Genomic DNA, 138,833 nt, shown 5'->3' on the forward strand with positions numbered 1-138,833 from the left:
TAAATAAACAAAAAAAAAATATTTGTATTGAGATTGGACCTTACACCTTGAGTAATCTTATTAAGTCATTCCACCCTCTTACGATGCCTATTTGCATATTTTATCATTTTTCGTTTACTGTAAAAGGTTATGTGCAACAGTTTTGAAATCTTAGAGGGTATATGTATAATTTTTAAAATTTCAAGAAATATATATGAAAATACGATAAACATTATATATAGAGTACGTGTTAAGTATAAACTCCAATTTCTCATCCTAACTGGACAGTACACGGAGGGTACGAATCCCTAATCCTACTTGGAGAGACACGAATACCTAATCCTACTTGGAAACCGAAATATATCTATATATATTGATGATGGTGAAGCTAGCAATAGCATAGGTATCCCCCAGTTCAATAGATGATGAAGAGAATATCAAAGCAAAACGACAAATACAAAAGTTGTTGTTGGCGGACACTACCTGATGAGGTGATGGAGATGATTTTAAAGCGACTGAATTTAAGTGATCGAATACGATCAAGCATCGTCTGCAAGTCTTGGATGTCAATTGCTATGAGAGAAGACAATCGCGCCCCTTCACGAATGCCCTGGTTAGTGCTCCCACAAGCCTCAAACAGCGGCAACTACTTGAGCGTCTCAAGTATTTCCGAGGGCAAAGTTGTCAATTTGAAGCTGCCGAAGCCGGTTCATGCAGACTGGTGTATTGGGTCGTCTAAAGGTTGGTTGATTATGGAAAACAAAGGACAAATTACACAATCTGAAATATTTCTTGTAAACCCGATTTCAGGAGCCCAACACAAACTTCCACCCTTGACAACAATTCCATCTTTGCTTAATATATATGCAGACCAAGGATATTTGATTCAAGCAATTGAATTGTCCAGTCCAAATATCTCAGAGTGTTTGGTAGCAGCACTTTTTTATCGTAGTAAGGAATTGGGTTTGTGCAGACCGGGAGGTAAAAGCTGGACTGTCTTCCAAATATCGGATTTTATTGATCAAAACGTGATTGCCCAAAAATTACTGTTTTCTTCCTCTGGCATGCTGTTGGCATTGGTTGATCATGGTGATCACACTAAGAATGGCATTGTTGCAGCTCCTCACACCTTAAACTTTGGAGATGACGATGATCATGATTGTGCAGTGGAATTGAGGTTTGTTTATGACATTATTGAAGAAGAGGAAGCACAATTCAAACATTATGATGGCTATTTTATCTCTCAGAGAGGGGATTATCGGTCATATCTGTTAGAATCAATTACAACGTCCAACAATGAATTCTTGTTGGTCCATCAAATATATGATATTTTCGTAATTGACCATGATGATTCACACGAGAGTACTGAATTTGAGTTTTGGAGGACAAGTGGTTTTGTGGTTTACAAGATTGACCCCAAGAATGGTAATTTTATCAAGGTACAAAGTTTGGGGAACCAAATATTATTTTTGTCAGACGATGGTTCTTCCTTTTCCTTTTTGGCAAATGATTTGGAAGGGTTAGACTTGGAGGGGAATTGCATTTATTTTGCAACGACAGGATTCAAATTAAATTCTCCTTATCTTATGGACGTACGAAACATATCTCGTGAAATTGGGGTCTTCCACTTAAATGATGAAAAGATTAAACGGATTTTTCCGAGTATTGAGTATGACGGGGCATCACAGCGTGGATTGAGTTGGTTACTTTGGGTACTTAACTTACTTGGGTATGATGGCAAATCACCAGAACGTGGACTGAGATGGTTGCTTAACTTACTTGGATATGATGGCCCTTCACCACTGACACGACTGTGTTGGTTACTTAACTTACTTCACCCATCATTACAGAATAGTCTGAATAGGTTACTTAACTTATTTGAGAATGTTGGCGCTTCACCACAGCGTGTGTTGAGTTGGTTTAGTCCATATGTATGATACAGAGAATATGAATGACTATTAATTATTTAAGAAATTTTGTGTTTTTTTTTGCCTCTTCACACGTATGGACTCATTAAAATTGAAGAATTGACTTCGAATTCCTATTTTGAAGAGCATATTAATTTGCAGAGACTATTGGAGATGATTTATCCAATGTGGTACAACTAATTGAACAGTCAAAGATATTTGCTGAGTCGGTTGAAGATGAGCATACACCAATAGCATTACCAAATGCACAAAATTCAATATTGAATACTGAGATATATTAATATTGGGTTGCATTGTAACTTGTAGTATAATATCAACACACCAAGAAATAAATAAAAGTATGAAATTTTAAAATTAGTACCTAAATTGAAATGTAGTATCTAAAGTGAATTGACATAAACGTTTTGGTAGTTAAAATGAAAAAACATTATAATTTGATACCTAAAATCAACGGAACTTAAAATATTATGTATTCTGCTAGGAGGCAAGACTCTATGCATTCAAGAGTACTAATGCCATCCTAGTTTCACTCACAAGATTGCATTAACGTGAAATATAATGGCAATTAAAACTAGAAAAACAACCAACTAGGCTAACTAGCTAGGCTCTTAATTTCCCCCAAAAGGTGCCCATGCAAGATCTTCGTTCAATGAACGAAGCCAAAAGACAATCGCTGGAGCATCTGACTCTATTTATAACGGAAGTAAAACCAGCCCCAAGACATAATTGTAACCCGCTAATAAGGTTTTTTTATATTTTATATACCTGAACTTTGCAACAATTTGTAATTTATTACCTAAAAAAAAATTGTAACAATGTACCACTTGAATTATTATTTTTTTTTTTGCAATGTACCACTTGAGCATGTTTCCGTCTAAACGTTTGTTAAAAAAAGTCGCGTGTCATGCACGTGCCCCCCTTTACAAGGGTTGAATTTGTCATTTTATGCCGACTTTTTTATACTTTATTCACTTGAAGTTTGCACCCGCTTATGACAATATACCACCTGAATTAATTTTGTTTCGCAATATACCACTGAGCCTATTTCCGTCGAAACATCCGTTAAAAGAAGTCACGTGTCGTGAAAGTGCCCCCTTTACATGGGTTGAATTCGTCATTTTATGCCCAATGCACCAGTTTTGGCGCCTACCCCTCTCCAATGCACTCTGAACTAGTTTTGGCGCCCACTCCTCCCCAATGCACCAGATTTAACTAAGAAGTCCCATATGAGGGTGATTATGTACATGCCAAAACTGGTGCATTGGGCCTAAAATGACGAATTCACATTGACGGCGCAGATCGATGGAGCCTACTGGCCTCTCTCCCTCTCTCTCTCTCTCTCTCTCTCTCTCTCTCTCTCTCTCTCTAGAACATCTATAAAAGCCTCCAGTTGTAGGCAGCTCCTTCCTCAACCTGTGTTTTTTTTAACATCAAACACCATGTGCAGGATCTGATTATGCGTCCAATTAGTAGGAAGATATGGTACGTTCTTGCCCATCTCGTTGGATACTAGTACTTGTGATTAATTAGCAGTTATGTATATATGGTTTTAGTACATGTTACGTATTGCTAAATGCTAATGTTGGTCACATTGTCTCCCAAAGTACAGGTATTTTGGCTATGGATGCAATATCAAAAGCTTGGAATGGGAGGTTTTGGGAAATTACCAGGGTAAAATGAATTTCTTTTAGCCATTGAATGTTTCTAACTTGAAGGTTGACCTTAAGACATATCCTATACCCCAATTAAATTTCTCTTTGGCAAAGATTCCAAGGCTAAACTTGGTTTGGCCTCATTCATATATATCCGCATAGCTTTCAAGCATAACTAAAAATCCTGGGGGCCAACTTAAATGAGCGATTCCCAATATAGCTGAAATCCTGAGCAGCATATGCCAAGTTGCAAGAGCATTCCCAAATGCAAAACATTCATCATAGGTTTCATAATAACTTGAAATATAACAGAAATACGCAAACAAATAAATAAAAAGGAGGAAATCCCATTCAACTGATTTTTTATTCTCATGAGAAGTTTAACGAAACAAGGGGTTCAACCCTGACAATTCAGCTTCAAATGCCATTGCCATTTAATTATATTAAGTAGCTGATCATATGGCTTCCCCCAACTAGTTTGGTAAATATCAGACTATTAATGTTGGAAAACCAATATATATATATCCCTGAAGCTTCGTTAGCTGAGGTAATATTCATATAAGTGCCCGGAGCTCTGCAGTATTCAGGGGAAATTTTCGGTGCTGGGACAATATGGAAGGGGTTCTAACTGCTTGATTTCTTGATGCCAAGTCATCATAACTGGATCCGGCGTTTATCTTGGCAGCATTCCATATTGTTTGCAAGATTTGTAGGCAGTCTCCATGACTAACAACTAAGATCGTGCACCTGCAGATTGAATAAATATAACAGACAAAAATACACTTCTATAAGGCAAGCATGAAAATCTATGGCTTGATTTATTACAATGGCGGGTAAAAGAGAAAGGTATTGGTGCAGCTGGATATGCATTGTTGTATTGTCCAGCTGACAAAACAAGACACGGAGGTGGTCAAGCTTCTTAATGGTACAAATGGAATTAATCAATTAAGAATCACAATCTCTTAAGCACCGAATGGATGCTTCTTTGGAAACTATTTGGGAAAAGGCTTTTCAGGATCACATCCACAACTTCATGTAATTTATTACATGATTTTTCTGTAATGCCAATGTGTGTGACATGCAATGTAAAACATTATGAATTGATTAAACTAAGGTGGGTTTTCCAATCGGCTATGAGTGAAAGTGCTCAATCTCATTACATAAGGTGCATGTAGAGTTAATATAGATGTTGGTGGATTGCAAACATAACTAGAATGTAGGAACACAAACACCTATATGTGAAGTTACCCTTGAAATTGCGACTCCATGGTTGCCATAGCTTCTGCAAGTCTGCACGCAACATCATCGACACTTTCTCCTCCTTCTGGACTCATGAATGGATCTTTCTCATCAAGAGCCCATATCTCCTCATACTATCGGTAAAGGGAAAAGAGAAGTTAGCTCCAGTTTATAAATCCAACAACACAGACAAGCCCTTCATCTGCCACTTTAATTAGAGGAAACACTACACCAATAACCATTACTTACTTTTTCATGTGACTTAAGCTCAAAAGAAGGACCAAAGTAGCGTTCGCGAAGACTTTCCATCACCTGTCCAGAAAAATCTACTTCATTATCAGAGCATGAAGGGGGAAAAGATCAATGGTTTGACAGATAAATTAGCATTGAACCCTGGAGTGTAATTAAATTCATTATACAGTCACCCACGCTTATGTCAAGCTGAAATTAACTAAGCTAGGATCATTTTTGGTGGTCTTTGGGCCATAAATCTAACTTCAACAAAAAAAAAAAAAAAAAATCTTTATAGGGATGGACCATCTTACCTTACATTGAGCACCCTCAAATGGAATATTCAAGACTGAAGCAACAATTTCAGCAGTGCGAGTTGTTCTCGAAAATGGAGAGTAGCAAATGCGAACATTCTCAATTGGTATGTTGTTTTCTTCAAGTGCCTGCACATGCAACACAGTTATTTACTAAACTTACTGATCAAATGTTGAAACTCAGTATGTGAACAAAATGCTCAACTTAAACAACAACCACTATCACCATTATGAATCCATGAATGACACTACCTATTGGAACTAGTCAAAACCCATTTCTTCATCTTCCAGCCTACCAATTCTCAAACACACATCATATTTCCCAATTTTAAGTTAGTAATAATGGTCAGCTTGCACAATCATCTTGTACCCATTTGACAGTAACAAGGAACAAACACCCGGCTCTATATCAAAGAGTAAAATATGAAATATGCCTCAAAAACAAAAACAACAAAGTTGAACAATGTAAGCGTAAATTACCAACACATACACACAAGTACCTTTTGGAACAATTCTCCAGCCAACTGTGCCTGGTTCACACCTTCTGGCGCCAATTCATATTCTGGGCGCGTACCATTTTCCTGTCAGGATATCAGCCATGGGTCAAATGCAAAATAGTCACAAAAAAAAAAGGGGCCAAACAACAAATTAAGAAAAAATGAAAAACGAACCATGGAGGAAACAATGACGCCCGTCTCATTTGGAATGCTCTTGCCGTGCCTCAATATCCAGTATCTGTTTCTCAGAAACGACGTCGTCTCCGCCATGTTTTAGACTCGAAAGTCGAAACCCACCACACCTCTTTCTTCTTCTCCTCTTCACTGTCTACGTGTTGGTAAAGGGTAACTTTAGTCGTCGCTTTATAGCTCCTTGCGTATGGCTCGGAGATTCCATTTGTCGACCAATAAAAAAATTACGGCTTTATTTTGTATGTCGTGGCCAAATGCTATCGGTCAACCAATACAGTTACATCTTTCATTTGAGAGCTGCTATTTGCACACTTTTTTTTTTTTTTTTTGCACACCTCCAATCACTTAGTAAATTTACCCTAAAACTCCAATCTAAAAAGACACTAAAGGACAACTCATTTCACAATCATTTCTATTTTCTTTTCTGTTTTCCTCCATCTCCAATTTTCTCTCCGGCCTGGTACATTACCAACTCCAATTTTTTCTCTGGCGACGATAACCCCAGCCCTCCCATCCCAGCTGCGTGCCCAGCCTAGCCCAGCCCCACGCTAACCCTCCCAGCCCAGCCCTGCCTCGCGCCCAACCTAACCCCGCGCCGACCCTCCCAGCCCAGCCACGTGCCCAACTTCTCCTCCATCTTCGGCTTCTCTCTCATTTCTCTAGCTTTTCTCTCCAGCAATAACCCCGACCCTTCCAGCCCAGCCCAGCCCAGCCCAGCCAAGTGTCGACCCTCCCCTTCTCTCTCCAGTGCCGAACGACCTATGACAAGGACTGTGGCGGCATCGGCGTTGTGGTTGGGTGTTGGTGCTCGTTTGCGTTTGTGGCTGGTCTTGGCGGGGTGGCTGGGTTGATAAGCTAGAGAGAGAAAGGGAGGGAGGAGAGAGAAGGAAAGAAAGAGATGTGGTGGTGGTGCTGCGTGCGGTGGTGCAGGGTGGCTGGGGTGGGAGGTGGGGTCAGGGGTGGGGTGTGTTTGCTGGGATGTTGGGTGGGGTGTGTAGAGTTTGATGGATTGGGGGAAGGGGTGTGCGCAATGAGAAATTTGGTGAAATGATTAATTTTGAATATTTTGATAATGAGAGGAGTGTGTTAAAGAGAAATTTCAAATTTTAAAAGAGTGAAAGAGGTGTGTAGAAAAAAAGGGTGCAAAAAGAAAAAAAAAAGTGTGCAAATAGCAGCACTCTTTCATTTTCGTTAATTTTCTTCGACCTACTTTCTAGTCAATAGTACCCTCAAGCTTAAGAAGAGTCGTTTTATAAAATTTCCCAATTAATTGGACCAATTTTATATAAAAAGAGTCATTCAATAAAATTTTCAATATTTTATCACAGATTCTTGCACAATAATGTCTTCAAAAGGTAGGTATTTGGCAACCTATTAGATACGCGCGTTTTTGTTACCCATCCTTATATATAATTTTTCGTAATTGGGTGAACCGTGAACTAGGATTTTTTATTATTATGTAAATTCGACAGCTCAACTAGTTTTAGCCCACTCCACCATTTGTTGTCCATTCCAAGGATCCAACACATTCACTCAAGTGAATTTAATGTCCCATTTACCTTAAGACCTTGCTTAGTCTTGTCCAGTCCCGTTCTTCAAATGAGGCCTTAATCCTTTTAGTAAAGCCTCAACTCTCAACCCTCCACCTCCATTCTCAATTAGGCCCAATATTCGAACCCGGCCTAATTTTTTGGGCTGGCTTCATCACTGGGTGTAGCCCATCTCAATTCACTTCCTAGTATTTCTCTGGAGAATGTCAAACATGTACTCATATTGCTCATCAATAGGCTAAATGTGTGATGGCAAGAAAGCAATACTGATGAAAATTGTCCATGTTATTCCTATCAAAAACTTGTCCATACTATCAATACAGTTTTTTTTTTTTTTTTTTAATTATGATTCACCAATACCTACCTTAATTTAGGGGGGCTTCCTCCGACTGATAATGTTCGAAAACCAATTTATATAAGAATTAATTACTCTAGGGTACATGACAAGTATTTTATTTAACCTCTACTATACCTATTGTTCAAATTTAACAATAAGGTCACATTTGTAAGTTATGAAATTAAAAAAATATGTTTTTTTTTTCTCTTTCTCTCTCTCTCTCGCGATCCACACTGCTCCACAACGAAGCTTCTTGCTCCGGCTTTCTCCCAACAAATGGCGACCACCGGTGTGCTCCCTACACCGGCGCCAACTCAACCCACCCTCCCCGCTACCGGCTGGCCACCACTTGCAGCAAATCGATGCGAGAAAGGGGAGTAATGTCGCCGGCTCTCTCTCTCTCTCTCTCTTTCTTTCTTTCTTTCTTTCTTTCTCTCTCTCTCTCTCTCTCTGTGCTTGATCGAAGCCTGCTCGAAGCCTTCTAATGGATCTGCTCCGACCTTGATCGAAGCCTTCTAGATCTGCTTTGACCACTTGTGGTACGTATACTTCTACTTTGATTTTTTATCAGTAGAAGGTTCTTGATTCTGAAACTGCAATTTCTGGAACATTGGAAGTAAACTGAAACTGCAGTTTATTGGAGTTGTAGTTACTAACTGCAGTTTCTGAAACTGCAAATGAACTGAAACTGCAGTTTATTTGAGTTGCAATTGCAGTTTCAGAAACTGCAAATGAACTGAAACTGCAGTTTATTTGAGTTGTAAGCTTGCAGTTGTAGTGTAAGTGAAACTGCAGTTTCTGAAACTGCAGTTTATTTGAGTTGCAACTGCAGTTTCAGAAACTGCAAATGAACTGAAACTGCAGTTTATTTGAGTTGTAAGCTTGCAGTTGTAGTGTAAGTGAAACTGCAGTTTCTGAAACTGCAAAGTAAACTGAAACTGCAGTTTTTTTGGAGTTGCAGGCTTGCAATTTCAGAACGATGTTTGTGAGTGAAGATGAACAATTGTCGATTTGGTAAAGTTGAAGAAAGAGATCGATTTGGCAAAAAAAAGAAGAAGATCAGTTTTGGGCTGTTTGTGTAGCTGGTTTGGTTGTTATGCGTTTCTTTTGGAAGGTGTCCGCATGTTATATTTGGGGGGCTGGTATATAGTGTCCGCAAGTTAATAAAAATAGATTGAGTGGTTTTGGTTAATATTTTGCTTTGTTAGTACCTTATAATTAATGGACTCTTTATATAATCCTGGCGCTTTGTTAGCTGAGGTAATATTTCATGCAAGTGCCCGGAGCTCTGCAGTATGTAGCGAATATTTCCGGTACTGTGACAAGATGGAAGGGGTTCTAACAGCTTCAATTCTTGATGCCAAGTCCACATAACTGGATCCTGCATGCATCTTCGCTGCGTTCACTACTGTTTGCAAGATTTGTAGGGGATCACCATGACTAATAACTAAGATTGTGCACCTGCAGGTTGAACATATATAACAGACAAACACACACTTAAATAATACAGTGGCAGTTAAACACAGGAAGGTAATGGCGCAGCTGGATATGCATTGCTGTTTTATCAATCTGATAAAACCAGACATTGAGGTGGTCAAGCATCTTAATGGTACAGGAAATGGTATTAATCTATCAAGAATTACAAACTAAATGAGAAATTAAAGTTTTAAATTCAATCTCTTAAGCACTAAATGTATGTTTCTATGAAAATAATCTGGAAACAAAAACATTTCAGGATTACATCCACAACTTTATTTACTTTATTTCATGTCTCTGCAATACAATGTATCACATGCAATGTAGAACATGATGACTTGATTCAACTAAGGTGAGTTTTCCAACCGTCTATGAGTGAAAGTACCCAATTTCATTACATAAGATGCTTGTAGAGTTAATATAGATGTTGGTGTATTGCAAATTTGCAAACATGACCACACACACACACACACACACACACACACATATATATATATATAAAGTTACCCTTGAAATTGTGCCTCCATAGTTGTCATAGCTTCTGCAAGTCTACACGCAACATCATCGACACTTTCTCCTCCTTCTGGCCTCAAGAATGGATCTTTCTCATCAAGAGCCCATATCCACTACCGGTAAAGGGAAAAGAAAATCAAGATAGCCTCAATAAAAGTGGATTGATAACAAGTTAACTCCACTTTATAAATCAGACAATACAGACAAGCCCTTCATCTGCCACTTTAATCAGTGGAAAAACTACACCAGTAGTTGTTACTTACTTTATCAGGTGACAGAAACTCATACAAAGGACCAAAGAAGCGTTCGCGAAGATTTTCCATCACCTGTCCAGAAAAATCTACTTCATAATTAGTGCAAGAAGGGGGAAAATCAATGGTTTGACAGCTAAATTAGCATTGAGCCCTGGAGTGTAATTAAATTCATTATAGTCACTCAGGCGTACATTAAGCAGCAATTAACTAAGCTAGCATCATTTTTGGTGGTCTTTCTGGACCATAAATCTAACTTCAACCAAAAAAAAAAAATGATGAAATCTTTATGGGGCTGGACCATCTTACCTTGCATTGAGCACCCTGAAGTTGAATGTTCAACACTGATGCAACAAGTTCAGCAGTCTGAGTTGTTCTCGAAAATGGAGAGTAGCAAATGCGAACATTTTCAAGTGGTATGTTATTTTCCTCAAGTACCTGCACATGCGCACAGTTGTTTACTAAACTTACTGATCAAATGTTTAAACTCAGGAATCAGTATGTGCACATAATTCTTAGCTTAGATAACAACCAATATCAGCATTATGAATCCTGGTAGGCACTCAGCCACTCACAACCTATTAGAACTAGTCAAAAGCCATTCTTCATCTTCATTGACATATGCCCATTTTTGGTTAAACCCCTTCTAGTTTTTGCCAACCAACTCCTCTTCCAGCCTACCAATTTTCAAACACTACTTACATTTCTAATTGGTATTGGTATCCTTTGTTATTACATCTTGTTCATAGTAGTGGTCAGTTGGTACAATGATTTAAAACCATAAAAGATTTCAGAAGATATCAGATGATTATAAATGGTCCAACAAAGTTGTACACATTATGAGAAAGTAACAAGGAACAACACCCAGGTCTACATCAAAGAGTGAAATGTGACATAATGCATTAAAAAAACAAAACACCACAAAACTGAATAATGAAATCTTCAAACACAAAGAACCTTTTGGAACAACTGTCCAGCCAAATGTGCCTCATTTACACCTTCTGGCGCCAATTGGTATTCTGTGCGCGTACCATTTTCCTGTCAGGGTGTTAGCAAATAGCAATGGGTCAAAAACATAATAGTCAAAAGCTAATGGGCCAAACGACAAATCAAGGAAAAATGAAAAGTAACCATGGAGGAAACAATGAGGCCTCTCTCATTTGGAATGCTCTTGCCGTGCCTAAGTATCCAGTATCTGTTCCTCAGAAACGACGCCGTCCCCGCCATGTCGAAACATACCACACCTCTTCCTTTGGTGGCTTTAACACGCTCTTCGCGTATGGCTCAGAGATCCCATTGGTTAGACTGAGTGGTCAACCAATAAAATAAGAGGGCTGCTATTTACACACCCTTTTCTTCTCTTTGCACACCCTCTCTTAAAAAAAAAAAAAAAAAAATTCAAGGGAAGAGACCATTTGGCCCTCCCCTCACCCACACACCCCATCCATTTTTCTTTTTGCACACCCTTCCTAAACAGAAAAAAAAACACACACACACACCCAAAAATCACACACTCCATCCCCATCTCCCCCCCTCTACACACCCCCTCACCCACACACCCCATCCCCACCTCTCCTCTCTCCGGCACACACCCCACCCCCGTCGACCACCCCAGCCCCGGCCCGCCCCACTCTCTCTCCTTCCCTCTTACCCCGCCGACCACCGCACCCCCATCCCCTCATCTTTCACTCTCCCCGAAACCCAACCCCAGCCCCGGCCCGCTCCACTCTCTCTCTTTCCCTCTCCCTCCTCCGGCCACCACCAGTCACCCCACCGGTCGGAAAACACTCCCCAGATGTCGGCCATCACTCCCCAGAACACCCTTTACCGGCCAGCCACCCACACCCACACCCACAAAAAAATTGCAGCGGGTTCGGCGGACCAGTGCCGAACCCGGTGGTTTCGTTCGGTAGGTACCCACCGAACAATCCTATTCTATTCGGCGGGTACCTGTCGAACGAAACCATCGGGTTCGGCACTGGTCCGCCGAACCCGCTGCAATTTTTTTTTTTTTTAATTTTTGGCTGTCTGCTTGGGCGGTGGTGCTGTCTGCTTGGGGCAGTGGTGCATGCAGGGAGGAGGGGGAGGAGGGATTGGGAGGTGGCAAGAGGGAAGGGGATGCGGTGGTCGGCGGGGTAAGAGGGAAGGAAAGAGAGTGGGTGGTGCATGCGGGGAGGAGGGGGAGGTGGCAAGAGGGAAGGGGGTGCGGTGGTCGGCGGGGTAAGAGGGGAGAGAGAGTGGGGCGGGCCGAATAGAAAGGGTGGGGGGTGGGCTTCGAGGTGGGGTGTGTGCCGGAGAGATGGGGATGGATGAGGTGTGTACCGGGGGGGGGGGGGGGAGATGGGGATGAGGTGTGTACGGGGTGGGAGATAGGGATGGGGTGTGTGGATGAGGGGAGGGCCAAATGGTCTTTTCCCTTGAGTTTTTTTTTTTTTTTTTTTTTTTTTTTTTTAAGAAATGGTGTTCAAAGAGAAGAAAAGGGTGTGCAAATAGCAGCCCTCTAAAATAATTACAAATTTATATTTTATATGTCGTGGCGGAATTATATTGGTCCAACAGATACTTGGTAAGGAACCTGCCGCAGAGGAACCCATTCTCTTTCTACATCCATCCCGGTGCTTATTGCTTAACCCTCTCATTCTCAAAGTTGCAGAGCTCTTTGGAAAACATAAAACTCCAAGTGAACCAAAATTGCTAGTGAGTCTGTGAGTCTGTGATACGCGGAAGGACATTGATTTCACGGCCATGGCTCTCAATCTGCGGCAAAGGCAAACAGGTAATTGCTCTCTTGCCCATTTAGTTGCTTTAGATCTCTGCTCTAACGGAAGTACAATGAAAATAGTGGAATTAATCGAAAACCCATTTAGCTAATAGAGAAAACCAGATGAGTTTATAGTGGAATTAAAATTCGAGTTGGCAAAATGTGTTTACTTTGTTGTGGAATTTGTTCATGAATTTGATCTGTAATTTTAGTTTGAGAACTGTGATTCTGTGCTTTAAAAGAGGAACTGAAATGACATTAAATGCCATTTTGAACTATAAATCGAAAACCCATTTGATTCCTCTGATTGGGTGTGTATGAATTCGCTTAATTTTCTGAATTCCGTGTTAGATATTGAATTTGATCTGTAATTTTTGGATTCAGAATGTATTACCCGTATGTTGAATCTGAACCAACCCGTTAATGCAACGGGTATGGCCAACGAAGAGGTCTATAAGATCTTGATCTATGATAAGTTTTGCCAAAACATCCTCTCCCCACTGATCCATGTCAAGGACCTTCGCAAGCACGGTGTGACCCTTTACTTCCTCATCGACAAGGATCGCAAACCCGTTCATGATGTGCCTGCCGTGTATTTTGTGCAACCCAACCCTTCCAACATTCAGAGGATCATTGCTGACACCTCCAGCTCACTCTATGATAGCTTCCATCTCAATTTCTCGTCCTTGATTCCCCGTCCACTTCTTGAGGATCTGGCATCTGGGACTTTGAATTCAGATTCGATTCATCGGATTTCAAAGGTGCACGATCAGTATTTGGAGTTTGTAACACTGGAAGATAATTTGTTTTCATTGGCACAGAAATCCAGTTATGTTCAGTTAAATGATCCCTCAGCAGGGGACCGTGAAATTGAGGAGATTATTGACAAGATAGTTAGCGGGTTGTTCTGTGTTTTGGCTACCCTTGCTGTTGTGCCAATTATCAGGTGCCCACGTGGTGGACCAGCTGAGATGGTAGCATCAGCATTGGATCAGAGACTGCGTGATCACTTGTTGTCAAAGAATAATTTGTTTACAGAAGGTGGGAATTTTGTGAGCTCTTTCCAGCGCCCCATACTGTGTCTATTTGATCGTAATTTTGAGTTATCTGTGGGCATACAGCATGATTTTAGGTACCGACCGTTGGTGCATGATATTCTTGGGTTAAAGCTAAATAGGTTGAGTGTGCAAGGCGAAAAAGGTGGGATGAAGTCATATGAGTTGGATAGCTCAGACCCATTTTGGGTAGCAAATGGATCTTTAGAATTTCCTGAAGTAGCAGTGGAGATTGAGACCCAATTGAATAAGTATAAGAAGGATGTTGATGAGGTCAATAGAAGGACTGGTGGGAGTGATGGAGCTGAGTTTGATGGGACAGACGTGATTGGGAACACAAAACATTTGATGAGTGCAGTGAACTCACTACCAGAGTTAACTGCTCGGAAACAGGTGATCGATAAGCACACCAACATTGCAACTGTGTTGTTGGGTGAGATCAAAGAGAGGCTGCTCGATTCTTTTGCCAAAAAGGAGTATGACATGATGGTTAGAGGGGGCCTTGATCGAAGTGAACTTTTGAGTGTACTTAGAGGGAAAGGAAGTAAGACGGATAAGCTGCGGTTTGCTATCATGTATCTTATTTCTTCAGAAAGCATTAATCAGGCAGAAGTTGAATCAGTGGAAGCAGCCCTCAGGGAGTCTGAGGTTGATACCAGTGCTTTTCAGTATGTCAAGAAGATCAAGTCGCTGAATGTCTCATTAGCATCAGCAAATTCTGCTAGCAGAAGCAACATAGTTGATTGGGCAGAGAAACTCTACGGACAGTCAATTAGTGCTGTGACAGCAGGTGTGAAAAATCTGTTATCTAGTGATAGGCAACTAGCATTGACAAGGACAGTGGAAGCCTTGATGGAGGGAAAGCCGAATCCAGAAATTGATTCTTACCTTGTGTTTGATCCTCGTGCACCAAAGTCTAGCTCAGGAATGAGTAGCAACCATTTAAAAGGACCTTTTAAAGAAGCTATTGTCTTCATGGTTGGTGGTGGTAATTATGTGGAGTATGGGAGCCTGCAAGAGCTTGCACAGCGGACACATCCTGTTAAGCATGTTATTTATGGAACAACAGAAATACTCACAGGAGAGGAGTTTGTGGAGCAGCTTGCACTATTGGGTCAGAAAATGGGATTGGGAGGTGCTCCTGCTGCTGCTTCAACTCATTGATACATGTATCCTGCAATTTAGTGGTTTACACATGAAGGGGGGTAATATGGAGAAGTTAAGAAAGCCTTGCGGATGAATCTGTATAAATTTGTTGCATGTTTTCAGAAACTGATGCAGGAACTGGTATGCTTTGTGGTCTGTGGCGAAGACATGGTGAGGGCAATGGGGTCTACCGACCCCTATACCTTTTTTTATTGATATATTTTTTTTTTTCTTGGGCGTGTATTGATAATGAAGTTGATAAATATAGTACAAATTGGCTATATTTGTTTTTAATCGTTGCTCATTCTGATTTTTCATAGCTTAACCCTTTTCATATTGGCAATGATCTCTTTATTCATTTAAGAAATGTATATGGATTTCTGAGAGTGACATTTATTTCATTTCGACTTGAAATACCTAAATAATTCCAACGAGGCTCAAACGAGTTAGGGCAATTGATCGAGTTAGGCCAAAGAGGTCATTTGGCCTCGATCACCTTTTTCTACTTATTTTTAGGCATATAATAGGTTTTAATATTATATGATGCCCTTATAAAAGTTGTTAGTTTTTTGACAATCTAAAATATCATGTGTTTAATAAACTATTAAAAAGCATAATTTAATAGTAAAAACAATAAATTATTTCAAAACAAAATACTTGTTGCTTATATCAACAAGTGACTTAAAGTGAGGTGAATACTAAACTGCGCCTAAATGTAAATACAGTTAGGGCCATTCATGTGTAGGCTTGTTTTCTTTTCAGGCTTAGGCCCGCCACTATTATACACAAAAGAAAATGAGGAGAATTATATTCGTATACTTAAGTTCACTAAATTCTGCAATATTTATTTTTTAGAGTAAAATATAATAATGGTCCTCCAACTTTCACACCCATATCACTTTGGTCTACTTTGTTAAAATAGACAAAAAAATACGGGAGTGGACCAAAGTGATAGATATGGGTGTGAAAGTTGGAGGACTATAACAATTAATATACAAGTTGAAAGAACAAAGTGATATACAAGATAAAGTTTGGATGACCATTATTGTATTTTGCTCTTATTTTTCAACACTTTAAAAATGTGATCATCGATAACTTTTATATTATATGTTGGTCATTATAAAATATAAACTTACTTTTTAACTTATGATAACTAAATATAAATTTGTTTCTAAATAAACATAAAACTACCGATGCAATGACTTTAAAAAACAGTATCAATATGAAATGATTCATTGTTTAAATATATATTTAAGATATTTGAGAAAAGTAACCAACCAGGCAACCAACAATAGTATGTTTACTCTGATTTATTAGTTGTGGCAATTAACAGCACCCGTCCATCCAGTCTGTCGAGATATATAAATTAGAATATTAGGTATCATTATTGCAAACAAGTCCTTTAAATTCCCTAATTTTCCAATTCTCTCCCTAATCTATCCGCCGCGGGGCGCTGACCGCTCAAGTCAAAGCTCCACGCTTCCATGTGAACTGAACGCCTTCCCAACTCTTCCGAATCTCCACCTCTCTCGGAAAACCAAAAACCCTAACCTCACCCCCCCAGTGAACCCCCAACCTCCATACACCGATGGCTCGTCGGACCCTCCCCATCCTAAAACAGCTCGCCCACCGTCCCGGACCCGCTTCTTTTTACCCCAAACCCGACCCGAACACCCGATCCGTGACCTACATGCCGCGACCCGGCGACGGAACTCCCCGCGTCATCACTCTAATCCCCGGCGACGGCATCGGGCCGCTGGTGACGAACGCCGTGGAGCAGGTGATGGAGGCGATGCACGCGCCGGTGTACTTCGAGCGGTACGACATTCACGGCGACATGAAGCGGGTCCCGACGGAGGTGCTGGAGTCGATCCGGAAGAACAAGGTGTGCTTGAAGGGCGGGTTGAAGACTCCGGTCGGCGGCGGTGTGAGCTCGCTCAACGTGCAGCTGAGGAAGGAGCTCGATTTGTACGCGTCGCTCGTCAATTGCTTCAATCTCCCGGGGCTTCCCACCCGCCACGAGAACGTGGACATTGTCGTGATCAGGGAGAACACCGAGGGCGAGTACGCCGGGCTCGAGCATGAGGTCGTTCCCGGCGTCGTCGAGAGCCTCAAGGTATAATCAATCAGTCAATCAGTCAATCAATCAATCAAAGAATCGAACTCTCTTCAATTTTGTTTTTTGTGGCTTGTCATGTGTTTGATTAAAGTTCCGAATGGATTTTTAGTGTTTGTGTGTGGTTTCTGATTGAGTGGTGTTGCTAGGTGATAACAAAGTTCTGCTCAGAGCGTATAGCAAAGTATGCTTTTGAGTATGCCTACCTGAACAACAGAAAGAAAGTGACTGCAGTGCACAAAGCCAACATTATGAAGCTTGCAGATGGGTTGTTCTTAGAATCGTGCCGCGAGGTTGCTACCAAGTATCCCAGTATTAAGTACAATGAGATCATCGTAGACAACTGCTGCATGCAACTTGTTTCAAAGCCTGAGCAATTTGACGTTATGGTATGTGACTTCAGTTCAAAACTACCCACTTAGTGCTATTCTAGTTTACTCTGATTTATTAGTTGTGCATAGGCCTAATGATTAAGTGTGCAGCCTTGGATAATTTTGGATAACTTTCTTTTTATTTTACTCTTTGAATAAGTTTGGATAATTTCCTTTTTTTTTATACTTGGTCTGACGTGTGTTTAGGAGTTAGTTAAGCAGATGCGTGTGCCTAGTGAGTTGGGGTTTGTTTAGCAACAAACTCTGTCCTTTCTCTTGTTTTTAAGAGCTTGCTGTGAATCAGAAGAAGTCAGTGGAAAATCAATTAAAAATAGACTTACAGTCTAATGGAGGTGGCAACCCTTGATTTCATCTAGTTATGACCTGCCTTTTTTGTCTACGAATTCCTGCACAATACTTGGTTCACATGAGCTTGACTGCCTGACTGTATCGATTTTTGATAAATTCACAGCTAATGGTGTAATAATGAATGGCTTTTTGTCTTTGAATAATAACAAACTCTTTGGTTGTTGAAATGATGCTGATGCAAAAAGTTTGGGAGCTTTGGTATGAGATGTACCTGTGATTTAAATTGTGGAAACTATTTCTAATATTGCCGAGGGAATATACTTTCTTAGATCTTGTAATATTCTTCGAATTTTATTTGACCCATAAATCATGATACAAAAGGCTGGATATAGGATTTTGAAATGCATTTAGGTTATTGCAACATCTCAGCTTTGGCTGTTGTGAATCTTGCATGGGTTTACATGCCAACTGATGTGACAAAATTTAGGCTTTCTATATCATTATTAGTATTGGTTTGAAAACATTCTGTATTTTGCACCTGTCAAGCATTACTGATGCCTAACAAACCAAGAATTGCCAGCACTGGCCTACACTTTAGGCTTTGGAGTTTGTAGGTGTTTTTCTGTTGCGATGACCCGTGAAAACTTAGAGAGTAATTAGAGAAGAGTTGGAGAGTTTAAAGCATTGAGTGAGCTTTTACAGTATGCTGTATATGTGGAGTTGTTGCGGTAGGGGTAGAAGTAAACATAGAACGTAATGCTCAATTTAAGTCTGGGCAAAAGAAGAACAATCTGGTTGAATACTCTGGACAAGTTCTTTTAACCAAGCTTAAATACTCCAAAAGTCTGTTCTGCTACCTTGTTTTCTAATATGCGATTTCAGGGTTCTGTTTTGTTTCAACTAGTATCAAAATTTTGTGCGTCTTGCTTTTGTCATGGGTTACAGATCGTAAACTCAATTTCATTCATGATGGAGGTATTTAGTTATTATTTGTTTGTTTAGATTTTTTTTTTTCTTTTTGGGAAAGGGGGGGGGGGGGGGGGGGGGAGAATGTTGTTGGGGGCCACACTCTTTGTGGAGTTGTTGGCATGCTCAATAATTAGCTAAACTTGTATACCCAAAAGACCTCTGTGTGTTGTACAGCTAAAATACAGAATCTATCTATTGAAATACATATATATACCTTTACTATTTTGTGAATTGAACAGTTGGTTAAACTTGCCACTGTTTTTTCCATCCCATTGACATAGAGGTTGCTTCATGTCTTGCAGGTCACTCCTAATCTTTATGGCAATCTAGTGGCAAATACGGCAGCTGGTATTGCTGGAGGCACTGGTGTCATGCCAGGAGGTACAAATCATTATAAATAAATTCTAATTTTATGAAAATATTTTGCAATTCCTTTCAAGTTATACAACTTTTGTTTTATTGTAAGTTTACTCTTGATTTATGATGGTAATATATTTGGAAGTTGTGTTTTGGTCACTACCATCATAATATATGTTTTGTGTCTCTCCATAGCAAGAATGATCCAGACATGTAGGAAAGATCAATTACTTCAGTGATGATAATCTATTTCGTTCTTGTAATTAAGTTTTTGTTGACTACAGGAAATGTGGGTGCTGATCATGCTGTTTTTGAGCAAGGCGCTTCCGCAGGAAATGTGGGAAACGAAAAGTTATGGGAACAGAAGACGGCCAATCCAGTGGCTTTGCTCCTGTCATCAGCCATGATGTTGAGGCATCTCCAGTTTCCTTCATTTGCTGACCGACTTGAAACAGCCGTGAAACGAGTGATCTCAGAAGGCAAGTACCGGACAAAAGATCTCGGTGGAGTCAGCACTACCCAAGAGGTTGTTGATGCTGTTATTTCTAATTTGGACTGATTTCTGGGAACATGTCCATTGTGTTTTTATGTTGACTGTACTTCATGCTATTGATTACGCAGCCTTCTCACATGGTTTCATTTGTAATGGTTTCTTCTACATCATTGGTAGGTTATCCTACATCTGTCAAAATGCAATATTATTATTTTTTTCTTTCCCTTTTGCCGGGAATAATCCAGATTGATCCTAATAGTCATGCAGTAATAAAGGTTCTGTAAGAGTCCCACTGTTAAAATTTTTCGATTTGATGAAACCCTCGTGTTGCTTTTACTTCCCACAAGACAAATGTAGCTCATAATTTGTCTGCCTTTTATGATGTGTAGTTTGTAATTTTCCTTGAGCAATACAAGAAAAAACACATTTGTAAACTTAACCTAACACTATGTTTCGTTTGCAATGCTGGACTGAACTAGATTATTATTTCGGATTGAATTGAATTATTACTAGTATTATTCCATGTTTGATGCAACATGGGATTGCGTTTTGTAGCCATCAATAAACGTTATTTATTGTAAGTTTTGCAACCAAAAGAAAATTCAAAATTGGTATTTATCTATTACCTTAGATTAATATTTTTTATTCACTTGATTAAATTTTAGATTTAACATCTAATTATATCAATAATCGTGCTCAATTTCAAATTTTATAAAAAAATCATAACTTAAGATTTTGTTGGAGTATTTCTGGTGAATGTTTAATTTTTGAAATCGTAGAAGGCCTGAGGGTTGAACACTGTATCAATTAGTAGATGTCTGGATGCACACGATTGGAACCCAGAAGTGGGTAACAGATTTATCTCTTTTAGGCACTTTCCAGCCACTGGAAACGTCTTTCTTTCCTGTAGTTGCTTTCACCCAAAATTAGAAGTTTGACATTAAATTATAGAATTTTGAAAGATTGTCCCCTACTAAACCTCACCTAGTTTGAGTGAAGGTTTGCTAAAATTTGGTGTCAACATTTCAACACATGCGTAGGGTGGAGGACCAAGAGTGGTCTAAAACATTCAAGGAATTCTTATATTATAATTTTTAGGTCAAATAAAACATACCTACTGCAAGGAACAAAATACTTGTACACATCTTGACCAGAAAAAAGAGACATACATGAATCCTTGATGTGAGCTCTGAGGCCACCATTGGCCCACTTGTGACAGATTTTTCTTTTGTACTGAATCCTTGAATAGTTGATAACTTGATATGCAATGACATACAAACTAATCTCAATGTACACAAAAAAGTGAACTCGTCAAGATGTGGATGATAAAAAAGTGTTTATCCTTCACAGTAATGATACTTTTGGAAGTGGAACCGCCATATATGACTTACAGCTAGCTAAGTATGTCTTCTCAAGAAACTTTATTAAAAGTCAAAGACTGACAAAAAGGTGGCTTTCTCTGTTATGCCTGGTTTTCCCATCTGATTATGATTTCCTTTTTAATATTGTTTTAATAGAAAGATAACAATACGTTTGTGTGGTGAATTGGTGATCATGTAACTGGTTTGTAATTGTTTTCATCCCATATTTTGTCCTATTAAATTATAACAGATGGCTGAGGCAATAATAGTCGACATGCAGTTGGCTTATTCAAAAGGTCATAACTTGTTTGTCATAATATCACCCCACAGGCCACAATCTTGCTTATTTAGAGGATGTCATCCACACCCCATTGTCTTATATGTCATGCAATTGTTTTGGAGAGGAATAAATAGAAGAGAACTCCACCAACAAGCTGGTTTAATTACCACTACTTCTCTGATCTGAAATTTTTTTACATACTGCACATACACAAAGAGAAGTAGTCACAAATGTGGACTGGGGTTGGATTGAGTTTAGTAGCTCTGCTAGTCATATATGTTACTCACTGGATTATCAAATGGAGGAATCCAAAATGCAATGGGGTTCTCCCTCCAGGTTCCATGGGCTTGCCTTTCATTGGGGAGACCCTCAGTTTGATCATTCCTAGCTACTCCCTAGATCTTCATCCTTTCATTAAGAAGAGACTTCAAAGGTAAATATGCCTACTCTATTAGCAACATGTTGCTCTGTTTCATACTATATATAATTACAGTTTTATTTTCTTTTTTCATTAAGCTATTTATTTTGTTTGCTTATATGTCATTTTATTCAGAAAAAAAGAAAAAGAAAACCAGTAACAGAAATTTTAGATTTGGGAAAGCTAGCTAGTTGTGTTTTTGTCTCTTCTTTTCAATGTAATAATTCTTCTGAAATCCTAAAATGTTCCTTTCATGGTTTCATTTAATCCATCATAACTCTGTTGGTAAAGACACAAAAGATTATGATCACAGCAAAGTCTAGTTTCTCATTTTCAAGTTGCCTACCTAGTTTGATGGAGATGTTCTTTTCTTTCCTTTTCAGATATGGGACCATATTTCGGACTAGTTTGGCGGGTAGACCAATTGTAATATCAGCTGATCCTGAATTCAATAACTACTTATTTCAGCAAGAAGGAAAACTAGTTGAATTATGGTACTTGGACACATTTTCCAAGATCTTTTCTCAGGAAGGTGATTCTAAGACGAATGCTGTTGGTATTGTTCACAAGTACGTAAGGAGCATTGTCTTGAATCACTTTGGTTCTGAGAGGCTTAAGGAAAAGCTGCTAGTTGAAATGGAAGAATTTGTCAACAAAACTCTATGTGCATGGTCAAGTCAGGCATCAGTTGAAGTGAAACATGCTGGATCAGTTGTAAATTTCAAGCCCACTTCATCAATTCTTTATAACTTGTGATCTACTGTTGTTCTTGTTATAATTAACATAGCTTTTCTCGCCATTGCAGATGGTTTTAAATTATAGTGCAAAGAAGATGATAAGTTATGATGCTGAAAAATCATCTGATAACCTGAGTGAGAAATATACCAAATTCATAGACGGTCTTATGTCCTTCCCCTTGAATATCCCTGGTACTGCATACCATAATTGTTTAAAGGTAATATTCAAAATGATTTATTAAAACATACACAATATGCTGTAACAAAAAAAAATATGCACAATATGTTTCATTCAATTGAGAGATATCACGGAACTTTGAACTTTTGGTATTCATTCAGGAACAAAAGAAGGTATCAACCATGTTGAGGGATATGCTAAAGGAGAGACGCAATTCACCCGAGACACACCGAGGAGATTTCCTTGACCAAATCAGCACTGACATGGATAAAGAGAAGTTCTTGTCGGAGGATTTTGTTGTCCAGTTTGTATTTGGGACCTTATTTGCTACCTTTGAGTCTATTTCAGCAGTAATGGCTTTAGCTTTCAGTTTACTGGCAGAGCATCCTGCAGTTGTACAAGAGCTGACTGTATGTAGATGAAGTTTGTGCATCAAATTAATGCTTATAACTCCTGTATTTAAGACACTAATGATCAAATCATACTTTATCGTTAGGCTGAGCATGAGGCGATTCTCCGAAACAGAGAAAATCCAAATTCCTCACTCACATGGGACGAATATAAATCGATGACTTTCACTCTTCAAGTTAGTTCTACAATCTCAACACATTCCTTCTACCTTGCTCAATAGTATTGCAAAAGTCTTATAAGTTGCTGGTCCTTGGAAAACATAGGTTATCAATGAAACTCTTAGGCTGGGAAATGTTGCACCTGGCTTATTACGTAAAGCTTTGAAAGATATCCCAGTAAAGGGTAAGTCCTTCATTACAAATAGTTTAGGCCCTTTGTTTTTAAATAAAAAATATCTTCACTAAACTATGTAAGTAAATGCTGTGCAGGATTTACAATACCAGCAGGTTGGACGATTATGGTTGTCACCTCCGCACTTCAATTAAATCCCAACACATTCAAGGATCCCATCGAGTTCAATCCATGGCGTTGGAAGGTGCGTGTGTGCGTAGCATTGATCACCAATCAAAAAACTCTGGAAGCTAATTTTATTTTATATTATATTAATTTGATGATAATTAGGACCTTGACTCACATACTATATCCAAGAACTTCATGCCCTTTGGTGGAGGAATGAGACAATGTGGAGGGGCAGAGTATAGTAGAGTGTTCTTGGCCACCTTTCTCCATGTCCTGGTCACCAAATATAGGTACATTTCTCCTCTTATTTTATCTAATTTTTCTCAAGAAAATTTGCACATCTGTGTGTCTACACCAAGGTTTTTGACAGAGGTTAATCATCTTTTGAGTTTTTTTTGTACATAGGTGGACAACAATCAAAGGGGCACGCATTGCTCGAAATCCTATTTTAGGATTTGGGGATGGCATTCACATTAAGTTCGAGGAGAAGAAAAACTGAGATTATTATTTGGTTTTTCTAGGTAAAGTGATCGAACACTTGTTAGATTGGATGTACCAATAATAAAAAACCTAAACGCACACTGCCAAGTTGGAAATTGAAGCCAAAAAATATTCTAAAATGTTTTATTTGGAAAATTAATGTTTGATTCTCTCTTTCTGGGGATGTACTTGAATGTTCAATGTTACATGTTCAAGTTAAATATGGTTGTTGAGCTAGAATGCAAGTATTTCATATATTTCAATGCGACTCTTTCAATGTTTTTCTGATTTCAAGGTTTTAGTACTGTATCAATTAGTGGGTGAATATATGCTACTGGAACCATTAAGTGGGTTGCTAATTTGATCTCTTTAGGCACTTTCCAGCCACTGGAAATATCTGGAAATATCTCTCTCCCATTGTTGCTGTCACTTGAAATTAAAAGTTGACCTTTCAATTAAGAATTTTGAAAGATTGTCACCCACCAAACATCATGCAGTTTGAGTACAAAATGCTTTTATGTTTGGATATCAACATATGCGTATGGTGGACGACCAAGAATAGTATCAAATATTCAAGTAATTATTTTATTCTGATTTTTGGGTCAAACAATGTCTACCTACTGCTAAAAGCTACTATATGGCACCCAATCCCATCATGACCTGAACAAGAGACATACATGAACATAGAATTAATGTCACATGTGTTTTAATCCCTTACATTTTGTTTTGAACTTCTTAAGTAAGTAACCAACCCTTACTTTTACTCTGAATTGGTGAATAGTAAAAATCAAAACCCATTAGTAGCAGGATATTGAAGTGAGCTGTGAGGTCAGAGTAAAACTTTCATGTCTGTCTGTCATTCTTATCATGTTGCTAGGTTTAGATAACAAATTAACGATATTTTGTTTGATAATCGTGTAGCTTTTTTAAATTGTTCATCCCAGATTCTTTCCTATTTGTTTATAATAGATGGCTGATGCAGTAACTTTCTGTCCACACGCATTTTGTTTACTCAAAGGATCGATCGTGCCTTGTTTCTCATAGTACGTATATTGCCAACAGTCTGCTTATTTAGAGGATCTCACACCTCATTTCTCTGGTCATATATTACATGGTATTTGTCCAATTCTTTTTGAGTGATATAAATAGAAGGGAAGTCCACCAATAAGCTGGTTTATCACTCTTTCTCTAATCTGAAAACATACACAAAGAGAAGTAGTCACAAGTGTGGACTGTGGTTGGATTGAGCTTAGTAGCTCTGCTAGTCATATATGTTGATCATTTCTAGCTACTCCCTACATCTTCATCCTTTCATTAAGAGGAGACTTCAAGTATGAGGATCTACGTCCCTTGGTTTTTAAATTATTTCGATGCATATAGTATGAGGATTTGTTCTGATGTAGTTTGGGTTGTGTTTTGGACTGTCTAACCCGTCAATTAACAAAAATATTATGAAAATACTAAAAAAAACTGTCAAAGAAACTATTTTACAAAACTGCTGATGTGATTAATGAGATGGCATATTTTTTTTGTTTTTTTGTTAAATACAAAAATGGTCCACGAACTTTACAATAATTCTCAATTTGGTCTACTAATTATAAAAATTGTCAATTTGGTCCACAAATTTTTCAAGTAGTACAAACGTTAACTTCCATCGAAAAAGTTAATGGAACTGGTCATATGCACAACATGTGACCACATTTTTAAGGGCATTTTAGTAAGTTCATTACGTACATTTTCTTGTGACAAGTGTCGTTAATTTTTGGATGGAAGTTAATGTTTGTACTGCTTTTGTACAACTTAAAAAATTCGTGGATCAAATTGACACTTTTTATAGTTAGTGAATCAAATTGAGAATCAGTGTAAAGTTCATGGACTATTTTTGTATTTAATCTTTTTTGTTTGGTCAAAGAAACAACTGATTCATCAAGAAGCCCACATGAGCATAACATTACATAGAGGAAACTAGGAAAGCCCAAAAGGCACAACCCAACAACTAACATAACAAACACAAAGCAGAAAAAAGAACAAAAAGAAAAAGGATCAAAACACACAGACCACAAGAACACAAGCAATAACTCTAGTCAAACCAAAACCCAGACATAGTACCAAGATCCACCAACAAAGCATAGCCCTGAGCAAAAAACATAAGCAATCTTCATCAGTAGAGCATAACAATCCCTGCAATACCCACAACCACCAAAGAGAACCAGGAAAACCAAAGTCCAAAAAAACCAAACTGAAGAAAATGGTGGTGTTTCCACCAGCTCATAATCCAATTGGGGAGAGAAAAATTGCTTTAAAGTGATAGTTACGGATGCTACAGCAGATCGCCAACTCAAAGAGAGGAAAACACAAATGAATCCAACAAGGGTTTGAGATTTGGGTGGGTTTTGAGAAGGGGGCAAATTGGAGAACAAAAAGGGAGAAGAGTAAGAACTAAGAGAGGATGTAATACCTCTAGATCTGAGCATAAAGCTCCAAACAAAACCTGCTAGGTCTCAAACCTCCCATGTTTGTCATGAGATGACATATTAAGTAGGGGTGGGCGCGGTGCGGTTCGGTCCCATTTTCCCCCGGAACCGGGCGCCACGTCGGACATTCATACGCGGTGCGGTTCGGTGCTTAAAACCGTGAAGGGAGTAAAAAAACCAAACCAAACCAGACCATTCAATGTGCGGTGCGGTTCTCCACTGCGGTTCTGATCTTTTTATTACATTTACATATGTTTTAAATTTTTTAATGTTTTATAATTTATATAAAACATATGTTTTGGGGTTTTGCCTTTTTATTACATTTACATATATTTTAAGGTTTTATAATTTATATAAACCATATGTTTTGGGGTTTGAGCAATTAGGTTGGTTTAGGGTTTAGGGATTGGTTGGGCAAACTAGTTTATGTAACTAGACTATATAGAGTATATAGAATATATAGAATATATAAAATTTTAAACCTTAGGGTTTAGGGTTTAGGGTTTAGAGAATGAGAGATGAGTTGCAACCAAACCCTATGCCATAAGTTTTAAATCCTTATACCATAAACTCTAATATCCTATAGGACCTATACTATATCCTAAACCTTATACCATAAATTTTAAATCCTATACCTTATATGGCATATACCCTATACCCTTATATAGTATATAACTATATATTATACCCTAGAACTATAAACAATTAAAAAATTTAGTATATAGAGTATAAACTATAAATAATATACTAATTTTTTTTATATAGAATATAAAGAATATACTAATTTTATTATATAGGATAATGGGTATAACTAAAATTATATACTAAAACATTATTAATTTATTATTATATTATATATCTAGAAAATAGGTCATAGGGTTATATAAAATATATTTTAGGGTCTAAACCCTAAAATATAGCTAGATTAATATTAATTTTAATATTTTATTAGGGTTTAGGGTTTAGGGTCTAAAGTGTATAAAAATGTGTACAAAAAGTATATAAAAAGTATATAAAAATAGTATAAATATGTATAAAAAATATATAAAATGGTATATATATATGTATAAAAATATAAAAATATATTTTTTTTTCAATTATGCGGTGTGGTTCGGTGCGGTGCGGTGCGGTTAAATGAGGTGTGGAACCGAAACCGGAACCGGAGAGAACCGGTACGGTTCGGTTTTTTTGGCGGTGTTGACTTTTTTTAGTCAATGCGGTTTTTTATTGTTTTTTGGCAGTGTGGTTCGGCCGATTTTGGCAGTGCACGGTTAAAATGCCCACCCCTAATATTAAGTGTAGAGCAAATTATATTTTAATACCTCAATTTTACATGTTTCAAGTTAGTATCTCAACTTTGAAAATTTGCAAAAAAGTATCTCAACTTTTATTTTGTGTCAAAAACATACCTCTGTTACGTTTTCTGTCAGTGAAAACGTTATCTGCTGATGTGACATGAATATTTTCGTCTTTTCACCGCATGTAAAAAAAATTAATATCTTTTAAAACCTTTGAATAAAAAAAAAAAAAGCTTCTTCCTCCCTTCCATCCCCCACCCAAGCACCCCCACACAAAACCACCATCTTCTTCATTGCCGACGGGAGAGAAATGTGGATTTTTGGAGAGGGAGGGAGGAGAGGCAGAGAGAAAGAGAGGAAAGAGAAAGGGGTGGGTCGGGCATGGGTGAGGGGGAGGGGGTTGGGGGAGAGGGGGCGCCGGGTGGGCGGGTGCGGAAGAAGAACCATATGTTTTTTTTTTATTCAAAGTTTTTAAAAATATATTGGCAAAAAAAAAAAAAGTTTTAAAAAATATGAATTTTTTTTGTGGTGAAAAGACGAAAATACGCATAACACGTCAGCAGATAACGTTTTTACTAACAGAAAACTTAACGAAGATATGTTTTTGACACAAAATGAAAGTTGGGGTACTTTTTTTATAAGTTTTTAAAGTTGAGGTACTAACTTGAAACAACATGTAAAGTTGATGTACTAAATTGTAATTTACTCTTTAAGTGTATCAAGAGTATGTGACTGTGGCACTAAATTTTTGAACTGTGCATGTCTTTTGGGTAATGTTATTTGGACTATCTTAATTGATTACCTTGTAGATCATTCTTTTCAATAGAGGTGAGAGACTAGGGACGGAGAGCCATGTTAAGGCCTGAAGTGGCCATGGCCTCCCAGTGCCATGCAACTTCTTTGAATTCTAAGAAATAGATGTAGTAGTTCAAATTTTTATTTCATATTAGTTTTGACTGATGGAATATTGTGAATTTTGTCTAGCTGAACAATCAACATACAGTTTTTTTATAACACAATCACAGATTATTGCCCAAAGTCAGCGAGAATGATGTAACTTCTTTTAACTTTTCATTTCATATTTTTTCTATTTTTAATTCTACATTTAATTATTGCCCAAAGTCAGCGAGAATGATGAATATTATACATTTAATTCTTGTTTTGGTCTGAAATATTATAAATATTGTCTAGTAACTTATTCAACATGCAGTTTATTTTTTATTTTATAAAGGGATCATGGGTTTTCCCAGTCTCTGCTTGTTTAGAGGATCTCATTACTTGTTTCTCATAACATATTGCCCACATGCAGTCGATCAGCAACAATCATGCAACTTCTTTTAACTTTTCTTTTAACTTTTCCTTTCATATTTTTTCTATTTTTTAGAAGCTGCGTGCTCACACTACTACAAAATAGCAATCAGACGACGGATTTTAACCGTTGTGTGAGTTTCTAATTTACCGTCGTCTAATCGACCGATGTCTATTCATACCTCAATAGACAACGGATAAAAACCGTTGTCCTGGTACACCTACACAACGGTTATAGATGTACCACCGTTGTATATACAACCTTTAAAATCAATGATTTGGAGGATACTGTTGTTGAGTACCAATTTAAACATCGGTTTATAGTTAAGAACAGATGTGTAGAGATATGTTAAACAACGGTTACGTTAAGTAAAGAATTGGTTTTACAACTATTTTAGGTAGAAACACGAGGTGAAATAGTCATTAAAACAACGGTGTATTGTTAAAATCCGTTGTGTAATCTATTGGAAAATAGGTGTATTGCCATGTCTATAGGTTTTTCAAATTACGGTGTTTATATGAAACCGTTGTATTAATGCATTAAGAAAATTGAATATTAACCATATAACCGTTGTATATACTTATTTGGTACATCGATTTTGGGTTAGAAACTATTGTATGAAGGCACTTAGCACAATGGCTTTTTGAGATTTGTGTGGTATGCTTAAGAATTAGACAATGGTTTATGATATTGAACCATTGTAAGTCAAGGGCACAGACCATGCTTTTGATCGAAAAACTGTTGTATAATGTGCCTGTTTACATCTGTTTTTAGAAACTCCCAATTGTCTTTGACTACAATGCAATTATGAACAAACAATGCACAATCTGATTGATGAGATAGGTTGTTTTGGTACAACCATTAATTGTTCCAAATTAATTCCCTTCATAATTAACATTCCTAATAAATTATACATTTACAAAATACCAATTCACAATAATAAAGGATTGAAATTTCTAAAGTACCAAATAATATAAGATATTTGAAGGTAGTAACTGTATATATGTACCTTGCTCCCTTAACCCAATTTCATTCACAAAACCAGCCATATATGCCATAAACAAAAACCCTCCATATATACCTTTCCAAAAAACTAGGCATCAATCTAATTAATCAACCTAATTGCTGCTATATATATATATCAAAATACTATCCAGCAGCTAGCCTATCAATCATCCCAAGCTAATCTAGCAAAGTAATCAATATATCATATATACCCCAAGCTAGTCTAGCTAAACATATGGCCTACGTCAAAAATGTGTCATGCAAAAATCCAACCAGAAATGTCTACATATGGCCCACGAAGTTTGCCCATTCAGCCCGGACTTCATCGATATTTTCTTGGGTATAAGTGTTGTCCTGCCTTCGTTCCCACTGAAACAAGGCAAAGATGGAGTACTAATTAAAAATAAAATTCAACCAAAAATGTAAACAGTCCAGCAGAAAGAAAAAAATAAAGAACATGCACGCCCCTAAGTAGGTGTATTGAAAAACATAGGCATGCAAGAGAAGAATATGCCCCTGTCAGGTTTCAACATCCAGTAGCAAGCATATATATATATATATATATAGTTAGCATCCACAAGATAAAATAGGGGCCTATATCCAGAATCAAGCTCTAGTATATTAACACAAGTGATCATCAAACAGGGGCCAATATAACATGTCCACTTTCACAATTTTGAAAGAATCCACCAAGTATTCCCAATCTGCACCCAAAACAGACTCCCCCAACTAATTTGTTTTATTTTATTCCTTTACTACATTTCCAAGCTTTCAGCCACAAAACAAATTAAAGCATTATAAATTGCAACAATATATTAACTTCTTTCTCGAGATTCGAATACCCATTTATAAATGCCCAGCAAGGTCTAAACAATTTATAAGTCATTTTGACATGATATTATATAGCTTCTAAGAGTACCAAGGGTTCAAAATGTCCAAGTAAAAGACAATTATCATATCACTGCTCATACCAAAAACATGACCAACATAATGTCAGGTTGGCTGACTAATTCATACCTTATTCACAAAAGCTAAGCCCTCATCTTCAATTATTTCCTTCATAAAACGCATAACAAAATAACCACACTCCTTGTCACTTGGTTGTTGAGGAATGCCCTAAATACAAATAAACATTAAGTAAAATGAGCACATATACAGTTCATTTAGCAATCTGTTATTTGATGTTTAAGGGCAAAGTCACAGGGAATATAAGGGCAAGTGAAAAATATAGTCACAGGGAATATAAGGGCAAGTGAAAAACATAGGCATGCAAGAGAGGAATATTGCTGTCAGGTTTCAGATTATCAGGGCAAACTTAGAAATTACATTAAAAATGCATCCGATGTCAGATTAAGATGATTTCGGTCTTGAAATAACCATTAGGGTGTCTAGTTTATGTTCACCAAAATTCAGATCAAAATACCTCACCAAACAGTACAGTTTTCAAAACTAGTGCAATGGGGTCAGAGACCACCAAAACCAAGTGAAATGAGATTTTTGTATGAAAACTCAGAACCTTAGACTCTCTTGCCAATACCAAACATGCAAACATACTCAAATGCATCATCAAAGGGGTTTTACAGGTTTCACAACTCAACTTAGGTTCCCTTACCACAGGGTGTAGCTCGATTTTCACAACTCAAATCTAGGGGTAGATAATTATTAAAAAGACATAGTGCTATTTGCTAGGCATAGGCATGCATGAGGAATATTGCTGCTAGGTTTCAGACTTTCAGGGCAAACTTAGAAATTACACCAAAAATGCATTCAATGTCGGATTAAGGTGATTTTGATCTTAAAATAACCATTAGGGTGTCTAGTTTCTGCTCACCAAAAGTTAGATCAAAATACATCACCAAACAGTACAGTTTTCAAAAATAGTGCAATGGAGTCAGAGAACTACTAGTTAGAAACTTGAAATGCTTTAAACAATATATTGGAAATCATTAATGTATGCATACTCATAAACATTATCTGGATTTAAGAAAAAGCATGACCATCGTAATGAAAAAGCATCACGATGAAATCACTTAATAGAAACTGTAAAATTGAAGTAAAAGAAGAAATTGAATCTCGTGAATTAAAAAAAAAAAAAAAGAATAAAAACAGTATATGAAGCAATATGGTTCCTTTACCTTCTTTACAATCTTGTTCACACTTTCTTTTTGCTTGATTCCCACTACAATGGCCAATAAGTTTGTTGATGACTTTGAGTTCTAAACAAAAGGAGTGCAGACTGCAAAGTATCCATCAACATTCAAATCAAATAGCCAGTGAGCAGTAAAAAATTGCATTACTTACAACCCTATTCAGTGCATATCCACTGTAAATGCAGCTAAATGAGATTAAATTAAACCCAAGTATCAAATTCTCAGGCACCCTAAAAAGTTATATTATCACTACAATCAACATATAAATATTGGCTCACCTTTTTATGGGCCCCATAATTGTTGCATTACCAAGTCAGAGGTCTTGGAAACAATACCTTTAGGCAGACCCTTAATTCCATCAGGCCTGCATTGATTCTGAACGTGCATGTATGACAGCATTAATCACAAATTCACAAGTACAAATATCAGCCATTATATGCAATGAAATCATAGGGAGCCTACTGCCTACCTCTTTATAATTTGTGACAACAAATTGGCTGCCAATGAAGAAATTAAGCTACAGAAAGCAGAGCCATAGAAGCAAGCAAACTACAACGAATGAACCTCCTTCTTTTAGGGTACTTATGAGAAATCCAAGAGCAAAGAAGAAAACATATATATGAACCAAATAAAATTAAAGGGTATGTATGTATATATCATTCTCTGTTATGAAATTGGAGGTAGAAAGCCACAGAAACCCAAATGCAAAACCAAATTGTGGTAGATGATGAATTCAAAGAACATATAAATATCTCATAAAAGAAAGAGGGGACTTACAGAAGTGGAGGCCTTCATCATCGACAATAAAACTAGCTAGCTCCTTGGTATCAACAAATTGAGAACAATCCTCAAGATATCATAAAATGCAATAAAATTTCTGCATGCAAATTTGTCACTGATCTTACAAATAATAGGTAGTGAGGATGGGTACCTGAGTATAATAGGAAGTGAGGCAAACGCCAACATTAGGATGGTAACTAGGGGCACACCCTCCATTGCTCTACTCAAAGTTTAAGAAAACCTTTCTCCTTCAAGATCAGTAAATGTGATTCTATTAGAAAATCAAAACCCAAAGAGCAACAACAGTAGCTAACCCCAGCCATTTAAGCAAAGAAAACTCCATTAACAGCCAAAGAGAAAGAAGCACTTGTAGTGCTTGACTTATGCACAACTTTACTTGTAACTACAATACTCCAATAGGTGGTAACTACAATACTCCACTTTAGCACTCAATGCATTGCAGACAAGTATAAGTACAAGCGACAAATTAACAATATTACTACCAAAGTCTAGCTAGCTTCACTAGAAATTACATTACATGACTAATAATTGATTAATTAATTACAAAATTAAATTGAGTAGCTGTTTGTTGTGTTGTCCAATGATTTACCATTGAATTCACTATCATGTTTAGCCGATTGTTCCTACTCCTTCCACCCACGAATCTGCAAAAACAATTATATATAATATATATAGAGGGCTGCTATTTGCACACCCTTTTTTTTCTTTTTGCACACCCTTTTTCTCTTTTTTTCTCCTACACACCCCACACACTTACTTCAAATTCAAAATCTCTCAACACACACCCAACCCATTACTAAAATACCCTCATTTCATTACACACCCTTCTTTCTTTTCCTCTATTTTTTCTCACGTTCACACCCCCCTCCCCCTGTTTTTTTTTTTTTCTTCTTCTTCTCCAGCCAGCCAGCCAGCCCCTCCACCCAACCAGCCAGCCAGCCCCTCCACCCAACCCACCAAGCCCCTCAACCCCCTCACCCGACCCACCCCTCCCTCCCTCCCCCTCCGGCCTCCCCCCTCCACCCAACCCACCTAGCCCCTCAGCCCCTGCACCGACCCCCCCCCCCGCAGCACCACCTCCTCTCTCTCTTCCCCAGCCCACCCCAACCCAGCCCCGACCACCCCTCACAGCCCACCCCAGCCCCGACCCACCCACTCAGCCCCTCACCGGACCACCTCATTCCCTCCCGCACCCCAGCCCTGTAGCAGCAGCACCTCCTCTCTCTCTCTCCTCCCGCGCGCAGCTGCGCATCCGTTCGACACTGGCCCGCCGAAAATGTCACACTCGTTCGGCAGGCATCCGCCGAACGATGTGAGTGTTGTTCGGTAGGTACCCACCGAACATCAAGGACCCGTTCGGCAAGTGCCCGCCGAACCAGCTACTCGGAGAGAGAGAGAGAGAGAGAGAGAGAGAGAGAGAGAGAGAAGGGCACGCCGGTGGTTGGAAGCCGCTGCGCGCGGTGGCTGGAGGGCTGGGGTGGTCGGGGCTGGGTTGGGGTGAGAAGGGGCGGGGCTGGGGTGGTCGGGCCTGGGTTGGGGTGGGCTGGGGCGGGGCTGGGGTGGTCGGCAGAGATGGTAGAGAGAGGGAGAATGGTGGTGGGCGTGGCTGTGCAAGCTTGAGAAAGATGGAGGGGTGTGTACGGGGGGGGGGGATGGGAATGGGGTGTGTGGGTGTGTGGGTGAGGGGAGGGTTAAAGTGGTATTTTTCTTGAGGCTTTTTTTTTTTTTTTTCAAAAGGGGTGTGCAAAAAGAAAAAAGAGGGTGTGCAAATAGCAGCCCTCTATATATATATTAAGGGTAGAAAATGAATATTAAGTCATATATATATTATATAGCATATATGCATCACCTCCATATCTGGAATCAATTTCAAAGACATATTTTGAGAACTTAGAAGAAAATATAGATAGATAGATAGATAAAATTACCCAAATATATACTACAAACTGATGTAAGGTGAGGGTGACCCACCTTCAATCTTCCAAGTGTCATGGTTATGGCACCGTATATAACGTGAAATACTGCAAAGAAGAATATGAAGATGTGCAGTTGATGTAATGCATTTGTAGATGTAAGCGGCACTTGTCCCTGTATGTATCAAAATACATCCATCCATCATATTTCGATTAGACAAAATGTACCTCTTCAGAATTTATGGAGAAAAAAAAAAGTAGATATTGAACACAAAAAAAAAATACAAGAAAAATAAAGCAAATGGCAATCTACCTTATAAGTAATAAGTAACTCAAGTTGAATTCAAATTGTAAAGTAAGCAATCGTACTAGCTCAGAATTCAGAATGTGGGTCAAGGAAAATTGAACTGCCAACTGACCTAAATAAGCCGAGATAAAAATTGGGTTTGTATAGTGAAGGAGAGTGTATGGGTTCATGGGTAATGGGTGTCACTAGATCGAAATCATCCAACGTGGTTTGTGAGCCAACTGGATGACAAGCACACATAGATGGTTGGTTCATAGACCTATTCATAAATCAACCATAAACAACCAAAGAAATGTCGAAATATCAGCAAGATCCAAGACTAAATTAGCTAAAACAAGAAAATCAAAGAACCCACAGAACTTACCCAAAATGATGTGCTACAAGATCGATCTTACGTGATGAGTGAGTGGAGTACGCAGTTGAGGAAGATGGCAAGAGAGAAGCTCATGGGACTGTGAAATCACAGCTAGGGCTTTGAGAAGGGGAGGAGATACACCTCAGAGGAAAGAAATGGAGAGACTGAGAACGAGAGACAGACCCATATAGAGGGCTAAGATCGAGAGATGGTGATGCCGTTGATGCGCAATGAAGACGGAGACGATCGAGGGACTGTGCGCTATGAGGATGGTGAAGATCGAGAAGTCAGAGGGATGAATGTCTGAAGGGGTGAAGTCGATCAGTGTGTCTGAAAGGGGTGTAGGGATGAGTGTGTCTGAAGGGCTTTGACCTTGTCTTCGATTAATGTTTCATTAATTAATTAGCGCGCCTCCGCTTTTTGCCGAATACAAAGACCCGCAAATTCTTTATTTTTGTGTAATTTTTTCAACACAACGGTTTTATCTAAAACTATTGTGTTTAATAATTTAAGAAAGACTCCAGAACTAAATAGTATTGGATATGATACATTTATATCACGGTTTCTTATAAATTGTTGTATGATAAATTAAGATAACGGGCAAAATAAAAACCGTTGTCTATTTATATAATTGTAGTAGTGTCATGAAATATTATAAATTTAAATCTTGTTTTGGTCTGAAATATTATAAATTTTGTCTAGTAGATTATTCAACATGCAGTTTATTTTTAAGACAAAAAAGTCTCTGCTTGTTTATTAATGGATCTCATTACTTGTTTCTCATAATATATTGCCCACCATATTTTTTATTCTATTTTTTATGGTTGATTGTTCAACATGCAGTAATTTTTTTTTTTTTTTTATAAAGAGATTAGCCAGGCCTTGTTTCTCACAAATTATTGCCCCCAGTCTGCTTGTTTAGAGGATCTCAAGTGATTGTTCAACAAGGTTACCACCCTTTCTCTGGTCTGAAACAATTTTGCATACTGCAAATATACCAAGAGAAGCAGTCACAAATGTGGAGTGTTGTTGGGTTGAGTTTAGTAGCTTTGCTAGTCATATATGTTACTCACTGGATTATCAAATGGAGGAATCCAAAATGCAATGGGGTTCTCCCTCCAGGTTCCATGGGCTTGCCTCTCATTGGAGAGACCCTCGGTTTGATCATTCCCAGCTACTCCCTAGATCTTCACCCTTTCATTAAGAAGAGAATTCAAAGGTAAATATATATATATATATATATATGTCTACTAAATTAACTACATACATGATGCTCAATTTCACCATAGTTCTAGTTTCATTTTCCTTTTCTTTCAATCCCTTCCAGATATGGCCCCATATTTCGGAGCAGTGTGGCGGGTAGACCAGTTGTAATCTCAGTCGATCCTGAATTCAATAGTTACCTATTTCAGCAAGAAGGGAGAGCGGTTGAAATATGGTACTTGGACACATTTTCCAAGGTCTTGGGGCAACATGGTGAGTCTCGGGTAAATGAAGCAGGTGTGGTTCACAAGTACATAAGGACCCTTTTCTTGAAACACTTTGGTGCAGAGAGCCTTAAGGAAAAGTTACTCCCTCAAATAGAAGAAATGGTTAACAAAACTCTATGTTCCTGGTCAAATCAGGCATCTATTGAAGTGAAACAAGCTGCCTCAGATGTAAATTTCAACCCCACTTAGTGCCTATGTTTTACTGCTGTTGTTGTCATAACTATATAACATATCTTTTCTCTCCATTACAGATGATTTTGAATTTTAGTGCAAAGCATATGATCGGTTATGATGCCGAAAAATCATCTGATAACCTGTGCGAGAAATTTGCTAAGCTCATGAAAGGTTTTCTGTCCTTTCCCTTGAATGTCCCCGGCACAGCATGCCATAATTCTTTAAAGGTGGTATTCAAAACGATTTATTAAGACGTGTAGAATTTGTTTCATTCAATTGATATACAGAAAATTTAAAGTTTTGGTATTGATTCAGAGCCATAAGAAGGTAATGACCATGTTGACGAATATGCTAAAGGAGAGACGCATTTCACCAGAGACAGTACACGGAGGAGATTTACTTGATGATGTCATCATTGACATGGAAAAAGAGAAGTTCTTGACGGAAGATTTTGTACCCCAGCTGTTATTTGGATTCTTAGTGGGTTCCTTTGAGGCTGTTTCATCAGTATTGCAATTATTTTTCTGCTTACTGGCAGATCATCCTTCAGTTTTACAAGAGTTGACTGTAAGTATACTAAGGTTGAGCATCAATTTAGTGTTAATAGCTCCTCTGTTTAGGACACTAATGATCAATTAATTTACTCTTATCACCAGGCTGAGCATGAGGCAATTCTCAAAAACAGAGAAAATCCAAATTCCTCACTCACATGGGACGAATACAAGTCGATGACTTTTACTCTTCAGGTTAGTTCCACATATATAGCATACAAACTCAACCACATGTTCCTTCTACCTTGCACAATAGTATGGTAAAAGTCTTGTAACTTTCTGGTCTTTGGAAAACATATATAGGTCATCAATGAAACTCTTAGGCTGGGAATTGGCCCACCTGGCTTATTACGTAAAGCTTTGAAAGATATCCCAGTAAATGGTAAGTCCTTCATTTCAAATAGCTTAAGCCCTTTGTTTCTCACTGAAAAAAGTTTTTCACTAATATGTGTAAGTAAATGCTCTGCAGGATTTACAATCCCAGCAGGTTGGGCGATTATGGTTGTCACCTCTGCACTTCAGTTAAATCCCAACACATTCAAGGATCCCCTCGAGTTCAATCCATGGCGTTGGAAGGTGAGTACTGTGTGTGAAACTGAGGAGGAAGGGGGATGAGTATCATTGCCATTTTTCCAAATAGTTTCAACTTTTAGTAGCAAAGCAATAAATCAAGATCACCAAACTCTTTGGAAGCTAATATTATATATATATATTTGATGGAAATTAGGACCTTGATTCACGTGTCATATCCAAGAACTTCATGGCTTTTGGTGGAGGAACAAGACAATGTGCAGGGGCAGAATATGGTAGAGTGTTTTTGGCCACCTTTTTCCATGTCTTGGTCACCAAATATAGGTACATATTTCCCCTCTTGTTTTATCTCTCATTTTCTCAAGAGAAGCTATAGCTCTACTGTGTCTGTACCAATGTTCTTGACAGAGAGCTAAATCATCTTTTGAATTTCTGTTGTCCATAGGTGTACAGTGATCAAAAGGGGGCGCCTTGTTCGAAATCCCATGTTAGGATTTGGGGATGGCATTCACATTAAGCTCGAGGAGAAGAAAAACTGAGATTTTCTTTTCATTTTTTTTTATGGAAAGTGATCAAACACTCGTCTAGATGTACTTAGAATAATAAACCGAACGTAACATGTATCTGGCTGGAAAAAGGAAAAGCTGAAGCATATATATATATATATATATATATATATATGTATGTCCCAGAACTTTGAATAATTAAGTCTTGCAACATTCAACTTGAATTATTCCTTTGTCAACAAGTTCTCTCAAGAAGTGATATCGAATATGATTCACCCTCTATATTTCTCCTCTTATTTTATCTAATTTTCTCAAGAAAAGTTGCACATCTGTGTGTCTACACCAAGGTTTTTGACAGAGGTTAATCATCTTTTGAGTTTTTGTTCTACATAGGTGGACAACAATCGAAGGGGCACGCATTGCTCGAAATCCTATTTTAGGATTTGGGGAAGAAAAACTGAGATTTTCTTTAGTCTATGGAAACTGTAAAGTGATTGAACACTTGTTAGATAAAATGTATCAATAATAAAAACCTAAACTTATAGCTGGCCTAAAAAATTAAAAATAGGAAAAGTGGAGGCATATACTAGCAGAGTAGAAGTTCATGAACGATATTGCACACTTCCAGGTTGCAAATTGAAGTGAAAAACTATTCTAGAATGTTTTATTGAGAGAATCAAACCTAAACTATTCTAGAACTTCTACTCTGCTAGTATGTGCCTCAACTTTTCCTATTCTAGAATGTTCCATCAAACTAGGTAGGCAACATCTCCATCAAACTGCTAAAAGAGAGACGCAATTCAACCGAGACACACCCAGGAGATTTGCTTGATCAAATCAGCACTGACATGGATAAAGAGAAGTTCTTGTCAGAGGATTTTGTTGTCCAGTTTGTATTTGGGGCCTTATTTGCTACCTTTGAGTCTGTTTCAGTAGTACTGGCATTAGCATTCAGTTTATTGGCAGACCATCCTGCAGTTTTGCAAGAGTTGACTGTAAGTAGACTAAGGAGGGTGTATTCAATTAGGATTTTAAATGACTTTGGTGGAATTAAAAAGTTTGGTAGTATTCAATCAAAACTTTTAAAGAGTTTATAAAAGTCTGGTGGTATTCAATCAATATTTTTAAAAAGTCTATGGTATTCAATTAAAACTTTTAAAGAGTCTATAAAAGTGACATAGTATTCAAAAAGTCATTTACTTTATTAAATGATAGACTTTAAAAGACTTTTATGGACTTTGTAGTGTAAGTTATGTTATATCAAAGTTAATAATTTTCCAGCGTTCCCCCTGCAGATTTTAAAGGATTTCAAATATTAAAAAGCTATTAAAAAAGTGGTATTTATTTATTTTTTAAAGAGTAGTGATGCTAAACCCCCTAATCTTATCTTTTCACTCACCTCTTAATTTATTTTTTTTCTAATTACTATATCATCTTATATTAATTTTCTGTTTCTCTTATATTTAATTGACTCATCATCCTGGGTTGGAACCAACAGCGTTGCCACAATGCAATGTAACAGCAAGATATTCAAACCAACCACTTCACAGTCTTTAAGTACTCAACAAAATCACAAAATTATATATTTATAATTTGAGAAATAATGTTACCACCACATCATATAATGTTCTCAACCTATCAATTCAATTAGACAAATTCTAACAACTTGTTAAAACACAATATTTGACAGTCTAACAACATAAACACATAAAATTCAGAACACTTATAATAAATTATGGAACAAAATAATTTTGGTCCCTACAATTCTAGCCCCAACTTTTTATATTGTTTGCAATATTATGACAATTTATAACACATGCATCTCGGTCTTGAAGCTCATCCTCATTCCACTCACTCATAGAGGACAAAAAAATAAAAAACATATTGGAGAAATATTAAAATAAATAATAAAAAATTATATCAAAGTTATTAGAAGTCTATAAAAATCCTTCAAAATCTATGAGAAAAGTCAGGAAAACTCTAAATAGAATTCTGTCAAAGTCTATGTGGAGTTTATGAAAGTCATTAAAAATCCATCAACTCTACCAAAGTCAATGACTTTTAAAAACTCTACAAAAGTCCATTAAAATCTTAATTGAATACACCCCCTAAGTTTGAGCATCAATTTATTTGGTGTTCATAACTCCTCTATTTAAGACACTAATGATCAATTATATTTTATAATCAGGCTGAGCACGAGGCAATTCTCAAAAACAGAGAAAATCCAAATTCCTCACTCACATGGGATGAATATAAATCAATGACTTTTACTCTTCAGGTTAGTTTTACAATGTCAACATGTTCCTTCTACCTTGCTCAATCATATCGCAAAAGTCTTAGATCTTTCTGGTCTTTTCAAAACATTGGTTATCAATGAAACTTTTAGGCTGGGAAATGTTGCACCTGGCCTATTACGTAAAGCTTTGAAGGATAACCCAGTAAAGGGTAAGTCCTTAATTACAAATAGCTCAGGCCTTTTGTTTCTGACTGAAAATAGTTCTTCACTAAAATGTATAAGTACATGCTTTGCAGGATTTACAATTCCAGCAGGTTGGACGATTATGGTTGTCACCTCTTCACTTCAGTTAAGTCCCAACACATTCAAGAATCCCATCGAGTTCAATCCATGGCGGTTGGAAGGTGCGTTTGTGTGGGGAGGAAGAAGGGGGGGGTTGAGTATCACCATTTCCATTTTTCCAATTAAATTCAATTTTTAGTAACATTAATCACAATCACAAAACTCTGGCAGCTAATTTTATATAGATTTGATGGAAATTAGGACCTTGACTCACATTCAATATCAAAGAACTTTATGCCTTTTGGTGAAGGAATGAGACAATGTGCAGGGGCAGAGTATAGTAGAGTGTTCTTGGCCACCTTTCTCCATGTCTTGGTCACCAAATATAGGTACCTTTTCCCTCTTATTTGATATCATTTTCTCAAGAGAAGTTACCATCTCCTATGTGTCTGCAGTAGGGTTTTACAGAGCTTAATCATCTTTTGGATCTCTGTTCATAGGTGGACAATAATCAAACGGGCACGCATTGCTCGAAATCCTATTTTAGGATTTGTGGATGGCATTCACATTAAGTTCGAGGAGAAGAAAAACTGAGATTATTATTCTTTTGTTCCATGTAAAGTGATCAAACACTTGTTGTATGTATAATCACTTATATCTGGCCAAAATAAAAAGGAATAGCTGAGACAAGGACTAGCAGAGTAGCAATTCGTGTACAATATTGCACACTGCCAAGTTGGACATTGAAGAGGAAAGTATTCTAAAATGTTTTATTTGGAAACCCTAATGTTTGATTCTCTCAATCTGGGGCATTTTGATTTTGAATGTTCCAAGTTAAATATGGTTATTGAGCTAGAATGCAACTATTTCATACATTTCATTTCAAAATCCATAGTTCAAATTTTGCATATTAGCATACATTGCATATCTTTCATCTTTGTCACGTTCTATTGATTTGTTAGGTTCAAGTAGATTAATCACAGTCAACCTGCATTTGGTATATAGGAATTTTGAATCATCTGGAACATCCAAAATCACATCCACATCTGAGTAGTGCTTGTTCAACTCAGAGACGTAAAATCCCCATCTGAGTGTTCCACATACAAGATCCACATTATCCATTCTGCCAATTGAAGAATGTCCCAGACCCAAGAGTGTGTGTGTGTGTAAAGCAGGTTCTGCAGGAGATGACATTTGAGAGAGAGAGAGAGAGAGAGAGAGAGAGAGAGAGAGAGAGAGAGAGAGAGAGAGAGTCCTTTACCATTGTTGGGTTGCACAAGCACTTGAGTCGTTTACTATTCTAGCATTAAACTCCTGTACGTCTCTACCATTGCATTTTGGGAAGAGAGATAGTCGCTCCATTAATTAGTGTCAGTACCCAAGACACTCTTTGATTCTCTAAATAAAAATTTATAACAATGTCAAGTGTCAGTCACTCTATTTATAAGTGTCACAAAAATTTTGTACCCTGTTTTAGACTTTAGATCTAAGAATCTAACTACTTATAAGGGTTTTAAATAAAAATTAAGATGACTATCATACCTGGCCTAATAAATCATGTGGCAATGACATGGAAAAAGAGAATAAAAATTAACTTGAGTTCAAATATTTTCAGAAAGTGAGAAAGAAAGAAAGAAAAAAGCTTCGGCTTCCTCTCCTTTCTTTTTTTCTTTGAAGCTTGTTTTTATTCTCATGTTATTGCCACATCATTAATAGTGTAGTGACCACCATCTTAACTTTTATTTAAAACCATTAGATGAAGTTAAATCTAAGGGCTAAAAAAGGTGTAAAATAATTTGTAACTATGTCCTAGGATCCTAACCGTTATATAAGCTTATTTGACATATACATTGTGGGGTTGGTAAAACAGAGACCACTAACAAGCTGGAGATTGCGAAAAAGTAGTCTAAAATGTTAATGTTTGATTCTCTCAATCTGGGGCATATGGATTTTGAATGTTCAATGTAACATGTTCAAGTTAGGACGTTGTGATAAAAGCACATCACATGCAAATTTAGATGACTTTTTACTATATATTGAGTCTTGATAGTTTTATGACTCTTTGCATGTTTCTAAGTGGTGGGTATCTTTTTCTTAATTTTTAAATTTTGTTTGGCTTTTTTTTATTATAAGTAATCCCTCAATTTTGATCAAAATATCAATTTAGTTTTTAAAGTGCATTTTCACTCAATGTGGTTCTTCATATTTATCACCGGTCCACCGCACATCAATGTTGTCATTTCATTCAATTCCATTTCAATTGTCGTAAAAAATAGTCACGTCTGTTGTACGAAATATTTTTTTAGGGATTAAAATGTCTTAACACACTCAAAGAGGGTGTGTTAAGACTCAGGTTGGAGATTTTTTTTTTCCTTATATTTTTTAATTATTTTATTTTTAATCATTTTAGTTTTTTTTTTTTAAGAGTAAAGTTGGATTGTAAGGTCTTTTTGGGTTATTATGGGACGTGTATGTGAAGACCATTTTGCCCCACATAAAAGGGTCACGTGCACTGCACATAACAATTTTTTACGAAAATTCGGACAGACTACAACGGAAGGACAATATTGATGTGTTGTAGTAAAGATGAAGGACCACATTGAGTAAAAATGCACTTTAAGAACAAAATTGATATTTGAGTAAAAATTGAGAAATCATTTATAATAAAAAGCTATTTTGTTTTAATAGTTTCATACCATATCCTTATTTATTATAATATATCTTTATTTATTATGCTGTTTTTATGTGATGCTTTGTTGAATAAAAAGTATTTTAATGAATTCCAAATTTGGTAAAGTTTGTACCACCAAAAGGTTGGCTTCTAACCTTATAACAGTATATATACATGATTCGGTGGATAAAATTGGTAAATAAAGTTGGTGAGTAACAATTTTGATCAGAAACGTGTAAATCAAAATATCTTGTCGGAACATTAAATATTAGCAGTGTATTTTTTTGGAATTTGTGAGTTACAAGTTACAACCATCAACTGTGTTTGATGCCTCGGAAACTGAGAGGATCCGGAAAATGTGCATTAATAATACATTGTCGATTACAATACGGAAGTGAAAGCATTATATACAGAACTCCATAGAATTCAAATCACAGAAAGAGTGGTGATGGCAAAAAACAGAAGTTAGATCAGAATGGAGAAGCTAGTGGCCATTATAGGAGCTGGGATCAGTGGCCTCCTGGCCTGCAAGTACACCCTTTCAAAGGGCTTTCGAACCATTGTGTTCGAATCCTCCAGCTGCATCGGAGGAGTGTGGACCAAAACTGTTGAGACTACAAAGCTCCAAACTCCCAAACCAGCTTACCAATTCTCAGATTTCCCATGGCCATCTTCAGTGGCAGAGGACTTTCCCAACCAGCATCAAGTTTTGGACTACATCCAATCATATGCTCACCATTTTGACTTGCTCAAGCACATCAAATTCAACACCAAAGTGTGTGGGATAGAGTATGAAGGACCCTCTGAGGATGAGATGCAATCTTGGAGTCTTTGGGGTGGGACTGGAGAGCCCTTCAGCTCCAAAGGGAAATGGAAAGTTATGGTACAAGAGAAGCATAGCCTTTCAACTGAGGTATACATATACATACATATATATACTTACCTTACATGTTTTTGTATGATTTCGAGTTTAATTATATGTTATGTTATCACACTGTTAATATTTATGTCGTACTGATCGGGGTATGAACAAGCAGGTTTACCTGGTGGACTTCGTGGTCCTCTGCATCGGACGATTTAGTGATGTTCCAAACGTTCCTGAATTCCCTCCAAACAAGGGGCCAGAAGCATTCCATGGCAAGGTCATACACTCGATGGATTATGCTGCTATGGATTATGAAAGCGCCCGCGAATTCGTGAAGGGAAAGCAAGTAACAGTTGTTGGGTTTCAGAAATCTGCATTGGACATTGCAATGGAGTGTTCAAATGCAAATGGTAATTAATCAATTTATCAGTGAGTCAATGTTAGCACTTGTGCTAGTGAGAATTAATTTGAATGTCAAATGTGCCCAACAACTACCACAGAAACAATAATTTGAATGTCACATTAATTTGCAGGTTTGGAACATCCATGCAGAGTGTTGTACAAGACAGAACACTGGAATGTTCCTGACTACTTTCCATGGGGTGTGCCTCTGGTATACTTATACCTCAATCGCTTCTCAGAGCTTTTGGTTCATAAGCCTGGTGAAGGCATCTTACTCAGTCTTCTGGCAACAATTCTTTCACCTGTGGTAACCCCACTGGCTTATAGTTATAGCTCTTATTCTTCTTTCAGGCTTTCAGCCTCAGAGGTTTTGGTTCATAATCCTTGTTAATTAATTTGTGATTATTGGACAGAGATGGGCATTTTCAAAGTTTGTGGAAAGCTATATAAATAAGAAGCTTGGGTTATCAAAGTATGGGATGGTGCCTAAGCATAGTTTCCTTCAAGAAATCAGTTCTTGTCTGATCTCAACAGTGCCTGAAAAGTTCTATGACCGAGTCCAAGACGGCAGCATCATACTAAAAAAATCTCCCACCAGCTTCAGCTTTTGCCAAGAAGGCATTTTGGTTGAAGGGGACAACTCCCCTCTGAAGACTGATATGGTCATATTGGCTACTGGATATAGGGGTGATCAAAAGCTCAAAAACATCTTTGTGTCTCCCACATTTCAAGACTACATAGCAGGTTCAGCTACCACAGCATTACCCCTCTACAGGTTAGCTCCTTTCGCAGATAATGTACGGTTATATAGAAAAATGTTCTCTTACCAAGCAGTCTAAGTCGATTTAGAGCATTGATTAGGTGAGTTCATATCCAAGATACTTGATAAGAGAAGACTACCACCTTATTATACAACTCTATGTATAATTTGATTTTGCTAGGTAGTTTATGACTAAAGCCTTCAAAATAATGTGGTAGCTCAATATGCTTTTATTTGAATCAGGGAATGCATTCATGGACGAATTCCACAACTAGCTGTAATTGGATTCTCCGAGAGTGTTTCATGTAAACTATATATATATAAAGACATCCAGTTATATACTTGAGACATACATGTATAAGAACACATAAAATCATTACTACCTGCAAGTCCAAACTTACCATTAGATGAGGAAGACATGGTGGAATCAACAAGCTAGCCTTCTGCTCTCTCTACAACTTGAAGCAATTGATTCTATGGGGCTCAATATTCTGCAGTGTGTATGAGAGCAGGGACTAGCTCTATTTATAGAGGTTGTCTCGGCAAGTCCTTCCCATAGTAGACTTTGTGCCGAGATACAATCCTGCTCCTCTAAGGTTAAGAGTCCTAGTTCATATCTAGGTGAAGTCCTAAAACTTCTATAAGTCCCTCATCCCTTAAAACTTATTAACATAGCTGTTATATGGGGTGAATCCGGATAGACCATGGAGAGCTCAATTCCTTTGTTCTTAGACATGATGAGTTGTTTTGTTTCCTAAGTAAATTAGGATTGTCCATAAATAATTCTTACATTCTCCCACTTGGACAATACTAGTTTACTCAACAAGAACATCATAATTTGAACAAAAGATCCTTAGTGATCACGTGAGCTGCACTAAGCCAAAACTTACTTCAAGACTTGGTCAGTTTTTGACCATCAACCTAGAACTACAGAAAAACATATGCTTAACCAAGCATAAGCACTCTGCAATTACTAAGGCTGAAATCAAAACTACATAAGTCACCACAAAGATATGATATAATATCTTAAAAGCATTGAACATTGATTATAAAATCTAAAACCAAAAGTCAAATGCATAGTCCTCTTGAAGTTTTTCGGAAAAAAAAAAAACTTACTGATGCTTCAGAAATGAAGCTCTTTCACAAGATCAGTTATGTGTTTCTTTAAGCATTGTCAAAAGAAAACTAATGACAGAGCTTAGACTTGATGAGTATGAATGGTTTGCTGCAATGATGTTCTGAATGAAAATGATTATCCAAAAACTTATATTAAAAAAAACGAAATCAATTCTGGAAACAAAATGGAAAAACAAGTTCATACAAAATTCGAAAGAAAACCAAAAACAGATATAAACTACTCCCACTGAACTTCAGAATCTAAATTCTCAAGCACTCCCATTTTTGGAACATGATCTAAGAAAGCTTTTACTGGCAATGCCTTTGTGAAAGGGTCTGCCAGCTGAGCTTTAGTGGGAATATGTAACACTTGTAATTCTTCATTTCGAACTCTTTCTCTCACCATCAGATACTTTGGTTCTATATGTCTGGAACTTGATGACCTCTTATTATTCTTAGCAAAAAACACAGCAGCACTATTGTCACAAAACAATTTTAAAGGCCTAGAAATTGAATCCACAATCCCAATTTCCTTGATGAAATTTTTAAGCCAAAGTGCCTGTACAGCAGTTTCATGTAGAGCCACAAACTCTGCCTGCATTGTGGAAGTTGTTGTCAGGGTCTGCTTAGTGCTCTTCCAAGATATGGCTCCCCCAGCCATCATGAAAATATAACCTGTAGTGGATTTGTAGTCATCACTGTCACCAGCAAAATCTGAGTCTCCATACCCTATCAACTCAAGTTTTTCACTTCTCCTGTAAACCAGCATATAATTCTTAGTCCTCTGCAGGTATCTCAACACCTTTTTCCCTGCAACCCAATGTTGAAGACCTGGATTGAGCTGAAACCTACTGAGCATAGAAACTGAATGTGCAAGATCGGGTCTGGTGCATACTTGTGCATACATGAGACTGCCAACAAGTGAGGCATAAGGTTTAGTCTCCATTGCAGCCTTCTCAATATGATTTTTAGGACACTGACCTTTATGTAGTTTGTCTCCCTTACTCATTGGAGCCTCCCCTGGTGCACAATTCAGCATTTCAAACCTTTTTAGAACCCTATTAATGTAATTTTTCTGTGAGAGTCCTAAGAGGCCATGCTTCCTATCTCTGCAAATTTCAATTCCCAAAACAAAAGAGGCTTCTCCTAAATCTTTCATATCGAAACTGTTTGAAAGAAAAACTTTTGTTTCATTTAACAAATTTAAATCACTACTGGCCAACAGTATGTCATCTACATAAAGTACCAGAAAAATGTACTTGCTCCTACTCACCTTAAAATAGATACATTCATCTAAAGGATTTTCTATAAAACCATTTGAAACTACAACTGAGTCAAACTTGAGGTACCATTGCCTTGAAGCTTGCTTTAAGCCATAGATTGACTTTTTAAGCTTACAAACCATGTGCTCAGTACCTTGCTCAATATAGCCCTCTGGTTGTACCATATAGATCTCTTCCCCTAAATCTCCATTCAAGAATGCTGTCTTAACATCCATTTGATGTAACTCCAAATTAAAATGTGCAACTAGGCTCATGATAACTCGAAAAGCATCCTTGGTGGAGACAGGTGAAAATGTGTCTGTGTAATCTATCCCTTCTTTTTGAGTAAAGCCCTTGGCCACTAATCTGGCTTTATATCTTTCTATTTGGCCATCAGATCCTCTCTTTGTTTTGAAAACCCATTTGCAGCCTATAGGTTTGCTATTTCCAGGTGGTTCAACTAAGTCCCAAACCCCATTATTAGACATAGACTCCAATTCTGATTCCATAGCTTTTCTCCAATTCTCGGCTTGGTCACTGTTGATGGCTTCTTTGAAATTCAATGGATCACATTCCTCCCCAAGGTCTGTTTCTTGTAGATAAACCATGTAATCTTCTGAAGTTGCCGATCTTCTTTCCCTTTGTGACTGCCTTCTAGGTGCTTCTTCTACTTGTTGCTCTACTGGTTGCTCTAAGGGTTGGTGATCTTCCATCTCTGTTGTTACCTGGTTCTGCTCATCTAAAACAGTGTTCCTAAGATTAAAATCAAGGATTGTTCGTTCTAGAAAGCTTGTGGAAGTGTCAGGTTGTTCTTTTAATTCAAGTTCATTCGAAAACTGATTTTGGTCAGAACTAACATCTTCTATGAATCTTGCCTTGTTTGTCTCTACAATTCTAGTATGATTCTTAGGACAATAGAATTTGTAACCTTTAGATTTTTCCGGATAGCCAATAAAATAAGCACTTACTGTTTTGGCATCTAATTTCTTTTCTTAAGGATTATAAAGTCTAGCTTCAGCCCTACACCCCCATATATGGAAATGAAATAAGCTTGGCTTTCTTTTTGTCCATAGTTCAAAAGGTGTTTTCTGAACTGATTTGCTTGGAACCCTATTAGAAATGTAGTTTGCTGTTTTCAAGGCTTCTCCCCACAAGAAATTTGGCAAGTCAGTGGCACACATCATACTTCTCACCATGTTTAGAAGGGTTCGATTCCTTCTTTCAGCAACTCCATTTTGTTCTGGAGTTCCTGGTGTAGTGTACTGGGCTTGTATGCCTTGTTCTTGTAGGTAAAGAGCAAAAGGTCCTTTATTTTGCCCTGATTCATTATACCTACCGTAGTACTCTCCTCCCCTATCAGATCTCACAACTTTAATTGATTTATCCAGCTGTTTTTCCACTTCAGTTTTAAATATCTTAAAAACTTCTAAGGCTTTTGATTTTTCTGAGATAAGGTATATGTAACAGTATCTAGAAAAATCATCTATGAAAGTTATGAAGTACTGATTTCCACATATTGTTTTGGTTGGAAAGGGACCACAAATGTCTGTGTGTATAATTTCTAAGAGTTGTAGGCTTCGGTTTGAGTTCTTCTTCCTAGAGTTGGTCATTTTGCCTTTTATGCACTCTATACAGATATCGAAATCTGCATAATTCAATTCTGGAAGCATATTTTCTTTTTCTAATTGTTGCATCCTTTCTTTGGAGATATGTCCTAGTCGTTTGTGCCATAGGAAAGATGAACTTTCCTTAGATCTAGGTCTCTTAATCCCAACTGTATTTTCAATTAGATAAGTTTCATTAGGCAATTCATACATTAGTTTCCAATATCCATCAATCATTAAGGCTTTACCAACAGGAACTGAATTTAAATAAAAATGAAAGCCATCTTTATTTATATTAAAAGTAAAACCAGAAACAATAAGTTTGGAAATCGAAACTAAGTTCCTTCTCATAGAAGGAATGACAAAAACATTGTCCAACTCTAATATATAACCTGACTCTAGCCTAAACTTAAAAACTCCTATGGCCTTCACAGCTACTTTTACTCCATTGCCAGCATAAACTCTTGCCTCCTCCTCACTTGGTGTCCTTTTTCTTTCCAAGCCCTGCATAGTATTAGAAATATGTATGGGTGAGCCTGTGTCTATCCACCAAGTGTTCGAAGGAATGGTAACTAAATTGCTATCACTACAATGGAAAATATGTTTCTTACCCTTTTTGGCTAGCCAACCCTTATAGTTAGAACAGTTCCTTTTCATATGACCTTCTTTCTTGCAGAAAAAACACTTGAAAGGTGTTGTTTGAACTGGCCCTAAGTTGTGAGAGCTGCTAGGTGAGTTATTGGCTTTGGTAGGTTGAGGTTTGTTCTTGGGAATCTGATTGTCCTTAAAAGCCTTGTTCTTGCCTTTCTTGAACTGGTCTTTGATAACTAAGTTAACAACCACCTCTCCATTCTCCCTTCTGATCCTTTCTTCTTCTTGGACACAAATGGAGATGAGCTCATTCAAACTCCATTTGTCTTTCTGAGTGTTATAAGTAGTCCTCAGTTGTCCATACTGATTTGGCAGTGAGTTCAATGCCATATGAACCAGAAAGGGATCAGAAATTGCAATTTCCAGGACTTTGAGCTTAGAGGCAATGTCTATAAGCTTCATAATGTGCTCACGCACACTCCCCTGTCCATCATATTTAGTAGATGTTAAAGCAGTCATCAAATTCCCAGTTTCTGCTTTTTCAGATTCCTTAAATTTTTCACCCACAGCTTTTAGGAAATCCTTGGCATTTTCACAAGTATCTATCCCTCCTCTAACAGTATCAGTCATGGCTTTTCTCATAATGAGTAGAGCCATTCTATTAGATTTTTCCCACTTCTCCATCTTTACTTTCTCTTCAGCTGTACTCTCGGGAGTGATTGGCTTGGGCTTATCCTCTCTCAAAGCTAGATCATACTCAGATAACCCTAGGTAAATCTCTATGTCTTGTTTCCATTTCTTAAAGTTGGAACCAGTGAGGGTTTCTATCTGAGCAAAATTGGAATTAACTGGAAAACATGCAAAAACAAGTGTCTAAGAAACTGATATTGCAGAAAATATTCATACTTACATAAAAGAAAAACAACATACTGTTTATGCAATATCAAGCAACACTTTTGAGCAAGATAACTTGATATGTCCTTTATTCATTCCTTATCATATTACCAGATTACAAGAAAAAACAATTTCTAAGTAGTTCCTACACCTTTGGGCAAGAAAGCAACTACTTAAGAGTATCTTCATGTTTTAACCAATCTGTAACATGCTAGTATCAATCCTGAAAGAATAGATCCTTTGGGAAATAAATTCTGTAATTAATTTGATACTACAAGCTTGATCATGTAAACCGTAATCCCTAGAAACTTTTAATCAAGTCATATTACTTTGGTAATATTATTTAACATTGGTTTCTGGATTAAGATCAAAGAAAACCTTAAGCAATTGTTCTGGTATGTAAAACATAATATGGCAGCGGATTATAACCATTAATACTTGATTGCTTTAGCATGTTTATATAAATAGATATGCCAACACACATAAGCAGCTAAAATCCCAGAATCGTGAAATACAACATCATACATGACATCGGCATATAGTCATAGCAGCATATATGTATATCTCAAACATCCTCAATGGTGGGGCAGCATGCTTAAACTGAAAAATAAACCTATGTGCATCCCCACGTATGCTCTAAGAAGAGAAAAGAAAACGAAAACTTACCTGGTGCAGAGAGCTCCTGCAGCACCAGTTAACCAAAAATATTTACAGAACCAAAATCGAACCCAAATTGCAATGATATACAAATTGATCGAATATCAAAGAGATAGAGAATAATAATCGATTTCTATAAATTATTGCAGTGAAAATCCTAGCAACCTAACAATCCAATTTTGTTTTCCCCTAATCTTTCTTTTCTCTGATGTATCAAACAAAAAACGTGTCTTTTGTTTTTGAGACTCCTTAAGTTGGGCTTTACTTTATGGGTCATAAAAATTGGGCCTTCTCATAGAACTTAAAAACCTGGTACATTAGATGGGAAAACAGATACAAAATTTTTCATGCTTTTGTTTCTTGTTAAGCAAAAACATCAACTAGAAAAATCGTTCTTTTGATTCTTAAACATGTATGTGATGCTCTGATACCAAATGTAAACTATATATATATAAAGACATCCAGTTATATACTTGAGACATACATGTATAAGAACACATAAAATCATTACTACCTGCAAGTCCAAACTTACCATTAGATGAGGAAGACATGGTGGAATCAACAAGCTAGCCTTCTGCTCTCTCTACAACTTGAAGCAATTGATTCTATGGGGCTCAATATTCTGCAGTGTGTATGAGAGCAGGGACTAGCTCTATTTATAGAGGTTGTCTCGGCAAGTCCTTCCCATAGTAGACTTTGTGCCGAGATACAATCCTGCTCCTCTAAGGTTAAGAGTCCTAGTTCATATCTAGGTGAAGTCCTAAAACTTCTATAAGTCCCTCATCCCTTAAAACTTATTAACATAGCTGTTATATGGGGTGAATCCGGATAGACCATGGAGAGCTCAATTCCTTTGTTCTTAGACATGATGAGTTGTTTTGTTTCCTAAGTAAATTAGGATTGTCCATAAATAATTCTTACATTTCAAACTTGTACACCTCCGAGATGAGGAGCATATGGCTGGCAGAGCTTCTCGATGGCACATTTAAGCTACCAAGCATAAAAGAGATGGAGAAAGATGTAAGAAAATGGGACGAATACGCAAAGCGATACTCCGGAAAATACTACCGGAGATCGTGCATCGGTGCCCTTCATGTATGGTACAATGACCAGTTGTGCAAGGACATGGGATGGAACCCCAAGAGAAAGAAGGGACTCCTTGCTGAATTATTTGAGCCATATGGCCCCATGGATTATGCTTCCTCATAAATTGGACAATAATAACATAATAAATTGTTATATGTGATCGTTACATGCAAAATTTCCTCACTTTTTCAAGTTTTTCCCTTGTATTTATTGTTCAAGCATTGAATAATAAAGATGTGCCACATTATTATTTAATTTATTTTGTTCTCTTAAGAGTGAGCCTCTGCCCATTCCATTAAAAAATTCTACCCTACAGACATAACATAATTCGATTGGGGAGAGAAAAATTGCTTTAAAGTGATAGTTATGGATGTTATAGCAGATCGCAACCCCAAAGAGAGGAAAACACAAATGAATCCAACAAAGGTTTGAGATTTTGGTGGGTTTTGAGAAGGGGGCAAATTGGAGAACAAAAAAGGAGAAGAGTAAGAACTAAGAGAGGATATAATACCTCTAGATCTGAGCAAAGCTCCAAACAAAACTTGCTAGGTCTCAAACCTCCCATGTTTGTCATGAGATGACATATTAAGTGTAGAGCAAATTATATTTTAGTACCTCAATTTTATATGTTATTTCAAGTTAGTATCCCAACTTTGGAAACTTGCAAAAAAACACCTCAATTTTCATTTTGTATCAAAAACATATCTCCGTTACGTTTTATGTCAGTGAAAATGTTATCTGCTGACATGACATGAGTATTTTCGTCTTTTCACCATATGTAAAAAAAAATAATATTTTTTAAAATCTTTGAATAAAAAATAAAAAGCTTCTTCCTCCCTTCCATCCCTCACCCAAGTAGCCCCACACAAATCCACCATCTTCTTCATCACCGGCGGGAGAGAAATGTGGAGTTTTGGAGAGGGAGGGAGGAGAGGCAGAGAGAAAGAGACCTCACATAACAAGCTTCAACTCTCAACCAACTGAGCTGACTAGTTTATTTGTCAAGTTTGTGAATCATAACATATTTAATAGCTCTTTCGTTTGTTTACTTCAATAAATTATTAATATGCTTATTAAGTTATTATATAATACTATTATGTTAGTAATAGTGTAATACCATAAATAATAAACTTTTAGAATTATATACAACATTACAACTATAATAAAACATAAATGTACATATGTTTTATTATATATTTTATTACATATTTTTATAAACAAACGATGCAATTGTGTTGTCAACGATCCGAACCGTTCAAATTTTAGTTCCTCACTCAAAGATAATTCGTACAAAAAATTAGTTCAATCGGAGATGTAAAAGTGACATAATAGTGGTTGAATTAATGAACGATCGTGGTTTTTCTAATGATGATCGAATGAGTAGATGAATTTCGATTTAGCCGATTTTTTGTACGGATGATCTTTGACTATAAACATAGAAAATGAACGGGTTAGATTGTTGAAATCACATTGTGGTTTTCATAATTATGAAAACAACAAGGTTTCAACGGGAAAGTTATTAGAATTATACTCTTCAAGTGTATTTATATGTAGAAGCTCACATATCGATCGTGTTTTCAACGATCCGAACCGTTTAAGTTTTAGTTTCTCACTCAAAGAGAATTTTTGCAAAAAATTAGCTTAATCGGAGATGTAAAAGTGACGTAACGGGTGGTCAAATTAATGAACGATTGTGGTTTTTCTAATGATAATCGAATGGGTAGATGAATTCCGATTTAGCTGATTTTTTGTAAGGATGATTTTTGACTATGAAAATAGAAAATAAACGATTCAGATCGTTGAATTAATGAATTGACGATCGTGGTTTAATAACTTTAATTATAATTGTATTATAAAAGTTGTATATAAAACATATACATTTATGTTTTATTATAGTTGTAATGTTGTATATAATTTTAAAAGTTTATTACTTTATTATTTATGGTATTACATAGTTTACACTATTACTATTTACTAACATTATAGTATTATATAATAACTTAATAAGCATATTAATAATTTATTAGAGTAAACAAACGAAAAACCTATTAAATATGTTATGATTCCCAAATTGGGCTTTGGGTCGGGCTTTGGGCGGGCCTAAACGGGCCAGGCTTCGGGCAGCCCATGGGCTTCAAGGGGATGGCCCAAGCCCAACCCAAGAGACTTTCGGGCCGGCCCAAATTTCGGGCCAAATCGGGCTTCGAGCCTAATGGGCCAGGTGGGCTTCGGGCCTTGGGCATTTTGGTGAGGCCTAGAGATAAGGGTGGGTCAGACATGGATGAGGGGGAGAGGGGGCATCGGGTGGGCGGGTGGTGCTGGGTGGGGAAGAAGAACCATATATTTTTTTTATTCAAAGTTTTTAAAAATATATTGGCAAAAAACTTTTTTTTTTTAAATATGAATTTTTTTTACATGCGGTGAAAAGACAAAAATATCTATGACACTTCAATAGATAACATTTTTACTAACATAAAACTTAACAAAGGTATGTTTTTGACACAATGAAAATTGAGGTACCAACTTGAAACAACATGTAAAGTTAAGGTACTAAATTGTAATTTGCCTTTAAGTATATCAAGAATATGTGATTGTGGCACTAAATTTTTGAACGGTGCATGTTCTTTGAGTAATACTATTTGGACTATCTTAATTGATCACCTTGTAGATCATTCTTTCCAATAGAGGTGAGAGACTAGGGACGGAGAGCCATGTTAAGGCCTGAAGTGGCCATGGCCCCCCAGTGCCATGCAACTTCTTTGAATTCTAAGAAATAGATGTAGTAGTTCAAATTTTTATTTCATATTAGTTTTGACTGATGGAATATTATGAATTTTGTCTAGTTGAACAATCAACTTACAATTTTTTTTATAAAAGAATCATGGCGGGCCTTGTTTCTCACAAATTATTGCCCGAAGTCAGCGAGAATGATGTAACTTCTTTTAGCTTTTCATTTCATATTTTTTCTATTTTTAATTCTACATTTAATTATTGCCCAAACTCAGCGAGAATGATGAATATTATACATTTAATTCTTGTTTTGGTCTGAAATATTATAAATATTGTCTAGTAGATTATTCAACATGCAGTTTATTTTTTATTTTATAGAGGGATCATGGGTTTTCCCAATCTCTGCTTGTTTAGAGGATCTCATTACTTGTTTCTCATAATATATTGCCCACCATATTTTTTATTCTATTTTTTATGGTTGATTGTTCAACATGCAGCATCTTTTTTTGTTATAAAGGGATTATGGCAGGCCTTGTTTCTCACAAATTATTGCCCCCATGCAGTCTGCTTGTTTAGAGGATCTCAAGTGATTGTTCAACAAGGTTACCACCCTTTCTCTGGTCTGAAACAATTTTACATACTACAAATACACCAAGAGAAGTAGTCACAAATGTGGAGTGTTGTTGGGTTGAGTTTAGTAGCTTTGCTAGTCATATATGTTACCCATCATGACCTGAACAAGAGACATGCAATTTTACATATATGACCAACAAGAGACATATATGAACATAGAATTAATATCGCATGTGTTTAATCCCTTACATTTTGTTTTGAACTTCTTGAGTGAGTAACCAACCGACTTTTATTCTGAATTGGTGATTAGTAGAATTCAAAACCCATTAATAGTAGGATATTGAAGTGAGCTGTGAAGCCACAGTAAAACTTTCATGTAACGGGTATTATGTCTGTCACTCTTATATATCTTGTGCTAGGTTATGTGATGAGAAAGATAGACACATTGGATGTATTGTGATGGGGAACTTCTTTCCTATTTGTTTATAACAAATGGTTGATGCATTAATAACTTTCTGTCCACATGCATTTTGCTTACTCAAAGGACGAGCCTTGTTTCTCAAAGTATATTGCCAACAGTGTGCTTATTTAGTGGATCTCATGCCTCATTTCTCACAACCCATTATATTGTATTATTATTCCTCTTTCCATAGTCTCTGGTCATATATTACATGGTGTACGTTTGTCCAATTCTTTTGCATATATGGTTTATCACTCCTCTGATCTGAAAAATTTTTACATACTGCACATACACAAAGAGAAGTAGTCACAAATGTGGACTGGGGTTGGATTGAGTTTAGTAGCTTTGCTAGTCATATATGTTACTCACTGGATTATCAAATGGAGGAATCCAAAATGCAATGGGGTTCTCCCTCCAGGTTCCATGGGCTTGCCTTTCATTGGGGAGACCCTCAGTTTGATCATTCCCAGCTACTCCCTAGATCTTCATCCTTTCATTAAGAAGAGACTTCAAAGGTAAATATGCCTACTCAGTTAAAAACATGTTGCTCTGTTTCATACTATATATAATTACAGTTTTATTTTCTTTTTTCATTAAGCTATTTATTTTGTTTGCTTATAGGTCATTTTATTCAGAAAAAAAAAAAAAAAAAACCAGTAACAGAAATTTTAGATTTGGGAAAGCTAGTTAGTTGTGTTTTTGTCTCTTCTTTTCAATGTAATAATTCTTCTGAAATCCTAAAATGTTCCTTTCAGGGTTTCATTTAATCCATCATAACTCAGTTGGTAAAGACACAAAAGATTATGATAACAGAAAAATCTAGTTTCTCATTTTCAAGTTGCCTACCTAGTTTGATGGAGATGTTCTTTTCATTCCTTTTCAGATATGGGCCCATATTTCGGACTAGTTTGGCGGTAGACCAATTGTAATATCAGCTGATCCTGAATTCAATAACTACTTATTTCAGCAAGAAGGAAAACTAGTTGAATTATGGTACTTGGACACATTTTCCAAGATCTTTTCTCAGGAAGGTGATTCTAAGACGAATGCTGCTGGTATTGTTCACAAGTACTTAAGGAGCATTACCTTGAATCACTTTGGTTCTGAGAGGCTTAAGGAAAAGCTGCTAGTTGAAATGGAAGAATTTGTCAACAAAACTCTATGTGCATGGTCAAGTCAGGCATCAGTTGAAGTGAAACATGCTGGATCAGTTGTAAATTTCAAGCCCACTTCATCAATTCTTTATAACTTGTGATCTACTGTTTTTCTTGTTATAATTAACATAGCTTTTCTCGCCATTGCAGATGGTTTTAAATTATAGTGCAAAGAAGATGATAAGTTATGATGCTGAAAAATCATCTGATAACCTGAGTGAGAAATATACTAAATTCTTAGACGGTCTTATGTCCTTCCCCTTGAATATCCCTGGTACTGCATACCATAATTGTTTAAAGGTAATATTCAAAATGATTTATTAAAACATACACAATATCCTGTAACAAAAAAAAAATGCACAATATGTTTCATTCAATTGAGAGATATCACGGAACTTTGAACTTTTGGTATGCATTCAGGAACAAAAGAAGGTATCAACCATGTTGAGGGATATGCTAAAGGAGAGACGCAATTCACCCGAGACACACCGAGGAGATTTGCTTGATCAAATCAGCACTGACATGGATAAAGAGAAGTTCTTGTCGGAGGATTTTGTTGTCCAGTTGGTATTTGGGGCCTTATTTGCTACCTTTGAGTCTATTTCAGCAGTAATGGCTTTAGCTTTCAGTTTACTGGCAGAGCATCCTGCAGTTGTACAAGAGCTCACTGTATGTAGATGAAGTTTGTGCATCAAATTAATGCTTATAACTCCTGTATTTAAGACACTAATGATCAAATCATACTTTATCGTTAGGCTGAGCATGAGGCGATTCTCCGAAACAGAAAAAATCCAAATTCCTCACTCACATGGGACGAATATAAATCGATGACTTTCACTCTTCAAGTTAGTTCTACAATCTCAACACATTCCTTCTACCTTGCTCAATAGTATTGCAAAAGTCTTATAAGTTGCTGGTCCTTGGAAAACATAGGTTATCAATGAAACTCTTAGGCTGGGAAATGTTGCACCTGGCTTATTACGTAAAGCTTTGAAAGATATCCCAGTAAAGGGTAAGTCCTTCATTACAAATAGTTTAGGCCCTTTGTTTCTAAATAAAAAATATCTTCACTAAACTATGTAACTAAATGCTTTGCAGGATTTACAATACCAGCAGGTTGGACGATTATGGTTGTCACCTCCGCACTTCAATTAAGTCCCAACACATTCAAGGATCCCATCGAGTTCAATCCATGGCGTTGGAAGGTGCGTGTGTGGGTAGCATTGATCACCAATCAAAAACTCTGGAAGCTAATTTTATTTTATTATATTAATTTGATGATAATTAGGACCTTGACTCACATGCTATATCCAAGAACTTCATGCCCTTTGGTGGAGGAATGAGACAATGTGCAGGGGCAGAGTATAGTAAAGTGTTCTTGGCCACCTTTCTCCATGTCTTGGTCACCAAATATAGGTACATTTCTTCTCTATTCTTAAATTTCTTATCTCATTTTTCTCAAGAGAAGTTAGACATCTGTGTGTCAACACCAAGGTTTTTTACAGAGGTTAATCATCTTTTGAGTTTTTGTTGTACATAGGTGGACAACAATCAAAGTGGCACGCATTGCTCGAAATCCTATTTTAGGATTTGGGGATGGCATTCACATTAAGTTCGAGGAGAAGAAAAACTGAGATTATTATTTGTTTTTTCTATGTAAAGTGATCGAACACTTGTTAGATTAGATGTACCAATAATAAAAAACCTAAACGCACACTGCCAAGTTGGAAATTGAAGCGAAAAAATAATCTAAAATGTTTTATTTGGAAAATTAATGTTTGATTCTCTCTTTCTGGGGATGTACTTGAATGTTCAATGTTACATGCTCAAGTTAAATATGGTTGTTGAGCTAGAATGCAAGTATTTCATATATTTCAATGGGACTCTTTCAATGTTTTTCTGATTTCAAGGTTTTAGTACTGTATCAATTAGTGGGTGAATATATGCTACTGGAACCATTAAGTGGGTTGCTAATTTGATCTCTTTAGGCACTTTCCAGCCACTGGAAATATCTGGAAATATCTCTCTCCCATTGTTGCTGTCACTTGAAATTAAAAGTTGACCTTTCAATTAAGAATTTTGAAAGATTGTCACACCAAACATCATGCAGTTTGAGTACAAAATGCTTTTATGTTTGGATATCAACATATGCGTATGGTGGAGGACCAAGAATAGTATCAAATATTCAAGTAATTATTTTATTCTGATTTTTGGGTCAAACAATGTCTACCTACTGCTAAAAGCTACTAATGGCACCCAATCCCATCATGACCTGAACAAGAGACATACATGAACATAGAATTAATGTCACATGTGTTTTAATCCCTTACATTTTGTTTTGAACTTCTTAAGTAAGTAACCAACCCTTACTTTTACTCTGACTTGGTGAATAGTAAAAATCAAAATCCATTAGTAGCAGGATATTGAAGTGAGCTGTGAGGTCAGAGTAAAACTTTCATGTCTGTCTCACTGTCTGTCATTCTTATCATGTTGCTAGGTTTAGATAACAAATTAACGATATTTTGTGTGATAATCGTGTAGCTTTTTTAAATTGTTCATCCCAGATTCTTTCCTATTTGTTTATAATAGATGGCTGATGCAGTAACTTTCTGTCCACACGCATTTTGTTTACTCAAAGGATCGATCGTGCCTTGTTTCTCATAGTACGTATATTGCCAACAGTCTGCTTATTTAGAGGATCTCACACCTCATTTCTCTGGTCATATATTACATGGTATTTGTCCAATTCTTTTTGAGTGATATAAATAGAAGGGAAGTCCACCAATAAGCTGGTTTATCACTCTTTCTCTAATCTGAAAACATACACAAAGAGAAGTACGTAGTCACTAGTGTGGACTGTGGTTGGATTGAGCTTAGTAGCTCTGCTAGTCATATATGTTGATCATTTCTAGCTACTCCCTACATCTTCATCCTTTCATTAAGAGGAGACTTCAAGTATGAGGATCTACGTCCCTTGGTTTTTAAATTATTTCGATGCATATAGTATGAGGATTTGTTCTGATGTAGTTTGGGTTGTGTTTTGGACTGTCTAACCCGTCAATTAACAAAAATATTATGAAAATACTAAAAAAAACTGTCAAAGAAACTATTTTACAAAACTGCTGATGTGATTAATGAGATGGCATATTTTTTTTGTTTTTTTGTTAAATACAAAAATGGTCCACGAACTTTACAATAATTCTCAATTTGGTCTACTAATTATAAAAATTGTCAATTTGGTCCACAAATTTTTCAAGTTGTACCAAAGTAGTACAAACGTTAACTTCCATCGAAAAAATTAATGGAACTGGTCATATGCACAACATGTGACCACATTTTTAAGGGCATTTTAGTAAGTTCATTACGTACATTTTCTTGTGACAAGTGTCGTTAATTTTTGGATGGAAGTTAATGTTTGTACTGCTTTTGTACAACTTAAAAAATTCGTGGATCAAATTGACACTTTTTATAGTTAGTGAGATTTTCTTATAGTTAGTGAGAAGAAAAACTGAGATTTTCTTTTCATTTTTTTTTATGGAAAGTGATCAAACACTCGTCTAGATGTACTAAGAATAATAAACCGAACGTAACATGTATCTGGCTGGAAAAAGGAAAAGCTGAAGCATATATATATATATATATATATATATATATGTCCCAGAACTTTGAATAATTAAGTCTTGCAACATTCAACTTGAATTATTCCTTTGTCAACAAGTTCTCTCAAGAAGTGATATCGAATATGATTCACCCTCTATATTTCTCCTCTTATTTTATCTATTTTTTTTCAAGAAAAGTTGCACATCTGTATGTCTACACCAAGGTTTTTGACAGAGGTTAATCATCTTTTGAGTTTTTGTTGTACATAGGTGGACAACGATCAAAGGGGCACGCATTGCTCGAAATCCTATTTTAGGATTTGGGGAAGAAAAACTGAGGGTCTGTTTGGTATTCTATTCAAAAATTATTTTTTGTTTTTAAAAAAAATAATAATAAGTTTTAGTAAAAAAAACGTGTTTGGTAGACCATTTTTAAAAACAGTTTTTAGAAAAAAAATTCAAAAACATGCTTTTTTTAAAAATGATAAAACATCGTTTTTTTTTTTTTTTACACTTCCTTTTTTCTTAGATGTCATCATTTTTTAAATTTAAAAATTGTTTTCAAATTTCATACCAAACACGTTTTCAAATTTTAAAAATTGATTTTGAAAACTCACATTTTAAAAAAAAAAATCTTAATTTTTGAAAAAAAAAAATTTGAGTTTGATACCAAACGAGCCCTGAGATTTTCTTTAGTCTATGTAAACTGTAAAGTGATTGAACACTTGTTAGATAAAATGTATCAATTATAAAAAACCTAAACGTATAGCTGGCCTTAAAAATCAAAAATAGGAAAAGTTGAGGCATATACTAGCAGAGTAGAAGTTCATGAACAATATTGCACACTTCCAGGTTGGAAATTGAAGTGAAAAACTATTCTAGAATGTTTTATTGAGAGAATGAAACCTAAACTATTCTAGAACTTCTACTCTGCTAGTATATGCCTCAACTTTTCCTATTCTAGAATGTTCCATCAAACTAGGTAGGCAACATCTCCATCAAACTGCTAAAAGAGAGACGCAATTCACCCGAGACACACCAAGGAGATTTGCTTGATCAAATCAGCACTGACATGGATAAAGAGAAGTTCTTGTCAGAGGATTTTGTTGTCCAGTTTGTATTTGGGGCCTTGTTTGCTACCTTTGAGTCTGTTTCAGTAGTACTGGCATTAGCATTCAGTTTATTGGCAGATCATCCTGCAGTTTTGCAAGAGTTGACTGTAAGTAGACTAAGTTTGAGCATCAATTTAGACTATTTGGTGTTCATAACTCCTCTATTTAAGACACTAATGATCAATTATATTTTATAATCAGGCTGAGCATGAGGCAATTCTCAAAAACAGAGAAAATCCAAATTCCTCACTCACATGGGATGAATATAAATCAATGACTTTTACTCTTCAGGTTAAATTTACAATGTCAACATGTTCCTTCTACCTTGCTCAATCGTATCACAAAGTCTTATATCTTTCTGGTCTTTTCAAAACATTGGTTATCAATGAAACTTTTAGGCTGGGAAATGTTGCACCTGGCCTATTACGTAAAGCTTTGAAGGATAACCCAGTAAAGGGTAAGTCCTTAATTACAAATAGCTCAGGCCTTTTGTTTCTGACTGAAAATAGTTCTTCACTAAAATGTATAAGTACATGCTTTGCAGGATTTACAATTCCAGCAGGTTGGACGATTATGGTTGTCACCTCTTCACTTCAGTTAAGTCCTAACACATTCAAGAATCCCATTGAGTTCAATCCATGGTGTTGGAATAATTAAGTTTAGCATTAATGTCTTAATGTCTTAAGCTATTTATGGTTCTCTGTTACCTGTCTTGGGTTAATTAGCCGTTTATGTTAATTGCCTTGGGCATATCAGGAGGCCTCATTAGTAATTGTTGTTGGCCTTTATGTCTGGTAGTTAGCTGGTGTACGTTCTCTATATGTACTTGTGAAGTTCAGTCCTCTGGATATAATGAATAGTTAATCTTTCTATTCCAGTTTATTATCTCTTTTGTTTCTATAGTGTTGGAAGGTGCGTTTGTGTGGGGAGGAAGAGGGGGGGCGGTTGAGTATCACCATTTCCATTTTTCCAATTAAATTCAATTTTTATTAACATTAATCACAATCACAAAACTCTGGCAGTGTTGTAAATATATTGTTTTATGTGGCTATCCCTGTAATTAGTTGTAGGGGCATACTAGTAAATATACAAAACCTAGTAAACCCTACTTCTATATAAGGATATTTATAACATGAATAAGATAGACTGATGATATTCTCTCTGCCTCCTCTCTTCCACAAACCCTAGATTTTCACATACTTTTACAACACGTTATCAGCACGAAAAGCTCTTTGGATTGTGGATCGCCAAACAAAAGAGGATCATCATTCAATCCGTTCTTCAATCAATCAAGCACGAGAAGCTCTTTGGTTTGTGGATTGTGGATCGATAAACGAAAGAGAATCATCCTTCAATTTGTTCTTCAATCAAGTAGGTTTTATAAAACAATTTTATGTTTATGTTTTAAAACCTTTGATTGATTGAAAAATCCTCCATGAAGCATGAACCCTAAATTTATGAGATTGATTTATTTGGGTTTATATATTTTTATACATGCTTCCTTGAATTGAATGATTAAAAAGAGGAAGAGTTTTTGGGTGATCGAAAAACCACCCCGAGCAGCAGCCCCGCTGCCTTGCGCTGCCAGCAGCAGTCACGCATCGCTGCCTGCAGCAGCAACCCCCCTCGCGCGCCTCGCCCCGCTGCAGCCTTGCACCTCGCAGCCCCCACACCCACGCGCACTGCCTGCAGCAGCCCCTCTCTGCCAGCAGCAGCGCCTCGCTGCCATGCTGCCTGCAGCAGCCCTCGCGCAGCCTTGCTGCCTCGCTGCCAGCAGCTCCTCCTCGCGCAACACCTTGCTGCCAGCGCCTCCCAGCAGCAGCAGCAGCCCCGCTGCCTTGCGCGCTGCCAGCGCCTTGCAGCAGCCTCTCGCTGCACCCTGCCAGCAGCAGGGCAAGCTTCGCTGCCCACCAGGCCAGCAGCCCCTCGCGCGCGTAGCACACCACCTCGCATGCTGCCAGCAGCCAGCCAGCAGCCAGCAGCCTCGCAGCAGCCCAGCAGGTCCAGCTTTGCTGCAGCCCAGCAACGCAGCGCACAAGGCCCAATTGGCCAGCAGCCCAGCAGGCCCGCCACGGTGGGAGCCCAGTAGGCCCGCCACGCAGGCAGCCCAGCAGGCCCACCATGCCGCTGCCACGTCAGCTGCCACATGGACGCCACGCAGGCAGCCACCAAACTGCCACGTCAGCTCCACGCATGCGCCACCAAGCTGCCACGTCAGCGCCACGCATGTGCCACTCTCACGCTGACACATGGCAAGCCTCCTGAAACTTTGTAAAAAGGAGATGTTAATTCTTGTCATGCCTGGGGTTTGAACCCAGGACCTCTTGGGTACCAAGAGTGCACCTTAACCACTGTGCTACTGATGGTTTATTGTTAGTATACAAACCATTTAATATATATACTCTAAATGTCAGAAACTTTTATTCAAATAATTTTGTGATATTTTTCTGTTCTACTTGGGTATATGAATATTTTACTTGCTTAAATTTTTGCACTAGAGTATATGTGTAGAAATTGCAGGTAATTAATGAACCAGTAGTTCATACATAAATATTGAACCTGTAGCTTCAATAATGCCATATAAGGAACCTGAAGTTTCCTTTATAAAATTCACCATACATGATAAAACCAGTAGATTTTACATGTCTATACCATGTTATAGAACTTGAAGTTCTTATTTGTTGCTTATGGATGTTATTGCCCAAAGCATTAATTATGGTTATTTGTTCCTTTCAACCAAAGAATGTCAAATCTCAATAAGCTTGATTTTGTGGTTTTGGAAGTTTCCGGAAGAAACTATCTAAAGTGGACTCAATATGTTAAGCTTCATTTGACTGCCAAGAAGATGAGGTCGACAATTAATGCTGACAATGTTGTCGCAGAGTCCCTTAAGGAAAGTGCCATGATCTTCATTAGGAAACATATGAAGGAAGCACTCCAAGTTGAGTACCTCGCTGAAGAGGATCCACGAGCTCTTTGGGTTGCTCTGGAAGAGCGGTTTGACCATCAGAAGACCATTTTCTTGCCTGAAGCAAGATATGATTGGCAGAACATCCGTTTCCAGGATTTCAAATCCGTGAATGAGTATAATTCGGAGATCTGCCGGATCCGGTCACTCCCTAAATTTTGTGGGAAGAAGCTCACTGAAGCTGACCTATTGGAGAAGACTTTCTCCACCTTCCCTACCTCCTGTTTGGTCCTGCAGTAACAATACAGGGAGATGAATTTTACTAAGTTCTCGGCATTGATCACTATTTTATTGTTCGCTGAAAAGAACAACAACTTATTAATGAGAAATGATCAAGCCCGACCTGTCGGTACTAAAGCAGCACCATTGCCTGAAGCAAACGCTGTTGCTTATCGCGATTCAAACCGCGAAAGAGGATACCGAGGTCATGGAAAGGGCACAAAGTCTGACCGCCCGAGATATGGAAGGAAAGGTTTTCAGAGGAATGATCTGTATGACCGAGGCCAACGTGGCCATGGCCCACGTGGTAGGAACCACGGTCCCTCGGCCCCAAGAACTCGAAATGAGAGGAACACTGGTCCGGCCCGTCGCCACCAGAATCAGAATCAGAATGATCTCTATTACCAATGTGGAGGAACTGATCACTGGTCCCGCACCTGCCGTGCATCAGCGCAAGCTGTAAATGAGTATCACGCCAATCGCGGAACTCGAGAAACCAACCTCATTGAGGGATCATTTCCTATGGATACCACCATAGAGGTCACTGATTTCCAGGCTGAATCTGGACACTTCGAGGATTAGAAACTCAATGACATGGATATGATCGGCGCTTGTGTCGTATTTATTTTCTGAATAATGTTTTTCTTATTCGGATTATTTTGGTGATTTATGATTTGGATTATTTGTTTTGAAAATTTGGTTATGCTCGAATATTATTTAATTCAATCAAGTTATTTTCATACATGTGATCTATTGAATTAAATTTATGAATAAGCATGTTTAGTGGGGAAGTTTGTTGTCTGGCAGACAGTGCTACTACGCACACCATACTTCAAGATCGGAAGTATTTTTCAAACTTATTGCTTACTCATACCTCTGTGACAACCATATCAGACTAATCCAACCTGATAGAGGGCCATGGCAAAGCCCATTTTTATGTTGTCCAATGGTACTGAATTACCATTAATGAGGCCTTATATTCTCCAAGTTCCAGAAGAACGTTGTTGAGTTATAAGGATATTCGAGCCAACGGTTATCACGTTGAAACCACTGAGGAAAATGGAGTGGAATATCTTTGCATAACCTCCAATTTGTATGGCCAGAAGCGTACATTGGAGAAATCGAAATGTCTCTCGAGCGGTCTTACATAACCACCATTTGATCGATTGAGGCCAATCACATAGTTAACCAGAAGTTAACCAATTCGAGCAGTTTCTTTCTATGGCATGACTGGTTGGGATACCCAGGTCAAAGTATGATGCGCCGTATCCTCAATTCATCACACGGGCATCCCCTTACTAATAAGGATCTTGTGTTTAGTGACACACTATACCAAACTTGCTCGCTCAGAAAGTTGAATACTAGACCATCATATGCAAAGACTAGTAAAGACTTCATCCTTTTCTTGCAAAGGATACAAGGGAATATTTGTGGACTTATCCAACCACCATGCGGACCATTTAAATATTTTATGGTTTTGGTTGATGCATCGACAAAGTGATCACATGTTACACTATTGTCCACAAGACACGCTATTTTTGCTAAACTTCTCGCCCAGAAGGCTCACCACACGGATTATCCTATAAAGTCCATAAGATTTGATAATGCCGGAGAGTTTACATCGAAAACTTTCGATGATTATTGCATGCCCCTTGGGATTAATGTTGAACATCGAGTTCCCCATGTTCACACCCAGAATGGTCTCGCAGAAGCGTTCATTAAAAGATTACAAATGATCGCACGAACCTTGGTAATGCGCACCAAGCTTCCAATTTCTGCGTGGGGCTATGCAATCTTGCATGCAGCCATATTGGTCCGGTTGAGGTCCACTGCTACCCAACCTTACTCCGCGTTACAGCTGGTGACTGGGTACGAACCTGACGTTTCGTACTTACGCGTATTTGGGTATGCAGTTTACGTGCCAGTTGCGCCGCTACAACGTACCAAAATGGGTCATCAACGAACGATGGGCATATATGTCGATTATGAATCCCCATCCACTATACGCTTTTTAGAGCCCTTGACAGGCGATCTCTTTACCGCTAGATTTGCGGATTGTCACTTTGATGAGACAGTCTTCCCGCCGTTAGGGGGAGATAAGAACGTCACCGTTCCTGAAGAACGACGTGAATTGACGTGGAATGTCCCCACTATGTCTCATCTCGATCCTCGAACCGCACAATGTGATAGTGAAGTGCGGAGAATTCTAGATCTACAGAGTATAACTCATAATATGCCAGACGCATTCTCTGATCTAGCTAAAGTGACGAGATCACATATACCTGCTGCAAACGTGCCTGCAAGGATATCCGTCCCTGAAGAACGTGTCGTCCCAGGAGGACGTGTCGTTCCAGATGGACGAGGTACAACAATAGTGGCTAACCAGTCATATGTCCCTGCCCAGAAGTGAGGTTGACCACTAGGTTCGATGGACTCTTATCCCCGGAAGAGGATACATTTGGCACAAATGAGTCCCCTTGACATCGCGATCTCAATTGATCCATCTCACGAAATAGTTCCGGATTATGGGTCCGTCCCAGAAGAGACGGCGTTGGGGGACGCTCCAACGTTAGAACCCACTCCCGAGAACATAGAGATCTCTATAAATTATGCATGCTTAAGTGAGCTCTGGAATCGAAACGAGATTATCATCGATGATATATTTGTATTCGCGGTAGCTACCGAAATCATAACTAGCGATGACATCGAACCTCGCTCCGTTGATGAATCTCAACGTCGAGACGACTGACCAAAATGGAAAGAAGCAATCCAGGTCGAATTAGATTCCTTGACAAAGAGAAAGGTGTTTGGGCCTGTCGTTCCTACACCTTCCCCATGTTAAACCTGTAGAATTTAAATGGGTATTTGTAAGGAAGCGTAATGAGAAAAACGAGATTGTAAGATACAAGGCTCGTCTAGTGGCGCAAGGATTTTCTCAATGCCCTGGGATTGATTACGAGGAAACGTATTCTCCCGTAATGGACGTGATAACGTTCCGCTACCTTATCAGTTTGGTAGTTTCCGAAAAACTGAGTATGCAGCTTATGGATGTGGTCACTGCTTATCTCTATGGGGATCTTGATACAGAGATATATATGAAAGTTCCCGAAGGACTTAAGATACCCGATGCAAATAGTTCCAGACCACGGAACACGCTCTCCATTCGTTTGAGGCGTTCACTATATGGATTGAAACAATCCGGACGGATGTGGTATAACCGTCTAAGTGAGTATTTGATCGGGATGGGATATGTGAATAATGATCTATGCCCTTGCGTGTTTATTAAGAAAACAAGTTCTGGTTTTGCTATTGTAGCTGTTTATGTCGATGACATGAATCTAATTGGTACTCCTGAAGAGATCAAGGAAACTGCTAAACACCTGAAGTTGGAATTCGAGATGAAAGATCTTGGGAGAACGAATTTCTGTCTCGGCCTGGAGCTCGAGCACCGTGCAGATGGAATTCTAGTCCATCAATCGAATTACATCCAGAAGATGTTAAGGCGCTTTAATGAGGATAAAGCGAAGCCTTCTAGCACACCCATGATCGTCCGTAGTCTAGATCCTAAGAAGGATCCGTTTCGTCCCGCAGACGATAACGAAGAGATATTGGCACCAGAAGTCCCATATCTAAGTGCAATAGGCGCATTATTGTACTTGTCTCAATGTACTAGACCGGACATCTCATTCACTGTGAACTTGTTAGCTAGATATAGCTCTGCGCCAACACGCCGCCACTGGAATGGCATAAAAGACTTTTTCCGCTACCTTAAGGGTACGACGGATATGGGCTTATTCTATCCCTAGCTACGCATCAAGGAATGGATCGAACCCCCTCGATCCTCGGAATGATGCCCGCCTTTTTGGATATGCTGACGCAGGGTATCTATCAGACCCGCATAAGGTGCTTTCTCAAACTGGTTATGTCTTTACCATTGAGAATACAACAATATCTTGGAGGTCTACGAAACAGACCTTTGTTGCTACCTCTTCGAATCATGCTGAGATTCTAGCCCTTCACGAAGCAGTTCGTGAATGTATATGGCTAAGAGCAGTTTCCAAGCATGTTCGAACTACGTGTGGGCTGAATTCCACCACTGATGAACCAACGATTATCTATGAGGATAATGCCGCTTGCATCGAGCAGATGAAGACGGGTTTCATCAAAGGAGACAACACCAAGCATATTGCACCGAAGTTCTTCTTCAATCAACAGCAACAAGAGCATCAGATGATTGAAGTCAAGCAGATCCGATCTCAAGACAACCATGCAGACCTCTTTACCAAGTCCCTACCAAAGTCCACGTTCTTGATGCATGTTCGAGATATTGGTTTGCGTAGATTGGCTGATTTACCTAGTATGTAATCTTCAGGGGGAGTCGACATCAGGGGGAGTATCCCGAAGCATACTCACTTGACCATCGTGTACTCTTTTGTCCTTCGTCCAGGGTTATTTTGTCCCACTGGGTTTTGTTACCTGGCAAGGTTTTAATGAGGCACATCTTGGCATGGTCACCCTACTCATACTACATCCTGAAGATGTGTTGATCTGATATATATGCATTTGCTCATCTTTTCCCTTCGACCACGGGTTTTTCCCATTGGGTTTACCGGGCAAGGTTTTGGTGTAGCAACTCTAATGCACCCCGCTCCCATAGACATACTATTTGCCTATGATCCAGAAGATATGACTTCACCTACTTTCGAGGTTCTGATGCGACTACTCCACACTCACGCGCGTTGCACTCTTTTTCCTTCGACCAAGGTTGTTTTTGTTCCCACAGGGTTTTTATTACTTGGCAAGGTTTTAACGAGGCAACTTAGAAGCGCATAGCAGAGACAACACTAATGACATGGAATATCCAAGGGGGAGTGTTGTAAATATATTGTTTTATGTGGCTATCCCTGTAATTAGTTGTAGGGGCATACTAGTAAATATACAAAACCTAGTAAACCCTACTTCTATATAAGGATATTTATAACATGAATAAGATAGACTGATGATATTCTCTCTGCCTCCTCTCTTCCACAAACCCTAGATTTTCACATACTTTTACAACAGGCAGCTAATTTTATATATATTTGATGAAAATTAGGACCTTGACTCACATTCAATATCAAAGAACTTTATGCCTTTTGGTGGAGGAATGAGACAATGTGCAGGGGCAGAGTATAGTAAAGTGTTCTTGGCCACCTTTCTCCATGTCTTGGTCACCAAATATAGGTACCTTTTCCCTCTTATTTGATATCATTTTCTCAAGAGAAGTTACCAACTTCTATGTGTCTGCAGTAGGGTTTTACAGAGCTTAATCATCTTTTGGATCTCTGTTCATAGGTGGACAATAATCCAACGGGCACGCATTGCTCGAAATCCTATTTTAGGATTTGGGGATGGCATTCACATTAAGTTTGAGGAGAAGAAAAACTGAGATTATTATTCTTTTGTTCCATGTAAAGTGATCAAACACTTGTTGTATGTATAATCACCTTAAGCACAATCATGTTATTAACAACCCAAACATATATCTGGCCAAAAGAAAAAGGAAAAGCTGAGACAAGGACTAGCAGAGTAGCAGTTCATGTACAATATTGCACACTGCCAATTTGGACATTGAAGAGGAAAGTATTCTAAATGTTTTATTTGGAAACCCTAATGTTTGATTCTATCAATCTGGGGCATTTTGATTTTGAATGTTCAAGTTAAATATGGTTATTGAGCTAGAATGCAACTATTTCATACATTTCATTTCAAAATCCATAGTTCAAATTTTGCATATATAGCATACATTGCATATCTTTCATCTTTGTCATATCAAAGAGAGAACTCTAAAAGAAGGCTAATGCCTCCCATAACCAAGCTCACTGTCCATACCTGTCACATCCAAGCCTTCTGCCTCCTTCTCCAACTCTCTTTTTGATGCCTCAAGATCTTCCTCTACTACCCTAACCATTCCCCTTAGACTCTTCATTTCGCTCTCCAAAGCCTTCACATCTGCTCTCAATTCTTTCACTCTCCCTGCCCTTTCAACCAACTGCTTCATATTCAAAGCAGATTGAACATGTGGTTCCAGCCAAACCAAGTCAAACTTGAAGGACTCACGCTCCTCCCATAAAAGTTGAAGGCGTTCACAAGCATCCTCGGTCATATCCTTGACTTTTGTCGTCTTCAGAAAATGCAGGACTCGGCTTAAAGCCGAGAATGCACATTCAGTAAACATGCGACTTCTCTTCTTTTGGCATTCAATCAGCAAAGGATGCCACAAACAGACTTCATCTAGCAGTGGAACAAAAGAGAGAGAGAGAGAGAGAGAGAGAGAGAGAGAGAGAGTCCTTTACTATTGTTGGGTTGCACAAGCACTTGCGTCGTTTACTATTCTAGCATTAAACTTCTGTACGTCTCTACCATTGCATTTTGTGTCTTTGGGAGGAGTAGCTCAAATTCTTATAAGCCACTAGCAAGGCCCTCACATCTTCAATGTGAGATTTCTCTCAACAGACACTCTTTGATTCTCTAAATAAAAATTTATAATAATGTCAAGTGTCAGTCACTCCATTAATAAGTGTCACAAAAATTGTGTACCTTGTTTTAGACTTTAGATCTAAGTATCTAACTACATATAAGGGTTTTAAATAAAAATTAAGATGACCATCATACCTGGCCTAATAAAACATGTGGCAATGACATGGAAAAAGAGAATAAAAATTAACTTGAGTTCAAATATTTTCAGAAAGTGAGAAGAAAAGAAAGAAAAAGCTTCTTCTTCCTCTCCTTTCTTGTTTTCTTTGAAGCTTGTTTTTATTCTCATGTTATTGCCACATCATTAATAGTGTAGTGACGACCATCTTAACTTTTATTTAAAACTATTAGATGAAGTTAAATCTAAGGGCTAAAAAAGGTGTAAAATAATTTGTAACTATGTCCTAGGATCCTAACCGTTATATAAGCTTATTTGACATATACATTGTGCGGTTGGTAAAACAGAGACCACTAACAAGCAGGAGATTGCGAAAAAGTAGTCTAAAATGTTAATGTTTGATTCTCTCAATCTGGGGCATATGGATTTTGAATGTTCAATGTAACATGTTCAAGTTAAGTATGGTTATTGAGCTAGAATGCAAGTATTTCATTAATTTCAAAATTCAGTCCAATTTTTGCATACATATATGCTTGTCATATCAAAGAGAGAACTCTACATTAAGGCTAATGCCTCCCATAACCAAGCTCACTTTCCATGCCTGTCTCATCCAAGCCTTCTTCTGCCTTTTCCAAGTCTCTTCTTGCTGTCTCAAGATGTACCACTACAACAGCTAGCCTAACCCTTTCGCTTAGACTCTTCATTTCGCTCTCCAAAGCATCCACATCCTCTCTCAATTTTTTCACCTGTCTTGCCCTTTCCACAAACTCCTTCATACTCAAAGCTGATTGAACATGTGGTTCCAGCCAAGCCAAGTCAAATTTGAAGGTCTCAAGCTCCTCCCATAAAAGTTCAAGGTGTTCACAAGCATCCTCGGTCATATCCTTGACCTTTGTATACTTCAGAAAATGCAGAACTCGGCCTAAAGCTGTGAATGCACATTTAGTAAACATAAGACTTCTCTTCTTCTGGCACTCAACCAACGAAGGATGCCACAAACACACTTCTTCTAGCAGTAGAACAAAAGCTTTTTCTATTCGCCCAAAACCCCTGAAATCCATGAGTTCGCCAACTCGGGTGGAAGGAATTTCCACATGATCCTTTGCAACATAAGGGTCACCAATGCCATTAGGCTGAGTACAAACTTCGTCTTCATCTAAAATCTTAATTCCAACCTTGCTGACTGCAACATTGGCTTCAACAACACATGTATCATTCAAAAGATACCCTTTACTAGGGTCATGAAACTCAATTAGAGGCATGAACGATGCAAAGCCCCAGTTACTCTCGCCTTCTTTGATCTCATGTTGAATGTCATGTGTTATTGACTTGTTACTGTCAAGTTGATTAACCACAGTCAAATTGCATTGGGCATGTCTACTCCACCCATATGGCAATGTTGAAGCATCTGCCACCTCCAAAAGCATTGACAAGTACAAGTGGTTGGAGTACTTTAGGCCCTTCGGATACATTAAGATCCGCCATTTGAAATCAGCACCAACAACGAAAACATCAGAGTAATGCATCTTCGTATTCAACTCGGAGAAGTTGTAAATTGTCCATGTGAATGTCTCAGATACAAGACCCTCCATTATTCCAATCAATGGAAGAATATCACAGAGGAAGTGTGTGTCAAGCGAGTTCTGCAGGAGATGACGTCTTTTAAATCTTCCTTTAGGCCTTTGGTTTGCATTGTGTAATAGTTTGGAAAGAAAGAGTCAATCAGCCAAGTGAGCCAACTTGAGTCCTTTACCATTCCAGCATTAAATTTTACTGTCTCCTACCTTTACATTTTGGGAAGAGAGATAGTCACTCCATTGGTGTCAAAAATCAAGACACTCTCAGATCTTCTGTTTACTAAATAATTAAATATCCTTATCTTACTAATTGGTTGCAAAACCATTTAATAATGTTTTGTTGGTCAAAAATGATGAATCTGATACTCTAATGTTTAATATGTTTCAACACAGACCGAGCCCTTCATAATAGGAATAAAATTATGAAAAATGCTATGTCCACCAAATCTGCTTACCCAATGATGTGTCAGGATACATGTTCTGTTAGAATTAAATAAATAAATAGCTTAGGCCCTTTGCTTCTAACTGAAAAAGCTCTGTCCTTAATAAAATGTTTCAAGTAAATGCTTTGCAGGATTGACAGTTCCAGCAGTTTGGACGATTATGGTTGTGACCTCTGCACTTCAGTTAAGTGCCAACACATCCCATCGAGTTCAATCCATGGCGTTGGATGGTTCTTGTGTTTTGGGAGTTTGAGTATCATTTTTAGTACAATAAATCACAATCACAAAAGTCTCTGGCAGCTGCTTTTGTTTTATATTTGATGGAAATTAGGACCTTGATTCACATGTCATATCCAAGAACTTCATGCCTTTTGGTGGAGGATTGAGACAATGTGCAGGGGTAGAGTATAGTAGAGTGTTCTTAGCCACCTTTTTCCATGTCCTGGTCACTAAATATAGGTACGTTCACCCTCTTGTTTCATCTCGCATTTTCTCAAGAGAAGTTATGCGTACGTCATGAAGTCATGACAAAATTTAGTAGGTTGATCTTTCACTCTCTACAATTCTTTAGCTCTGCCTTTCAATGAGGCTACACAATCTTTATGAGCAGCAGGCAATTGTGAGAGCAGGGACCAGCCTTATTTATAGATGACTTTCTGATAAGTCTCTACCCGGCCATTAAGATAACCTATCAGAATTCCTAATCCTAATAGGGTTAGGAGGCTTTACCCATATTTCTTATGAGAAAAGTATTCCATAGACCAAATAATCACACTTGAATTGGGTTTCATAGGTGGACAATGATCAAAGGGGGCTGCATTGCTCGAAATCCCATGTCAGGTTTGGGGATGGCATTCCCATTAAGTTCTAGAAGAAGAAAAACTGACATCATTTCTTTTATGATAAATTGATCCGGCACCTGTCTAGATAAATTTCATATGGAGCTACAAGCCTAAAATGCAACTATATCATATATTTCAGAATTCAAAGTAGTCCAAATTTATATCAGAGAGAGAATTCTACAACAAGGTTAATAATAGCGCCCATAACCTAACAGAGCATGAGGCTCTGTGTAGTGATCTCCATATATTTCTCCAATCAAAATATTTCGATTGCGTGTCATGTAAGCAACAACAGTTAGACAAACGAACTACAATAAGTATGGGTTTCATCTCAAAAGGCATGGGTGTGGGTGATATTAGTAGTGGACCGCCCACTTATATACGATAGACTTTTGTGTCAATTTCTGATATGAGACTCTTTTTCACATCCATTGGCTTGTATCGAGCCCCACAACTTCAACAAAATTTTGAAATTCATTCAGGTCCACAAGAAGGTAACAACCATGTTGAGGGATATGCCAAAGGAGAGACTCATTTCACCTGATATGCCCCAAGGAGATTTCCTTGATCAGGTCAGCATCGACATGTTCGTGACAGAAGAGTTTGCAGTCCACTTGGTATTCGGGGGCTTGTTTGCTTCCTTTGAGTCTATTTCACCAGTACTGACATTAGCTATCAGTTTTCTCGCAGAGCATCCTTCAGTTCTGCAGGAGTTGACTGTAAGTAGCTAAACAAAGTTTGAGCATCAGTTTAATGTTCATAAGTTCTTTATTTAAGAAAAGTAATGGTCAATTATCTATTATAATATCATTAGGCTGAGCATGAGAGAATTCTAACAGACACAGAAAATCCAAATTCTGCACTCACATGGGACGAATATAAATCGATGACTTTTACTCTTCAGGTTAGTTCTACACACTCACATGTTCCTTCTACCTTGCATAACACTATGGCAAAAGTCTTATAACTTGCTGGTGTTTTGGAAAACATGCATAGGTTATCAATGAAACTCTTGGGCTGGGAAATATTGCACCTGGCTTATTACGTAGAGCATTGGCAGATATCCCTGTAAAGGGTACGTCCTTAATTACAATTTTCTTAGGCCCTTGGTTTTAACTAAGAAAAAAAAAAAAGCTTCTCAATAACATATACTTTTAAGCAAATGCTTTGCAGGATTTACAATTCCAGCAGGTTGGGCGATTATGGTTGTCACCCCTGCACTTCAGTTAAGTCCCAACACATTCAACGATCCCGTCAAGTTCAATCCATGGCGTTGGAAGGTGCGTGTGTGGGAGGAAGGGTTGAGTTGAGTTGGGTTACTTGAGCATCATTATTTGCCCATTTTCCAAATACTTTCACATTTTAGCAGAAATAAATCATAACCACACAACTTTGTTCTAGCTAATTTTATTTATTTGATGGATATTAGGACCTTGAATCACATGTTATATCAAATAACTTCATGCCTTCTGGTGGAGGAACGGGACATTGTGCAGGAGCAGAGTATAGTAGAGCTTTCTTGGCCACATTTCTTCATGTCTTGGTCACCAAATATAAGTAAATCTCTTTCCACTCTTATTTGATCTCATTTCTCAAGAGAAGCTACACCTCTACGGTGACTAGAAGTCTAGACCAAGGCTCTTGACTCTTGACTTACAGCTTAATCTTCTTTTGAATTTCTCTTGTTCATAGGTGGACACTGATCAATGGGGGTCGCATTGTTCGAAATCCCATGTTAGGATTTGGGGATGGCATTCACATTAAGCTCGAGGAGAAGAAAAACTGAGATTGTGCTTCTTTTTTATTTATGGAAAGAGAAGGATAATATATCTTAATGGCTATTATTGCAAAACATTAATTTAAATTTCAAGCAAGTAACATGACAATATTTCTTAATTACTAGCTATCAGTTTTATTATTATTTCTAAGCACTTATTTAAATCTAAACATGTAACATATGCAAATCAAACTATTGCTTCTTTCTTTTATGAAATTTTAAATTTTTTTTTTATTTTAAAAATGAAATTCAAAGTTAAAAGTACTTCTTTAACATTGTCAATTCTAAATTTTAATCATTTTATTTGTATATTGTCTTGTTAAACATAATGATAATATAATATGTTTAATTTTTATGTTCTGATTTGTGAATGCAAATCACACATTCAGATAAAAATTAACTCAATCACTCAAATAAATTTTTCATCTCACAATAATATAAGTATCTTGTATAATCAAAATGACTGACACAAAAACATTTTCCCTTTATTAGTATATATATGTAAATACAATCCCATAATCAATGTGCCATGAAGTCATGAAAATACAACTCTCATCCCCTATTGGATTCAGGAGTAATCCACTTTTTATGAAAGAAATACTGGCGCGTGGTGTCATGAAATTCAAATGGCAAGAAATGATAACATACCACAATATGCATGTTCAATAATTTCTCTTTCAATTGTTAGTTTGTTACAAACTTTCAGGTGAGAAAGAAAGATTATTCAATTTAACAAATATTATTATGTTATTGTCTATGCTAATATGGGTTTGAATAATCGAATAAACTAAGATTAATTAACCAACCCTCGATCTTTCCGACTTTACTTTCACTTTCTAAGTTTCATTCGACCTTTTTGAATTTAAGACTAGAGAAGACTGAATATTCTTCTTAATTTCTTAGGAAAACTACATATATATTCAAGTTACGTAACATCTCAATAATGTGTAGAGCACATGTGTGGCAAGGAGGAGCACCAAGGAATGCCGAACACTACATAAGCAACTAGTGAAAGCGAAGTCAAAAGAGTTATAATACTTTACTGAGAAAACAAAAAAGTACCTATTTGGTATTCTATTTAAAAATCATTTGTTTTTTCATAAAAAATAAATAAATAAAATACCATTTGTTTTTTCAAAAAAAAAAAAAACCTGTTTTACTAAAACATGTTTGATAGACCATTTTCTAAAAATAATTAAAAACAGATCTCTTTTTTAAAATAATAAAATATCATTTAAATTTTTTTTTTCTTCTTTTTTCCTTAGCTGTCCATATTTTAAAAATTATTTTCAAATTTCATACTAAACAATTTTGAAATTCATATTTTAAAAAAATTCTTAATTTTTGAAAAATAAAATTTTGAGTAGAATACCAAACCAGCTCTAAACTAAACTTTTACAATAATAAAGCTCTAACTATGTTTCACCATATTTCTCGTTATAGTATAAAACACTTAAGTGAGTGAGTGTTTATCAACACGGCATTGTTGAACTTACTAAATATATATAACGTTCTATGTATACTAAGTCGATCTTTCTACTTTTTCTTAAAACACACTACGGGAATTATTAGGACGTTGTGATAAAAGCACGTCACATGCAAATTTTGACTACTTTCCTTAGTAAGATAATGACCTATATTTGGATGACTCTTAACTATATATGCAGTCTTGATAGTTTTATGACTCTTTGCATGTTTCTAAGTGGTGGGTATCTTTTTCTTAATTTTTAAATTTTGTTTGATTTTTTTTTTTTTATCATAAATGGTCCCTCAATTTTGACCAAAATATCAATTTGGTCTTTAAAGTACATTTTCACTCAATGTGGTTCTTTATATTTACCACCGGTCTACCGCACATCAATGTTGTTATTTCATTCAATTTCATTTCAATTGTCGTAAAAAATGGTCACATTTGCTAAATGAAATCTTTTTTAAGGGATTAAAATGTCTTAACACACTCAAAGGGGGTGTGTTAAGACTCAGGTTGGAGATTTTTTTTCCTTATACTCTTTAATTATTTTATTTTTAACCATTTTAGCATTTTTTTTTAAGAGTAAAGTGGATTGTAAGGTCTTTTTCGGTTGTTGAGGGATGTGTACATGACGACCATTTTGCCTCACATAAAAGGGTCATGTATACTATACATAATAATTTTTTTTTGAAATTCAAACAGACTATAACAAAAGAACAATATTGATGTATTGTAGTAAAGATAAAGGACCACATTGAGTGAAAATACAGTTTAAGAACCAAATTAATATTTTAGTGAAAATTAAGAGAACATTCATAATAACAAGCTATTTTGTTTTAATAGTTTCATACTATATACCCTTATTTATTATACTGTTTTTATGGGATGCTTTGTTGAATAAAAAGTATTTTAATGAATTCCAAATTTGGTAAAGTTTGTACCACCAAAAGGTTGGCTTCTAACTTTATAACAGTATATATACATGATTCGGTGGATAAAATTGGTAAATAAAGTTGGTGAGTAACAATTTTGATCAGAAACGTGTAGAATCAAAATATCTTGTCGGAACATTAAATATTAGCAGTGTATTTTTTTGGACTTTGTGAGTTTTAATAGTTGATGAGTTACAAGTTACAACCATCGACTGTGTTTGATGCCTCGGAAACTGAGAGGATCCGGAAGATGTGCATTAATAATACATTGTCGATTACAATACGGAAGTGAAAGCATTATTTACAGGACTCCATAGAAGTCAAATCACAGAAAGAGTGGTGATAGCAAAAAACAGAAGTTAGATCAGAATGGAGAAGCCGGTGGCCATTATAGGAGCTGGGATCAGTGGCCTCCTGGCCTGCAAGTACACCCTTTCAAAGGGCTTTCGACCCATTGTGTTCGAATCCTCCAGCTGCATCGGAGGAGTGTGGACCAAAACTGTTGAGACTACAAAGCTCCAAACTCCCAAACCAGCTTACCAATTCTCAGATTTCCCATGGCCCTCTTCAGTGGCAGAGGACTTTCCCAACCAGCATCAAGTTTTGGACTACATCCAATCATATGCTCACCATTTTGACTTGCTCAAGCACATCAAATTCAACACCAATGTGTGTGGGATAGAGTATGAAGGACCCTCTGAGGATGAGATGCAATCTTGGAGTCTTTGGGGTGGGACTGGAGAGCCCTTCAGCTCCAAAGGGAAATGGAAAGTTATGGTACAAGACAAGCATAGCCTTTCAACTGAGGTATATATATATATATACATACATATATATACTTATCTTACATGTTTTTGTATGATTTCGAGTTTAATTATATATTATGTTGTGAGACTGGTAATATTTCTGTCGTACTGATCGGGGTATGAACAAGCAGGTTTACCTGGTGGACTTCGTGGTCCTCTGCATCGGACGATTCAGTGATGTTCCAAACATTCCTGAATTTCCTCCAAACAAGGGGCCAGAAGCATTCCATGGCAAGGTCATACACTCGATGGATTATGCTGCTATGGATTATGAAAGCGCCCGCGAATTCGTGAAGGGAAAGCAAGTAACAGTTGTTGGGTTTCAGAAATCTGCATTGGACATTGCAATGGAGTGTTCAAATGCAAATGGTAATTAATCAATTTAGCAGTGAGTCAATGTTAGCACTTGTGCTAGTGAGAATTATTTTGAATGTCACATGTGCCCAACAACTACCACAGAAACAATAATTTGAATGTCACATTCATTTGCAGGGTTGGAACATCCATGCAGAGTGTTGTACAAGACAGAACACTGGAATGTTCCTGACTACTTTCCATGGGGTGTGCCTCTGGTATACCTATACCTCAATCGCTTCTCAGAGCTTTTGGTTCATAAGCCTGGTGAAGGCATCTTACTCAGTCTTCTGGCAACAATTCTTTCACCTGTGGTAACCCCAATGGCTTATAGTTATAGCTCTTATTCTTCTTTCAGGCTTTCAGCCTCAGAGGTTTTGGTTCATAATCCTTGTTAATTAATTTGTGATTATTGGACAGAGATGGGCATTTTCAAAGTTTGTGGAAAGCTATATAAATAAGAAGCTTGGGTTATCAAAGTATGGGATGGTGCCTAAGCATAGTTTCCTTCAAGAAATCAGTTCTTGTCTGATCTCAACAGTGCCTGAAAAGTTCTATGACCGAGTCCAAGACGGCAGCATCATACTAAAAAAATCTCCCACCAGCTTCAGCTTTTGCCAAGAAGGCATTTTGGTTGAAGGGGACAGCTCTCCTCTAAAGACTGATATGGTCATATTGGCTACTGGATATAGGGGTGATCAAAAGCTCAAAAACATCTTTGTGTCTCCCACATTTCAAGAGTACATAGCAGGGTCACCTACCACAGCATTACCCCTCTACAGGTTAGCTCCTTTCGCAGATAATGTACAGTTATATAGAAAAATGTTCTCTTACCAAACCGTCGAGTCAATTTAGAGCATTGATTAGGTGAGTTCATATCCAAGATACTTGATAAGAGAAGACTACCACCTTATTATACAACTCTATGTATAATTTGATTTTGCTAGGTAGTTTATGACTAAAGCCTTCAAGATAATGTGGTAGCTCAATATGCTTTTATTTGAATCAGGGAATGCATTCATGGACGAATTCCACAACTAGCTGTAATTGGATTCTCCGAGAGTGTTTCAAACTTGTACACCTCCGAGATGAGGTGCAGATGGCTGGCAGAGCTTCTCGATGGCACATTTAAGCTACCAAGCATAAAAGAGATGGAGAAAGATGTAAGAAAATGGGACGAATACGCAAAGCGATACTCCGGAAAATACTACCTGAGATCGTGCATCGGTGCCCTTCATGTATGGTACAATGACCAGTTGTGCAAGGACATGGGATGGAACCCCAAGAGAAAGAAGGGACTCCTTGCTGAATTATTTGAACCATATGGCCCCATGGATTATGCTTCCTCATAAATTGGACAATAATGACATAATAAATTGTTATATGTGATCCAAAATTTCCTCACTTTTCTAAGTTTTTTCCTTGTATTTATTGTTCAAGCATAATAATCGATTGAATAATAAAGATGTGCCACACTATTATTTAATTTATTTTGTTCTCTTAAGCGTGAGCCTCTGCCCATTTCATTAAAAAATTCTACCATACAAACATAACATAAATATATCGTGTTTATAACCTTTAATTTTATCAAGTTTACTTTTCTATTAGTAAGGTATAAAGTTTGTCACAATTAAATCTATTTGTATATCATTAAGTGTTCATACTGTAAATAAACCACCTCCATAGACCCATGTGCTGCCGACCCTCCAGGACCCCATGAGCCCCTTCTGTGCTTGGACGACTTGTGCAAGCAATGGTGCAGTCCATGTGAGCCCATCTCACAATTCATTGACTAGCTAGCCATAGTATATTAATTATTAACGGATCGATCTGATGAGTCTGCATCTGAGAGATGTGTGCAAAAATCCAAAATCCCATTTCTGAATTCTGATTTCTCAGTACGTGTACTCGATGCAAGCAAAAGTCTTTTCTGCAACTTCCCAACTGCTTCTCTTTGTTTTTATAGCTTTCGGCAAAGTGATATGGACGCACTCCCCAACCTGCAACTGCATGCCCTGCCCTGGGGTCTCACTTCCCCAAATCGGGGGGCAGTCCCCACCGAAAGTCTTGTAGTGGGTCTTTAGAGATTTGTTCTTTTTTTATATTATTTTTCAATAATAAAATTGCAAGTCATTCATAGGAATATGGAGAGCATTCTTGTGTCACATCCCTATGCGATTTTTCATCTTTGAGAATTTACATGCAAAATTTCCTCACTTTTCCAAGTTTTTTCCTTGTATTTATTGTTCAAGTATAATGATCGATTGAATAATAAAGATGTGCGGTGCCACACTATTATTTAATTTATTTTTTTTTTCGCTTAAGAGTGAGCCTCTGCCCATTCCATTAAAAAATTCCTTGCAATTTTCAGATAAAATGACCTTCAAGCATTTTTGCCATTATCTATGTTTTTTGGTTAACAATGCTAGCAAAGCTGAACCACAAGTTTCACTTTCAATTTCTGTGAAATTAAAACCGTAAACCGAGATCAGTAGAATGGCGATTCCAATTACATTCTTTGAAATTCATAGGTGGACACTGATCAAAGGGGGTCGCATTGTTCGAAATCCCATGTTAGGATTTGGGGATGGCATTCACATTAAGCTCGAGGAGAAGAAAAACTGAGATTGTGTTTCTTTTTTATTTATGGAAAGAGATTAAACACTCATGTATTCATGTATTTATTTTTCTCATCAAGAGTTATGTCACAAATATATGAACGTATTTTCATTCTTAATTACCAGCTGATCTATTCTTCAATTCTTTTTTGGGCGACCAAAGCCCATAACAAAAAGAATTCAAAAACTTATATCGGGTCGGCCTTACTATCGAATTAAAATCGAGCAGAATCTCAACTAATAACCCAAAATTCAATAATGGGTAAAAAAGAATATCAAGCAAAACCTCAAGCGTTCTTCTTGCAAATCAAAGGTGGTTTTATTTGATCTTTGAAGTATCGAATTATATATCTCATGGACACATAATGGTTGGACAATATTCGGTGGTGACCGACATCTTCTCCTCTTTACTGAAACACACAAAAACATACCTCAATTTCACACCGATTTTCACAGAAAAACACACGCAAGGAGATAATGAAGGAGACGATTGCTCTATTTCTCAGTGAATTATCACTGAGAGTAGCCGAGGAGTAAGTGCAAGGTGGTTTTGGTTTCCTGTCGCACTCTCTTCATTCACCTGGTAACTTCTTTCTTTTTCCTAAAAGAACGTAGGAAGTCTTTAGCCTCGTTGGTTTCTTTTATTTTGTTTTACAAAATTGTATAGATAGTTGTGTTTTTACCTTCATGTGCTTTTTAAATGTGCAATGTTTTTATTTATAAGTGAGGCTAGTTTTGGAGTATTTGAAAAATTTAACCTTACTCTTCCTTCTCCCATTATGTATATATATATATAGATTAGGAAAAATATTTCAAATGACTTAAACTTTGCCCTTGTGTCAATTCAGAATATGAATTATGGGTTGTACCAATTTGCCCCCTTAATTTTATTTTGGATGCCAATATGCCACTTCCGTCAACTCGGTTGCAACTTTCGTCAAAAGGTTATCACGTGTCACGCACGTGATCACTTTTTTAGGAGTAAATTTGTCATTTCACTTGTAATACAAGTCCATAGGAGTTAAATTACTTCATGCACGTGGCCATTTTTTGGATGGAAAATGTAATTGGACTAACGGAATGGGCAAATTGACTTCAAAATTAAAGTTAAGGGAGCACATTGATACAATTCATAATACGCATCATAAATTGACACATGGGTCAAAATTTAAGTCATTTTTAAAACATTATATCACGTTTAGGAATAAAGAAATGGGTGAGTTATCATTTTTACCTTTTAAAAGTGGCTCATATATTTGATACGTGACTAAAATTGACAGAAAAATTTAATGTTATTGATGAAATGGACTTAAGTGATTACGAGTGAAAGTTGAAGGACTATAGAATTTAAAAAATAAATTCGTATACTAAAGTTATACTAAGGTAAGGGTAAGGTAGAGGATCATTATTGTCATTTGCTCTTAAATTACGTGACGTGATTTTGTGTGGTTACATAAATAACTTTTTGCAAATAAAGGCTATAAAAAGCTTTCAAATTTGTCACCTTGCGCCACACGTGTAACTGTGGCAGATGGCCACTGCCACATCGATGAGGGCATGAAGTGGCCACTTCACTCTTATCAGGCCGTCCAAATTTGACCAAAGCAAAGTCATTACTCCGCACGAACCAAAAAAAAGAGAGTAATGACTTACCTTTTTTAAATTGTATTATTATCGTCATCAATCTTCGTCAGGTCAAAATTCAGGCTAAATCTTTCATGAAGCATGCCCCAGTTCCATCTCATATCCCCATTGGGCATGCCCCATGGAACAGACTCTCCAAAATTCATGGCAAATCCTTTTGTTTGGTGTCGATTTTCATTTCTTAATTTGACCTAGAGAAGAATAATATATCTTAATGGCTATTATTGCAAAATATTAATTTAAAGTTCAAGCAAGTATCATGACAATATTTCTTAAGGCTTATTATTCTATTTGCCCCCTGAACATAGTTTGAATTCTTACTTCACCCCTTAATTTTTTTTTGTCTCATTTCACCCTCTGATGTTATATTCTGTATCTCCCTTAACTTAATTCCGTCAAATTTGTCAATATCTCTTGTTAGAAATGCTTATGTGGCATCCACTTGTGCATAAAAATTAATTAAATATTATTTTAAAATATTAATATCTTAAAAAATTCTAATAAAATTCCAATTTTAATAAAAAATTACAAAAAAAAAAAATTCAAACGCTCACCCCAACCCTCCCTTCCCGATCGGCAACCCACCAACCCCCATACTCTGTTTCTTTTTTTTTATTATTTTTTATTGAATTTGGAATTTTATTTTAATTCTTTGAAATATTAAAATCTTAATAAAAAAATAAAAATAAAAAAGCACACCTAGATGCCACATTGCCACATCAGCACTTTAATGGTAAGAGAGGAGGGCATTGAAAATACCTGTTTGATAACCTACTCAAAAACTTTTATTTTTTAAAAAACAAAACCCATTTATTTTTTAAAAAACACAAAAAATGTTTTAGTTAAGAAAACATGTTTGGTAGACTATTTTAAAAAATAATTTTTCAAAAACATCTCTTTTTAAAAATAATAAAACATCGTTTTTTTTTGTTTTTTTTTATACTTCATTCTTCCTTAATTGTCATTATTTTTAAATTTCATACCAAACAAGTTTTCAAATGAAAACTCATATTTTAAAAAAAAATTCTATTTTTTTTTTTAATTTGAGTAAGATACCAAACAAGCCCTAAACTAAACTTTTACAATAATAAAGCTATAAGCCTATAACTATGTTTCACCATATCTCTCATTATAGTGTAAAACACTAAGTGAGTGAGTCTTTATCAAGACAGCATTATTGAACTTACTAAATATATATAACATTCTATGTATACAAAGTCGATCTTTCTACTTTTTCTTAAAACACATTACGGGAATTATTAGGATGCTATGATAAAAGCACATCACATGCAAATTTTGACTACTTTCCTTAGTAAGATAATAACTTATATTTAGATGACTCTTTACTATATATTGAGTCTTGATAGTTTTGACTCTTTCCATGTTTCTAAGTGGTGGGTATCTTTTTCTTAATTTTTAAATAGTGTTTGGCATTTAATCACAAATGATCTCTTAACTTTGACCAAAATATCAATTTGGTCTTTAATATGCATTTTCACTCAACGTGGTCTTCCATATTTACCACCGCATATTAATGTTGCCCTTCCATTCAATTATATTTCAATTTTCCTAAAAAATGATCACGTCTATTGCACGAAATCTTTTTTTAGGAATTAAAATTCCTTAACACACTCAAAGAGGGTGTGTTAAGACCCGAGTTGGGGATTTTTTATTTTTTTATATTTTTTAATTATTTTATTTTTAATCATTTTAGCATTTTTTAAGGGTAAAGTCTTTTTGGATTGTTGTGAAACGTGTGAAGACTATTTTGCCCCCCATAAAAGGGTCATGTGCAGTGCACATGACAACTTTTGAGAAAAATTCAGACAGACTACAACGGAAGAACAACATTGATGTGTTGTACTAAGGATGGAGGACCATATTAAGTGAAAATGTACTTTAAGAATCAAATTGATATTTAGATGAAAATTGAGAGAATCTGTGATTAAAAAAAAAAAAAAAAAAAAACCATTTTGTTTTAATAGTTTCATACCAAATTCTTATTTATTATACTGTTTTAATGTGGTAGCTCAATATGCTTTTATTTGAATCAGGGAATGCATTCATGGACACAACTAGCTGTAATTGGATTCTCCGAGAGTGTTTCAAACTTGTACACCTCCGAGATGAGGTGCAGATGGCTAGCAGAGCTTCTCGATGGCACATTTAAGCTACCAAACATAAAAGAGATGCTAGCAAGTGGCGAGTGCATAGCAGCAAACAATGCTAGCAAACCTGAACCACAAGTTTCACTTTCAATTTCTGTGAAATGAAAACTGTAAACCGAGATCAGTAGAATGGCGATTCCAATTACATTCTTTGAGGAAAAGAACTATTTTCCTAAGCACTGAACCCAACATATGATATTTATATACATCAAAAGTAAAAAAAAAAAAACTTTGAAAATGATGTACAAGAACAACAAAATAATATCCAGAGTGGCAGAGTGTTCTTTTTTCTACAAGATGTTACTAGCGAGTCAAAATTTGCTTAATCAGCTGATACGAATATGTAATCCGAAGCCGCAATTTACAGCTGAAATGTCTCTCTCTCTCTCTATCTCTCTCTCTCTCTCTCTCTCTCTCTCTCTCTCTCTCTGTGCAGCTTATGGGAAACAGTCAAGCCTATGATGTCATTCATTCACATCCAGGTTTTGACAATCTCAACTGGCTAGCTGAAAAGGAAGTGGATTATACAGTTTTAGACACATTCTAAAAGCTGGAAAGATTTTCATATTAAATCCCCCTCTATAAAATTTAGCTTTCTTCTGATAAGATTCCATGAAAAAAGCAGGTAGGACTGAGACAATAACAACATTAACTCCAGTACAGCTTCATGGATACTAATCATTCAAGGAAGAGTACCACTTATGCGGTATGTGAAAAAGAAAAACAGAAATAATATATATATAATTACAAACAATAGTTATACACAAACCCAAACCGCAGTAGACAACCAAAAAGACTCCACTGAAAGGCAAGCACATATTTGCGGTGTTGACTACTCATTAGAAAGTCAGCATTCAGCAAACTCTAAACCACATTAGAAGAATTATGAATGTCCACTAACCTGGACTCTCTGAATGTCCCTGTGCAGGAACCACCACGGACCTGATTTTGACAGCAACCTGAGATGAAAAAATAAGAAACATAAGAATAGAATAAGCAGCAACAACAATAGTGAAGATGATGACAAATGCAAAACTCAAAACCCAATAGTACTGTACAGATTACCTGACATATCCTGCCACTGTACGCAAACCCATGAAGAGAGTCAAACCCAACCAAACCCCAGGAAGACCAATAATAGAAGGAGCATATAGCAAAAATGTGGAAGATATTGCCCCCACAATCATCTATAGATTAATAGAGAACTTGTCAAAAACACAAGCAATATGTACAACTTTCATACCCAAAGTAGAATAAAGAAATGAATAAATAGTTTTGGCTTTCTTTAAGGAAGCAGCTTACCATGGCGCGAGCTGCATATGCGAAATCTGAAACACCATAATGGAGACCATCAAAAATATAAGCTAGAGAAGTCAGAGGTTGACTAGCACTGACAAACTGTGGCAAATTAGACAACATCCATAGCGATATTAAAGACATGAATTTGTAATAAGCTATACACATAAATCACTAAACAAAAATTTGAATACATACCAATACCCCGGATCTAACAATTTCTAATACTTCAGCATCTTTGGTGAATAAGGTAGCTAAAGAACCAAAAGATACTCCCAAAATTACAGACAAGGAAACACCTGTGAGCAATCCTATCTGGAGAACACCCACGTAAAGTATCATATGAAATCATGAAACTGCATATACAACATAAGGAAACTATACAATAACATCAGTTAGATCTGGAAGCATCCATCTACTTAAGAATGCAAAACTCCAAATACATTATCGACCACACAAGAAAAGTTTACCTTTAACACGAAGTCTGCAATTTCTTTCACAACTTCATATTCACCTTTTGATGAATAACTTGCAATCATGGCCTACGAATGGACACATTTATGCTTTATAAATTTGATGTCACATGCACAAAGACACGTTCACCAAAGATTCTTAGTGTGTGCAATCTTAGGTAACATTTGGAAAGTCTAGTGAATGGGATTCCTGACTCTAAGGGCCTTTCTATGGAGTTAGAGGTGTCTGCTATATTAAATTCCATAAGCTCCTGGACTCCTTAGAATATTCTTCAAAAAGCCTAATTCGTAAATATAGGCAGGGATGCCATTTCAAATCCATCCCCAATTCGGGCCAACAAGAATATGTGCAATTTGGGTCAAGTGAAAATAGGAAAAAACTGCAAAAACTTGGGTCAAGTAAACTAATAGTTAGCCTTCACCCATTAGTTGAACTGGATCACCAAATGGGAACCAGTAGATAAGAAGTACGACAATGAAATGAAAGAAACAATACCTGACCAGATGCAGCCAGCGCATCAGTTAGAAGGGATACAGCCAACCATACTTGTATACATATCTGATGGGCAGCCATAGCTGTTGGACCTTGACGAGCTGCCATTGATGTTCCCAATGTCATGGTCGTGAGAACAGCAAGAGTTCTTCCAAGAAGAAAACCGCCTATATCATCCAAGAAAAAGGAATCTTAGAGAGTGTCTGAAGTAATAAAAGAGGTTTAACATGCACATCAACTACTACCACAATGACAAAGTGAAACATTAAAATACACCGTCCAAATACATGTACTGCTCCATACGCAAACAAAGTCAATTACTATGAAAATTTAATACTGATAGTCAAGCATATAATTGAAACAGAACACTGATGGGGACAAAAAAGTTAAAAAATTAAAAGCAGAACAGTGGAAAAAGCAGTGTATGGAGCAATTGACTTTGGAGAGTCAATGAAGTAAATAAAGAGGTTTACCAGATTTTATGTATCCACCAAATTGCAAAGATCCCATCTTTGGAGGCAATAGTACAGCTCTCTTATTTAAAAACCAGATCATTAGAAAGGTGACAGTGTATCTGAAAAGCAGAAATTGTAGAATGTTTATTTGCTAAGTAATGCCAAAAGAAGGTATGATAAAAGAAAATCTGTTGAAAATCACATACTGAGATATAACAGTAGAAATGGCTGCACCAGTTACACCCAAACGAAGATAATATATAAAGATGGGTAGCAAAAATGCAGCTAAGGAATTACCAATACCTGCACAGAGAACAACACATCAATTAACAGAAAGGGTCACTCGAGCAAAGGCAGGCAGAAATTAACAAATTGGAGACAAAATTATGAAGTCATTGTGCAAATTAACAGACCAATAATATAGTAGGTGTGTGTGTGTGTGTGTGTGTGTGTGTTTGTGTAAACGCACTTATAGAAAGCTGGATTTTCCATCCCAAAAGCTGCACATTTTTCAAATTCAATTAAAAGATGGTGAGTGCCATTTGGAAACGTATCACAAATAAATATATAGCATTGCAAGTGATAAAACAGTGTCACCCCACTTTCCTAGTGCTATCCCCTTCCCCCCCCAAAAAAAATAAAAATAAAAATAGGAATGTGAGACTACTCAAGATGCTGATGGTAATGCATTAAGCAGGCATTTCAGCAGTAGCATGATGGTGTCAAATCAATTATTATATATCCAATCGGAACAAATGAGAATCATGAAAAGGAAATACAATAAACTATACAAACTTGAAAGCATTCAATGGCAAAGCAAGATATTAAAAAATTTCGTGAAGAGAATGAATGTCTGTGAGTATTAGGACATATGATATATCACACTTCTATTTACAGAGGATTTCTCACTTAATATATACATATATATAGCCAAACACTTGCCTAGACATAGTACCGGAGTTTTTGTATCCTTAAAACCACGGAAAACTCCTTGAAGGGCCAAAGACGCTACAACAGCGGGAGCACCAAATGCTCGTATTGAAAGAAACCGTTTTGCGGGAATGTGCATAGGCGAGTCCTGTGATATTCCGAGAAAATTAAACAGTCATGTACTTGAGAGAGGAAAAACAGAAAATCTATGAGCTCCCCCCACTGCCCCAAAAAAATATAAAACAAATTATCTCAAAGCTTTACTATCACCTTGTTAGGTAAACCGCACATACACTAGACCTACAAAATTGTATAGTAATTATTCACATAAATATATATACAGGTATATACACACAAAAATGCATGTTTGTATGTTTATGAAAAAAGAGAAAGGGCAGATAACTAATCAATATGAAGTGTTAACTTGGAACAGGGAACCTACTGACGATATGCCCATCATATTGAGAAACAATCCAGATCCTAAAAACAAAGCTACAGCCTCAAAAAGGCCAATCCCAACTGCTAATAGCAAAGCTGTAGACACTGAGGATAGTTGCTTTCTCTCAACTACTCCATCAACAGGTTCAGGTTTACCGTTAGTACTGTCTTCTAGACAACCCTTTTCTGTACGAAAAATTTTCATAAATCAGAAATAGATATAGAAACGTCAAGTCATCTGTGCTCTCACTTAGACATGAACTACAACAAAGATGACCAAGGAGTTATACAATAATTCAACTTCACCTGAAGCAGAAGCTTTACTAGCATTCTTTGCAATGTCTTCAGCAACAAAAGATGTAGCAACACTGAGGAGAGGGATATTAAATAGCTTTGATACATAATTAAAGATGTTCATCGAAACACCAGCTGCAGCCAACTCCACAGAGCCTATGGAAAAAACAAAGGCAAAATAATAATAATAATAATAATAAGAGCTCCAAACTTAGATTCATAATACAATTATTAGTCATTGACCTCATTTCAAGGAGTTAAACATACCCAATCTACCAATATAAGCAGTCTCCATCAGCTGTGCTAAGGGATCAATAGCCTGACCGACAATTGCAGGTAAAGAAAGCATCAACAGCTCACGTTTGACATCTGGAGAATATGTTCGACTTGGGGGGAGAAAGAGACAAGCACAAAATGATAGCTAATCAAAAACAAGCATAACAGCAACGCTATCTGATAGGTTACCTAAAAACTAATTAATGGGCATAATAAGAATTTACGACACACGCTTAAGTAGACAAGTCCCAACAGCTATTGATAGTAACCATTTTCATAACAGCTTCATATATCAAGATGAAGTGAAGAATGAGGGGCAGAGGAAGGGAGGGACTAGCAGGTGAAGTTAGAAAAGCTTATCAAAAGCAATCATGCTGATATAGTTATATTACCATTCACTCTAACAAAATCAGAGTTTTACAATTGATAAGTATCTAACAAATTTGAAAGCAAAATAAGAATTTCTTTGCAGGGAGAGGGGCAGTTCAGAATAGACAAGTCAGTATTAAGCAGTTTGCAAAAAGGTAACAACCTGTTCCATCAGTGTGTCTATCTTATATCCAAATTATGGGGAAAAAAAAAAAACACATATTAGAAAAATTATGTGAAACTAATAAAATTAAAATCATCAAGTAAGAGAAAAATACAAAATAATAAATGCAGCATTTCAAGAAATAAAAATAACGAAAAGGACAATAACAAGGTCATGTAGGCTATAAGGTCTTACAGGTCACCACTTCCTGCATCTATGAGAGCATGCTCTTCCTCCAAAGCCAATTTTTCTTCAACCTCATAAGAACCCACATCAGAGTCTGAACTCAATTGATTAGCCACCACTGGGAAATAAGGTCTTCTGCGATGTGTCACTATGGGTAAGTGTGCTCTGTGTGAAGCAGACAGATTGCAGCACCCCACAACATTGTCATTGCTCAACTCCTTCCCACCACTTAGTGCAACAAACTTGCGAGATTCGCTTCGGCGCAATGAATTAAACAACCTGGCCTTCTTAGTTATTGGGTTGTGGTCACTGGCTCTAGTGGTTAATCCATTAGAAGGTGCACCACCTCTAAATTGGGTAGCCGTCATTTTCACCAATTCTTTAATTTTCTTCAAAAACAAAAAAGAAATTCCAGATCATGTGTTAGAATTTCCCAAGATTAAGGGTTTAAGGATCATAGTTCAAACGTTAAAATATAATTAGCATAATTAGCTTAACCATCAATTCGTATATAGAGCGACGAAATGAACGAACTTTACACAATCAAACGATTACTGTTATGCATTTCAGAATCCAAACCCGGAATATAATATATAATTCATGTTTATAGAAGCCAAACCTCTGTTTCGGGAACAAAAACTGAAATACATATAAAAACAGAGCATTGACTACAAAACCTTCATACAAATGCGTCTATACAACGCAATTATACGAAATAAAGTGGGGGCAGAAAATGGAAATGGAAAAGGAGTGGGCAGAGCACTCCGTTTGTTTCCCGGGAAAATTATCAACAACAAAAAAAAAAACGAAAACTAATGAAGAGGATAAGATAAAAGTGCTTACCTTTTTGGCGAGTGAGTGACAGAGTGAGTGTTGGAATTTAGGGTTTTGGTGAGAGCGGAAAACAGGGAAGAGGGTTAGTAGTTGAGAATTGGATGCCTGCTCTCAATGTCTCCGACTGCAAAAATGAAAAGCCGAGCAAAGTCCAAGTGGGTGCCGGGTGGCGGTTTTGGGTCTACATAGTAACAAAGCTCGTACCGTAAGCAGTGACACGAGGATTTCAGTTGCAACTTGCAAGTTTTAGATTTTTTTTTGGCCCTAACTTGCAAGTTTTCGTGTAATTATTTGGAAACTTGAAGAAATAGCCAAAATTTAAACCTATTTCTTTTTTTGTTATAATTTCCAATAGAAGGGAAAGAAAAAAAAAAAACTTGATGTGGCAGTTTTTCTCAATTCATACCTCATTTCCTCAGTTCACATTAGAGTTCATTTATTTCTTATAACTAAAGTATCATTTAGCATCCAAATTTGGTTGACAAATTTAGTATCCCAACATTATGCTTCTCAATCCTAAAAATAGCTGAAATTTGTGTAATTAATTAAACACTTAATTGCCTTTGGCCAAAAAAAAAACACTTCATTGCCTGAAAAACCAAAAACAACCAGAAAAATTCATCATAAAATTCTTCTATTTTATTTGACCATTTTAACATTTTACTGTTTTACCATCATACATGCTCATATTATTTTAATTCATTGTGTAAAATTGTTAGCAAAAAATGTTACAATTTTACAAAATATTCTGAATAAGTAACAATTTTTACTATTAAAAGGTAATCATACATGACTTTTTTCCACACGAAAAATTCTTTCATATATGATAGATATATTTAGTTAGGAATGTGATGACATTTAACACATCATTAGGATGAAAACAAAAGTAATATATTTTAAACCAAAATCATAAAAATTGAAACTAGAATGATCAAAGTATAACTTAACTCAAATGACAGGGACCAAAAGTGAATTTTAGCCTATATTTTAAAATTCTTTCACGATATTGTGATATTTTTATGATGTTGTAAATTTGTAATATGTATAACAATATGAGCATTCGCATGCCCAAACTCCTATATATTAAGTATTGTTCCTATTATCAGGGGCACTTTGCCAACAAAGGAAAAGATATTAGTTCGAATTGATGATAATTAACCAATATTGTTGTTAGATGTCCAACTAAATCATGGTCAAGTTCAAATAGCTAAATATCATGTACTTACTGACAAAAACTTAGATAATGCAAACGTGGATAATATGTAGGAATGCTTTTCTTTTATTTAATCCGGAGAAGGGGGAGAATTAAACTCAGTACCTCTTATAAACCAAGTGCTAACTTGATAATATAATGTTGCTTATTATATTGAAACCGTGTCTGTTATTCCCACAGTCAAAGGGATTTCCTCCTTTACTGAGAAGCTAATTAGACTCTTATTAGTATTACATATTTACTGAGAAGCTAATGTTGCATTGTAATTTGTTGCTGATGTCGTAGCTAAAATTGTTCATACTATAAATTTGGGTTGACCGTTTCCATCGGCTGCTCGTTCTCGAATTAGGTTTTGACTAGTTTGGTGTGGTGAGATGTGCTAGAGCTGTTGTTTTGTAGTTGCCTATTTTTTAAGGGTAGAGCCCAAAACAGAGCCAGAGACCCAAATCATGGGCACATAGCCCAAATCAAAGGATCACAAAGAGAACAAAGCCCAGCAAGCGGCTATAACCCAAAGAAAAGAAAAAAATAAGACCAAAGCAAATAATAATATAGACTTTGATATTACGGCAATATGAGTTCAAGACTTGTTATTGTCATTCCTTAAAAACAAACCAAATGGAATGATGCTCTCCAAAAAAAAAAAAGTATGATCATGCTTGGTCAACTCATTTGATATTACTCGCACATTACGAGATGTACAGAAGAATTGCACTATTAATTAATTATTATTTATTGTTTGCTCCCCATCCTCTTAAAACAAGCATAAATTCTGGTGACTTGATACAAATTTATGGACGTCTCATTGAAGAATATGAAGAAAAAGAAGCACCAAGTGAATTGTCATGAAAAGGAAGTTCCAACTCAAACCTTGCACACCCATCTTTGAAGCGTTGTTCTTATTATCAGGAGCTGTTCGCCAACAAAGGAAAAGATTGATGATCAGTTCGATTTGATGATAATTAACCACTGTTATTATGCAGATGTCCAACTAAATCAAGGTCAAGTAAAACAGCCTAAATATGTAATAATGTATGTAGGACTGTTTTCTTTTTAATCATTTAGTGTTGGTGAATTCATATCAACAGCGGATTGAGTCTTTGAGAGAATGAAACCTTATATTTCTTTACTAGTACATGCATGCTTTTATTACGTAGCATGAAACACATTTAGCAAGACAGCACAATTATATTTTGTTTCTCAAATGCAATTTGTCATGGGCCAGTTTCTTTATACATATATAACAGGGTAACTTGCACTACTTACCTGCACAAGTGGAATTTGTTGACAGGGTTGTAAGAATGGTTTGGTTAGTATAACCAGCATAGGCACAGGTTGTTTGATTGCAAGTGGAAGATGTGGTGTTGCCAATGTATAACTGATCACTTGAACCCTCTTGGCATTGCATGGCAGGGCATGTTGACCAGAGAGTTGAGCCAAGGTTCGATGGCTCGCATTGTAAGCTAAAACATAGATTTGAAACTTGAGAAAATATCCTCCAATATTGGGAAAACAGACTATAATTAAATATTGCTGAGTATTGAGAAACATTGCACTTACGTCCAATTTTTTGTAGAGCTACACTGGCACTTCACGCAGTTGTTAGCAGTGAATACGTAGGTGTTGTTAGAAACGAGTAAAGGGGCGTCTGACGAGTCATTTCTTACTGAAGATGAACATGCTGCAAATCAACATTCGAAACGTCAGGACGTTATTCTGCAACTAAAACAAAAGATACTGCAAATATTTGAAGCTTTAAGAGATCATCGTAACATAGTAACGGAACATTTCGGGCATAATAAGATGTTCATATTGTCAGACTGTGAATTTGAACACTTGATTAGGTTAGTTCTTTCTTAAATATGTGGTCAAGAGTCCTGACTTATAGTTTTCCGTGTTTCCACTTCTTTCCCTACACTTTTCTGTTCCTCCTAGTAAATTACATGGTGGAAGCTAGTGGAGTGGGTGGAAGTTGAGTGTGTGTAATAGTTTTTCCATTACAGATGATATAGCTATGGAAATTCTTCAAATTTGGACCCACACCCATTATCACATCAAACACTTGTGCTAAGACTGTAAACCTTCGATATCAATGGGCAAGACCGACACTAGAAAACAAGAAATTGGGGCCATCAATCAGCTTAATGGATGAACAAGACCAGCTAGCTGTAGCCACTGTCATATATATAGCTCATTCCATGTACATGGACTGATGGACCCAAAAAGAGAAGCCCCCTGCAAAAAGGCATTTATCAGAGGGTAAAAGAATATCCACCCTACACTATTTGGATGAAGCTTAGGCATTTCACATAATCACTGATGACCCAAAAGGCTAAAACCTAAGAAGAAGAAGATACGTAGAGCAACCCCAACAAACAAAAAAGTTCCAATGTGGGATTCACCATCTAATATGAGTATTATAGTATACAAAGTTTCATATAAACATAATCCAGCTCATTCTTAGTAATAGACATGATTATGAAAAAAAGTATAAATATGCATATTTTATATACGTGTAAAATTCGACAAAAAAAAAAAGGAATTCACGAGTATAACAGAAATACAGAATCTAGTAGCTTTCTGAATTTTCTTTTTTAATTAGCCAACCCCAAAAGGCCAAAAGGCAAAAGAAAATGTAAAAAATGCCAGAAAAAGATGGTGAAAAGTCAAAACTAACCTTTGAGAGGAACATCAAGGACTTGATTGGCCTGAAGCGTCTTGGGATCCGCAATCCCATTGATCCTCAACAGCGTCTCCTGGGTGGTCCCATACTCATCGGCAATCGACTGCACCGAGCTCCCAGCTTCCACCACGTGTCCGTAGTGGACCACCTTATTCCCGTCCACCTCATCACAGCTACACGGCAGCGGGATCCACAGGCTCTGCCCGACCTGAATCAAATCCGGGTTGGATATGTGGTTGACGGTCGCGATTTCCTGGTACGTGACGAGGCGCGAGAAGACGTCGGTGGCGATGTGGTCGAGGCCGTCGTTTGGCTTCACGGTGTACTGGGGGCGGTGGTTGGAGACGCCGGAGCCGTTGACGCAGAGGCAGGGGAAGGGGATTTTGATCCGGTAGTTCGCGGGTAGGGGGAGGTTTGATGGGGTGGAGAGGTTGAGGTTGTTGGCGCCGAGGAGGGAGCGGAGGTGGGTGATGTTGAAGAGGGTTTTGATGGAGTTGAGGGTGGTGGCGTTTGGGGTGACGTAGTCGATGAGCGCTTGGCAGTTGCGGGATGAGGTGGTGCTGCAGTTGAAGGTGGCGGCTGAGGTGGGTGTGGTGAGAAATAATGGGATTAGGAGGAGAAGCAAAGTGGGTGTGGGGAAACCCATTTTGCTATTTTGCTAATTTGGTTTGTGGGTTTAAGGATTGAGGATTGAGGATTGAGTGAGAGAGAGAGAGGCGTTTGGGTGGGGTTTTAATAATGAGGACAAGTTGGTGAATAATGCTGAAAGGTGTGGAATGGAGAAGTTGAAGAAGAAGAAGAGGAAGAAAGGTCTGCAGTGAGAGATGGGTTTGAAGTTTGAACAAGTGAGCTGGTGTGGACTAACCCAGTGGGAGACTTCACACTTGGAGACTTGGGTGTTTATGGGGTTCTGTGCTCTGTTCCTCAGTGGGGTCATGTGTGTTTTTGGCTGCAATTGCAAACATGTGTTGCTCTGTATGATACCTTCTTTTTAGGGTAACAACTTATGACCAACTTGTCACGTGAAGATAACTAGTAGTAAGCTCGCTGTAAATGCGCATTTACTTTCCAAAACTTTACTTTCGTCTTACTTTACTCTTTTTTAAAGTCTTAATAAACTCCTCCAGATTCTACACTTATGGATTCTCTCCTGAATTATATGTATACTGCAAAAACTCGAGCCAATTATTATAATAGAGGGCAATTAAGATGCAGACTGAAAAGCTATGCCCCATGGCGAGTCGCGACCAATTGAATGATAGAGATGGTAAGCAAGAAAAAAAATGAATAAAATGATAGGTTGATACGTACAGAACTGGTTTTTTATGGAAATTATGATGATATTGGTATATTATACTATGAAATATGATGAAGCCAATCACTGCAGTCTTTATCAATTGCCGGAAATAAGTTGCCAAATATGACTAGAAATTCTTCATTAATGGCGCTCCCACCAATTATAACTGAGAATGAAATTATACCTTGACTTCGTTTTCATGGTAGACTTTCATTAATTTAACATACAACAACCTTTATGATAGAGCTTTAACCAAAAACCCTTCGCGCAAGTTGTGGATCATGTATTGTTTGGTTAGGCCAAACCCAACAAGACTCGAGTCAAGTCCTCATCAGTTAGTCAAGGCTCTACTCATCCCATGAAAGAGATTCCTCATAGACTTCGAATACATATGATTTGGAATTTAAGTATTTCATTGCACTCTTAAAGATTCAAACTTTAAATGCCCAAGTTTAAAACTCATCTAATATTTGCATATTATGATTGAACCATTCGTATTCATGCAGGTTGGGTCGCCTAACTGGATGGTTTTATTCGGACCATTGTGATCTTGGTTCATGGTTTAGTTTCATTTTTGGGCCCTAACTCAAGCCCAGACCAAGCCTAGTTTTTTTTTGGCCATGCAGACCAAGCCTAGTTAAAGTCAACACGACTGTTAGAAATCAAATGCCCAGAAGGTAAAAATAATAAGGCTTTATTACAACTCATCCACCTGGAGTATGACCCTTTTGCACTTCATCACCCAATTTAAAAATTGAATCAATTGGTCACTTGAATTTAAAAAAATTTGTAATGTCATACCTCCATCCAACTCCATCAGCTTTTCCATCATTTTTCAAGGGTTTTTTCATTATTCCAAGCCTAATTCTCATCTCCACAGTCACCACCAATCTCCAGCCACTCTCTCTCTCTCCTCCGAAAGAGAGAGAGAAGAAGGAGAGATTAGGGTGACTGGAGATTAGTGGTGACAGCGGTGGAAATGAGGATTAAGCTTGGAATGAAGAAAAAAACCCCTAAAAAATGACAGAAAAACTAACAGAATGGAATAAAGACGTGATATTACAAAATTTTATAAATTCATGTGGCAAATTCAGGTGAGTGACTTTTAAAAAAGCCAAATAATAATAACCAAAAATAAAATGAAAGGTGAAGAAAGGATCAAGGCATCTACATGATCATTTTCATATAAAGGTTCATTTATGTTAAGAAGTGAAAGACCAAGAAATTTCCAAAAATATCGACCAAAGAGAGAAATTTCCAATATTAAAAAAACCTACGACAAGTGTGTACAAAATTTTGAGCAAATCTCACAAGTACCAAGCTTCATACATCACGTGTATTCAAGAAAATAACTGGGCAAGGAGTCAGTAAATCATTTACTATTTTCTCAAAGACAGCTTCCTCTCAGGCTTCATAACCAGTTACTCAAATGAAGAGGTAATTGGGTGCACAACATGCACTCTGTTCTATTAACAAAACAAAAAAATATCAACTAAACGAGAAAAACAAATATCACTTTTCCTCTAGGCGTCGGAGCATAGACTCGGCAAAGCTTTGTTGCCTGCAAACAGAAAATGACCAATAAGCCCCATATTATGAACTGCATTTGTACAATCTTTTGCAGACGATGAATAGTCAGTTGCTCTTAGCATTTTTTTTTTTTTTTCATTTTGAAAAAGAAGAGGAGGAGGAGAAGAAGAAAAAGAAGTTTGATTTACTTTTGCTCTCTGAGCTTTGGGCTAGGGCGAGAGTATTTCAGATATCCATCCCATGGAACCTTCTTAAGCCCCGCTCGCATAGAAATTATGTCCCTGACCCTGCATAAAAGCATCCAAACTGGTGGAGATAAACAGGACCAGACCAAGGAGGCCTTTTGTTAGTAATCACAAGTCAAGAAAATACTATTTACCTCTCTGCAAATTCAATGGGGGTCTCCCCAGGCTTAATTACTTGGGGCTCCAAATACCACACATCACAGACAACAGCCCATGATGTCATAAGCTGTAGCAGATGCATTGTGAAGGACTGCCTGCAACAAAAACATATTATATAAACTCTTCAGGTATCACCAACAGTCCAAAGCTTGTTAAATTTTTCCCAAAACATGGATCAGAAGCATAATCAATGGCCAGGTCCCAAGGAATGGACTCTAGGTATTATGACTACGTTTAAGCAGCAATGGAACAATTTATGCCTTCTAAAGCATGATTTACGGCTTTCATAGTACAAGATGAAAGTGGACAAACTTTCTTGGTCATACGAGAAACATAAGAAGATAAGTCAAAGAAGGAACCCATTTTCCAAGAAAATGCATTAGTCACAGTGCATGTTAAATTAGTATGTCACAATCCGCGCCTTACTTTTTGCTGTTCCAAAAGGCATCAACAAAAATTTTGTTGTACTTGATTGCGATAGGGCAAACTGAGCACCCAAGCTCAAATGCACCCTAAACATCATAAAGAAAATGAAAGTTAGAGGAAATAACAAATACCAAGAACTTAATAGAAAACCTAAAATGCCCTCAAGTCAAACATGAATATCAAAACTTAAAACTGAGCAAAATTGAAAACTAGAATACAGTTACCTTTTTAAACATAACAGTGTAGTGATTGTTTACACAAGTTCCTTCAGGAAATATAAGGAGAGGGTTATTGTCAGCCCCCAGCACATGTTCTCTTAATCTGAAAAAAAGGTACCACTATACAAGTTCATATAACAATGACATGGACAATGGTGTGATAAAAAAATTAATATCCACTTTCTATTTATTCTTACTTCCTTGCTACAATTTCCCGATCCTTTGCCTCTGAACGATTGAACCAGATGCATCCTACGCTCTCCAAAATAGTGCTTTGCAACAATCCTTCACAAGAAGTACAAGCAATCAGAATACTTAATTTGATTCCATTTATTATATACAAAATACAAATATAGATGTTTGTCATTCCAAAGTGTTCAAGATCCACTTTTTGTGACAAGCTACTTTCAAAGACAAAACCCTCGCTTTTAAAGTTCAAACTTAGCTACTTTTACTCGAGCAGTATAGCTAATTAAGAACGGACATTCTCAGTCAAAGAAATGGTAAACACTAATAACTTCATTTGCAGACCCAGGAAAATAAATTGCATGCAAAACAAGAAAACTTCACTTCCATCAACAGCCTCAGCAACTTACACATCTAAAATGGATCATTGTAGTACACACTAGATAAACATAATTCAAGTGTCCTTGGAATGTTTTGGCAGAACCACTTCAAATACCGATATAAGTAATAATCTATGATAATGTTTTAATAACTCAATTCTGATAATTTAAAATTATAGAATTCTAATAATTAATTAATAAAGCGTATATCAACATTGACACTTACCAACCCATCCAGGATGCTTCTGCATAATTACAGCAAATGCAGTCATTTGTTCTAAGATGATGAAATCAATCATGGAAGTATGATTGGCCACAAAAACCTGCTCAAACCGTGTTAGCAAAGCTCAAGACAGGTGTTCAAACAAATGAATATTGATTATATATAAAGATACAGAAATACTAGATGACATATAAAAGAGGAAATATTAGAGTTAAAAGTACCTGCTTAGGCCGCATGCAAGGCCGTGGCCCATGGTACTTCACAACCCCAGTCCAAGATGCAACGAAGAAGCTACAAATTAACTCCACCAACACCCTCTGAAGAGAAAACAAACATCATGGCATAATAACTACGGGAGGATCGTTACAGAAAGCAGGACAGTGAGATGAAGGAGAATTAAAACATAAGTTTATTGTTTTAGTTGTAATAATAAACTATAACTACCCACTCCGGAGGATTATGCATATGTAACACTTGCCAGACAAATCCTATAGAAAGATAAATACCTAACGAAGAGGACAATGGTCATCTTCTCTTTTCCTTCTCACTCCATATTATTTGGGGTCAGTTCTCTGATAGATGAAGCATGTATTAAATGCGCCCGTGGAGAAGCTTCTCCTTTGCTATTATGGTCCATTTAACAGGAGAGGTATTTGGGGTAGATTTAAAGTGGTTGAGTCACCAGACAAAGGTTATTGGTAGATGGACTACAGTATGCCTCCGTTCATATGTAATCCAAAGTAGCAGACATACAGACCAATGCTTAAGTTTTCATATAAACATGAATTCCTCATAATTTTTCCAGTTATTTCTGCTCTGTTGGGTACTATAGATAATTTTGCATGTGCCTTCCACACGTAGTAATTCTGAGTTTATAACCAATGTGAAAGAAGAAGAAAGTCCTGTGCACAATACATTTCAAATATTTTTAGAGTGCGTCAACAGATCCTATATGTATAAGCCAGACTATACAATTAGAGCAGTCTTTGAAAGATTATTCAATACGACCTCATTTGACCTGATGCCTATACAGAGCAGTTAAAAAATCCAACCCCATTACCAGAGCATAGAAAAAATGCAGTACTGATGAATAAAATATTTTGGGATAAATACAGAAATCAGTGAAACGAAAGGAATTAATGGATAAGAGCGTGTACCTCTAGATTTTTTCTCAATTTATCATGGCCTTTCAGCAGTAAATGTACCGGAATGAAGGACGAAAGGAAAATTATCCATCCGATTGTCAATACCAGAACCCTACACAATTGATTGAGCCGCATTAAGTGGCTAAATAAGCAATAATAGAGGAGCCCAAAGCCATGGAAAACACAAATCATCTAGAACCAGTAAGAATAATACCATTTAAAAGCCAAAAAAGAAAAGAATTGCTTCTTGTTATTCCAGTAACCTCTAATCAGAACATGCGAAGCTATTGTGTGATGGCATGAATGAATGAAACATTTGAATTTGTCAACAGAGTACATAGGAATAGAAATTTGAAATTGTAACCTGGCAGGAAATAGAACCAAGTATCGAATCACCACGCCCAAACACCACAAAGGGAACAAATACACATTCCAGTTCCACGGCTCTGGAGGATTCGACTTAAAGCACCGTGTGAATGAGTCCTGTTCATACACATTCATGATCATCATACAAATTAACATAATCATTGAGTAAAATTTGATAAAATTTTCATCTCAGTATAAATTGGTCAAAACAAAGTAATCTAGAGCCAATTAAATAGCATCTAACCGCGAATCCGTAATTGCTCAGCTAGCTAGCTTCTAGTTAAAACATTGAATAATTTACTTTCTCCCGCAAAAAATCAGAGCTTAATGATTCAATGATTTCAATCTTCAAACAAATAAGAAGAGTAAAGAATCAAAGCCAGAACTCACATCGATAATGGCCCCTGCAGCTTCGGTAAGCGTAGGCGATATGTCGAGCAAATCGCGCCTGATAACACACACACAGTCGGTGAAGGAAAAAACGAGTTGATGAAATGCAATAAATGATTATTCATTATCAATTTTCCTACGGTTTCTCGAGAACCAAACAGAGAGAGAGAGAGAGAGAGAGAGAGAGAGAGAGATTACAGGTGGAGCTTGCCGTGGGGTTCTTGTTGGATGGAGGATCCGGAAGGGAGGTAATCTTCGATGTTGGGGCGATCCAGGTCCAGTTCGGAGCTTGAGGAGTTGAGCTTTCCGGGGCTGCCCATGCTCTTCTTCTCTTCTTCTACTTCTACTTGAGATTCGCTTTGCCCCTGTTTTTCCGTTTTTGTTTTTGTTTTTCGTTTTTGGGTTTGTTTTTTGTTTTTGCGTTTTATTATGGTAGTTATTTTTGTTGCTGCTGTGGTTATCATTATTGTACTAGTGATAAACAGTAAACACCCTCACGCAATTCCGAGCAGCTTGGCTGGGCCATCCTTGTGTCCCATCTTCTTTCGGCTTCGTGATTTTAACTTTTAGGGTGTCTCTAGATTTTATTGAATTTTAAAAATTTAATAAAATTTAACTGTTCTTAATTTAAATTTTAATGAATTTCAATAAAATTTAGGTGTTTCTAATTCAGATTTTAATTTATTCTAATGAAATTTAAGTGTTCTCAAAAAGTCATGTATTTAATTAAGTGAAGGATTTTAATGGATTTGGATGCATTTGAATGCATTTTTTACACATAACAAATTCCATGAGAATTCCCTCAATTTCTTTAAATTTTGATGAATTCTATAAATTTTAAAATTCATTAAACTACTTTAAAATTTGAGTTAGGAACACCCCCCCTTAATTTGTGGATGCCATTTGCAAATTGCAACTGTAGATGCCATTTGCAAATTGCAACTGTGGAAATGGGAAAATGAGAAAATCCCAATTTTTTGTACTCAAAAGTCAAAACTAAAAATATCATTTTACAAATATAAATTGAATTATCTTCCTCTTATCTTACATAGATAGAGAAGAGGTCGAGTGGAACTTTTGTCGTTGAGATGGCTTTGTTTTAGGAAAGTAGTTTTGGGTCCATTTGGCACAGTTTTGTAAGAAGTGCTTTTACTCAATAATAATTTTGTTAGAAGCACTTTTACTCATAAGCACATACAAATTTTTATAAAAATTATAATTGCTTCATGCAACAGCACTTCAAAGTGCTACTTAAGGTAATTGATTATATAACCCATAAGCACGGTTAATTTTTTATACCAAACACTATCAAAAGCACTTTTATTAATTTGAAAATAATTTTAATAGTTCTAAAAGTAACGAACCAGTGAAACATGACAATTATGAGAAGACTTCAGTAAGGTAATGGTCTCAGGTCCATACCTTAAAACACAATAATATTATACGAGTAATGTTTGGGTCCTTATGTTTGAGTACCAACTTTATCTTTATAGCCAATCAAATGAACTCATGATAGGGTCTACTATCTCAACTCTTTTTTATCTCTCATGGTGTAGCTCATTTAATTGATCATGAGAACAAGATAGGTCCTCAAACATAAGAACTCAAGTATTTTCCATATTATACATAAAATTAACCTTCAACTTACTAAATTCAATCAATAAATAAAAAAAGAACACTTGCCAAACACATGCACCAAAAAATTTCTTCAAAATTCTAAATATATTTTAATAGTTTATATAGTTAAGATCCGAAAATTTTAGGACGGTCATGGTGTGGGTATAAAGTGCTCTACCAAAAACTTTAGGAATAAGGTTCATTAATAAGGAAAAATCAGAAGTCAACAGCTAGCGCTTAATTAGTTTGTTCTTAAGGGATGATTGGTATAATCCCATGGACAAATTATAGTATCTCACTTCATGAGTTATGACTGTTACAAATATATTCATACCCATGTCTTTTGCTTCTGCTTAATTTATACAAGTCAAGTTTAACCTTTTTCAACTAATTTTTATGCTTCAATTTAGTCAAAATAACCTAATAATTATTCACAGTATGTGTCACATTTTTATTATGCAAGCCTAATTCCTAAAGGAATGGAGACAAAAACAAAGCAAATTTTTCTGAAAGCCAATGTGCCTATTCTATTGAAAAGGAATGGAGATTGGATTGGAAGCTTCAAAGCATTTAAAGCATTCTTAAGTCAACCAATTCATAATGCTTTAAATGTTTTGCTCACAAACCTGCTCCGAGCTCAGTGTTTTGGTGAGAGAGACCAAAGAAAGATACAGCACCTTCCATACATTAATGGTGTGCAGAAGAACAGAGATCGTTGGAGGCCTTTCAAAGTTGACATCTATTAATAGCATGCAGTACTGGCAATCTGGCATTGGACCAGTCCAGGTGCCAAACACTGCAGCTATTGCTTGAAAGTTGGAACCCACTTACAAGTTACAAACTTACAACATTATTGGATTGCAATGCTTAAACAGTTTTTTTTTTTTCTTATACCGAAAATAAAATTGCAAATACTCAATTTTTTACTTAAAATCATATCTCTAATACCATGTCAAACAATTATTAAATCTTAAAAACAAATAAGTAGTGCGCGCAATTTGTTCTGATAATTGAACCATAACAAGATGAGCTAATTGAACCGTAGTATTGGTAGACCAACTGTCCAAGCCAAACTTGAGTTGGCTTTTTTTTTTTTTTAAGTTGGGGAGGGGGAATCGAACTAAAGTACAAAGTAAGCAATTTCAGGACTCTTTTAACTGGCTTACTCAATAACTGCAAACTTGACTTGGTTAAACTTATTAATTATTGCTGCAGCTGATCACCAACTTCCTTGCATTTGTTAGTTAGTAGTTACTTGGGTGAGAGAGAAACATTGCATGGTTGTTTTTCTTTTTCTTGTTCATGATTGTGAAAAAAAGGGTTTTTTATTTTTTTATTTTTTTGAGAATGATGTGAAAGAAGATTAAGGCAAGGGGAGATCGAACATTGAAGAAATTATGGTACAGCAGTAGTGAATAATTGGCCTTTTTTTCTTGACAGAAAAAACCATCATAGCCCAATAACATTTTGCGAACCAGCTTTGGGCTTAAATATGCTATCGGCAAAGGAAGCCCCAAAAGGCCTAAACCCGATTCCTCCTATATCGCATTCTATATTTATTTTTAGGGTTAATTACAATTTAGTACCTCAACTTTACCTCCTATTTCAAGTTAGTATCTCAAGTTCAAAAAGTTGTAATTTCATGCATCAACTTTCATTTTCTTTCAAATTAGTACCTCCGTTAGATTTTCTGTTAATGACCCGTTATCTTTGATGATGTGGCATGGATATTTTCGTCTTTTCACCATAATTTCATCCATTTGAACTTTGATTAAACACCTAAGTTGCCACGTGTAAAAAAAAATTTTATTAAAAAAACAGAAAAATCATTTACAAAAAAAAATTCTTTTTATTTTTTTTGGTCAAAAACACAACCCCCATCCCCTCCCCCCAGCCCGACCCACCCCTCCCCCTCCCCCTCCCTGCAACCCATCCCCTCCCCTCCCCTCCCCTCCCCTCCCCTCCCCGCAACCCAACCCCTCCCTCCCCTCCCCTCCCCTCCCCGCAACCCAACCCCTCCCCTGCAACCCATCCCCTCCCCACAACCCAGCCCCTCCCCCTCTGTGCTTTCAAGCTTCCAAATTGGCAGTACACCCAAACAATTCAAACCCATCAAAATTCATCCAACAAAAATAACAATTTTTGATAAAAGATAAAAAAATTACATTAAATTGAAGAAACCCCTCAAAAAATGAAGAAAAAGACATAAATGGGCAAAAATGATAAGAGAATGGTTTTGGGGTTGATCTTGGTTACCGATGCAGTGTTCTTCGTTTTATTCAAGATCTAGATCATGGGGTTTTTCCATTTTATTTTGGGTTGCTGGGCGAGATGGGTATTTTTTTTATTTTTTATTTTTTTCTCAATTTCTGCTGGAGGTGACGCTGCCGCCGAACAAAGGGAACGACTGGCGATGGTTCGGGAGGAAGATCTCGAACATGGTAGCGGCATCGGGGGAGAGAGACAACATATCGTCATCGCGGCCAAGGAGGATGAGGAGAGAGAGAGAGAGAGAGAGAGAGAGAGAGAGAGAGAGAGAGAGAGAGAGAAAGACGTTACCGGCAGGGTTGGGTTGTGGTGAGGGGATGGGTTGCAGGGAGGGGGAGGGGGAAGGGGGTGGGTCGGGCTGGGGGAGGGGATGAGGGTTGTGTTTTTTTTAATTCAATTTTTTATATTTTAATTAATTTTTAAATATTTTATTCTTTTTTTATTATTATTCTGCCACATGTAAATTATTAAAAATCAAGTCAACACTTAGTGATTGGGTCAGCGTGCGCCACGTCAGCGCCACGTAGGCGGATAACGGACTTCCTAACGGTAGTAGTAACGGAGGTACCAAGTTGAAACAAAATGAAAGTTGATGTATGAAATTGAAACTTTTTAAACTTGAGGTACTAACTTAAAATAGGAGGTAAAGTTGAGGTACTAAATTGTAATTAGCCCTTATTTTTATTATTCTGGTTTGATTTTAATATTGGGTTCACCCCAACATTTGTTGTCAGCATACACAGTTGAATTCACGTGGTAGTGAGAGCGCTTTTCGGCTGAGAATGGCCTTTTCGGGAACAAAACAATTGAACATGACAAAAAAACATAATTATAATACACCATACTTTTTTATTTATTCTAAGCTTGCAAGCATAACATAAGTATAAGAGAAACAACATTAAGAAACAAATTGCAATGTCTTAAAGTATGTCGGCAAACAATGTGGGAGTTCATCTAACAGTCAGCAATCTATATACTTTTATCATTGTAACACAAGGTAATGTGACTAATGTCACATGTTCGATACTTACCAACTACATTATAAAAACATATTTTTAATAACGTTGAATCTCACTTATACGACTTTTATAAGAAGAAAAATTTGTGTGAAATAATCATAATACGTTATTATGATGATATGATAAGTGTGTAATCACTCATAGAGACTATTTGTTAATAGTTTATCATTTTTAATACAGACAATTGTATTAGTAATGCAACATTAAGTTTCAAATTTATTAATTTTGTTGTCAAATATTAACAAATAAGAAAAAATTACAGATTTGGACAACTTATTTTATACTTAATTTAATTTTAGTTCACAATATTTACAATCAAATAAAGATTTGAATGAGTTTTAGAACTTCAATTTTATACCTAAACCCTAAATCCTAGTATTTGGCTCATGTGCAAAACTGATTTTTTTTATTTTTATTTTTTATGTGGGAGAAGACTATATATTGTACATTGGTATGGCATTTCAAGAATAATAACACCCCAGATAGTGCATCCATCACCATATATTAAAGCTATAACTCCAGCATTATTGCCATGACAACAGTACGATTGTGCTCACCTTAATTGCAAGCAAAGCAACATGTCAATCTTTTTTTTTTTTTTTTGAGAATAACATGTCAATCATTTTTGTCTAGCATTATTCCTCATGTCAGCTTTTGAATTCTTCATGACACCTCTCCTTCCCAAATCAGAAGACAATCCATTTACAGAGAAGTTGGACCACACCTTTCAAAGAAGCTTTATTATGATTGGCCTTGCTTTTTCAGGCAAACGATGTGATATTTTGCAATTTGCACGGTAATAATGGATAATTTAACTAATTAATTATTAATCTAGTAGCTTTTTTTTGGTTAAAAAAAGTTTTAAGTTCGAATATCTTATCCTCTTAAAAGAAAAATATTGATAAATCTAACACTTCTAAATAAAGATATTATTCGAGCTTTCTACATCTCCATGACTTCAATAGCCAAAATTGTCAAATCTCTACCTTGAGTAATTTAAAATGCTCAGAATGTCTGCCCTAATTATCTTTCTTTCGTTTTCAGTGACATATATGTGTTGATTAATTACCATCTCTGCCTCTTCACATGTTCTCATTTTGGTTGTTCTAATTTCTTCAACTACCCAATATTTTTAGCCAAACGTTAGGTGCATAATGCATGCCCCATTATTATATTATTTTCATGAGCTAATCCCATAACTACTCAATAATCAATCAATTTAATCCTCATGATTATAGAATTAAGAATAAATTATTAAATAGAATCATCCATTCATATTTTTGTGTCAATAATACCCAAAATTAAAGAAAACATATTGCTTACAAAATGATGTGTTGCTACAAATATGGTAACACACTATAAATTTGATGAACATAAATATGCATTCAAACTAATTTGGTGAGTGTGGCTAGCTAGTAATTTTTTTTCGTGTAACTATGACAATGCCACACTAATAATCATATTATATGTGACCGTAGTACCATATATATGGTATGCATGTATTTATTATAATTATAACATGTGTACAATGATTAATATCTAAATTTTACAACTTCTATTTAATAATTATACATGTATTATTATTTAAGTAAATATGTAACACTGCACCAACACACAAATTTTCCAAAAGAACATTATTTTGTTTTTTATTTTAAATTCCCACAATTTGGGTGGTGGAGGGATGGGATGCAACTTGCAAGTCCTTATCAAAACTACCGAATTAGTTAAAGAAAAGAATCCACTTGAGAAAGTTCAAAACTTTGTTCTTACTTCAAACTTATACAGTTATACCCACATTTCCTAATCCATTTAGAGATGATTTCGGTCAAATAAGCTTTAATTAGTTCGATAATTATGGTTGACCAATAAGTTCAATAACCTCTCTGATCCATTTCATTTTGATTTGTAGGCAAACGAAAATCCACCGGAATTTTAAAAACGTCAAAACGCTAAGCGACAAAAGCACGCACTTAAATCACATCGTAAAGCGTTATTAGTAACCCCAAAACGACAATTAGAGCGACGACGAAACATGCACTACGCGCGATAAAGCACGTGACCGTCAAGTCCCTCCCAATATTCTCGCTGTGATGAAAAGGCCGGCTTTCGCTGACTCATCAGTTGAGAGACGCGCTCTGGTTAGGCTTGGAGTCGCCATTTGTCGTTGGACAAAAATAAAATAAAAAGAGAGGGAAGGTCACTGGGCACGTGACGTACACGTGATTAGGGGTGGAGAAACAAAGATCTTGCCAGAAATAAACAAAGATTTTGGAAAGTTTTGTGTGTGAGTGCTCATACCAAGCTTTACGAATCAGTGAAAAATAAACTCATCTTTTTAATCTAACAAAGCATCAGCCATTTTTAACTTTAATGACATGTCTCTTGTACTTCTCATCAATCTTCCTTTTCCCTTCTATCCATCTTTTCTCTCAAATTTCAAGTCTTAGAAAAAAAAAAAAATTTCAAATTCAAATTCAAATTCCGAACTTGTAATGTTTATTAAAAAAAGGTCAATGATTTTCTCATCTTTTAAATTACTCCCTCTTATAATCTCTTTAACCATTTTTATGGGCTGATTGTACATGTTTAAAAAGATATCATTAATGTCTTTATAGTTGTCAAGGTTAAATATCTAATATTAGTTATCTGTACCCTTAAAATTTTATCCCAATAACTAATTCTAATTCAACTAAATATAGTTAGATAATCATTTTAACTTAACCACATTTTTTGTTATATTAGAGGAAATCAAATCATAAACTCCTAATTCTAACTTATTATCTCATCCACCTTAATTACTTGAACTAAGTTAACTAACCCAAAGTATTTTAGCTAAAATAGCCAACAAATCATTTAACTAACCATTTGAAGTGGCTGTGCCTAATATAATCCATATTTTAATTATTAATTTAATTCAAAATATAATAATTTATATTTGGTTTAAGGACTATTTTCTTAATAATCGTAACTCAACAACTTATTTAGTATTTTCAAAGTGTTATTAGAAGAAAAAATAGTATCAGTCCAAAAAAAAATGCTTAATGTGTATGCAAAAAAAAAAAAAAAGAATAAATAGGCTTACGAAAAAAATTTTAAATGTACTTTTACTTAAATACTAAAGAATTTATTATTTTTACGGTATTTCAAATGTATCCAAATTATAATGCAACGCTGAATTTAAAAAGTTTATCCATTCCTTAATCCTTACTATTTATGCTTACATATAGGGAACCGAAAATTCCGTTTTCTAAAAATAGGAATTGGAGCTAATCTTTCTCCCACTCACCCTAATTTAGTTAAAAATTCCCAAAGAGAATCACTTAGAGAATCTCTAATATCTTTAATTTGTCAATTAGAGCTTTAAAGTGATTGACTAGTTATACTTTTCCACTATTACTGATGGAGAGTTGATTGAAAACTATGCCACAACATTCAATATTATTTTAGTGACAGTTTCACCACCAAGCCCTACATCAGATTGTAGATTTTTTTCTTCAACTCATGGGTCCCAAAGAACGAGTCCCAGTAAAAAGAAAGGAATAAATAAATAATCATAGACTGCAATCGGATGCTCACGAACACATCATCATCCACTTCCGCACCGATCGCACTCTAACGCCGCACACACCGAATCAAAACCCATTAAGAATTGCGCGCGACGATGGGTTTTACGGGAGGCCCTTTTGGGTGAAGAAAGATTTGTTTGTCATGAGGAAACGCTGTCATCGAACTCGTCGCCGCAGCGAGACCTCTTCATCTTCGTCTTCCTGAACCAACCAATCAGCGTTCGCCACATGTTCGTCTCCGACTTCGAATACTGACTACTACTAATGCATTACGCAGCAGCGATGATGAAGAAGAAGAGGCGAGACGGCAGCGGCAACAACCTCAACGTAAACGCAGTCGTTTTCAGAACCGCCCTCCTCCGGCGCCACATCCGTCGCCTCCGCCACCACGTGTTCCCGCTCGTCTCCGCCGTCTCCGGCTTCCTGCTCCTCCTCCTCGCCGCCTTCTCTCTCCTCGCTCCCTCTCCCGCACTCCACCACCACGATCACCTCTCGGTCCTCTCCCTCTTACGTCACCACCACTCCTCGGTACGAACACACACACACTCGATCGTTCATTCTCTCTTCTCCGCATTTCTCGCTCCTATCTCTGATTTCCGTGGTTTGTTGAGATTTTGAAATTTTGAAATTTTTGCTCTCAGTCTGACAACGGCGTCGTCGCGGTCCGATCGGATTCTGATGCAACGGCAGCGTTTCGTGTTCCGGTATGGACTATGGACTCTTGTCTCCGATACAATATGTCTGATTTTGTAGAATTTAAGTTAATTTTCTCTGTTCGGATTTTGTTTGTGTTTTTAGGAGAGTGGAGGGAGTTCAGGTCGAGATTTATGGAGCACGAGGAAATCGGGTTCGTACCATGCTTGCAGCAATGCCAGCTATAACTTTTCAAGTAAGTTTATTAGATATTACTAATCTCATTTCTAATGAATAATTTTCTTGTTTCTTATCATAATCAGATTGAGATTAACTTAAAACTCAATCATATTTTCTTAATCTGGAATATGCGTTGTATTGAATTCTAATTTTTTTATTCTCATCCCGTTGAAATTGAATAAATTCTATGTCCGATTATGATTTTCTAGGTGAGTTTTATTGTTTGATTAGTATAAGCTCCCGGTTAATTTATCCGAGGCCGTTGATTTAACAAAATCAATGCCCTATATGTTGCAGCGGCTGATGTGAAAACGCGTCCCAATCGGTACTTGTTGATTGCTACTAGTGGAGGCTTAAACCAACAAAGAACAGGGGTGAGTTTCATTTCAATTTTCATCGAGCTGAACAGTTCTCCAATCAACTCTCGTCCTAGTTTTTGATCCATTTAAGACTTATTATGAATTTCGTGTGTTCATTTAAGGCTTAATATCAATTTAGTTGAAGGAAGTTATGGTTATGCATTCATAGTTTCTGATCTTTCTGTCCTGATTATGGTTGCAGATAACAGATGCTGTTGTTGCAGCTTATATTTTGAATGCTACTCTTGTTGTTCCAAAGCTGGATCAGAAATCTTTTTGGAAGGATTCCAGGTCAGTTTTAGCATCTCACATTTAAAAAAGTACTATCACGGTCAGTTGCTAGGATGTAAGGAAAATAGTTATAATTATATCTGATGGGGGATTTGGTGCAGCAACTTTGCTGAAATCTTCGATGAAGAGTGGTTTATATCTTCTCTCTCGAAAGACGTTGAAATTATTAAACAGCTTCCCAAGAAAGGAGGTAAACCAATGAGTCCGTATACCATGCGTGTTCCGAGGAAGTGTAATGAAAAATGCTACGCAAATCGTGTTGTACCTGTTCTTAATAAAAAACATGTAAGTATCTTTCACATAGAATTGAATTGACAGAAAAGGTATATGATTGAATGAGTTCTTACGGAATGTAAGTACCTGTTCTTACAGAATGTGTAAAGTATATGATTGTAACAGAAAAAAAAAAAATTAAAATTGCTGGAGCTTGAATGAGTTCCTTTTCAGGTTTTGTGAAAGCATATGAGCATATTCTTTTTATAGAATTGACAGTTGTTATCCTTTCTAATGTGCAGGCTGTTCAGCTCATAAAGTTTGATTACAGGCTTTCAAATAAGTTGGATTTAGATCTACAAAAGCTGAGATGTAGAGTTAATTATCATGCTTTGAAATTTACTGACACAATTAATGAAATGGGGAAAAAGTTGGTTGAGAGAATGAAGATGAAAAGCAAGCATTTCATTTCCTTGCATTTGAGGTAAATTGCAATTTTCATTTGACTGTTTGAGTATATTCCCCTGTATTATACATACTATTATACTATGAGTAAGCTGTGCGTTCGACAGAATATTTTCTCTATTTCCCAGCCAATGGATACGGAGCATTAATGTGAGTTTTGTCATGAAAAGGATCAAACTTTCTGCTTTCTCTTACGCAGTCTTTAGTTGGGTTATACTGTACAAAATCCTTAATTTATGTTATTGCAATCGCATGGAATAGGTTTTGTGCTAGAGTTTTCCAAGATTTTTTGGAGTCCATTGGAAAAAGCTTGTTGATATTGGTAGGCCATGTTATAGGTTTGAGCCTGATATGCTGGCGTTTTCTGGATGCGATTTTGGTGGGGGAGAAAAAGAAAGGAAAGAACTTGGTGCAATTCGGAAAAGGTGGAAAAATTTACATGTAAGGCTTAACTAATGTCTTGAATTATGTCATTCAATAATGACCTTGTTCTATATAATTTTATCTCTGCATTATAATGAGATTATTTTTTGGGGGTATCACATGCAGGCAAGCAACCCTGACAAGGTACGAAGGCATGGCAGATGCCCTCTAACTCCTGAGGAAGTTGGTCTTATGCTTAGAGCATTGGGTTTCGGAAGTGATATTCACTTGTATGTGGCGTCAGGTGAAGTATATGGAGGGGAAGAGACATTGGCACCATTGAAAGCACTTTTTCCGAACATCCACTCAAAAGAGACTATAGCAAGTAAGGAGGAGTTGGCACCATTTTCATCCTTCTCCTCTCGCATGGCTGCACTAGACTTTATTGTTTGCGATGAAAGTGATGTTTTCATCACCAACAACAATGGAAATATGGCTAGAATGTTAGCTGGTCGAAGGTATCAATACTTGATTTCAAGGATACATTTTTCTGGTGAAAGGTTTTTTATTTGTGTTTTAGTTCTTACAGTTTGCCTGTGGCAGGAGATACTTTGGGCATAAACCAACAATCCGTCCAAACTCTAAGAAACTATGGCGGTTGTTCATGAACCGGAACAACATGACATGGGAAGAATTTGCCTCCAGGGTTCGAACTAATCAAATTGGGTTCATGGGAGAGCCAAATGAGGTAAGGCCAGGCAGGGGTGAGTTCCATGAAAACCCATCAGCCTGCATATGTGGCGCATCTAACACAAAGGCCAAGGAAGTTCCAATTTCTCAAACTGAAATTCATTTTAGCCAGAAAACAGGCAAGGAGGATGATACAAACAAGGATAGTGGCTATGTGTCAGATGAACACATAACTGAGGATGAGCTAGATTGGTCCGAGATGGATTATGTGGAAATTGGAAATAGGTCTCTGGGGAAAGGGCTGCCTAGCATAAGAGATTCGGATCCAGGCCTTCTACTTAAACCTGACCAACCACAACTGGAAGTGTTCTTTTCAGACTGAATGGTGGTGACTGGATTTTCCCATTTTGGCGAGTTAGCTGATTCATGTAGACGAATTCTTACATATTCTTTGGGTCTCTTCACTGAAGTGGCAGTAACAACAAGAAAGCACTTTGTACATAAAGGCCTCAGCAGTTGAGCAGCTTCAGCTTTTGGATTTAACAGTAAACGGAGGCACGCAATACAGGCCAGTTCAGATTTTGAACCTTGTACATTAAACCACCGGAAAGCGTGCTAGGGACAACATCTTCTACTTTATTTTCATTTTCTTCGATGATTCTTGCCGTAAGGCAGGAATGTTTATATGATAGCAGAGATAAGGAAAAGAGGTTTAGGATGTTTTAGAACTTTAGGCTTTATTGATCTTTAATTTTCTTCAATTTTTCCTCACTTTTTCTTTTCTGTTCCGTACATGTTCTTTAATAGACCCATCGAATAGGTCATATTGTTTACAAGTTTCAGAATATTTGAAAGTGATGCAATAAAAGCATGCATATTTTATTGAGGGTGGAATTGATCCAAAATGTGTACATGATTTATATCTACTCTTTTTTGGATTTTATGAACTTCAATTTCTCTTACTCTTTGCATGCTTCAATTGGTGCATATGGTTCATTGGTTTCTCTTAATCTTGCTTGCCGTGCATGGTTGGTGTCATTGTTTTATATGCCATATGCCCATAACCTTCTTTTTGTTAAATCATCATAACATATGTTACTGGACTTTCCATTTCAATAATTGATCATGTGATTGACAACTAAGCACCTTAAAAGAGAACTCTGGTACCATCCCATAAGTATATAGGCCCCCATTTGTTAAAGGCCTACAATGCCCAAACTGAGCAATCAAGAGGGGATTGTTTGTTACTCCTCGGCGATGTGGGATTGCAAAACTACTATTGTGATATTCACAGAAGCTGTCCTTCTGCCTCATATTACCTCACAGGTTGGAATGCTTCTCAAGGCATATATATAAGATTGATGATGACTCATCAACTCACAAAGCTCCTAACAAATTATGCTCATGTATGAACCAGACGTGAGTTTTGGCCATTATAAAAATACTTCCATAAGGTACATATTTGTTTGCATGTGCTTGTTACTTGTTAGTATATATTTTGCATGTTTATATGAATTTATGGAAAGCCAAGTCTTTGAATGTTTTAATTAGGGCTCACCAAATAGCCCAAGGCCCGAAGCCCGCCCAGCCCATTGGGCCCGAAGCCCGATGTGGCCCGACATTTGGGCCGGGCCGGGCCGGCCCGAAAATTTTTTGGGTTGGGCTTGGGCCATCCCCTTGAAGCCCACGGCCCGCCCAAAGCCCGGCCCGCTCAAAGCCCGCCCAAAGCCCGGTCCAAAGCCCGTCCCGAAGCAGCCCAAAGCCCAAAGCCCGAAGCCCAAAGCCCAAAGCCCGTTTAATATCTTCAATAAAAAAAAATATATATGATTTTGGCTATGTTCTAAATCGAACTTGAGTTTTTCGTTTGTTTATTCTAATAAATTATTAATATGTTTATTAAGTTATTATATAATTCTATAATGTTAGTAAATACTAAATAGTAATAGTGTAAACTATACTATGTAATACCATAAATAATAAACTTTTAAAATTATATACAACATTACAAATTTACAACTATAATAAAACATAAATGTATATGTGCATATACAATTTTTATAATACAACTATAATTGAAGTTATTAAACCATGATTGTTCATTAATTTAACAATTTGAACCGTTCATTTTATATGTTGATAGTCAAATATCATCCTTACAAAAAATCGGTCGAATCGGAATTCATTTACTCGTTCGATTATCATTAAAAAAACCATGATCGTTAATTAATTCGACCATCATTACGTCATTTTTACATCTCTGATTGAGCTAATTTTTTGCAAGGATTCTCTTTGAGTGGGGAACTAAAACTTGAACGGTTCGGATCGTTGAAAACACGATCGATATATGAGCTTTTACATATAAATATACTTGAAGAGTTGAAGAGTATAATTCTAATAACTTTCTCGTTGAAACCTTATTGTTTTCATAATTGTGAAGACCACAACGTGATTTCAACAATCTGAACCGTTCATTTTCTATATTCATAGTCAAAGATCATCCTTACAAAAAATCAGCAAAATCGGAATTCATCTACCCATTCGATTATCATTAGAAAAACAACGATCGTTAATTAATTCGACCATCATTACGTCATTTTTACATCTCTGATTGAGCTAATTTTTTGCAAGGATTCTCTTTGAGTGGGGAACTAAAACTTGAACGGTTCGGATCGTTGAAAACACGATCGATATATGAGCTTCTACATATAAATACACTTGAAGAGTTGAAGAGTATAATTCTAATAACTTTCTCGTTGAAACCTTATTGTTTTCATAATTGTGAAGACCACAACGTGATTTCAACAATCTGAACCGTTCATTTTCTATATTCATAGTCAAAGATCATCCTTACAAAAAATCAGCAAAATCGGAATTCATCTACCCATTCGATTATCATTAGAAAAACAACGATCGTTCATTAATTCGACCACCGTTACGTCATTTTTACATCTCCGATCGAACTAATTTTTTGCATGAATTATTTTTGAGTGAGAAATTAAAATTTGAACGGTTCAGATCGTTAAAAACACAATTGCATCATTTGTTTATAAAACATATGTAATAAAATATATAATAAAGCATATATTACACATGTAATAAAATTAAAAAATCCAAACCCCATCCAAACCCCATCCAAACGGACCAAACCCCATCCAAACCCCTAAGCCCAAACCCCAAAATACCCTAAACTAATAAAATATTAAACTCTAAAGATAAGTCATAAGTATATAAAGCTAAGGGTCCGTTTGGGAACCTGTATTTCAAGAGGTGGATTTGAATTTGGGCTTTCCAAATCTAAATTCACCTGTTTGGGCTTATTTTTAGGTAAGGATTTGGATTTGGTCTAAATTCAGGATAGATTTGAAAGGCCAAAAACCTTGTATTTGAAATCACTTCTCAATGTAGGTATTTGAAATCCTCAGTCCAATAGAAAATCTAACCCGTTCTCGCCTCCACACAAACCCAACTTCGCCACCACCTCCAGGCTTCGATCTGCTCACGCCGGCGTCGACGAGCTCCTTCTGGCGTCGGCCACCTCTGTCGGGTTCGACTTCTCCGGCCAACTAGTTGTCTCACCACAACCTCAAACTCCGACCTCGCCTCCACACAATCACCATCTCCCAGAATCGATCTGCAAAAGGTACTATTCTCATTTCTTCTTAAGTTTTCTGATTCAATGTTGGTTGTGCTTCAAATTTAGGGCTAGTTTTCTCTTTTTGTTTATGGTTCTACATGTTTTTTTCTTATGAGGTTTCGTTTTTTTGTGTTCTGGTGCTTTGTATTTCATTTTTGGGTCACTTTTGGCAAAGCTTTGTGTTTGGGCTCCTCTAATTTTCTTTTGCACATTGTATTGTTTTTGGGTCATTTGCTGAAGAAGTATTTCCTCAGACATAATTTGAATTTGATGAAACCTGCTTCTATTATGACTAGAGACTAATGCCACAAGCTATATGGTCATCGTCGGTTAATAGACAAATTTAATTTAATAAAATGAAATTTCTTCTTGGAGTTAAGTGATATATTTGCTTGATCTATGCCACTATTTCTGGTAGCCTTTCTATTATATTCTGTCACCTACTTAATATATGCAATTTTATATAATATATATCACTATATCGTCAATAACAATATAAGATGGATGAAGCAATGTAAAGATATATGCATTAATAAATCAAGTGGGTAATTCTGTTAAGCTTGTTGGTTGTTGTCTATGTCATCTGCTTGACCTTAATTGTGAGGGGTTGGATATGTATGTCAAATCAACTAGCTAGCTTCTATGGCCCTGCTGCTGTTAATTTTTTTATATATGTATACGTAGAGCTTCAGTCCCAAGTATTGTTTGATATCTATCTACACCTACCAAACTAAGCAAGAACGACTTGGCAGCAGAGTTCATTTCTCTCTTTATATAAGTTTGCTTATTAGCTTGGTCAATATAGCATCTAGTAGTGCACAGAGAATTATTAATTAAAATAGTACTCTAGTAGCTGCAGAGCCAAGCCAGAGAAGCTTAATTAAGAGACAACTAGACAAGAGATCAGAAAAATGGAGATATTTTAGTAGTGCAATGAATATACTTAATCAAGGGATCCTTGGTTTTATTTCAGGCTGGGCAAGAATCTTTAGATACATCACTAGATCTTACTACAGAGGAGCAGCTGGAGCACTTCTGGTTATGACATAACCAGGTTGGTGGGTGAGAATTGTATCTCTCTCTCACATTATGTTGTACTATGTAGGGAATTTTTTAAAAATAACCCTCTCTCTCTCTCTCTCTCTCTCTCTCTCTCTCAAGTATGTATATGTTATGTATCTAGTTTCTTTTCTTAGTAGATGCAATTGTAGTCTAGGTATAAAGAAAATAAGAAGATAATGGTGCAAAGTGTTCATAGTGAGGTGTTGGTGAGTGCCATGTCTGTTTAAGCTTAGAATTCAAGGGATTTGAATCTTCTAATCGGGATCTCAGTCATTACTTTCTGTAATTATAACTCTAGAGCGTACATTCTGCATAAGAAATCCCCCCACATCAAATGTACCTTTGCCTCTTAAATTTGTTAAATTTAGATAGCAGTCAACTAAAGGGTCTGGTGAACCTGGCGATTGGCCAACACCCATTTCCTGGAGAGCCACTAGACAGTTAACAATGCTTTAAATCTTGCCTCTTGCTGTCCCTTTCCATAAATCTTGCCTCTTGCTGTCCCTTTCCATAAAACAATTGAGAGTAAGTTTACCTCTACTCCAAACCAATCTTAACCTTAGTTGAACCAACTGAACTTCAACTTTAACCCAATTTTGTGTTTGGATCATCTAAATTGATTAAGCTGCACTGCACTGCACTATATTTAATCAGTTTAACATTTTTCTTTATTTTGGAGAATGAGAATTCATTCGAGTTTCATATATATTTGTGTAAATTTGTCACGTTATTGCGCCTTCCTTTTAATCTTTTTTTATTGTTTGAAGCTGGAGACCTTCTCAAGAGGCAAAAATCTGGATCAAAAGCAAGGAAAAGGATAAAAAGAAAGATAATCTCAATTGTTTAAATATAAATTTATTTTTTAAAAAAGGAAATATAGTTTTATTATGATATTTGGTGGGTGCGGTGAGCGTGAGCAAAAAAAGGGTGTAGATAGAGTCTACATGGTCTCTCCTCTTTGAATCAAAATTTGTAAATACCAATAGTACCCTTATCCTCCTCTTAAAACGACATCCTCTCTTGTCGTTATCTAATAAGTTAATAACCCGCTCTTCCATAGTTCCATCTTCGCGACTTCGCTCACTCATCTCATTTTCTGTTCATTCTTCAAAAATTTCGCGAGGTTTCCCTCTATCACTCTGCAACCCTAACCCACATCGCAAACACTCGAAGTCTCGAAGGCTTCTCTTCTTGGGTTAACCCTGAAACTGCTCTCAATTCTTCATCACGGTACTTTATTTCTTTCATTATCTTTTTAATTTTTTTGTTGCGTTTTCTGTTTTGGCCTTGATCCGATTAGAATAGAGAGTTTCGATTGATGCTATATGATTTCATGTTAGGAAGACACTGTGTTTTCTTGCCAGGAAGCTACTATATTTTCTCATTTCGAAGCTTTTGGAGTAGTTCTTGTATTTGAGTTATAATTTCTTGTTGGGAAGGTTTTTTATATTGCCATCTGCGTTGTAGTTATAATCTAGAGTCCTTTTAATAATTGAATGTAGTGGGTGTAATCCAATTTTGCAATCAAGTACACTCATGTATATAAGTTTCATTTTGGGACATGTTGGATCTGAGAATGAATATGTGTGTGGGTTTTCCCTATGCATTCAAATTTTACACACTTCTTTGAGGAAATAATCAAATGTGCTTTGGTTTGCCCTGTAAATGGACATTTTGAATTGATATTAACTAGGCCTAACAATTTGTTGAACAATGGAAGACAGTAAAACAATGCTCGAACTGTGGTCACTCATTTTTTTTTAATTTTTATTTTACATTTGTGTGTGTATAATTTTCCATTGCACTTTATATGCTTCTTGTACTGCATGCAGTTCGTTTTCCCTCATCTATATTCACTTTGAGGTTAACATCTGTTGGGGTGTTTTTTGCGTGAATTATTTAGATGAGTTTGGTGACCGATTCTCCGGTACACTCATCTAGCAGCGATGACTTTACTGGGTTTCTTGAGAGAGCACTGGCGTCTGGTTCTTCGGATTCATCACCAGATGAAGAAGCTGATGATGACAGTGACGACAGTGACGTCGAAAGTGAGAGGTGTTGTTTAAATCTTCTTTATTTAATGTTTTAATGATGTAGAATGAGTTTTCTATTAGATACCACAGTTTAAGTTGAAGTTTTGTTTAATGCTGAAAGCTTTTTAGATACAGCTTATGAATTACCTTGCAGGACAAAAAGGCGCAAGGTCGAGAATCTGGAAAGCGTGGAGGAAACAAATGGGTCAACTTCAAAAGGAAACTCAGGTAACATTTCTGATTCAGTTTGGTAATCGTGTCCTCAGAGATTTTACTGTTTCCAATTTTTAAAAAAACTATTATGTTATTATGTGCTGAAGCTCCATAAAAAAGGATGCATATGCACACCCTGTTATTGCTTTTGAATGTAGAATATGATATTTATCATGTTTTATTTTCAGAAGTATCCACAAAGACTGATGTGTGTGCACATCCTGGTACATTTGGAAATATGTGTATGGTTTGTGGTCAGAAGTTGGATGAGGATTCTGGTGTTACATTTGGCTACATACACAAGGTACTCCTTTGGATGACTAGTTGGTGTTTAGTGGATTTTTCGGTGTCTTTTTGCTTAATTTTGGAAGCATATATGTATATGTTTTTCAATAATTTCTTTGTAGAGACATTATCACGCTCGGTCAGCTCTGGAATTACTTCTTTTTTTTTTTTTCTTTTCATAGGAGCAATTCTTGAATTACTGATCCCCTGATGTAAATGATAAATATACTGATAGCAAAGAAACTTGACCATTCTATGTTTCCATTTCCAGTTATACTGTACAATGAATTCCTAACCTTTTCCAAGCTTCTTTTGCATTGATATAAAATTATGATGTGGGAAACATTTGTTTCTGCAGGGATTAAGGCTAAATAATGATGAAATTGACCGTTTACGCAACCAAGACATTAAGAACTTGTTACGCCATAGAAAACTGTACTTGGTACTTGATCTAGATCACACGCTTCTAAATTCCACTCAACTGAATCATTTGACACAAGAGGAAGAATATTTAAAGAGCCAAACAGATTCTCTGCAAGGTATGTAATGTTTTCCCTTCACGTGGTACTGCTTTTGTAACATAATTAGTGTTTCAATGTCGATGCATACACCTTTCTTGCTGAGGTGTTGCTTCTTCTCTCTAGTTCTACAGGATTATGAGTAAGTAATTTAGAAGAATAATTCCTACCTTACAAAGATAGATGTTGTCTCTTGTCCCTGTTGGACTTATCAAACTAGATACAGGTTCTCATTGATATTGTGAGTTACTAAGTTTTTTATTTTTCTTAGTTTCATTTGTGTCGTAGTGTGCCTCTGACATAAACAAGGTTGACAAAGTTTTGGTTGTGCGCACATGCATGTGCACGCTCTTATATTTTTCACCAATTACTTGAATCTTTAATTTTGATTGCAATATGAAACTTGTAGATGTTCCGAAAGGCAGCCTCTTCATAGTGGACACTATGCGTATGATGACCAAGTTGAGGCCCTTTGTTAGAACATTTTTAAAGGAAGCCAGTGAAATGTTTGAGATGTACATATACACAATGGGTGACCGGTCCTATGCACATGAAATGGCTAAGCTCCTTGATCCTAGAAAAGAGTACTTCAATTCTAGAGTGATATCACGTGATGATGGTACCCAAAAACATCAAAAGGGTTTAGATGTTGTGCTTGGGCAAGATTCTGCTGTTTTGATCCTTGATGACACAGAAAATGTAAGTACTTGATCCTTGATGATACGGAAAGATTAGAAGTGCATTCAATATGTGTTTTCTAAAGAATTTTTATTTATTGAATCTTATGTTTGGATACACTGGCTATCAATTTAATGGTCTTTAAATCAGATTTTTATCTTTTGAATGGTTTTATCAATGTTGCTATCCATTATTGTAGGCATGGACAAAGCATAAGGACAATCTATTATTAATGGAAAGATATCATTTCTTTAGATCAAGTTGTCACCAATTTGGCTTCAATTGTAAGTCTCTTTCTGAGTTGAAGAGTGATGAAAGTGAGCCTGAAGGAGCTCTTGCAACTGTTCTTGAAGTTCTTAAGCGAATCCACAGTATGTTCTTTCATGTAAGTACCTCTTCCTGTCTCTATATTGATAAAAAGAAATCTTTCATGTTTTTGTGTGCTAATCTATTGTTGGTGAACCATCTGTTAGGAACTGGGGGACAATTTCATGGACAGAGATGTGAGGCAGGTGAATTTTTTTTGTTTTTTTCCAAGACTAGAACTTCACCCCTTTTTTTTGGTGTAATTTTCTTGTTATTTTAATATAAAATTTTGGAGAATTTTGTTTCTACTGCTTTCAACCCAATATAACTTGAATACAGGAGATGTGCAATGATATTAATATGGGTGTGAAATGGAATCTTCTGAATGTTATTCTTGTAGGTGTTGAAAACTATTCGGAAGGAAGTGTTGAAGGGGTGTAAAATAGTTTTCAGCCGTGTTTTTCCTTCAAAATTCCAGGCCGATAATCATCATCTCTGGAAGATGGCAGAGATGTTGGGAGCCAATTGTTCAACAGAAGTGGATTCATCGGTGACACATGTGGTTGCAACAGATGCTGGAACTGAGAAATCTCGTTGGGCAGTGAAAGAAGAGAAGTTTTTGGTCCATCCTCAGTGGATTGAAGCTGCAAATTATATGTGGCAAAAGCAACCTGAGGAGAAGTTCCCTGTTATCCAAGTGAAAACCCAATGATCTATAGTTTCATTGCTAACCCTGCCCTTGTTGTGCATAGTTTGAGAGATTTGGCTCCTCTCGTTCAGTATAGATTTTAGACCTGATCTCACTTAATCAGCTCCCAAAAGTAAATGGAGCCACCATTTAATAGGCGGCACCATTGTCCCAAAAGCTATTTTAGATTGTTGAATTTCGTTTTTGAGCTGAACTAAATTTTTAACTTTTCATTATGCTAAATAGAAAAATATGACTGCTGACTAGTTGGGGAAAATTTGGTGGTGGATCTTTTCTCGCTATATATGACAAAAATTTTGTATGCGGAACACAGCTACAGTTTTCTTATTACAAGAATAGAATATATATTACGTTAGCATATGCATTTTGTTTTTTTCTTAGATTAAGTTACTTGGCTTCTCAGCTTATGGTGACAAGCTCTTAACTCTTATCATTATAACTTTTGTAATTTTCTTTTGGGAGTTATGTTTCTCAACAGATTTAACTTTAAATTTTTCCTTTTATTTACCCTCTTTTTTTTTGTTTTTTTGTTCTGCCGTTAGTATTTTCAGAACATTGATTTAAAATTGTTAACAGCCATGCACCATGCACATCGCTAGTGCTGGTTACAAAATAAAAGAAAGCAAAGGAGCAAGTATGGCGAGAAATATTTACATAGGGTCCAGTGGGCTATTGAATGGGCTGCACCAATTATAAAGCCTAGCCCTGTGTGTATCGAATTCGTGAAATATGCAAACCTCCACTATCACTAGCATGCTATTGCCTATTGGGACATGGGGCCAAACCTCCCATACACCTTTTGAGTCATTTGACTAACTAGCTTAAAGCCTTAAACTAGGATTATTAATACAATAATGATCATATGGGCAAGAAAACGACATACCAACCAAAATTAATAAATTATAAACTGGCAAAAAAGAAAAAACCAAGATGCATGATTATAATGAAAGAGGGGACTTATTAATTAGAGTGTTAATTAAGATGTGCTAGAGTTTGAGCTAGCTAGCCTGGCACATTGAAATATTCGTTACCTGTCTTTGTCTCATGTAGATGAGAGATCTAACATTCCACAAGGTGAAGGAGGAGAGTGATTAAAAGCAATTGCCAAGACTGGTGGGTTTAGGTTTTTGCCTTTTTGGACATAGTTATATATTTTGGGGTCGGCCACATGCATGTAGTCACAGGGCAAGAATGTCTTCGTTTGGACTTTGGAATACATATATATATATATATAATATAGTTTGTGAATAATTAGCGGTCAGTATAATTCAACACGAAAGGGACTGATCAAAATATATAAGGCATGCACTAAAGCGACGCGTGGAGGTGGAGGTGGAGGTGGAGGTGAAGGTGGAGGGGCTCAGGTCATGACTCATGACTCATGACTCATGAGACGCGTGAGAGCTAGATCGACTTGTTTTGAATTTCTTGATGATCATGATGATTGATGAACTAATGTGTATATATATAACGCAATTAATGTATTTTGGGAGTACACTAGAGTAGAGCACATGTATGATATTATATGGACAATGGAAATCCCTCCACAACAGGTACAAATGTACAATATATATTAGACAGACAACAGACTTATCACATATGTATGTATAATATTCATGTTTATGTTTGAACAGAAATTTGCTTGCTAGCTGCTTCCACAACCATGCTATATATAGAGTATCTCCATATTAAGAGGCTGGTGCTGATGTTGATTTCAATATCTGTATCTATATATTTATAGAATGTCTGAATGTGCATACCTATTATTCCCAATACCTGCAATACCTTTCGAGTTTCGATAATGCCAATGTAAGAATCCTTTTGGCAATGCCTGTTTTAATGAAGAACCTAACATCAGAGTCTCAGAGCTTCAGAATTCAGTGACAAACAACCCAGTTGCTAATTAATTATGCTAATTGGTAGCTAGCTAGCTAGCTAGGCATCCACCGAAATTAATTATCCTGATGACTATCATAAGTATAGTTAATATATTAGAAGAATGACCCCTTATCATTCAATTCATGAACCCATCAACTTGATACTGCCTAATAACCTTTTAACTTTTTCAACCAATAAAATCAAATATTAATGGATAAGAAAATTATCCTACAATTTTAATGTGGCTGCACGCTTAATTATGACCATATCAGTCTTTTAATTGTGCATTTTTCATATATACAATAAGGAGCAATTTGGACTTGGCATGATTGCTTTCCAATTTGTTCTGTTTTACCCTTCCGTTCTAGTAAGTCAATGACTCATTCTTCTAAGAGCATTTTTCACATTCTATGCATATTTTCAGTGATCTGTACTAAAGGAGCTGTAAGAAATCCAAATGTTCAAGAACTCGTTATATTCGAAACATCAATTGATCATAGACTACAGTAGTGCACCCATTAGCTTTATGCCATACTGCTATAAGCAATAAAATGTTGCTCTAAAGCTTCAAGTGTTCGAGTGAAGGAGGCTTCCTAATCTTAGTACTAAAAATGTTATGTTTCGCAGCTAATTATACTTCACAACAGCTTTATTTTACAGTTAATTATTTTCACAGCAATACTAAACACACACTAAATTCGTGTTAAGGATCCCTCGAAACAATAGTTGGTTAGCCAATTGGGCTTAGCTCGGACCGGCCCATTAATACAACAGTTGAGAGTGGAGGGACAGAAACGTTGTTTATGGGTCGGGTCCAACGACTAATGTGAGAAGAGTTGTGACACGTGGCATAAAATCCTAATCCACTTTGGAGAACGACGTGGCGAGATTGAGATCCATTGTTTCATCTCTCTCTCTCTCTCTCCCTCCCTCCGACTCTCTTTGCAAAACAGAGTGTCTGCCAGTCAGTCACAGAGACAGACAGAGATAACAGCTTAAATGGCAATGGCTTGTAAGCTCCCAACACAGCTGGCAACAACACCCGGAAAACTCCATCATCATAATGCCAAAACGTCGTCGCACCATGGCGCGTTCTCATGGTGCCGTACTATAGCACCAGACCATCTCGTCCCTTCACTCCCTTCTTCTTCTTCAATCTCCACCAGTACTGGTTCGTCATCTTCTTAATTCTACTGGGTTTTTTTTTTCGCGACCCTTATTTACAAATTTGCTAATAACCCATTTTTCATTTGCGTTTTGCAGGGAGTTATACGCGGGGTTTAGTGAGATGTACGGCCAGAGGTGGAGTTGGGGCTGTGAATCTTGCTCCGGGGACACCTGTGAGACCCACGAGTATACTGGTGGTGGGTGCGACTGGAACGCTGGGTAGGCAGATTGTGAGGCGGGCTCTAGACGAAGGGTACGATGTTAGGTGCCTGGTTAGGCCTAGACCAGCTCCTGCTGACTTCCTCAGAGATTGGGGTGCTACTGTTGTCAATGTACTTCCCCAACTTGCTCTCATTTTTTTTTTTTTTTTTTTTCTGAATATTCACTCTAATTTCTGGGTTTTAATGTTATTTGGGTTGATGGGTTCTTGGTCTTTGTTAGTATCAGCGAGATTTTGGGCATGCAGTAGTGGCATGTGCTAATTAACTACTATGATTGTTTGGCACTTTATTTTGGTTCCTTAAGGTATAATGCATTTTGGGTTCTTGGTCTTTATTAGTATCAGAGGCATTTTGGGCATCTGGTTGTGGCATGTGCTGGTTAACTACTATGATTGTTTGATAATTTGTTTTGGTTCCTTGAGATTATTCAAGTGCCTTACTAAATTTGATGCATTTTGGAACAGGCAGACCTTAGCAAACCAGAGACCATACCTGCAACATTGGTTGGTATTCATACAGTCATTGATTGTGCCACGGGCCGTCCAGAAGAGCCCATCAAAACGGTAACTTTCTCTGAACTGTTTCTTCCATTGTAAATGTGAGCTAGAGTTGAACATAGGATGAGCAATCCATACATAGATCAAAGGATATCATTGTCTACTTTTCCTTTGCTACTTGCTTTACAGTATTGTGGAATTGTCATATGCAATTGCTTCTGTCTTCCATCTTTTCGGCAATAAGTTGTATACTTGAGTTTGTCTTTTTTCAATGAAGAAACCACTTCCGGTACCTATGGGAAGCTTGGAAAAAAAGTTAAAATATTCCTCAACCTTTCAATAAATGGTCCACTACATCTAGAAAGCTGTTAAGATATTATTGTATTCGTATTCCATTTGAAGGTCCTTGGAGACTGAAGATAATATACATATGTTGCCGAAAACATTACCAGACTTAAATAATGTATGTTGGATTTTTGGTCTTATCTAATCCATTTTTCTATTTAGGTAGATTGGGAAGGAAAAGTTGCTCTTATTCAATGTGCAAAAGCAATGGGAATCCAAAAATTTGTATTCTTTTCCATCCACAATTGTGACAAGCATCCTGAAGTTCCACTCATGGAGATCAAGTATTGCACTGAAAAGTTTATTCAGGATTCAGGCCTAAATCACGTTATAATTCGTTTATGTGGATTCATGCAAGTAAGTGTCACAGTTTCTTGTGTTTGGTTGTGAATTCTTTGATGTTAGTACTAAGTGCAAATGCATTGTTTTTGCACTTTCTCAGGGGATTATTGGGCAGTATGCAGTACCTATATTAGAAGAGAAATCAGTTTGGGGAACAGATGCCCCCACAAGAATTGCATACATGGACACCCAGGTTAGTTAAGCATAGATTGTTTCCCTGATTCATTTCTTGAAAACATTTTTTATTACTTCTCCTCATGATATCTGAACATATATTCATTTTGTATCAGGATATAGCTCGCCTGACATTTGTCGCTTTAAGAAATGAGAATATGAATGGGAAGCTTCTCACATTTGCTGGCCCTCGTGCATGGACAACCCAAGAGGTGAATACCAATATTTACCACCAATAAACCCTCTTATTATTTTTCCCCCTTTAATTTTGATAATTTAAATTGAACCCTAAGATCAACTCCAGCTGTACCTCATCCCATTATCATTGAACAATGGTCTAGGGCTCTTTTAAAAGTGTTTTTTGCTTTTAGGTAATAACATTATGTGAAAGGTTTGCGGGGCAAGAGGCAAATGTTACTACAGTCCCAGTCTCTGTCCTGAGAGTAACCCGTCAGCTGACTAGGCTTTTTGAGTGGACAAATGACGTTGCCGATAGATTGGCATTTTCAGAGGTAAATTCCTATATTTTTCCTTTTGACAGTCATTTACATGAAACAAATTGTTTTTGTATTTTCCCTTTTATTAATATATATATATATATTATGGCAAAAAAAAAAAAATATATATATATTTTATGATTGAATTGACCAAATCTTGTTCAAATAGGCTTTTTCATGCATGCTGCTATAATTCTTTATTATTTCCTTTAAGCGTGTATATATATATATATATATATGTGTGTTGGAGGATTGTACAGCACATTGCTTTCCTGAATAGCATTTCTTTTTTAACACTACTTATTCTAATTGAGAGTAATAATATTGTATTGTATTTTGGCATTTGTAGGTCCTTACAAGTGATACCGTTTTCTCTGTTCCAATGAACGAGACATACTCTCTTCTTGGTGTGGATGCAAAAGATATAGTTACACTCGAGAAATATTTGCAAGACTACTTCACTAACATTTTGAAGAAGTTGAAAGATCTCAAAGCACAGTCAAAGCAAGCTGATATTTACTTTTGAAAAAAAGACCATTTTAAAGTGTAAATGAAGCCATGTATGTATACAAGTCTGATGATATCTGATATATAGAGGTATTACACTTGTGCCCCCTTCTCCTTCTTCTTTGCTCTATTGTTCCATTTCCTGTAGCATCTCCATATTGTCGCTTCTTTATGTAGAGTCAATCAGAGAGCGAAATTTTGGATGCAATGCTGTCAAATTTCTGCATCTGAAGTCAAAATGTCTGTAACTTACCTTGTGCACATGTTTTTCTGGTGATAGCATCCAGTGAATGAATTGCAGTGACAGTCAAGATGCAAATTTTTCTTTTTTCCTGAGTTGAAATATAAATTAATTTTCTTATTTGCACTACTGCTACTTACTACTTCTACAATCCCAATTTGTTAGGGAACCAGTGTTGTTATGAACTACTTGGGTCACTTGTTATCTTCAACCACAGTGATTTTATATTTTACCAAATGTAATTGCTGTTCATAAATTGTAATCTCTCCTAAAGAAATATATGCATGGCCCAGGCCCACCTTTTTTTTTCTGCCATATAGGTGTAGCCTAGGCCCATTAGTATTATGTGTTTGGATAATTTTAACACAACTGGCCCTCAACCCTGCTGCTTACTGCTAGTTTACAACCTGCCCAATGTTTTAGGGGTCCAACTGAAGCTGGAGCCAGTTGAAAGTGGGTTAATGATTTGGTACAGATAAATAGATAATAAAGCTATGCAAATACTCATTTTGGCTGTTAGTGTTTGTGACTTTGTGATAGTACATATTGAAGAAAAAGTAACCAAGAGTGAAAACTAATGGCGAAATTTGAGGAACCTGAGAAGTGAAGATTTGAGCCTAGTATTGACTCTGTGACTGGTTTTGCTCTCCTATCAGTATCTATCAATTATAGAAAGAGAGACTGAACCTACGCTAAAACTTAAAAGTAGTAATTTAGGCGGTGGTTGAGGAATCTCTACCCTACCTATTCCACATAGCACTAAAAGTTGGGAGTGATTATTACTAGGTGGGCCAAACTAAACAAACCCTGTATATCAAAGTGACCTTTTATGGGAGTTTTGCCTTTGGGTCCTCTAGTTGATTTCTCAAATAATTACCTTTTCCTGTTGTAGTGGGTTGATGAGTTCGACCGCGCACCTTCACGGCTTCATAGTCATCCATTTCGTCAAGTTCCGTTTGGTGTATTCTTTTTAATTTTTTTATGTATTAATGGATGATTCCTAACTTTGTTAATGTGAGAGATTATACACATGACTCTAATATGCTCATCTCCTCCACCACCTTTCACATGTTATATGTTTTTTCCCCTACCTATGTACTCACAAGATTCTTAATTTCAAGCCCCCAATGCAAAGAAGACAAAAAACAGATGATTTTTTTTTATAAAAAAAAACCCCTTTAAGTTGAAGATGATATGACAGAACTGTGTTTCAGACACTGATCATGCATGTAGCCACGGGGAGGCAATTCATATATGGATGAAAGGTGATTTGGTTTTTTTCTTTTCTTTTGGGGTGTGGAACTGTGGAAAGCTATTTGAAAATGTGTGAGAGTTGCAGGGGGCTAGCTGCTGGGGCCAATCATAAACCCATCAAAGCACCTAACTTTGAAAGGCTACCCTCACCACCACCATTTTTGAATGGTCCAAACAGCCAATGTACATGTGTCAGTGCATTGTGGCTTTAATTTCTTTTCCTCTTATGTGAGAAGCTATTAGGGTTTGAATTATTTTAGATATTTTTTTTGCCTTTTTTTCCATTGGCCTTTGTGTTCTTACCGGTGATGTTTCACTTTCTTCTTTTGCTTGCATGTGGGCGTGCGTGCTTGTGTTCTTTTGATCTTTTGAGTTTTGATCTCAACTTATCTACTGGTCAAAGAACTAAAGATAAAGGGCCATAACCCTTTTTCAGTTAAACAACCAATCTAATGCTTGTAATGTAGTCCTACAAGAAGCCAAGTAAGCTTTTCTTAAAAAAAAAAAAAAAATCTCTTTTTTATCTTAAATATGTGTGGCAATTAGAAGAGTGCAAATTTGCTCACCACCTTTAAAAGTGGTGAGCATCACCACTTTATTTATAAGGTGACATGTGTCCTCTAAATTAACTCTAGTTAACAATTTTGAATTAATAAATTCTGATATAATAATGAGGTGAGACAAAATCCCTTTCTTCCAAAACTTATTTGCCTTTTTCAATTCTCACGCTCTCTCTTCCCTTTATTTATTTATTTTTTGAGTAAATCTTTTCTTTTATTTCTTGTTTGATATCCTATATCTTTTCAACTTTCATCTTTTTCAGGAAAAACAAGTTTGGTCGTCTACCTTGTTCCCTACTAGTTTATTTCAAATATTAATTAATTTGATTTTTTTTTTTTTTGCCAAAATTAATTAATTTGATTAACTGATCAATAAATAAGTGATCATAAATTTGATAGGCAAATACAAGCACTCAACCAACAACTCAAGTTTTTGGGTCGGTAGTATTATGTGTTTTGTAAAATTATGATATATTGGGCTTCATGTAAGAAGCTTTTGGAGACCTCATGTAGTTTTTTCATTCAAAATTAAGAATTTAAAGCAGACTAAAACAATTTATTGTGTTATAATTTTGAATGAACAATTAGCTTAAAATAAATTCTGGAATAACAAGTATAAAAATAAGGTCTTCGATTGTTTTAAATTAAAAATGAGGTCTTCAATTGTTACATGCTCAAAAGAGGTCTTCAATTAGAATAATGAGTATAAAAAGTTCTGAAAATTTCTTTCAAATGTGTGATGGAAGATAGTGCAGGGTGAATAAATTAAAAAAAAAGGGTGTAATAGGGTAATGTGACGAAAAAGTGCAGTGTAAAGAAAAAAGTGCATACATAAATAAAAGAGAAGAACAAAAAAACAAGAAGCAAAATCAGGAAAATAAAATAAAGGGGAGAGAGAGCATGAGAATTGAAAAAGGCAAGTAAGTTTTGGAAGAAAATGATTTTCTCTCACCTCATTATTATATCAAAATTTTTTAATTTAAAATTGTTAACTAGAGTTAGTTTAGAGAACACATATCACCCTATAGATAAAGTTGTGATGCTCACCACTTTTAGAGGTGGTGAGCAAATTTGCACTCTTCTAATTGCAATATTATGTCAGTAGTGCTAGACATCCCACATTTTTATACCATAATTTCATACCACCTTATGTGGCAACTTACATGACATTCATGCATTGGACACTAAAAAATAAAAACAAAAATCCAAAAAGAAAAAGAAAAATTTTATCCAGTAAAGAATGACACGTAAGATGGTATAAAAATATGGCATAAGAATGTGGTAAATATAACATTATTCATATTATGTATTTGATTTTGATATGAATAATTAAACAATTTAGTTGGCTAATTAAGTGGGACTCGTCACAAGCTCAAAATGATCTGATTCGAACATGACATACACTGGAGAAATACATAACATTTAGAGAAAGAAATGAAAAAGAATAATCATATTACAAATCTTATTTCCACTCTCACTCTCTTATTATTGTTACTATTATGAATATCCATGCACATTTTCTTTTTGTTTTCCCTTCTTACCGTTTCTGTTCCACATATAATAATCAAAATGAATGTCAATTCTCAAGTGGGTATAAAGCAAAGGACAAGCAATTATAGAGTTGGGTCATTTTCTTTTGGCTGTCTTTTTCTTATTTTCTCTTTTCTCTTTTGGAGTTTTAGAGTGAATAACAATAACATGGGACTCATCTTCTGCTCCACATTGTTGTCTGTTTTTGTCCATTGACAGGCCCAGAAATCTCGAGAATGATTCTTGTAATGTGCAGAGTATTATGGAAAACAAAATTTACTGGAACAAAATATAAGATGTGTCTGGCTAATTGAGTGCAACACCAAACAAACAATTTATTTATTTATTTTTTCCATCAAAGCACATGTAAATTTAGAATGGTATAATTTTGTTACATCCAGTACAACTGTACAAGCCAATGATGATTAAACTTTATCTCAAATATGATGCAAACATCAAAATAAAATGATTTCATGCATGATTTGAACTAGTTGGTACCCTGGCACTTTGGAAAATGATCATCCTTTTCATGAAATTCAACATTTATTAGTATCTTGAAATATACATTTTCTTAACAATATTGATGCTATTGCTTAATTGTCTGCTGCAAAATAAGCTGACTGAATATGTGATAAATGTCAAGGTGAACTATCATTTTGTAGTTCAATTTGGCATTTTAGAAAAGGAATGTGTACGCTGGCCATAGGCCTTTCCTCTGTTTGTCTTCTTTTGCCTTGTTGGGCTTTAATGAATCACCGTTGACCAAAAAAAAAAGAAAAGGAATGTGTTAATTGCACTTATAGTTTATCCTCATGCACTCCAAAATTAATAATTTATCACTTTTGAAGCACTCACAGAAGAAGTGCAAGAAGCTTATGGATGAGTGAGAATAGATCCATGCATAAAAAATCTTGCTGTACTTCAGTTCATTATCTGTATAATTGTGATGCAGTAGTGATGGTCCCCTTATTGCCTTCTTTTAATTATGTGATAATGCATATGGGTCCAGCTAAGCCCATTAATAAGTGTCCTTACAGTGAGACCCACAATCCACATTCAAGTGCTGTACTAGCCAGTAGCCAGTAGCATGAAAATTATCATCCCCTCACATTATTCCAGTAGTTTACATGGATTTTGGGAAATTTGGGTTCTACAGTCCTCATACTTTCCCATATTTCCATAAGAACATTATGATTCATAGTTGTTCACTATATATGTGGTGAGTGGAAGAAAAGGAGATCCTCAATCAGCAACACCCTGCACAAAGTTCCCAATACTTTAGGCTTTAAAGATATTGGTAGGGCAGTGTGTATATTCTCACTACAGCTTTGATCCTTTATTTTGACTTCAACTTTTGTGTGTTTTTTTAATTTTAATCACTCACCCCAAGTTCAGAACACCAAACCAATTGCCTCAATATTATAAGTTATATGAATTTTTTGTGATAAAACTATTGACACACACAATCTTCTTAGTGCAGGGTCATCCCTATCTTAGAGGGTTTCTGTTTTGAGCTTAGGAATTAAAAGAGGTACATTTTTATTTGATTAAAGAAATGAGAAAACCTTAAAAGGGGCAACGGCCTAACATTCTTTTCAACAAGATTTCATGGCAGTTTGCCCCCCACCCCCAACTTGAATGTGAGGGGTTTCAGCAGAGTACTCAGAGAGAGAGAGAGGTTCAGAGAGAAAGTGAAAGTGATTGTTGACTCTCATTGATCTGAGTCTGAGTCACTTTTCATCAATTACAGATAGCTTTTAATTCTCACTTGAAGGAAGACATCAGGATAATATATACTTACTTTGTCACATGCTTACAACCCAGATGGAGTACACCTCTTTCTTGCAGTGTACTGTCTATGTAAAACCCTGCTTCCCATATATACTATATATACTTAGAGAGAGAGAGAGCTACAGTGCCACACACACACAGCCCACTGAAACTGAAGGGTTTTGTAAAAGGGTGATTTTCAAAATTAATGTCAACCATGGAAGATAGAGTACTGGTTTCAAGACATTGCCTGTCACATGTTTAGATTGATCAAATTGCATATATGTTCACTAGTTTGCAATGTTCTGTTTTGACTTCTGGTATAAATGTTCAAGGTCTTGCAACTATGTCAAATCCTTGCTGATGATGTTAGGGGTATTAATGTCATGCAGATGGCAGCCTGTAGTAAGACCAATCTATTTAATTATCCATCACACAATATCATTATACCAATTTTATTAATATTTTATCTATTTTAAAGAAGACTAAAAATGGAAAGAAAAAAAAAGTTCTCTCTCTCTCTCTCTCTCTCCCAGCTAGCTATCTGATGGATCAGACTAGCCAGTCTAAGGTGTGTATTCAATATGAAAAGGTTATTCATATTCTATTTAAATCGATTAATGTAATCCTAATCAATAATTAAAACTCTAACAATATAATATATCAAATTGTTTGATAAAAACATATGAATGAGTTGAGAGATGCTTATCATCATGGTTAGATAGCCTAGCGTTTCACTTTTGTTTCATGTTAAGCTTACGAAACCAAATTTTGCAATACACAAACAAAATTAACAATCAAGCAAACATAGATCATCAGAGAACCCATTTCCTTCGATTTCATGATGCATTTAAAAAGTATTGAAAGGGCAATTTACTTTTGAAAATAGTAACTTTTATTCACGTTCATGGCACGTGGTATGTACAAGACAACCAGTACACAGTACACAGTACACAGCATAGGAAATTGGTGGGGTTTTGGAGTACTCGAATTGGATACAGAACCTTGTGAATAATTATAACTCCATAACTATATTATATATACTAATATACATATAGGGAGCATGAGAAGCCACAGTACAACAAGTACTCTCTTTAGCAATTAGAGCACATGATCATGCCACCATTATTTGTTGAGCCAAAAAATAAACTTGCTTTTGTTCTTCCTCCTTCTACAGTACAGAGTCTAGGTACTGACACTGTTAATTGCATGATTGATGGAGAAACCAGGTAATTATTATCTAAATGATCATCAATAACTTCATCACTCATCAAAGGACTAGTACCTATAAGATTTGATTCTGTAAGTAAGCACATGAATTAAAGCACACATCATATATTATTAGTACCCATCTGCTTATATATATGTTGGTCACGTGCTGATGTGTGATGAGTCAATAATATGCCAAGGTGGTGGTGGTGGTAGCACATTGGATTCTTTTTGTGGGGATGATTCTCTCTTTTAATTCAGAGACAGAGAGAGAGAGCTAAGACTGTGGCTAGAGCCAGAACCAAATATGCATGGGACATAATTAATATTATCACAAGCCCTGTTACTGCCAAATGTCTTAGTGGGATAGAGGAGAGTCTAGTACTACATGATCTAATGGGGTGCAGGGTTCTACCTCAGCTCATTTTGGGTTTAATTAAGTAAGATTTAGCGTACATTAAAGTTTTCAACTTAAAACCTAAATCTTTATCCACATATGAATATTCGAATTTATCTTATACGCATAATTTGTTGGTGATGACACGTTTGATTGTAGTTTGTTTGTAAGTGTTTTGAAGAAAAAATCTGTTAAGGTGTTTCTTTAAGAAGGCACTTTTCTATCCCAAAACATTTTTGTCTGTTTTAGATGACTAGAGAGGGATTTTGATACTGTCAAAGGCACTGGTAAACAGATCGTTTCACAAACAGAACATAAGCAGAAGAATTACTCTAATAATTATTAATTATAAATTGGTGAACTCTTCCATTGTTGTATATATATTCAATGTAACTTGAGGGTGTTTCTGGAAATGTGCTTTTGCATTTCAACTTAAGTAATGTAATCAGCTGTCTGCGTACATTGCCAAATAGTTTGTTGTCAAATTAACAACCATAATGAATGCTGCCTCCACCAAACTTTGCCTGGTAGGGGGCCAATCATGCTCTCTCTCTCTCTCTCTCTCTCTCTCTCTCTCTCTCTCTCTCTCTCTCTCTCTCTCTCAGGGTGAATGTGTTGTATATTGTACATGAAGAAGACACTTAATTGTACTACCTGCAACTTTAACTGGTACACACCATTCAAGTAAAGAGATTTACTTTCTCTGTTGGACTGGTACCATTACTTTAATCACACAAACTGTGCAATTTTGGGTCATTTGACCATGAATTTTGCTTTCTGGCCTAATAGACCAGGTTCAATGCATACAAGTGTCATTTTGTTAGGTGATTTTGCACTCCCTAATTGTAAAGGAGTACAGGTAACGTTGCCATAGTTGCAATGTTATTTGCACTTTTCAAAGAGGTGTGTGGGATCTCTCTAATTGTATTGTTGCACTTGTTTGGAGAAGTGCAAATAATACTCTTAAAATAGCAAAGTTATTT

The 138,833-nt window shown here is 36.7% G+C and overlaps 18 protein-coding genes and 1 pseudogene across 33 annotated transcripts; 13 read left to right on the top strand and 6 right to left on the bottom strand.

The window, feature by feature from the left end:
- Positions 1-473: 473 nt before the first annotated feature.
- Positions 474-1,916, top strand: LOC147276289 (uncharacterized). Its single transcript, XM_086254137.1, has one exon. The coding sequence runs from the start codon at positions 474-476 to the stop codon at positions 1,914-1,916; it is 1,443 nt and encodes a 480-aa protein (XP_086110263.1).
- A 1,972-nt stretch (positions 1,917-3,888) lies between these two features.
- LOC147276290 (Phosphoglycerate mutase family protein) lies at positions 3,889-6,159 on the bottom strand. Its single transcript, XM_086254861.1, has 6 exons — positions 6,015-6,159; positions 5,844-5,924; positions 5,344-5,472; positions 5,048-5,110; positions 4,808-4,932; positions 3,889-4,306 (listed from the first exon to the last, which is right to left on the bottom strand). The coding sequence occupies exons 1-6, from the start codon at positions 6,108-6,110 to the stop codon at positions 4,114-4,116; spliced, it is 687 nt and encodes a 228-aa protein (XP_086110987.1). The 5' UTR covers positions 6,111-6,159; the 3' UTR covers positions 3,889-4,113.
- Positions 6,160-9,187: 3,028 nt separating this feature from the next.
- LOC147276291 (uncharacterized) lies at positions 9,188-11,395 on the bottom strand. Its single transcript, XM_086254138.1, has 6 exons — positions 11,291-11,395; positions 11,117-11,197; positions 10,469-10,597; positions 10,172-10,234; positions 9,903-10,021; positions 9,188-9,380 (listed from the first exon to the last, which is right to left on the bottom strand). The coding sequence occupies exons 1-6, from the start codon at positions 11,384-11,386 to the stop codon at positions 9,188-9,190; spliced, it is 681 nt and encodes a 226-aa protein (XP_086110264.1). The 5' UTR covers positions 11,387-11,395.
- Positions 11,396-12,801: 1,406 nt separating this feature from the next.
- On the top strand, positions 12,802-15,474 carry ATSLY1 (Sec1/munc18-like (SM) proteins superfamily). The gene is made up of 2 exons (XM_086254073.1): positions 12,802-12,935; positions 13,305-15,474. Exons 1-2 carry the CDS (start codon positions 12,905-12,907, stop codon positions 15,137-15,139), a joined length of 1,866 nt encoding a protein of 621 aa, XP_086110199.1. The 5' UTR covers positions 12,802-12,904; the 3' UTR covers positions 15,140-15,474.
- A 1,040-nt stretch (positions 15,475-16,514) lies between these two features.
- LOC147276293 (isocitrate dehydrogenase [NAD] regulatory subunit 1, mitochondrial) lies at positions 16,515-20,180 on the top strand. 2 transcript variants are annotated; one of them, XM_086253279.1, is made up of 4 exons: positions 16,515-17,237; positions 17,399-17,626; positions 19,189-19,267; positions 19,528-20,180. In XM_086253279.1, the coding sequence occupies exons 1-4, from the start codon at positions 16,710-16,712 to the stop codon at positions 19,800-19,802; spliced, it is 1,110 nt and encodes a 369-aa protein (XP_086109405.1). In that variant the 5' UTR covers positions 16,515-16,709; the 3' UTR covers positions 19,803-20,180. The 2 variants fall into 2 exon arrangements, with proteins under 2 accessions (XP_086109405.1, XP_086109404.1); XM_086253278.1 differs by having other exon boundaries at positions 16,517-17,237; positions 17,387-17,626.
- A 1,244-nt stretch (positions 20,181-21,424) lies between these two features.
- LOC147276294 (beta-amyrin 16-alpha-hydroxylase CYP87D16-like) lies at positions 21,425-24,330 on the top strand. Its single transcript, XM_086254452.1, has 9 exons — positions 21,425-21,810; positions 22,179-22,509; positions 22,601-22,750; positions 22,872-23,120; positions 23,207-23,296; positions 23,385-23,463; positions 23,550-23,656; positions 23,743-23,870; positions 23,986-24,330. The coding sequence occupies exons 1-9, from the start codon at positions 21,608-21,610 to the stop codon at positions 24,077-24,079; spliced, it is 1,431 nt and encodes a 476-aa protein (XP_086110578.1). The 5' UTR covers positions 21,425-21,607; the 3' UTR covers positions 24,080-24,330.
- Positions 24,331-36,688: 12,358 nt separating this feature from the next.
- Positions 36,689-42,036, top strand: LOC147276295 (cucurbitadienol 11-hydroxylase-like). Its single transcript, XM_086255016.1, has 9 exons — positions 36,689-36,891; positions 37,000-37,330; positions 37,414-37,563; positions 37,652-37,903; positions 37,993-38,082; positions 38,191-38,269; positions 38,357-38,463; positions 41,704-41,831; positions 41,943-42,036. The coding sequence occupies exons 1-9, from the start codon at positions 36,689-36,691 to the stop codon at positions 42,034-42,036; spliced, it is 1,434 nt and encodes a 477-aa protein (XP_086111142.1).
- A 2,552-nt stretch (positions 42,037-44,588) lies between these two features.
- Positions 44,589-53,561, top strand: LOC147276296 (putative flavin-containing monooxygenase 1). Its single transcript, XM_086255011.1, has 6 exons — positions 44,589-45,026; positions 45,151-45,388; positions 45,512-45,687; positions 45,794-46,155; positions 46,384-46,439; positions 53,187-53,561. The coding sequence occupies exons 1-6, from the start codon at positions 44,589-44,591 to the stop codon at positions 53,471-53,473; spliced, it is 1,557 nt and encodes a 518-aa protein (XP_086111137.1). The 3' UTR covers positions 53,474-53,561.
- A 3,864-nt stretch (positions 53,562-57,425) lies between these two features.
- Positions 57,426-59,939, top strand: LOC147276297 (cucurbitadienol 11-hydroxylase-like). The gene is given in 10 exon segments (XM_086253030.1): positions 57,426-57,628; positions 57,997-58,025; positions 58,028-58,326; positions 58,418-58,567; positions 58,688-58,936; positions 59,023-59,112; positions 59,201-59,279; positions 59,366-59,472; positions 59,556-59,683; positions 59,808-59,939. Coding segments are annotated over 10 exon segments (1,428 nt in total). The 3' UTR covers positions 59,902-59,939.
- Positions 59,940-62,694: 2,755 nt separating this feature from the next.
- Positions 62,695-71,593, top strand: LOC147276298 (beta-amyrin 16-alpha-hydroxylase CYP87D16-like; annotated as a pseudogene).
- A 1,772-nt stretch (positions 71,594-73,365) lies between these two features.
- LOC147276299 (protein RESTRICTED TEV MOVEMENT 3-like) lies at positions 73,366-74,391 on the bottom strand. 2 transcript variants are annotated; one of them, XM_086253032.1, is made up of 2 exons: positions 73,941-74,391; positions 73,366-73,871 (listed from the first exon to the last, which is right to left on the bottom strand). In XM_086253032.1, exons 1-2 carry the CDS (start codon positions 74,389-74,391, stop codon positions 73,366-73,368), a joined length of 957 nt encoding a protein of 318 aa, XP_086109158.1. The 2 variants fall into 2 exon arrangements, with proteins under 2 accessions (XP_086109158.1, XP_086109157.1); XM_086253031.1 differs by having other exon boundaries at positions 73,366-74,391.
- A 588-nt stretch (positions 74,392-74,979) lies between these two features.
- LOC147276300 (beta-amyrin 16-alpha-hydroxylase CYP87D16-like) lies at positions 74,980-83,626 on the top strand. Its single transcript, XM_086254142.1, has 7 exons — positions 74,980-75,066; positions 76,144-76,380; positions 76,476-76,565; positions 76,658-76,736; positions 76,835-76,941; positions 77,091-77,218; positions 83,533-83,626. Exons 1-7 carry the CDS (start codon positions 74,980-74,982, stop codon positions 83,624-83,626), a joined length of 822 nt encoding a protein of 273 aa, XP_086110268.1.
- LOC147276301 (putative flavin-containing monooxygenase 1) lies at positions 80,211-82,353 on the top strand. Its single transcript, XM_086254939.1, has 5 exons — positions 80,211-80,648; positions 80,779-81,016; positions 81,140-81,315; positions 81,422-81,783; positions 82,011-82,353. Exons 1-5 carry the CDS (start codon positions 80,211-80,213, stop codon positions 82,351-82,353), a joined length of 1,557 nt encoding a protein of 518 aa, XP_086111065.1.
- Positions 83,627-87,475: 3,849 nt separating the features above from the next.
- Positions 87,476-93,887, bottom strand: LOC147276302 (MATE efflux family protein). 3 transcript variants are annotated; one of them, XM_086253731.1, is made up of 15 exons: positions 93,648-93,887; positions 92,814-93,193; positions 92,078-92,196; positions 91,823-91,966; positions 91,521-91,702; positions 91,091-91,226; positions 90,355-90,451; positions 90,167-90,267; positions 89,697-89,860; positions 89,198-89,269; positions 88,926-89,042; positions 88,734-88,829; positions 88,497-88,618; positions 88,333-88,390; positions 87,476-87,933 (listed from the first exon to the last, which is right to left on the bottom strand). In XM_086253731.1, the coding sequence occupies exons 2-15, from the start codon at positions 93,170-93,172 to the stop codon at positions 87,904-87,906; spliced, it is 1,797 nt and encodes a 598-aa protein (XP_086109857.1). In that variant the 5' UTR covers positions 93,173-93,193; positions 93,648-93,887; the 3' UTR covers positions 87,476-87,903. The 3 variants fall into 3 exon arrangements, with proteins under 3 accessions (XP_086109857.1, XP_086109859.1, XP_086109858.1); XM_086253733.1 differs by having other exon boundaries at positions 87,476-87,937; XM_086253732.1 differs by lacking the exon at positions 87,476-87,933 and having other exon boundaries at positions 87,945-88,390.
- Positions 93,888-95,393: 1,506 nt separating this feature from the next.
- Positions 95,394-98,645, bottom strand: LYM2 (lysm domain GPI-anchored protein 2 precursor). The gene is made up of 4 exons (XM_086254147.1): positions 97,529-98,645; positions 96,412-96,532; positions 96,118-96,314; positions 95,394-95,763 (listed from the first exon to the last, which is right to left on the bottom strand). The coding sequence occupies exons 1-4, from the start codon at positions 98,178-98,180 to the stop codon at positions 95,654-95,656; spliced, it is 1,080 nt and encodes a 359-aa protein (XP_086110273.1). The 5' UTR covers positions 98,181-98,645; the 3' UTR covers positions 95,394-95,653.
- Positions 98,646-100,066: 1,421 nt separating this feature from the next.
- GPAT9 (glycerol-3-phosphate acyltransferase 9) lies at positions 100,067-104,510 on the bottom strand. Its single transcript, XM_086253329.1, has 12 exons — positions 104,298-104,510; positions 104,100-104,157; positions 103,708-103,826; positions 103,356-103,455; positions 102,420-102,515; positions 102,202-102,298; positions 101,607-101,694; positions 101,416-101,512; positions 101,192-101,277; positions 100,741-100,860; positions 100,550-100,648; positions 100,067-100,392 (listed from the first exon to the last, which is right to left on the bottom strand). Exons 1-12 carry the CDS (start codon positions 104,417-104,419, stop codon positions 100,344-100,346), a joined length of 1,131 nt encoding a protein of 376 aa, XP_086109455.1. The 5' UTR covers positions 104,420-104,510; the 3' UTR covers positions 100,067-100,343.
- Positions 104,511-112,667: 8,157 nt separating this feature from the next.
- RHS17 (root hair specific 17) lies at positions 112,668-116,709 on the top strand. The gene is made up of 10 exons (XM_086253748.1): positions 112,668-113,097; positions 113,211-113,273; positions 113,368-113,458; positions 113,740-113,816; positions 114,004-114,092; positions 114,194-114,377; positions 114,608-114,789; positions 115,109-115,211; positions 115,320-115,651; positions 115,737-116,709. Exons 1-10 carry the CDS (start codon positions 112,834-112,836, stop codon positions 116,203-116,205), a joined length of 1,854 nt encoding a protein of 617 aa, XP_086109874.1. The 5' UTR covers positions 112,668-112,833; the 3' UTR covers positions 116,206-116,709.
- Positions 116,710-119,223: 2,514 nt separating this feature from the next.
- Positions 119,224-125,621, top strand: LOC147276306 (RNA polymerase II C-terminal domain phosphatase-like 4). Of its 11 annotated transcripts, none has more exons than XM_086254941.1 (10): positions 119,224-119,463; positions 120,431-120,519; positions 122,423-122,574; positions 122,707-122,780; positions 122,954-123,069; positions 123,409-123,589; positions 123,978-124,267; positions 124,446-124,631; positions 124,720-124,758; positions 124,953-125,621. In XM_086254941.1, exons 3-10 carry the CDS (start codon positions 122,423-122,425, stop codon positions 125,262-125,264), a joined length of 1,350 nt encoding a protein of 449 aa, XP_086111067.1. In that variant the 5' UTR covers positions 119,224-119,463; positions 120,431-120,519; the 3' UTR covers positions 125,265-125,621. The 11 variants fall into 11 exon arrangements, with proteins under 11 accessions (XP_086111067.1, XP_086111068.1, XP_086111070.1 ...); XM_086254942.1 differs by having other exon boundaries at positions 120,431-120,511; XM_086254947.1 differs by having other exon boundaries at positions 119,226-119,463; positions 122,682-122,780.
- Positions 125,622-128,053: 2,432 nt separating this feature from the next.
- HCF244 (NAD(P)-binding Rossmann-fold superfamily protein) lies at positions 128,054-131,445 on the top strand. 2 transcript variants are annotated; one of them, XR_015123825.1, is made up of 9 exons: positions 128,054-128,310; positions 128,403-128,638; positions 128,992-129,090; positions 129,532-129,726; positions 129,812-129,904; positions 130,002-130,097; positions 130,257-130,397; positions 130,732-130,979; positions 131,067-131,445. XR_015123825.1 is itself a non-coding variant. In XM_086253876.1 (8 exons), the coding sequence occupies exons 1-8, from the start codon at positions 128,139-128,141 to the stop codon at positions 130,906-130,908; spliced, it is 1,209 nt and encodes a 402-aa protein (XP_086110002.1). In that variant the 5' UTR covers positions 128,054-128,138; the 3' UTR covers positions 130,909-131,445. The 2 variants fall into 2 exon arrangements, 1 of the variants encoding a protein (XP_086110002.1); XM_086253876.1 differs by having other exon boundaries at positions 130,732-131,445.
- The last annotated feature ends 7,388 nt before the right edge of the window (positions 131,446-138,833 follow it).

Source organism: Dryas octopetala, chromosome 8, assembly GCF_963921425.1.
Source record: "Dryas octopetala chromosome 8, drDryOcto1.1, whole genome shotgun sequence".
Lineage (NCBI taxonomy): Eukaryota > Viridiplantae > Streptophyta > Magnoliopsida > Rosales > Rosaceae > Dryas > Dryas octopetala.

What these genes read in the sequence shown, in the direction of transcription:
- LOC147276291 (XM_086254138.1), bottom strand. Translation starts at nt 11,386, where the DNA reads ATGGCGGGGACGGCGTCGTTTCTGAGGAACAGATACTGGATACTTAGG. An exon ending in CTGGACAGTTGTTCCAAAAG is followed by an intron (nt 10,598 to 11,116) that starts GTTCTTTGTGTT and finishes GCGCATGTGCAG; the next exon opens with GTACTTGAGGAAAATAACAT. An exon ending in AGTTTCTGTCACCTGATAAA is followed by an intron (nt 10,022 to 10,171) that starts GTAAGTAACAAC and finishes CTTTACCGGTAG; the next exon opens with TGGATATGGGCTCTTGATGA.
- RHS17 (XM_086253748.1), top strand. Translation starts at nt 112,834, where the DNA reads ATGCATTACGCAGCAGCGATGATGAAGAAGAAGAGGCGAGACGGCAGC. An exon ending in TAAACCAACAAAGAACAGGG is followed by an intron (nt 113,817 to 114,003) that starts GTGAGTTTCATT and finishes TTATGGTTGCAG; the next exon opens with ATAACAGATGCTGTTGTTGC. An exon ending in AAAGGTGGAAAAATTTACAT is followed by an intron (nt 115,212 to 115,319) that starts GTAAGGCTTAAC and finishes TATCACATGCAG; the next exon opens with GCAAGCAACCCTGACAAGGT.
- LOC147276306 (XM_086254941.1), top strand. Translation starts at nt 122,423, where the DNA reads ATGAGTTTGGTGACCGATTCTCCGGTACACTCATCTAGCAGCGATGAC. An exon ending in AGTGACGTCGAAAGTGAGAG is followed by an intron (nt 122,575 to 122,706) that starts GTGTTGTTTAAA and finishes ATTACCTTGCAG; the next exon opens with GACAAAAAGGCGCAAGGTCG. An exon ending in AACTTCAAAAGGAAACTCAG is followed by an intron (nt 122,781 to 122,953) that starts GTAACATTTCTG and finishes TTTTATTTTCAG; the next exon opens with AAGTATCCACAAAGACTGAT.
- LOC147276296 (XM_086255011.1), top strand. Translation starts at nt 44,589, where the DNA reads ATGGAGAAGCTAGTGGCCATTATAGGAGCTGGGATCAGTGGCCTCCTG. An exon ending in GGAGTGTTCAAATGCAAATG is followed by an intron (nt 45,389 to 45,511) that starts GTAATTAATCAA and finishes ATTAATTTGCAG; the next exon opens with GTTTGGAACATCCATGCAGA. An exon ending in AATTGGATTCTCCGAGAGTG is followed by an intron (nt 46,440 to 53,186) that starts TTTCATGTAAAC and finishes ATAATTCTTACA; the next exon opens with TTTCAAACTTGTACACCTCC.
- ATSLY1 (XM_086254073.1), top strand. Translation starts at nt 12,905, where the DNA reads ATGGCTCTCAATCTGCGGCAAAGGCAAACAG. An exon ending in TCTGCGGCAAAGGCAAACAG is followed by an intron (nt 12,936 to 13,304) that starts GTAATTGCTCTC and finishes TTTTGGATTCAG; the next exon opens with AATGTATTACCCGTATGTTG.
- LYM2 (XM_086254147.1), bottom strand. Translation starts at nt 98,180, where the DNA reads ATGGGTTTCCCCACACCCACTTTGCTTCTCCTCCTAATCCCATTATTT. An exon ending in AGCTCTACAAAAAATTGGAC is followed by an intron (nt 96,315 to 96,411) that starts GTAAGTGCAATG and finishes TCTATGTTTTAG; the next exon opens with CTTACAATGCGAGCCATCGA. An exon ending in AACAAATTCCACTTGTGCAG is followed by an intron (nt 95,764 to 96,117) that starts GTAAGTAGTGCA and finishes GTTGGCGAACAG; the next exon opens with CTCCTGATAATAAGAACAAC.
- LOC147276295 (XM_086255016.1), top strand. Translation starts at nt 36,689, where the DNA reads ATGTGGAGTGTTGTTGGGTTGAGTTTAGTAGCTTTGCTAGTCATATAT. An exon ending in CAGTTTTACAAGAGTTGACT is followed by an intron (nt 37,904 to 37,992) that starts GTAAGTATACTA and finishes TCTTATCACCAG; the next exon opens with GCTGAGCATGAGGCAATTCT. An exon ending in CGATGACTTTTACTCTTCAG is followed by an intron (nt 38,083 to 38,190) that starts GTTAGTTCCACA and finishes AAACATATATAG; the next exon opens with GTCATCAATGAAACTCTTAG.
- LOC147276302 (XM_086253731.1), bottom strand. Translation starts at nt 93,172, where the DNA reads ATGACGGCTACCCAATTTAGAGGTGGTGCACCTTCTAATGGATTAACC. An exon ending in GATGCAGGAAGTGGTGACCT is followed by an intron (nt 92,197 to 92,813) that starts GTAAGACCTTAT and finishes TCTCCCCCCAAG; the next exon opens with TCGAACATATTCTCCAGATG. An exon ending in AACTCCGGTACTATGTCTAG is followed by an intron (nt 90,452 to 91,090) that starts GCAAGTGTTTGG and finishes TTCTCTGTGCAG; the next exon opens with GTATTGGTAATTCCTTAGCT.
- LOC147276293 (XM_086253278.1), top strand. Translation starts at nt 16,710, where the DNA reads ATGGCTCGTCGGACCCTCCCCATCCTAAAACAGCTCGCCCACCGTCCC. An exon ending in CTGAGCAATTTGACGTTATG is followed by an intron (nt 17,627 to 19,188) that starts GTATGTGACTTC and finishes CATGTCTTGCAG; the next exon opens with GTCACTCCTAATCTTTATGG. An exon ending in CACTGGTGTCATGCCAGGAG is followed by an intron (nt 19,268 to 19,527) that starts GTACAAATCATT and finishes TGTTGACTACAG; the next exon opens with GAAATGTGGGTGCTGATCAT.
- LOC147276289 (XM_086254137.1), top strand. Translation starts at nt 474, where the DNA reads ATGGAGATGATTTTAAAGCGACTGAATTTAAGTGATCGAATACGATCA.
- LOC147276299 (XM_086253031.1), bottom strand. Translation starts at nt 74,391, where the DNA reads ATGGAGGGTCTTGTATCTGAGACATTCACATGGACAATTTACAACTTC.
- LOC147276294 (XM_086254452.1), top strand. Translation starts at nt 21,608, where the DNA reads ATGTGGACTGGGGTTGGATTGAGTTTAGTAGCTCTGCTAGTCATATAT. An exon ending in ATTAAGAAGAGACTTCAAAG is followed by an intron (nt 21,811 to 22,178) that starts GTAAATATGCCT and finishes TTTCCTTTTCAG; the next exon opens with ATATGGGACCATATTTCGGA. An exon ending in TGAAACATGCTGGATCAGTT is followed by an intron (nt 22,510 to 22,600) that starts GTAAATTTCAAG and finishes TCGCCATTGCAG; the next exon opens with ATGGTTTTAAATTATAGTGC.
- LOC147276300 (XM_086254142.1), top strand. Translation starts at nt 74,980, where the DNA reads ATGGTTGTGACCTCTGCACTTCAGTTAAGTGCCAACACATCCCATCGA. An exon ending in CAGTTCTGCAGGAGTTGACT is followed by an intron (nt 76,381 to 76,475) that starts GTAAGTAGCTAA and finishes TAATATCATTAG; the next exon opens with GCTGAGCATGAGAGAATTCT. An exon ending in TCAATCCATGGCGTTGGAAG is followed by an intron (nt 76,942 to 77,090) that starts GTGCGTGTGTGG and finishes GATGGATATTAG; the next exon opens with GACCTTGAATCACATGTTAT.
- LOC147276290 (XM_086254861.1), bottom strand. Translation starts at nt 6,110, where the DNA reads ATGGCGGAGACGACGTCGTTTCTGAGAAACAGATACTGGATATTGAGG. An exon ending in GCGTCATTGTTTCCTCCATG is followed by an intron (nt 5,925 to 6,014) that starts GTTCGTTTTTCA and finishes ATATCCTGACAG; the next exon opens with GAAAATGGTACGCGCCCAGA. An exon ending in AGCTTAAGTCACATGAAAAA is followed by an intron (nt 4,933 to 5,047) that starts GTAAGTAATGGT and finishes CTTTACCGATAG; the next exon opens with TATGAGGAGATATGGGCTCT.
- GPAT9 (XM_086253329.1), bottom strand. Translation starts at nt 104,419, where the DNA reads ATGGGCAGCCCCGGAAAGCTCAACTCCTCAAGCTCCGAACTGGACCTG. An exon ending in CTGCAGGGGCCATTATCGAT is followed by an intron (nt 103,827 to 104,099) that starts GTGAGTTCTGGC and finishes GTGTATGAACAG; the next exon opens with GACTCATTCACACGGTGCTT. An exon ending in ACACTGTTATGTTTAAAAAG is followed by an intron (nt 101,278 to 101,415) that starts GTAACTGTATTC and finishes TATGATGTTTAG; the next exon opens with GGTGCATTTGAGCTTGGGTG.
- LOC147276301 (XM_086254939.1), top strand. Translation starts at nt 80,211, where the DNA reads ATGGAGAAGCCGGTGGCCATTATAGGAGCTGGGATCAGTGGCCTCCTG. An exon ending in AGCATAGCCTTTCAACTGAG is followed by an intron (nt 80,649 to 80,778) that starts GTATATATATAT and finishes ATGAACAAGCAG; the next exon opens with GTTTACCTGGTGGACTTCGT. An exon ending in GGAGTGTTCAAATGCAAATG is followed by an intron (nt 81,017 to 81,139) that starts GTAATTAATCAA and finishes ATTCATTTGCAG; the next exon opens with GGTTGGAACATCCATGCAGA.
- HCF244 (XM_086253876.1), top strand. Translation starts at nt 128,139, where the DNA reads ATGGCAATGGCTTGTAAGCTCCCAACACAGCTGGCAACAACACCCGGA. An exon ending in TTGCATACATGGACACCCAG is followed by an intron (nt 129,905 to 130,001) that starts GTTAGTTAAGCA and finishes ATTTTGTATCAG; the next exon opens with GATATAGCTCGCCTGACATT. An exon ending in ATAGATTGGCATTTTCAGAG is followed by an intron (nt 130,398 to 130,731) that starts GTAAATTCCTAT and finishes TGGCATTTGTAG; the next exon opens with GTCCTTACAAGTGATACCGT.